We start from the raw sequence: 134,927 nt of genomic DNA, 5'->3' as shown, positions 1-134,927 counted from the left end.
TCTATCGGACAACGTGATCTTCAGCGATGACGACAGTTAGCGGGCCGGTCGCTCGGCCGTGTTGTCCCGTTTCCTGGCGACGATGCGTGGCCGCGTCACAATCGACCTCTTGACAGTATTAATAATAGTAATGGTAATATCAGACCCGAAGGCGTACTGGAGAGGATAGTATTTGTGAGCAGCATCGAGAACTTGATCAGTGCGACCGGAAACAAGGATTTCGACGTACGTGTTCTTCGGAAGAAAATAACGAACGATTAGAAGTCGTTCACGAACTTCACGCGGCGCGACACAGTCGACCCATCGCGGCGATTCGTGACGGGTCTCGAAACCTTGCCATAGTGATGACGAATCCATGTCCAAACGAATTTTCGGGACCGGCTAATTGGGAATCACACACACAAGCCGAGAGTTTGTGAATACGCCCCTCGCTCTCTCGTTCGAAGAACAAAAGAATACGAACTAAAAATACCGTGTTGACACATTCGACGAATTTCACCCAGCTCTTCGATCGTCCTGCAGATGAACGTTTTCGTGCCGCCATCTAAATTCGCACAGTTTCGGGATGGCCAAACTCTCGGACGGAGAACGGTATCGCACACTTGGCCATTCAGGTCCCAACTAGACTATCTGATCTTCTCCGCGGAGTAATTTAGAAACACGCCTTGGGCTTCGCTTTGTTAACGGCTGCGGACGGCTTCAGCTGGGCGGTAGATGACTCGATGGCTTGTTGTGTAGTCGGTTGTCAAGTGATTTTTTCTTTCTATTTGTTTCTTTCTCTCGGCATAACGATTTCCCGAGAACCGCCCTGTCGCCAAGTGATGAGCAAGAGAAGAATTCGTTCAGGTTCAAATATTTCCATTGCCATCCTGGTAGCATCGCAAGCCAGCTTAACTAGCCAACAGCAGCAGGCATCACGTCTAAACAAGATGGACTCAAAAAGCACTTGTCAGCTTTTTGTCAGCTGTAAGCCGCTGACCTACGAGAGTCTGACTGCCGAAGCGTTTTCTTCCTCTCCTTCCTCTTCTGGAAGAAATACCAAGCAGGCAGCCAGCGGTTGACGCTATGGACGACCGATGGTGGTGACATCGTAAGTTTTGGGGAAATAGACGCGGCGTGAAACACGAAAAAGATTGGAACGGCAAACCATCTTAGCAACCCTTGTTTCCTTCGCTTTCCGTGTTCTTAGCGACAATTAGCGATGCCCGCCTGGTTTCTCGGTGAGCTTTTAGGGAAAAAAAAGTCAAGCTGAGCGACAAGTCGTATTCTTGACAAAAATTCCCCGCCGACGCTTCCATTTCTTTTGCTTCCACTCGACTCTATTGTCAAGAGCGGCTCCCGCAGCCACAACGGTAGCGCTTTTCCAGCTGCTCCGGGTCATTCCTCGTTTTTCCCGTTCTTCATTCGTCCCTGTGTAGCGCTGTTTTCTCCATCACTGTGCATCGCTCTTCTGATTGTTATTTGACCGGCGTTGATTCTGTGGAGTTTAGCAGAGCGCCCTTTATTTCTCACTTGATTCCGCTTCCCATCACCGGTCTGACCTGTCAACGAACACAGACACCGGACATGCTCAGATATCATGGTCAAATTACGAATTTTGTCGTGTCGAAAATTATTATCTAAAATGAAGCAGAGCTGCTCCTGATCCACATACTAGGAGTGGTCGTGATGTGATCAGCGATGAGATTCTTTATTGGATTTCTTCCCGATCGATCCGCGAAGCGATCCAGTCTTCGCCTCTTCATCCCGCGGCAGCGGTGACGAAAGCGCTAACAAGAACGGATTCCGTTGCGGCATGGGTCCCTCGGTATTTTTTCCTCATTCGTTCACAATCATTCGACTTCGATTCATCATATCTGCGTGACAACTGGCACCGACTACAACTTCAATAGAAGCGGTCGTATTGGAAGCAGCGATGCGACGGCACCAAGGACCCGAGTTACAAAACTTCTTCTGACGAAAATTGCTCTGGGGCTCGGCCGGCCACCCCGCGAGCAGCGATGTTCGGAGGGAGGAACTCGAATTGATTGTTCCCACATTGCCTCCCTCATTCCGAGTTCTCATCGAGAATTCTGAGACGGTAATAATTCGGAAGTTCCAGAATTTAACGCATGGAATTCGGAACAAGCAGACCCGGAGCTTGAAGACTCTGAAACGCTCCGGCATTTCTATTTATATCTGGCGGGTCAGCGACGCCCCCGAGGGCTCAAAACGTCAGGGAGCAGCGAGGTTTTTTTTCGAAGAGGTCTTTCCCGCATTACAAGCAATACCGAAAAAAAGAGCGCTGTTTCTTCTCTCCGGACGGCCGTTCCTGCTGGTTCGGGAACGTTTCAGAAATTTAGCTTAGCCGCAGCCGATCCGGAGCGTCTCGACAGAAGCAACTCGACCGTGTAAAACGTGATAGTTCAAAAGCGCGCGTCTCTCCTCTCTTCGGCGTCGCTTCTAGAAGAACACGGAGCATCATCTCTGCTTTCCGCCGCATTATCCGCGTCTTATGATATAATGCGAAAATCAGATTTGTAGCCGTGTAGGGAAACCGAGGGAAATTCCTCAAGAATATATATCGATGCCGGAATCGAATAGCCAAAAAACAAACACAAATCAGCTGGAGACATCGGCTCAACGGAGATCTTGAGTGAGGTCCGCCTCGATCCAGGAAGTGGGCTATACGGGCACCATGCGAGCCTTCCGTTACCTGACCGTTTCTACCAGTGTTCTTTGTGCTATCGAATATCACGTACGCGTCGTCGTGGTCGTTGGACCCATATCGTCCATAGTTTGACTTCACGCCCGGCTGAGTGCCGAAGCGTTCGGGGTTTACTCTGGTTTTATTAAAATCACAAATCCGAAAAACCGATTGTGATCTCTCCGCGCGTCGAGCTGGGTCAAAGCGGGGAAAAAGCCTGATTGACCTCTTAGTCCGTTTAGAACATTCGTCTCATGAGCACAAGTTGTTTAATCTGCTTTTCCCGCGAAAGCCTTCCGCACTTGTCTTGCCACCGGCTATTAATACTGAAGACCAGCGCGGATCACTGGATAAAGTGCTGAACTCTGATCAAGCACCAAATGACTAGCTCGAACACCGTAAAGTGGATAAACGGATAGATGGGTACGTGGAAGAATGGACAAACGGAAGAACGACCGATAGAGCGGCGGAACGGACGAACGGCGAGATTGAAACGAACCGAACACGCTAGGAGCAAGCACGCACCCTAGTGCCGGCGTTCCGTGCATGCATTCTGTAATTGCATGCGAAAGTAGATGGGAGCAGGATAAGGTGCATACGGTGCAGGCTGCCCGTGCGATTAGAGGTCCGCTCGGGCAGCCTGCTCGTGAGCAGCTCGAGTCCCATGAGTGGTTCCGCTGGCCCACGCTGATAGCACCGTGGCCACATGGCTAATCATCTATGCATCGCGCCCTGAATCGAGCTCGGAAGCCGAAAAGCAGATCGGCCCCGTCGAGAGGGACTCCTCCTCCGAATTATCCGAGCTCGAGGAAACTCGACGCGAATCCGATGGAATCCAAGCTTCCGGGCTTCTCTCGGTCCTTGGGATTCCACGAAAGGGAACCCCCGCCGAATCGTGCCTTAGATACCTCGTCAGCTGAGGAGGGGACGACGCCGGTGTCATCGTCGTCAAACGGAGAATCCCCGCTAAATAATCCGGTCTGCAGACACTCTGAGATTCGGCCCGCAAGGGAAAATTCAGCGGGCAGAGGGGGCTCCGAGTGGGGAGTGAGCGTGCGCCTGAGAATAGGGAGCGTCGGTGAAGTCATGTCTCTGTAACAATCAGTGCCTTTCGGCGAGTCGACTGTGCACGCTTCGCTGTTCCGTAGCTAACCCAGAATCAGCCACCCGTGGAGTACGGAGCGGACCGAGTCTTCTTCGGCTTTTGTGTGTTTGGATTCTCGTCTGTCTTCGCGGGTTTTTTTCTGTAAATATCAAGGTCCATATTCAGACATGCTTCTCACGGTCGAATGTCCGGGTTATTGTACCGTTGCGAACACCGACAGTGTGGAAAGTGAAGGGTTCTGCTATTCGGAACCGAGAAGAAATCATCTACGGCCGGAGTTGATATTCGGGGATAGAATCTATGAGATGAGATTACCGGACCGCGAATCCATGGCCATGGAGCTCCTCTCGACTTCTCTCGTGGATCAGGAGGCCGGGAGAGTTATCATTGGCCTAATCGATGGAGATTCAAAACAAACGCCGCCATCTGTTTTCAGGAAGGGACTGACGGACAGCCGACCTGATTTCGTTTCAATTTTCTTCCAGGAGCCTAGCGATGGGCTTTGCGAACGACTTGCAAGGGTTCCAAAGCCACGATGCGCTGCTCAACGTACAGGACGCCGAAATCGAGCTCTTAGAGCATATTAGACGATGTGTCCAAATCAAAGTCAAAGCCGATCGAGAGTACTCCCTCGCCATGACCTCGATGTTCGCACAGGCGGGAAGACTCGAGAGCAGCACAGAGGAACTTCGAGGGAGTTTGATCAAACAAGTGCGATACAGGAAACTCTGCTGAGCGTGTCTTATATTCTTCTGAGGATCAACGTGGAGCTTGCGGAACTAAAACCATTCAAACTCTCTTTCGAATCGACTTCACAGGCATGGGATACCGTCGTAGAAACCACAGAGACCATCGGTAGGGTAGTAAGACAGAACGCAGATTTCCTCGCAACAAACACACTCGAAAGCATCACAAATTTGATACTCGAGAAAAAAGCCCTTCGGAAAGTCTACACGGAGGAACACCATCGGATACACGATGAGCTGACGAGGGTAAACGTCTGCGAATTGATATTTGCTTGGAGTTGTCCGGGACCTATACGCATGGTGCATCATTTAGTCAAGTCTGAACAATACGGTCGAGGTGACTCGGAACCGGGGTCCACCCGGTAGTATGACGTCATCATTGATCATGGATTCGTTGCAGCTCCGAGAAGACGTATTCCGAATCAAAGCCGAGTACGAGAGGTGTGTCGAGGCAGCCAACGAGTCTCGAGTCAAGTATGAAGAAGCTCTATCTAAAAACGAGTCAGCAGCCGCGAAACCTCGCAAGTTGGATGACCTCAAGGACCGTTTCTTCAAGAACTCCAGGAGGCTTCATCAGGTCAGTGGAACCCGCAGGAGAATTTTCGATCGCAACGCATATCGACTCCGAGGACCCACCGCAGCGATCCGCTTTTATCCCCCTACGGGGAGTAATATTTGTTCCTATGAATGCGAGGTGTTATCGTTCAGCGAGTGTCTACTCCAATTCCCATGATTTCCCGCGCGGAATCCGATTCGAGTTGGCTGCCGTCGCGTAATTCTCGTTTGGTCGAATACTTATCATTCGAAATTCAGGAAGTTGGAATGCCTCTAGATAATTCCTCGCCCGACGTTGACCTTTGAGGCTCGAGGTCCGACCTTCACACAACGTAATTCGCGAGACCAACGCTGAGTGCCGCCTCCGCTAAAATTCACAGCAGAAGCCATCGGGTTGCAGGTGCACAACGAATATGTATTAATGCTGAACGAAGCGATGCAGTATGAGAAACATTTGCGGACCATCTTGTTACCGGATCTACTGGAGTGTCAGGAATCGGCACTCCGAGAAGCGCTCGAGACCTGGTAAGATTATTGAGCGCTGCTGATTTTAAGAACAACGTTCTGAGACAAGCATCGAGTACTCTAAAATCTCGGAGATGAGCAAATATTCGTACGCGAATATTCCCAAAAGTGCTCTTGAATGTCTCATCGAATCGAACACCGTCTGATGAAAACCTTCAACCCAAAATCGGTTCCAGGCAGGGAGTTATGCGGGAAGTTGTCGAGCGAATAGATTTCTGCGCAGAGGGATTCCAAGCAACGCACGGCAAACTCAGCTACGCGTTATCAATCATTGATCCCGATAAGGAGTACAAAGCGTTCTTGGATGAGCACCGCTCGAATCCCCCACAATGGATGGATTTCGCGATTCCTTCACCGTTGCAAAACACTCAGTTGGGAAAGTACGAAGGAACCCTGCGTCCCGACCGAATAGCGGTCGATGATCTCACCATTCATGACGTGCGCAACAGGTAATCTCGAACTCATTCCTCGCATCCGAACAAACGCGAAATCCGATGGGAGAGGGTCACAAAGCAGCGCTGAGGGAACACTTATCAATGTCGCGTTCGGATCGTCCTGAATCTTTCTCCCTTTTATAGAGTTTCCGAAATCGAGAAGCGGATGGTGACGGCGCGCGACGAGGTTCAGGAAAAAGAGAACCTACTCCGACAGATCGAGAATCAGAGAAACTCGATTCCCGACTATTCATCTCATGGCACCGAAACAAATTAGTGCGTATAGAACACTGCCACAGATTAGTGTCACAGATTCAAGGGACCGTTAATATTCGGAATTCGTATTTTTCCGCTTTTTTTCACTCTGCCTTTCCGATTGCAGCGAGCTCGCGAAGCGACGGGCGGTTGACCATGTGAAGCGGGACCGAGACGAGATGAAATGCCTTTACGATCGTCTTTCCTATCAGCTCGCCCTTCTCGTGGGGGCTCTATCCGAAGTGGATCCGAACAATGCTCCGCGAGCTTTGAACATCGCGGAGGCCCCCAGTCCCTCCGCCGTTTCCTCGACATCACAGGAATCCCTCAACCTGTCCCCAGGACGATTTTCGGCCCGCGGAATCGTGGAGAGATTCAGTCGACCGTTCCAGAAAAAGGAGGTATGTCCTCACGCTTAATTTCGGCTCCGAGAGAAATTCTCCGAACATCAGCTCGACAGTTTTCCGAGTCCGGACAAAGACAACTTATCGTTAGTGAGACCTAGGGACGAGTTATACGAAGACTTTGAGGTCTTCCGTATGACCGCAGACTCCGTATTCTTGGACATCCTTCGAGAGCAGCTACATATGATTTATTAACGCGCGGAGGGTATTATTGCCGCCATTTGTGTCTACCGGTCTAACAGCACGTCAAAATAACCCCCAGGCACAGAAGGAGATTCGAATTTTAGGAATCAATAATCGCTCTAGTCCAATCTCCCCTAACGACACCGACGCGGAGGATTTAACTAGCAGTTACAAGGTATCCATCCATTTTGGCTCTCATTTATGCTGATTAGGGGAATAGATCGTACTTCATGAATGACACAGCGGAGCCGGAGTCGTGATGATTCTGGCTCCGGATGTTGATCGGAAAAAATTTCGTCCACGTCGCATTATGGTCATGGCTCTCGTCATGGCCCTCGCATCGAATAACATCCGCATAGAAACCCCGAATGGGGCTCGATGGAATTATCGGAATTTGAAAACATTCTCCCCAGATGACTGTGAATCCTAATATCGCTCTCCAAGACGAGGAGTGGTTTCATGGGGTTCTGCCGCGAGAGGAAGTTGTGCGGCTCCTCGTCAACGAGGGAGACTATCTCGTGCGAGAGACAACCCGCAATGAAGAAAGACAGATTGTCTTGTCGGTCAAGTGGAATGGACACAAACACTTCATCATCCAACAGACTCCCGAGGTACGGAAAGGATTTCTTTGTCGCCCTTTATCGCCAATCTATCGAGTCGTTCACTTGATGCGGATTGAATCATGGAGCCGAACCCCTCGTGTTTGGTTGCAGCACAAGTTTCGCTTCGAGGGATCGGCGTTCGATACCATACAGGAACTCATAGTCTACCAACATCATTCAGAGCTGCCCGTCACAATCAAATCCGGGGCCATTTTGTATAATCCAATATTCAGGGAGAGATGGGAGCTGAATAATGATGACGTCCAACTCATCGAGAAAATTGGCCGAGTGAGTCCAGCGAACCTGCGTCGAGAATCCGTGTCTACAGTCTACAGCCCGTTTGTGTTTCGAATGTTGAGCTCGGATCTTGAATTCCTTCCCAACAGAATATTCCCTTATCCGCAGGGTAACTTCGGAGATGTATATCGGGCGATATTGCATCCAAAGAGAATGAACGTCGCGGTCAAAACGTGCCGAGTCAATCTCCCAGAGGAGCAGAAGAAGAAGTTTCTGAGCGAAGGTCGCATTTTGAAACAATACGATCATCCGAATATTGTCCGCCTAGTCGGCATTTGTGTACAAAAACAACCGATAATGATCGTGATGGAACTCGTCCCAGGTCAGCAGAGTGATCCGGCTTGCAAGGGTCAGAGAATCGATATCGGATCAGGAATTCATCGAAGTTCTATCCGCAGGAGGTTCATTGCTGAACTACCTGCGACGGGACGGTCAGCGACTGCCTACGCGGACCCTCGTCAGTATGTGTTTGGACTGCGCCGCCGGTATGGCATACCTCGAATCAAAAGGATGCATACACAGAGATCTCGCCGCGAGGAATTGTCTCGTCGGACTTAATGACGAAGTCAAGATCTCAGATTTCGGCATGAGTCGAGAAGAACAGGAATACGTAGTGTCGGACGGGATGAAGCAGGTAAACGGCAGTCCATGATTTTTTTCCGTTTTGACACTCGATAATCATACCAATCATGACTGACCGGCAGATTCGATTCCGGAAGATTAAAAACTCCTCGATTCTTCAGATACCAATTAAATGGACAGCTCCGGAGGCTCTCCACTACGGGAAGTATACTTCAATGTGCGACGTGTGGAGTTTCGGCGTGCTCATTTGGGAGATTTTCTCGCTCGGCCAAGCACCATACGCGGGCTTATCGAATACGAAAGCTCGGGAGAAAATTGATCAAGGGTACAGGCTTCCCGCGCCCGAACGAATACCATCTCCAGTAAGTTCGAACCACGAGCGATGTCGGTCGCTCATGATCGCTCGTCCCGTCGCCTCAAACCGATGCTATGTGATTGAGCGAAAATCAAACATCGATCTGATCATTGCTCTCTGTCCCGACTTCAGGTATATCAACTCACATTGAGATGTTGGGAATACACTCCGGAACGACGACCACACTTCGACGAGATCCATAAACTCTTGTTGAATGTATTCAAGCATTTATGAATTAAAAACCAAAACATAGTTTATCTACGCCGGGATAACACAACCAAAGTCGGGTATTTATTCTTAACATCAATGTTGATCGCTGACGCGAACAGACTCAACGATGCCTGTACATGTTTTGGGAATTCTACACGAGGAATCGTTTGCTTCCTTCTTCTATACAAATCGAATAGAAACATCAGTTGGGATTCCAACACTGAGCGGGCTGGCACCGAGAGAGGGGGGCTCCTCCTCCCCAACGGTACTACTCGGTAGAGACTGTACCGATCCATCTCAGTAAACGATGAAATCATCGGCTTCTTAAGCCAGACTCAAAAAATCTGTTGAGTTAGCATCCTCCTCCATGACTTCTTCCTCGACCAGTCTCACAGCGTCTTCGATGTGATCCTGGTGAAGCTCATCGATTGTGAGAAGTTTCAAATCTCGGAGTACTTTCGCGCTCTTCCCAAAAGCCGCCTGGAGCTGGTCATCACAGTCTTCGGAGTTCGCTTTCATTGCTTCATCCAAATCCTGCATGAACGAAGATGTCCCGTAAACTCGATAGTAATCAATGCACGCAGCCAGAACATCTCGATCGGTGGAGTTTACGAGGAAGTGCGCGACCATGAGCTGGTTGATCAGCTTGTCGAGCGAGTCGATGATGTCTTCCCCTAACACTTCCAGTTCTCGTATCAATACGAGAACATTGATCAATGTTACGGTGGTCATCCCAACGGTGTTCCCGCAGTCCTCCCACGCCTGCAGAACAGCCCAGAGCAGGTCGATAATACGTTGTCGTACCTTGTCATTCACGAGGAGCATGTGTCGCATAGAAACATACATCAAATGCAGCGGTCTATTTACGCTTTTCAGCTGGAGACTGGTTTTGTGGAGCATCTGGAAATATTGCATCTTGGGCTGTAGAATGTGAACGCCCGCGGAGCGCGGTCGCTGGTTCTCGTCGAGGTCCAGATAGACACTCATGCAGAACTCCGAGATCAGATTCACGAGTTGAATGTGGATAGCGGCGGCGATATTATTGTCAGGCTCCCGGAGGAGGTTCGCCCACGCCTCGTCGAGCTTCCAGAATAGGTGTCCGACGACGAAAAGCATATCGTCGGGGGTCAAGTTCCCTTCGTTCCAGAAGTCCAAGATTATTTTCAGGTGGTCCCCTCGCAATTTATCTTGATCAAGGACGAGCCGAAGCGCGAGACGACTTTGCTGGTGGGTTGTACGCAGAATTTGTTCCAGAGTTGAGAGAGAGAGCGATCCAATACCTTCGAGATACGCTGGTAGCATGAGCGAATGGAGACTCTCGAGGAGAGAAACCTCGTCGGAACACATCGTGGGATACTGAAGGATTATTTTAGAGATGAATGCCGGCATTTTCAGGAGCATCTGATTCAGATGGAAATCGCCAACTATATCATCGCAGGCTTTCAGATAGAAACTATAGAACGGCCTCCGTTGTTGAGCCTTTTTCGTGAAGAACAGAGAGTTCACGTACTGCAGGACTTGTGGCGTGTCGTTCATGGCTCGCGCGGCCACATCCAGCAGCAGTTTGGTATCGCTCGGAATGGGGCTCCCTCTCAACTCGAAAAAGAGAGTTTTGTTCAAGGCAAGATTCTTCCCCCCGTGAATCGTAATGAGGAATTTTGCGATCCGGAGATTCACGGTTGAGCAAGCGTTGTTTTCGAACACCAAGGGGAATCTGCTCTTGAAAAAATTCAAAGCTTGATCTGGGAGTGCTTTGAAATCGGTATCTTGAGAAAGATCAGCCCATTCCGTGACGGTCAGCAAGAGTAGTGACACTTTCGCGAAGGCGTCGTGCTTGATTTGTTCGTTGCCTGATGTGACCTCGAAGTTCTCGACACCCGACCACATCTCGAGGAGGACCGGTAGGAATTCATTCGCGACCGCGTTTCCCTTGAGCTGCATGGCGGGTCCGGTAGATCTGACTCTGTTCGTAACCCATCGAATCCGCGGATAAACCGACACAAGACCCTGCACAGAGAAAATATGATGAATTTCGGTTTCCCAAAGGAATGATCCAGAGCCATTGATGGAGGATTCTTCTTCGATAATATTAGGAGGAGTAGAGCGTAACTTTTACTCACCTTGCAAGTCTTCCTCCGCGATTTTCCTTCACCGTGCGAGGTTCTCATCAAAAACTGAATCGTTTTCGAAAGGCAGTCGCAAACATCGCTCCACAGCTTGATATGGTTCCTGCTGCACTTGAGCTCCATGTTCAGCTTGCGACCCGAGAGATCTTCTTTTGTCGAGGAGACGAGATCCATGATATTCTCCAAAACAGAATAGTTTTTCGAAAGCTCGAAGGGTATGTGTCTGAAGAGCATACCGAAATAGTTCAGACCGTCGACCTTGACCGCCCAGTCCAAACTGGTCAAACAACTCTGGAGGCCGAGGACAAGTTGGTCTGCGAGACCTCCTCGCTGCTCGGAGGAGAAAGTCTCGAGAATTTTATTCACGATGGTCGCGGCTCCCATGCGGATCTGGATCTCGATGTTGGAAGTCAGGTTGCCTAGACGTTTCAGCACTGCCTGGCGTTTGTCGGAAGTCAGCTGAGACACAATTCGATTCAAAGTCTGGAGACCTGGAAGCGACACCCAATTACTTGGAGAGCAATCATATGGCAAAGTTCTCATGGTCGGCTCGAATTCGCTAATTTCCGAGCTTGGAGTAGAACGTGAAGTCCCACGGAAGACGCATGTCGAGAATGAGTGAATATGAATTCCCTCACCGTCCACGATGAGACCGGTATTGGAGCTGTTGATTTTGTGCACCGAAGACTGGAACTGCTCCTTGATGTCCTTCGGCCCAGCTTTCAATTGGACTCGGATGGCGATTTTTTTACTCTTGAAACTGGTATCGGTGAAATTCTCGCCACGATTCACGGTGCGCCCGATCTTCAATTTCACTTTTTGAAAGTCTTTTTTCTGAGACTTGTTCCCCCCCATCTCGACTCGCGGTAAGAGAGATTTGGTGTCTATGAGTTTTATGAGCGACACAAGTCAAGCTCCAAGGAGGAACTTCTTCTTCACGACACTTGGAAGTAAATCATCCACAAAAATTCCGGAAAATCGTGCTTTCGATCGAACACATGAACCGCAGCGGTTTCCAATGTTATGGCGGTCCTCTCCCTCTGCCTCTTTTGGGAGAGGGCCATTGAGAGCGATGGCGCCAGATTTGCAGGCAGGGAGCCTCATCCTGACCCCTTCCCCTCGCGAGATTACGTCATGTCGCTGAAAACCACCGGGAATGGATCTCGCGAGGACCCCACGGATATACTGGAGCCAGCTATAGCTAGCAAACCCCGATAAGAATACTGGCTCAATCAACGCGCCGCGTTTCTCTCAAGTGAAGAGCGGGCGGATGAGATGGTAAGAAGATTTTGAGACATAGGAGGGATTCCCTGTCTCAAACTCCCGGATTCATGCGCGGACGTGATCTCATACGATGCGTGGTACCTAGTTCCTCGATCAGTCCGTTTGGAATCTTGTGTTATCAGTCAACATAGAGGCGGATTTATTTCGTCGATTTGACGATTGACCTTCATTCAACTCTAGTGTGACACACTGATGGCTTGGATGAATTTGCGAATCCGTTTACTGCGAGGTGTTCTCGGCGTTCTCGGGGAGGTGGGAGCCGCGTCTGTTCCTCTTTTTAGCGGATCGGAGGCGGCTCAGCGCATTAGTCACGATACAGAGGTCTCCTTTCAGTTCAGAGACGAGTCCGGCTATGCGCTGCGTGTTCGAAAGAACCTCAACACTCTGAGTATACGGGTTATAACGGAGTCCGAAGGGCCGTTTAATCGTCTTGGCGAACTCTCTGGAAGGAGACGGTCACTTTCAAGCATTTACGGCGGTCAAGGTACCGATTGAAATCGAGAGAAAGACGGTCAATTGGATCGACCTCATCTGATGCTTGGCTTCGTTGAAACTGTCTGTGTAGAAATACATCTTCTGGAATGTTGTGATCTGAGGCTCAGCCTCACAGGTAACGTTCGGGTCGAAAGGTAGAATATTCGCTTCGGATGTTAGAACCTGCAGCAGGGAAGGGATATTATCGGAGAAGAATCGGGGAGGGGGGCTCGTCGCCGGGAAATTCATCCGCAGGTACAGGTGTATACCCCGTCCTCTCAGCCAAGTTATTCTCAAGTAATCTGAACTTCGGATTCTCATGAGCTGTGCGGAGACGACGCTTACGTATTCGAGCTCAGATGCTGATGATAGGAGACCAGCCCCGTAGACTTTCATTTCGTCATTTTGCTGGCAGAGACCGAATTCAACGGTGAAGAAATAGCACGTTGCCAGCTTATCCACCTGTCGTGATCGAATCGAATTCCGGTTCAAGCTTCAGGCTGGGACGCCTTCACTGACCCAAGACCTTTTTTCTTACAATATATTCCTCGACTGGAGCTCACCTCGGCGTCCGAAGCTCCCAAAGAGGCCAAGCCGAGCTCTTGGGAGAACTGGGCGAAAGCGGCATCGGCTAACAAGGGACAATGTCCTAGCAACTCATGACAGCAATCGCTGAGGATAGAAGCGAATTAGTCGCAGTCTATCGGGCTGATTGACATGCCCACTCAACAGCGATATACTCACGGCTCAGGGGTATAAAAAGGATCCGAGCTGTGACGGATATATTGAGTGCAATGGAAAACGCGGAATGCCAAGCCAGAGAGGAAATCTCGAGCAGACAGATACCCAGCCACGGGGCGTAGAGTGAAACCTGTTCGGTCTGAGGGGGGAGCGAATTTTGGGATTCTTAGCGGCGGAATATCATCACCCCGAAAATTTTGTGACTCTAGGGTGAATTTCCGCAGACGGCTGCCGAATATCGTCTCACCTTTCAAGAAATTGCTGACGTCCTCGAGTTGAGGTATGTCGTCCTCTCTGTACCATTTATATTTGCGGAGCAAATTGAAGTTTTCCAGGAACTCATGGCAGGCGTGAGTTTCATACAAAGAGCTCAGCTTGCGGAATATGCACTTCCAGGTAGTTTTCTCCTCCTCCGTATAGTCCACTCGCGGTATCGGAAAGCCACTAGAAAAAAATCCCGCAAGCCTCCGTTGTGTTCCATTGAAGAGAAAGGGGATCCGGAGGTCGTCCATGGGCACATAGGGATGTAATTCCCGAGGATCTCACCTCCTGTAATTCATCGCCAGATCACAGTAGAACATTCTCCTCTTGCGGTAAACCTGGTCTTTGAAACCAGGATGCTCTGCGTCGAGCTCCCTCCCGTACATCAGGACTCGGTTAGCGGTTTTATCCAGGTCGGAGATTCGCCTCGGGAACCACGGCATTCCTTCGAATAGCTCTGGACCGGCTTCTTCGGATGGATCATCCTCCGTCGGTAGCAATGTGGGCGTTTCCTGAGTTCGAGAAGTCGTTCAGCGGTAACCATGCGTCAGAATTCCCGCCATCGAGATCAACCCTCTGGAGGCCACGGTGAGGAATCATTTTCCAGAGGACAGGAAACCAAGAGAATTCAGTACCCACCCCGCCATTGTCGAAAATAGAGTCGTTCTCATGGAAGTGCTTCAGGTCGACACAATCGACTTCATGCTCCAAGCCGTGCACCAATTGTCCCATCGTGCCGGAGTCGCAGTCGACTGAGACGAAAATTTCGTACTGCTGAGGATTCCGCTTACTTTTCCTTGATTCGATGTGATGCACATGAACGTTTTTCTCCTGGAAGTTCACGATTTACGTTGATGAGTCACGAAGCCTCCACACACATTCATATCCTTCGGACAGGCAGCCAAACGGCGGTGTCGAAGGGGGGAGGGAGCGGTTTGTAAACGAAGTCGTAGAAAGAAGCCAACCTTGAAAACTCGCAGTGCCCGAACGAGACCTCCAACCTGATTCCTGAGCGAGAACACGACGGCTTTCGCCGATGGATTCCCATTGGAGTTCACAGCTCGATCTGAGAGCACTGATTCACCTGCGGTGTCGACGGCACCGACTCGCTTGGTCTGATGGATACGTTCATCACAGAAAACGTCGTTGCAGAGCTCATCGTCGTTCTCGCTCGGAGCTCCGTCAGGGCACGAACAGCATTTCACATCCACGGACTCGGGTGACTCCTTGACTTCGGGAAGCTTGTTGACTCCTGGTGAATGACACAACGTCGGACAATATCCTCAATACCTTCCGTACTTTCACTCTCGTGGCAGGTCGAACTCAGGATTTTTCCTCCGTTCTCGCACATGGCCACCCTGGTGGAAGGCACACTGGCGTGGCGTCTCCGTCTGGATGGGATCAGGTACTGAGTCGAATCAAGATCAAGCAACCCACCGTTAGAGGTTTCGTTGGACGGGGAGCTGCTTTCCTCCGAACTCGCTTCCTCCTTGTCCGAGTCATGGATAATGATCTTACTCTGTAAATTCAAACCTCTCACCATGCTTACAGGGCTGGACGAATTTGCAAGTCAAATGACGTATGTCGGACGAAAACAGCAGCAGCAGCAGCGCTGTCGGGCATTCTGATCGCTGTCTGAACCAAAATAAATCCGCAGCTCTCGTTTCTGGCGTCCGTTCCTCCGAGCAGGGTAATACTCTTCTCGCAAAGACCCGTCTGAGAACTTGCTCACGCATCGCTCAGAACGCATCCGGGTGGAAAATATTGTCCGCCAGCTGTCGAAATACGAACCTTGATCTCTTCGAAGAAGCTGTCTGGGAAATCCGCCAACGAGGCCATGGCAGGTGTAGAACAGCATCTTCTTCGCTGGAATTGGAAGCGTCGTCTGATGGCGGCGTTCGAATTGCCCGAAGACAGCATCTCAACTCCACTTCCTTTATCCACACTCCTAATGGTGTAATCCGGGCACGGTCAACTTCGGCCAACTTCAGCGCATCGCCGAAGATGATGCGGACTGAAGACACTTCACGAGGAAGCGCGCTCTTCATAAGGCCACAAGTGCGCTCCATCTGCGCCTGCGCACATCGGGCCTCATCGTATCCAACACTGAGGGAAGGAAGGCTCGACGTAAGCCACCGGCATACGGGCGGTCTCTGTGGAGGAGTGGTCGCAGATAACGACGTTGCCAGGATGCCGCAAAAGTTAGAATGTGATTCCCAGCAATAAAGCCAATATCTTGCGCCTCTTTCCCTCCGGGATACCGTCATGAAGTCAGTTTCTGGGAGCCTGAATCCCTGCCAGGCCGGCTGCTTTTTGCCATCGTCGGCAGCAGCCTGACGACCCAGCCGCCCGATAAGGCGGGAAGCAAGCTGCCAAGAGTTGCAGTCAGCTCTTGGAGGAGAGGTATAATGGTTGAGTCGACTGCATCTCAATGAAGCTCGCCCACGCAAGCACGAACGGCAAGCGAAGATCACTCAACGCCTTCGGTCGAATCACGCTTGGAGAATCCACACGTTAGCTCGTCCTTGCTCGCTTTTGTCTTTTATTTTGCTCGTTCGAATTGCTCAAAATACCTATCGCTGGAATCCTTTGACTTGGGCTCGAGACCGAAGCTTGTGGAGTGCTGGTGACGGGTGAAGCTGGACGGACGGAATTAGGGCTCCCTTGGCTCGGCTGGCAAGCATGAGCTGGGTCTGAAAGGATACGTTCCAATTTTTCATTCCCCGTATCGATCCCTTTAGGAAGACCTTGTTCCCTTGCGAGAATCCCACATAAGTTTCATATCGTTGCTTTCCTTCCCGCTTTTCCAATCAGGCGACTCTGGAAGCGGTCCCGGAACGGAGAATGAGTTTGTCTTCCGTAAACACTCATTACTTTCTAATTTTGCTGGGACTTGGTGCATAGTACTACACGCCGAAAAGATGGCCCACTGCCCTCTAGGCGTTGTCACGGGGCCTTGTGGGTGGTGAGCGCTGAGAGCCGAATAGTTGCGACACTGTCTCTAAAATTATCGTCATTCTCTTCCGCGTGCTTAATATTCACGGTGAGTGCTGCCAGACGTTTCTCTCGTTGAGCGTATTGACGTGGGAATCGAATAGGGGGAGGGGAGTGGAATTCGATCGCGAATTTCGAAGTCGTCCGACTTCGGCCGCCGGTGGGGATTCGGAAGAAGAAACCGGACCCCGATAAGTTGTCCGAAATCAATATTTTCTCGCATTGGCGAGAGCGCTCGGGGATACATCGAATCTTCCCGACCGGTATACCTTCCGGACAAGGATGATCGCGACGCGATTTGGCACTTCATCCGGTATTACTTGACGATTAGTTACCGAATTCAGGAAGTGGTCTCCCAGACCCTCCTCCACCGCGTGAGAGAATTTTGAGAGACAGTCAAGCAGACAGGCGAACGGGCAGGCACCTCGACGAACGGACGGACGGACTGGCTTGTGAGTGAGCAAGAGTTCGCGCACGCCAGACTCTGGGTTCGTCGGGCCACCAGAAGAGCCACCGGCCGAGCTAGCAAGTCTCCGACGTGTGCCGCCCAACGAAAGCTCGGTTCACATTCCTCGTTGCCACCAACATCCAAAGCTTTCGCAGCTCATTGAGGTGGGTTTCCTTCGAGACTCCATCAGATGCCGGAAGCTCAGACGTCTCCTGTGTGTATGAAATTTCCAAGTCGCCCGCCGTACTGTGATAGGGTTCGAATCAACCACCGATGAGGCGGCCCCAGCGATCGACTCAAGTGATAAACACCGCAAGGCTTCCTCGAGGTGTCCAGTCCCATTTAAAACTCAAATCGCCGGAGCCTGTACATCCGAATTACTCCCGTCGAGAACAACGAGTACGGCGAGGGTCTCGAGCGAACTAGTGATGGCTCTTGTGATATTCGAGAGCACCCTCCGACTACGCGCCGGAAGAACAGCAAATCGTCTCGCGGGCTCAGGAGGCAACACGGATATAGAGCAAAAGTTGGGACTGTGTAAACATCGTTTTGCTTTCTGAATATCGGTACCGATGCTCTGCTCTATTTGTTCGATGACTGCTCAGTTCATATTCAGGTGGAGATAAGCACCTATGTCGGAAAAGGCGAATATCGACAAGCGGGCCTTCCGTCACGGTCGAGCGTTTTCCCCATCGATCTTTCGGGGAAACTCAACCGAGTGTCCTCAGAACTAGAGCGAAATTCTCTCGTGTGTTCGCCATACTTTGCCGTGGCATAAATTCCGTTACGATTGTTTAATGGAAATTCCGGGCCAAGGTCAAATGTAGGCGAAGACCGGGAACACGCAGGCGCTCGCTGTTAGTGAAGAGGCTTACCCGGTGTTCACTTTGAAGTGTTGCGTACGAGAGAACGAACCTTGCCACGATCGATCGATTTCAATTCGAGTTTTCTGCATTCAGGGTGATCTTGCGATGTCGGCACCTCCCCCACCTCCCCCTCCGCCTCCACCGCCGGGGTGGAAGCCCAATTGGAGGGAAGAGAGAGCAAAAGAAGAGAAGAAAGAAGAGAAAACCTCGTCTTCCAGTCAACCGATAAAAATTCCGAGTTCGGGACCTCAGAGTCCGAAGCCGCCTATCGGCTCTGGACCCGATGGTTCCTTCACACAATACGATCGCTTACCCGAGAAGCTTCAGAGCACTCTCTCGAAAGACAAGAAACCGTTCACCTACACTCCAGCCGGGATCGACCTCTCTGAAATAAAATCGCCCAAGTTCCAGAAGAAGGTCAACAGAGCGAAACAGCTCGGAGAGTAAGTTTTCCAAAGGCGAGCTCAAACCGGGAAGATGAATTCCAAAATATTCTCGATGATTCCCCGGAAGCACATTTCAGATACAGCGGTGTTTGCGGTCCAGGTTCCCCTGAGCTCAACGAGTACGGACAACAGGCTCCCTTGTGGCCCGACGACATCCGTGAGTCAATTTTCCGAATCCCACAATTTTTTTCTCCGTGATCCCCCCTCTGGGCGGGTGTCGTGTGTTCGTCGATCCATTGTGACGAGAGTTTCCCTCACGGGCGAGAGATCCGATTTTATTCCAGAGGATATCACGGAATACTGCAACAATCCAGCGGAATTGGACGAATCGGTGACCAACCCCCGCTACACTGGATCCAAGATTCCGTCGCGTTCTTTCAAGGTTCTGCAAGCGATCACGGCGACGTCCGACGACGAATGCTCGAGTCCAGCTTTCAGTCCGAGAGCCGCCCCCCTCTCGCAAGCGGAGCCGGGGTTGCCGCCGCCACCTCCGGAATTCTCCACGCCGTCGTCCTACGGCCCTTCGACGACGCCATTCTCTGACTATTCGTACACTCCGGAGAGCTCTCTGTACACGCAACCGACTCCCACGTACCGGAAGGTTCCACCTCCGATTCCGCCCAAGCCTCCACGAGGAGTTCCTCGGGAATCTCCGCTGTCACCGTTGTCGATTTCCACGCCCGCAGCCCCGCTCTCGCCTCCTCCCTCGTACACACCGAAGTCGTACGCGGCGTCCGCAGCGCAATCGCCGATTTTCACGCCAAGCTCTTTCGCACCCCCCGTGCCACCGCCTCCTGTCTACACTCCGAGTTCTTCGGCTCCTCCGGTACCGCCCCCTCCAGCTCCCTTTTCGACTTCGTCATACGGACCACCACCCGTTCCGCCTCCCCCGTCGTTCACTCCTGTGCGAGCTGCGAACGATTCGCAAAATCGACAGCCGTTTTCGGAAAGTTTCTATCAGTCCACCGTAAATCCTGTTTTCAAAACCTATACCCCTCCGCCCTCGGTGAGACAGACCGTGAGGTCAGGCCCTGGTTTCAAGGAGACCACGACGCACAAGTCGGGTCCTGGCTTCGAGGAAACGACCACCTACTCGAGCTATTCAACTCCGTCGTACAGCGACGGCACGCAGACTCTACCGCTCCGACGGGAATCGAAACGAACTACGACGAAATCCTCGTTCAAGTCGCAACCGTACTACGATTCGCCTTATCAAACATTACTGGATAGTCCGCAGTTCAGGGATCCCTTCAATTTCGGTGGACTGACCCCAAGCTATTCGAATCCCTACACGGATCAATTCAAATACGGTCGCAGCGAACCGCTCTCAGCACCTATTCGCAATCAGCCCTTCTTCCCTTCGACAAGATCTAACTTCCAGCAACAACCGACTCCCCAACCTGTCACGAGACAATCCACCTCTTCGACAACGTTTCAGAAATCTTCACGAGCCACTGGGGCTGAAGACAGACCTTTGTCCATGACTTCGAAGTTCTTCGATGAGATAAACCAGATGTTCGATCAGACATCCGCTAACATAAGTGAGTACCTCAATAGCTCGTGCATACCCTCGTTGTACTTATGAATGTGCGGGCGTATGTCGTCTGTAGGCTGTCTGCACGGTTGGGAAAATCGCTCCCGGTACCTATGGTGCCCTTGACGGCAGCGCGGCTAATGTGAGCTTTTTCCCCGATCGCAGGTCGCGAGATGTACGGAACAGACTTCTGAAGTGCCTCTGGCTCGGTATTCGCCCGCCATGATCATTCACTTGAACCATTCCTCGAGAATAATCAGAATATCTCTAGAGCGCCTCCTTCACAGCATCAATCATCGGCTTCTCTCAGTCAGTTCATGGTTTTGAAACCGACATTCAATCGTTGGCCCATTCGATCGATGCTCGCGGAAGAACCTTTTATTTCGTTTTAAATCAAGAAACGATCCCATTTAGGTTTAACCTTCCCGCTGATTTTGAGTTACGTTGTTATGATCTACTGTTGTTCAGCATGCTGAGGGGATACGGAGTCGGAATAAATCGCTTGGTACGTGATGAAGTCATTTCTCTCCCCTTGGGAAATCCCGCATTTCCCCCCTGTCAACTACACGAACGAGTCCGAGAAACTCCCCGGGCTGCAACTCGAAAAAGCGATATGTATATGATTTATTTATTGTGTCATTTCTGGTACTCCTCTAGAAATCGGTCCCGTCGTTTGCGGGGATATCACGATAAATTATGGCAAAACTCGAATTCGTGTCAAGCTTCGTGAGAACTGTACAAGTAGACGCGAAGGTTTCTGGCGTCTAACCGGCGATGGCTTGCCTTCGCTGAGTATTGAGATCGTTGGTGGCGATAAACTTGATGAGGGCCTTGATACCCTCGAAAACTTCCTCAGCCGCGGGCAAGATTTGTTCTGGTGGTAGAACGAAACCGTGCGAGCCAGTATCGCGTAGCTCGGCAACATATGCGTGAGTCACACCCTGGCTGTGAACCCAATCGTTTGATAATCCTGAAGCCGCGTCTGAAACGAGGAGGAAAGTCTTACCTCTGATCAGTCGACTGACTGAGAGGAAATTATCGGCTTTCGCGGTGTATTACATATCCTAGGTATCATGCTAGAATTGTACTCACATAGAATTTGTTTCGACGATCCGATCTTGTAGGTCTGGCCTGTCTTCTTCATGATGGCGTCTCTGAAAGCTCCCGCGGCGGCCATTTGGACTTTATTCTCGGAACTAAGCGTCGAAGGTCCAGTTCCGAAGGGGAGCAGGAGATACTGACCGTAAGCGTGCAAACTCAGATACAGCGACAATCGGTCCTTGATACCACCGATATAGTCCCTGATGGCCCGTGTCTCAAGCTCGGAGAACGCCCTGGTCCCTCGGTAGGTTTCCGAGCAGGGATTCGCGCTGGCGCCCTCAGAACCCCAATAGTAATTAAAATTCCTGTTGGGATCGACTCCAGAACACCAATAGAAACCCTGGAAACGGACGCGGTTTTTCCTCCAAAGCCGATCCCCGTTCCAAGTGTATTTGTAGCCGTCGGAATTGATCACGGGCACGAAATGGAACTCGAATTGATCAAGTAGACTCTTTAGCTCCGGGTCCGTATCTCCATTCGATATGAAGTTGCTGAGGATATAGAGAAGGGAAGCGACGGAGATCCACTCGCGAGCGTGGGTTCCCGCATCGATATATATCGCTCGTTTCTGCCCCCCGGTAGACAGAACGACACCTTTGATAGTATTATTCTCGTAGGTCCGGCCGAGTTCGATCGGTTTGACTAAATTGGGATACTGCATCGCGAGGAGATCCAGGTAGGAGGATATCTCATCGAGGGTGTGGTAGGTGTCGAGTTTGAAGTTCCCGATGTCGTTTTGCTCCAGAAACAAATTTGGATTGACGTTCTCCCTTTCCTCGTCCAACCAAGTCTTGAGATTCTCGGTGAGCACGCTGTACTTGAGCGTTTGAGCGTCGAATTCGTCTTCCAAACTCTTGACGCTCTGCGGTGGTGCAATCAGAGTGACGTTCCTATCGATTATCGGGTCCTCCCACAGTGAAATATTCCGCTGGAAGTCGTTGTCCAAAGACGACAAGTACTGTTCTTGTTTTCGGGATTCGACTCTTACCCGGTAGACTTTGTAACTGAAATCCAATGGACTCGTGAGTTCAGATCTGAGGGAGCCATGTCGCTTTCCCCGAGCTGTAGTTCTGCAGTCACTGAAGACACGAGGGACATTGGAAAAAAATTATATAATTCTCAATCAACTCACTTTTCGTAGGTCTTGTGCTGATCTCTTGCTTCGAGCAAGAGCTCGGGTGTGAAAGGCTCAACTTCCGGTGCAGCTCCGAACTGCCTGGAAGCGCCCCGAACTTTGAAATACGGTGAACGCACCGGAGCTCCACCCGTGGACGGTCCCTCGGCGATCAGCGGCTCCACGGCGTTCGAGTAACGGTCAGGGACAGTCTTGGGGGTTTGGTCTTCCACTTGAGATCCGGCCGGAGGTTGAGCCGTGGGCGAGGCTTTTTTTTCACTTTCCATAGAGTCTCCAGAGTTTTTCTTCTGCCCATCCATCACGTCAGCGCCGTTCGGTGCCGCCGAAGTTGAGTTATCCTTCCCGTTCTCCTGCTTGCCTTTCATGAGTAAATCATGTTCGGTTGGCTTATGGGCCGTCTCTCTGCCCGACGCCCGGACCGCACCGTGTCCATCAGCCACGGGCTCCTCGAATCTCGACTCATCGTCCACCTCGGCAGCCAACGGAGTGCCGGCCATCGGCTTCGTCGTCGAGGTTGTCGACTCCGAAGAAACACCAGTTGCTCGGCTCGCTAGAGCGAGCGCCAACAAACTCACGACGAGAACCGTGGTTCTCATATTGACACCGAACGAGTTGGACTTCTGTCCCTGCAGGATATGTCGCTCCGTATTTAAACTCTCCTTCTCCCCTACCCGGCGGGGCGTTGACCCGCTTCAGGCCGAAAGCAAGGACATTATACATATGTTGGTCCACCTGGATCTGGGCCGATTTTCTGACACAACCCGATCACAACCCATATCAACAATGACACGCTTCAGACGATGCACCGTTTTATTCACGTTTTCAAACTCGCACTTGCAGAAGATTGATCCGAAGCGGGCAAGCAAGTGTGAGCTGTCGGAGTCCCGCTCTCGAATGTCGCTAGGGCCGCGTCTGAGTGTGATTTGCTGCCCGTCACCAGTCCCCGCTGAATTTTGCGCTCTCTCGAATCGGACTCGAGTACCATTTCGACACTCCTTGTAGTGAACATCGCACCAGCTGGAAGTTTCTGGAATGTTTCCGCGCCGTTATCTAGCTATCTTCTGGAGTTTGGATCGGTCAACCGGTTGCACAAATGGGAAGTCGGAATCGAGAGTTCATCGACCGCACGTTATGCCGATCCAGTGCTGGAAGGTGACTGCAGTACGCCGATCGCTCCCTTCAGGAATGAATACTGCGGTCGTCTCCCCTCCCGAGACGTACATCTGGAACATCCTTCCGAAACATCATTTCGGAGACTGCGAGCCATACCCGGCACAGATGCTAACCGCTTTCAACGCCGGTCGGCGTGGAATATACCGGTCCCCAGCGACTTTCTGGAGGTGATAAGCCCCGAATTCTGCTACCGCCAGCGTTGTTTTTCGGTCCCCTTCATCGAGCTGCTCCCCGCTCGGAATGGAGGTTCGCCCCTTGGAGATTTGATTACTTTACCCTCGAGTGTCCGCGTCGCGATGGAAGAAGTCTCCGCAAAATGTGGCAATTAGCTTCTGGTTCATCGATGTTCCCTGTTTGCGCTCGTTCGAGACAGTGGTAGCGCGCTAACCGAGATTTTTCGGGCATTGGAAAATATTTGAGCTCGCGCGGAAAACGGACCAGAGGACGGAACAATAAAAACTCTTATGCTACAGGGGTGGTGTATCCTATGTCGATGTGAGGAGCAGACTCCTCCGGTGCTCCTCCGGCCGAAATTTTTCACGAGAAATTTCGGGTTATCGAATCCATCTACGACTGACAACGTCCACATCCTGCCGTGTAACCTTCTCGCGCAATGATGCGCACTGATGTTTTCCTCGGTGCCCTGCAAATATTCCTGGGGCTGTTGCGGGATCCGGAAGCGGGTTGGGAACGCTCCCACGCCCACGCCGAAGCTCGCAGCTCTCCCGATGTGTACGTCGATATCATCAGCATGATGCACTAAATGTTTTGAAACTGTTCTCGTCTTGCGTCGGTCCACACGAAAGACACTCGTGCGGCAAAACCGTTCCACAAAAGATGGACTTCGATCGCGGAAACTCGCCCCAGCGCCAGGAATCGGTTGACGATAGTGTTTCGATTAGACGAACGGCTCGCCGTGCTAGCCTCGGCAGCGCGCAGCTCGATCAGCTTGCCGTAGATATCAGTGATAGTCGTGAGCAACACACAATCCACAATCAGACTCTGCCAGAGCTCCGGATCTACGTCGAAGGGAATCCGCACCGTAGATGTCAACTCCAACAATGTGGCTTCGTTCCTACGCTGATGTCATGTGTACGCACCGCACCGGATTCGGATTCGCGAAGAACGGTGCTGGAGCTCCTTCGAGAAGTCGTCACCGATCTCGCCGTTTACCCGAAAGGTATCACAGACAGCCATTATTCCGATTTGACGATTTCTCTGAACGAGGTCCAGGAGAGCGTTGTCGAATGTTTGGAGATTCTCCGTGAGCTCACCCGTTTCTCAGAAGCTCAACACGCAGTTGTCTCGAATGGAATACATAGCATGCTCGCGAAGATCATTTCGTTCCTACACTACCAGGAGGTGTTAATTCCCGCAATCGAAATACTGGTGAACGTCAGCGCCGAAAGGTTCCGCTGTCAAACGGTGCTCCGCGCGGGAATCTTCAACGCATTCAAGAAAGCTGCTGGGAACTGTCTGCTACTGCACCATCAGAGAAGAGGATTTCAAGAAGCCCAAGCCAACGGCGAAGTTTTTAAATGGATGACGAAATTCCAAATGGTAATCGATGAACGAGACCAACAGGAAGTCCTGCAGTCGATAATTCGAAAGTGCGAGCACTTCTGCAGTGAGGTCCTTTCGGAGTGGACCGGCGTCATGATACAGTGGTCGAGGTTCATGGAGGTCTGCACGAAGTACGACGAAGTCATTCCCAAAGCGATCGAGCTCGGATTCCTGGAGAATTCACAGGTAATCATACGCTACGGGGAAACCAACTCGCTAGCGACCCTGATACAAGCTCTCGCAAACGTCAGCGCGAAGTCGAAAGAAAGCTATAACCGCGGAATCATCGATGTCGGTCTGATCAGAACTATTCTGGACCGTTTTCCTGTCCACGAGCTCGGGAGAGTGACCCTGATGAGCGATGCCCAAGCTCGCAGCTTCCTCGACTTGAAGACGGTGGAGAACATATTCCGCATCATCGATAACGTGCTCACTAGTGTCCTCGAAGGCTCGGCAGATCGAGAGTACAAGCGAACAATCATCGAGTTCCTCCTGGAACGGAACATCATGACAACTCCACGTCTGTTTGAGGGATCCGCGGAGTCGCAGAGACTGCTCGGAAGAATCACTGGGAAACTTAATTGGCTTCCTTGAGGGGTGTCTCGACATTGCAATGAAATCATAAGACATTGGTCTCATCCGAGGGGTCGCGGGAAGAGCTCATCTGTCAGCTCCATTCGGATCGCTTCGCATGCTGAGGCGAGGGGCTGTACTACGACTTCCCAGCTTTTTCCCGATCGACGGAAGGCCACAAGCTCCCACGCGAGAACGAACGTGCTAACGAGTTGTGCGGAAGCTCACCGAGTACTAGCGACAGAGATCGGCCTCAAAACATTCACCAAGTCGCTCATGACGTGACCGGTACCACCATGACCAATGATCGGACCATTTATAAACGATAGCCGGTTTGTAGGGGCTACTGGAACTCGCGCCCACAAAGCTTCGGAATCAGGCCTCAACCTTGGGGAAAATCTCTTCGAGCTGGAGGTCTATCTGATTTCCGAAGATTCAGAAAAGGAGAAGAAGTCGAATGAATTTTCGAGGGGAGACCCCGATCGGAAGGCACTGCCGCTGACATCATCAATCATATGAGAATGTCGTATATAGAATGCATATGTAGGTAGATTCATCAATATTCATCCTCGGCTGTATGCTCCGCAGCAGCCGGGAAAATTTTTCGCTCTCCCTCAGACGGAACTCTTAATAACTTATATTATCGAGGAGTCAAGGGGCGATTGGGTGGTTCTCGTATTTCGCGGAGGTCATTTCACGCAGGAACTCCGTCATTCCGTTCACCCTCCATCTGCCCGCCGGACTGATTATTATGATTATAATTATTATTATCATTATTCGTTTTGTACCACATGAAGCGAATAGATTTCTTTAATGACTTTACCTAGGGAAAGTTGCTACAATAGTCTGACTAGTAATTAGATTCAAGATCCTTGTGCATATAAATAGAGGTTTTTAAAAGACATGCCAAGATCTTCTTCCTCGGATAGTCCCTTGTTCCCCAGATACAAATGTCCCGTCGGAGGCGACTCACGTTAGACCGTTCCTCGAGATGGTCAGGTTTATTCGGTCGAGAGCTCTCGGAGGAACACTAGTATCAGAATCCTCCCGAAGAGCGGAGGGGATATCCCCGGCGAGAAGATTGCGCAGAACTCCCAATCGATCCGAAACGACCTCCAACCTCCGAATAAAGTCTTACGGCCGACCCTTTTGAATTCGCCCGCAGCCAACTGGCGGCATCGGGGAGCAGACTACGCGTTGTCGCCCGGCGTGTTTTGTAAACATTGGTTATTTTCGCCTTGTCATAGAGATTCAGAAGGAAGTCGGCACCGGGAATTTCGGTGCAGAATTTCGTGTACGACGATTCGGAACATTGAGGCAACATGGAAAGTTTGATCGGCATAAAATGCAGAGACTTCGTGCTCTTGGCTGCCGATGCATCCGTGGCTCGTTCCATCATGGTCTTGAAGCAAGACGAACAGAAGATCTTCAAACTGAGTGATTCGCTTGCCATGGCAGTCGCGGGAGAAAGCGGCGACACTGTTCAGTTCGCAGATTATATCGCGAAAAACATCCAGCTGTTCAAGATGCGGAACGGGTACGGCCTCAGTCCAAAGGCAGCAGCCAACTTCACGCGGAAAAACTTGGCAGACTCTCTCCGTACTCGAAATGCGTACAGGGTAAGAAATATTTCATAGGTCATGCTTCGAGCATTTGCTCCCGATTCCCATTCTCCCGGAACCGTGGGTGTAAGAAGTGTGAGTAGAAGAAACTCATTAGCTTTCTTCGCAGTGTGACCTGTTGTTGGGTGGATTCGACAGTCACAGCAAGGAGCCCGAACTCTATTGGGTCGACTATCTCGGCAGTCTCGCTAAGGTTCCGTTCGCTGCACACGGATACGGCGGTATATTCTCCATGGGTGTCATCGATGCCGCTTACAGGTGAATTGAGTCCAGGAAACATTTCCCCGAAGTATCTCGATCGACGTATTATCGTCGAAAGGCTTAATTATGGACGTCTTCGCAATCTTTCAGAGCCGACATGACAGTGGAGGAAGCACATTCCCTAATTCGGGCCTGTGTGAAAGAGATTCGGAAACGATTCTTGGGCAACATGCCCGTCTTCAAATGCGTGGTGATCGATACGAATGGAATCAGAGATTTGTCCGATGTGAAAGTCGATGAATAAAAAGTTGATGTCAAGGAGCTATTTTAAAGAGAGCCGAGCGATTCTTTCAATTTCCCTGTCTGAAGAATCAGGTCGTTGAAACCCCTCCATCGGGAGGCAGATATGTTTCCGGTTGCCCCGCTCTGAGCATGGGGCTCCCGCGGCGGAGCACGGATCCGAGATCCGACTCAAGTCCATCACCGGAAATGAATCGAGGAAAGCCCGCGATCAGGACAAGGCTTCCGAAAAACCATCGACTCCAAGCTTTTTCAACTTCGCATCCGGTAGCGAGCTCCATCCAGATCTATTCAGTACGCTTCTGAGGTTTCTGTACTCGGTGAGTGTGTTTATTCGCTTCATGTTCCATTATATAGCTTTACAATAATAATAGTCGTCGTCTTGTCTGTTTTTTTTTTGGTTAATTTTCTGTCGTATCAATATCATTCTGCATAAATCTATGCGAGTCCTGATCTCTCCAGGATATCACTAAGACTCGGCAACGAATCAAACAGTTCCGAACCTCGATTTCCTCTTCAATATTCGCTTCTGCTCCCAACAACAAATTTTCCTGCTTGCGACTGTGACAAGCTCCCGTCAATACCAAGTGTGTCTCATCGAGCACTTAATCGCTCGATTGGCCGCTCCGAAACATGGAAAGACAGATCAATGAGCAGTATATACGATTATATACCGTCCCAAAATCAGGAAAACAATTTTTTCACTCCGAGTTCTGGCCTCTCTCGCGATCTCGCCTCTTATGAGACTGCGACCTTCAGGCATTGATATATATGTATTTCGGTTCTCCTGCTCATATTTATCGTCTCTTTTGACTATTGTCTTTCTCGTCCGATATTCAGAAGGAGGTACTCGTGAGGTTCGTAAATGTCATTCCTACATGTTGAAACTGATCGTCAGCCACCGAGGGGAAATGTTGAGGAGTCTAATACTGTTAGCTCTTCAGATAGAATCTTTCTTTGAACCCTTGTCACTATAAAAAGTATCTGCTCTTTTCTACTGACGCAGCAATAGTTATTGCACCGAGAAGCCTGCTAAGTAAGCTTTAATCTTTCCTTGACTCTGAACGACTAGTTTTTCGATTAATACCGACGGCGGCTGGCGACAGTTTTTTAGGGTATCACAAAAGAAACAAGTCAGCTGAGGATTCCGATCGAATCTCTCGGGGAACGACGTGCCTTCGGGAGTGCTTGGAAGCAGCTCTCGCCTGCGGTCCTATCGACGGGTCTGACCAAAGATCACCGATCGAGCGCGCTTCACGCACCGGGGATCCGAGCGCTTGGCTCGCATTTCAAGCTTCGATCGAACGTACATAGAGAAGCCACCATGATTGCTCCGATAAGACGTCGCGAATGCTTTAGGAAGGTGCGAACTTTCTTTAGGAAAGGAGAACCCCGCCCCGATGACCTGCGGAGGTGCCGCAATTTGCTCCGGAAAGCGCGTCGTTCTTGTATCTACATCGGGCCCACTTAAACGATTTGTTTATAATTGCTAAACAAAGTAAATGAGTGCTTTCGCTGAATCTAAGAATTCATAAGTTTTTTCTCCTCGTTTCTCCAAGGGAATCCCCATTCCGGGCGAACGCAGAGGAACGACATCAGCCACCGGAACCGTCTCGAAGCTGAACGAAGCCGTCGTGGCTGAGGGGCTCTCGGTTACAGCGGAGAGAGAATTCCGATGCAGAGGAATTCTGGCTCCAGAAGAGAAAAAACAGAAACGACTTCGTTCCGACATTGCTCTCCCGGATTCTTCGGGAAAGGCTGAGAGATTCGAGATTCATTCAATCGAATTGCAACAATTGGTCGCTACCGGGCATCGAATAGGCGCGAATACATCAAAATTTCATGTGGATAAAAAGTAAAAAATATATGCTCATCTTTTAGAAGGTCAACAGATTGACAGACTGACTAATTGGGAGAAAGATTTTCGATGCTTCGTCCAGCAGAAAGCGCGGTATATCCGTGTATCTGCGAATCTACTACATCAATGTCGAGGCAAAGGGTTATAACTCCGAGCTGGAAAGGCAAGTTTAGTATGTACAACTCTGGGCGTGAACTGTCGTTCGGGGAGCCTCACGCTCCCGCGGAGTTCGATCATCTGGCCTAACGTCAGGTTGGGGGTAGATCGTACAGCGTCGATCTGACGCCGAACGGTAGAAGCGTAGAGGCGAAATAGTAGTGGATAAGTCGAACAATTGCAACGGAGATGGCAATGGCCGCTTCCTGGAATTCACATAAGAGCAAAATTAGCTTCGCTCAGGCCTAGGGGAGAAAGTTCGAAGGTCGCTACTCCCGGGAACATCAAGATTGAATAGTCGGATAGTTAGAAGGAGAAGAGAATTCTAAGCAACATTTGGGTAGGGAATCGAGAGGACTCGGGCTCGGGCTCACCTTCTACACCTCATACTTTTCCAAAGTTCAAAGATTTAAGGAAGATTTCACTTGTTCCGTCCGCTTCCTTTCGCTGATAAACCCCGGATGGGGATCAAACTCTTCCGGACCAGCACGACGCTGCTGGGATCTTTCTCGCTGCTCGCTGTGGCTCTCATTGTGGATGCAGATGACGCTACACTGGATGCTCCGGACTGGCAACTTTTCTTCACCGGACTCCTTACGTTACTTCCCCGATGAGGGCTGCAACGGAACCAAACGTACTCGAGATCAAGTTCTGAGCGAAGAATGCGACGTCGCGCGACGTTCCGTGCCTCTGATTCATCGACTCGTTTAGTAATGCTCAAAATCGGTTTAACTTGGCTTCCTACCTGCTATGAGCCTTCTGGGCGGGGGAATGTCGGGCAGCCGGCTGAGAATGACGGTTACTCCTGAGGTTGTCAGCCTGGTTCACCCGAATGTTGCCGCTCACTGCTACCGCGGCGCCGGAGGGCCGATTCGGCAGGGCTCCGCTCATCTTTTCCCACTGATTTCGAAGTTGTCGGAATTTGTGGGTGTCTTTCTTCGGAGGCTCGGGCTCTTTCTTCAAGGCCGCAGGATAGGATAGGGGCCGAGCACGTCCCTGGAGACAAATTTCGGTCTTGGTTCGTCGCATAACGCTGTCAACTTTTGAGGGTCGAGTGGCGGCGGTGGGCATCGCAGACGGGACAGTCGGAAGCGTCACAGTTTTTGATTTGGGGGGTGATCGGGGGAAACCGAGAGGGGTGCAAGGTTGCGATCGCAACCTCCCCGTCGAAACGCTTCGGACCTCCTATAGGACAAGCAAGACATGCACAAATCGGCATTAGCAACACAGAACCGAGCAGATACGATTATATATATTCCTGGCGAAAGGATAAAAAATTCCATTTCAAGGCATTCCACATGGGTGACATCAACACTAGCATTCACTCCTGAGTCTCTCACTATCTCAGACCGGATATCGGATTCACGTCTCGAGCATTCACTACAGATCACAGCACGTAAATTAACTAAATTAATTAATTAGAGTAAAATGAGCTGATGATTCGCCAAGATGGATTTTGGACTCGAATGAAATCCTTATGAAAAAAATAAAATTTAAGAAAACTTTCATTCCACGACGGCATTCCCCATGAGCTCACCTTGACTCCTTGCTGATGAGGTCGGAGTTTTGCGGCCATGTTCAAGTTGAAGGCGAACGGCAATTCGCTGAGCACACGCAGGTTTGATACAAGTTCTTCCTGGAGGAAGAAGAACGAATAGTGCGACAGGAGCACGAGGAATGCAGCGTTTTGGTAGTGTTTCTGTTGAACACTCGCGGTGGCCAGGAGGAGGGTAATCCACGAATCGAGGCAACCCAAATTGATCAGGCCCAGAACGAAGCAGCGGAACTTGGCGTTCTCGTCGAGCACTCCGTTCACGGAGTGGATGTAGTCCAATAGTTCGCGGACCTCTTTGCGACCTTCTTTCGTTTGCACCATCGATTCGACGAGATGCCATTTCGAATTGGGCAGCGGGCCGAACAGTCCTCGGACATGAGGCAGAAGCCCGTCTTCCAGCAGTCGTTCCACCGCCGGAACCAGAGTGGATACGACTTCTCGGCTCGCCAGGCTCTCGTCGGACAACAATTGCATCTTGGCGTCACGCTCCTTGTCTTTTCCGTACGCGTCGACCACCTGCCGGATCGAGTTGTAGACAATGTCGAGCAGATGGCGTTTCGCGTTAACGACCTCATGTTGCGAATGTGTCAGCGGTGATATGAAGCCAGACGGTGAAAGTCCTTGAGGAGTGTGTTCTCTGAAGGGCATGTTCCGCGAACCTCCGCTGGCAACGCTGCCCGGAGTGACGCATTCCTGCAGATTCAAGGCGAAGTTCCTGCATCCGCACGTGGCCGGCGTGCGATGGTCCCCGGTGAGGATTTTACACAAATTGTCGCTGAAGCTCACAGCTTTCTTGGCTCCGCGACAGTAGCACGTCCCGCTCGAACTGGAAAAGCACAACGCGTTAGGTATTAGCGGATTCTGACGCCGAACCGCAAGGGTTCGGAGTCTCAGGACGAACATTTTTCGCTGATTCAACGAGTCGTCCTCTGAGATCACTTACTTCGAGTTCGATTGTTCCGTTGTGTGGTTGGGAGAGGCCATCGTGTTTAGGTCAAGTCCAGTGGGAACAAGACCGGTGAGACTTGGGAAGTTGAGTAGGGAATGTCTTCGCTGGGAAGAACCGTCGCGTTCATCGACGTGAACCCCGGCACCGCCGCTGATGTAAACCTCCTCGTACGCGCCCGTGGCCGCGCTCGGAATCTGATCGATCCGTAGAGGCCGTGGTTGACGAGTGGCGGCCTTGTCCCTCATCCGAACGGGTTGAGCTTCTCCACGGATTTGCTTCACCATCATTTTGACATCTTCGGGCAGGAGGAGACTCAGCGATTCCCAGTCCTTAATCCTGTCCACACCGGTGCGCAGCATCGCCTCGCAATCGGTGTAGGATTTCGGTCTGCACTTCGGCCCACTGCTTTGAGCTCTCCGTCGCGAGGGCGTGCCCACGGCGGCAGCGACGTTCTTGTGTTGGGGCTCCTTCACCTGGAAAATGCCAAACGATGCTCAATGGCCCAACACCAAGAACGCCATCTCAACCCAATAGGGATTATTGGCGATGACCCCGATGTATGTAATTAGTAATTAGTAATCACTCACCGGAGGCGTCTGGGTCGGAGGAAGTTTCTTAGCGACCCCGATCTCCGTAGGTTGTAACACCACGGCATGACCCGGCTTGATGTCCTTGAGGAAGGACAGATCAGGCAGAGAATAATTGGGATAGCAGACGTATATGCTTTTCTTGATCGGGGTGCTTTGCGGGTCGAGCAGTTGCTCGGGGGTCACGACGTGACAGTTGGGCTCATCGGCACGTTTGCTCTGGGAGTTAGGGGAAAGGGGTCCTGTCTGGATGGCCACCGTCCTGACCTGGGTTGAACACTGAAGGCTTCCAGCCTGCCGAAGAGGAATAATCAGAGCTCGATCGTCAATGGATCCGGTCGGGATATGTTGATGCGAGCGTCGTGATCCCACGTCAATTCCGTCTTCGTACGCATTTATTTTGACGGAGACTCACCTTTGGCGCGCTTCGGCGATTGCCGGCGCACAGTAGAAACTGTTGCGCGTTCGGGCTCTTGTTTATTTGATCGCTGGAGTTTTGCCTGCTAATGTAGCCGCTAGATTCTGAACCCAACAGTTCTTTACGTGCTGGAGAAGCTCGCAAACCAACGAAGTTGTTGATCTTAGGAGGTGGTTTATCGTAAGGCGGGGATTGATTGGCCGAAGAATTTGACGATGAGTTCGTGGACGAATTATTGGCGTCCCTCATGGGTTCATCGCAGGATGAGCATTGTTCATCCTCCTCTCGGATCGGCGAGGCGAGCGAGAGTCCTTTCTTCGTCTGCAGCATTCCTACAAGGCTATCTTCGAAGCACTGCGAGCTATCCTCCTCGCTAAGAGCGGTCGACTCCTCCAGCGTCATCACGTTGTTGTTGTTCAGAGTGTTATCCAGCTTTTGTCGAGCTCTGCAAGGATAAATCGACAGCGTTACACGACAGAGTTCGTTGCGCTCGGCGTTCGCCAGATCCCGATGATACATCATTCATAATTATTAGATAGTTCTACGCATAAACATAATAGATATTTTATATTTGAGAATTCCAACACAACGTTGTTCCTCCGACTTCCCGACCAGAGGGACTCGCTAGAAGATCGGCGATCGACCCACCTCACTTGATGAACGTTAGTGACCGCATTAGCAGAAGGGAATTCCGGTGCTGTGCTGCTTCGGGCGTTGAATATGGGAAGTGTGGTCATGGGCAGCGTTATTGATCCGTCCATTTCCGCTTGTGAAGATCGAGCGTGCGAGACCTTGCTTGTGGGTGCTTCCCTGGTCTCCGCCTCAGACACACTCGTCGAGCACTGCATCGCGTCTTGACTTCCTCTACCTTTATCCATGAACATCCGCAGCAGAGGAACTCCCGATCGTTTGTCCTCCACCACCTGACAGTCGTTGATCGTGTAAAGCGTGTTGCAGGTCTTCGCTAGAGTCACGGACCTCTTCAGCAGATCGGGCAACGAATGGCTTTTGCCGCTGTCGACCTTGCCGTCTCCAGAGACCCTGGACCAGGTGGTGTAGGCGAATTCGCTGTGTATCATCGCCTTATCGCTCTTTTCGTTGGCGTTTTCCGAGCCCGACCAGTTGCTCTGGGCCTCACTGCTCCCACCGAGCTCAGAGTCTTCCGATGGATCGGTTTGTATTATCTGGCTCTGCTCGAAGGCCAATGTGTAGTTATTCTTGTTGGTTGTCTGACATGTGAGCACCAGATCGCCGTGGTAGCTGCAGTCCAAGCTATCGGCCATCGAAACGTGAGATGCCGAATGTACCGAGGCTTCTTTCAACGGAGAGAACAAAGGCGTCTTGCGGCAGATTTCGTTCACCCTGAGAGAAAATTCATCGGTCAAACGTTGGAAGCAGACTCCGGCTATGCTTTGAAACAGTCTCCGAAAAGTCAGGAAACAGGGCTGTACGATCTTCCTGGTCCCACTTACCTCTGAGAAGAGTCAATCGGGAGGTCGTCGATGAGCGAGCCAGACAGACTGGCGCACTCTTCGCCAACCCGAGCTTGGAGGCTCAGGATTGCGTGGTTGATATCCTCGGAACAGAATGTTTCCATATCGATTTGAGCCAAGTTCACATCCATATTCTTACTGAAGTCCTCGTAAGACAGGTCCATTTTCAAAATCGATCTGCAATATACGATTGGTTGATCTGGTCACGTCGTGAACTCATTGATTCTGGCTTGTGGTAGACCGAGATCGGTGATTAAATCGGCCAGACAGGCACGGGCCACACGCACCTTTGCATGGATCGATTCCGGTCGTTCCACTGGGAGAGTGTCAAGATCATTTCATCCCAGCTCTTGGCCGAATTCGCGTGGTCATGATAGGAATCGGTGATCCATTGGAGATCGTCCGCTTCGTCGTGCAGGGCCGAACACGCCGAAGCGTCCATGACGTTCAAGACCCCTGACACACCTATCGATAGGCTCTCAGGCGCGCCTCCAGCCACCAAGGACGTCATGACTACCCCTCCACCTTCATCCTCGTTCACAGGAGCCAACATCTGAGGAAGAAAGAAAATTCATTGTTATAGTAGGAAACGTCTTCTCTTTTCAGGATCGATTGCTTCACACGAATGCAGGCGAGCTGGATCACGGAGACGGTCGGCGTTTTGGCAGGGCCTGAACGAGAGGAACAAACAAAGAAACACACCGGAGGAGCTCGGTGGAACCTCAGTCTTGAACACAGAATTACAGAGCTACGAAATGCCCTGGGGCATCAGTCTGCCGGTTCACGAAGAGTACCTTTATCGGGGGAACCAAAATATTGAATACTCAAACGCTTCTATATATGTATAGCGCGCTCATGCGCGTTGGATGAGCAAGCGAAGACCGTCGTCCGATCGCTCGAGAGAGGCTCTCCCGTCGGCGGCGAGTTTCCGCGAAATCTCGCGTACCCTAAAACGATCCTCCTGGTCGCAAGCTCTCCGCTGATCCAGAACCACACCCGCGGGTGACGGCCCAGTATGGCCCGCAGAAGATCTCGCTATCTCGTGAAAGGATGCGACGATCTCCGCGCATGATTGAATGATGGAGTTCATGAGAATGAATCCTCGTAAGCAGTCTTGTGAGCCTCAATCCGAATGGTGGTATCTGAATCGTTCCGACCGCAACAGTGAAATGAGTCCTCGGAGAAACCACAGATTTTTGTGGTCTTTCGCTCGAGTTTCTTGAATAACTGTCGCATCGCAGGGTGTGGCGCGGATGCTGGCCACAAAGATCGCTCCGGGACACGCTTCAAGTTCTATTCTGGGTGTCGGCGTCGCGCGCGTCTGCTCTGCAGCCCTCGACAGGCAATCAATATTTCTTTCTCGAATTAAGACAGAGTCGGCCATTAAAGCTCCCGGAAACTTGGAACTAGTCCGAGAATGCAAGGGTCTACTGGGATAGGTTCGGAAAATGGAGAGTATCCGGAAAATTCGCGATCGACCGGAATTCTCGAACAGGGCAGCAGGGTATTCCGCCGATCGCCTCTTCCTGAAGACTCCCTAACGAGTCGGGAAAAATATCTCGAATCCGTTGGTGTGTAACAGCGAACCCGGCCGCTTTTATCGGTCGGGTTTTGTAGCTCGGCTAGACAAACGGAACTCGGCGCAAAGTCTAGGCATCCATTCGATTGTTTGTGTTCCTCTTCCGATGGTGTTCGTTTGTTTCACTTTCGAAAGCTGGCAACGCGAACGAATCATCCTACGGTGGTGTCGGCGCGCTCATGCTTTCGCTGGGCGACCTGCGAATAGCGAGCGGTATTCGGGATAATTCGGCTGGCCATGCTGATAACTCGATGTGGCGGGGTCGAGCCTCATGAGCGCGGAGACTAGTCTCACGTCGGACAGGGCTCGCCCACGCGGCCTGCGATAAGGCCCTCGAGCTGACCGACCGGTCGGTCGGTCGGTCGGTCGGTCGGTCGGTCGGTCGGTCGGTCGGTCGGTCGGTCGGTCGGTCGGTCGGTCGGTCGGTCGGTCGGTCGGTCGGTCGGTCGGTCGGTCGGTCGGTCGGTCGGTCGGTCGGTCGCGTAGAAAGGCCAAGAGCTGGATAATCTACTCCCGAAAACATCATCTGTGATCGGGGGAAACCCTGGGCGACGAATACGTCATCGATCAGTGCCCTAGCCGCTTGCATGCTTGCTTGATTGACTTGCTTGCTTGCTTGAGGGAGTTCTTCACCGAATGAAAAACACAGAAACAAGAACCGCCTCCTCTGAGGTCTCGCCTGACGCGACAAACCCGTAGAAAAATCGGTTTTCTTTTGATTGCTGCCCGACGAGCGATTCATCCTTTGCCATCGAAGGGCTGTTTCATGAGGCGTCTGTTTTTGCCGATCGTCGATGCGTTTCCGGTGAAGTTCATTTTAGATTCCTTCACGGCTCCAAACAAGCACTAAATTGAAAACTATCGAGAGGGACAAGGTCTCGGTCGAATCCGGACAGCATTGATTATCGCATACTACGAGCCGAAATTAGTCTTCGACAATGCTCGATCATTAGGCATTCGCCGCCGCCAGCAGATGGGGAGTCCGGCGAGATCGCCGATGGATTCCGATACCGACGATACTCATTATTCTTATCAGAGCCGCGGATCGCAAGTTCAATCTGGACTCAAGTCCAACACGGTTGCGTCATTTCTTTCGAAACGAGCGAGAAAGTCGTATACTATCGAATATTTCCTCGGCGATTGACCCGAGATTACGCTTAGCGAGAAACAAACGTTCGCATTCAAAGAGACCATCGGTTCTTATCTCGCGATCATTTGTTGTCCGCTCAGTCGGGAACATGAGGAACAATTCAAGTTCTGGGCTTCGACATCATATGCCGCGATGTTTTTCCACGGAAACTCCATTAGAGTCGAAAGCGGCCGGTTCTCACTCGTGAACGTGTCTCTGATTTCACGAAGCAGAGAGCGTGTGTCCCGATGACATTTCTGGCGTATACGAATTCGATGCGCCCACACTGTTCCGCAGATGGTTTTTATAGACGGCAATCGCCCCGGAGGAGAGAAAACACTCCCGCGACTGACTGACTGACTGACTGACTGACTGGCTGGCTTACTTGCTTGGCTGGTTGGTTTGTTGCTCGTTTGATTCATTCACAACTTCACAACCCACCGAGATCGTGTCTGTCGCGTTATTAGGATAAGCCAATCCGGAACGTCCGAAGAAATTTCCTCGGCTGGCATTGGAGATGATATACCGCGCGAGCCTCGATAAATCGAGGGAAAGAGTCTGTTACATGCTCAATGGGTTCTCTATTCGCGGGTTTCGAAATAATAGTGCATATTTCTACAGAGGCTCCGGTAGCTATCTCAATCACATATCTTCCCTGATTATTCTCCGTTCGCCGGAATCTCAATAATTCCAATGCACTAGGTAGCCAGTTCGCGCTCCTCCCGATTCGAAAATTCTTGTTCCGGTCCACATTCTGTGCTATCCAGTTGGTGCGATAGAGTCTTTACGTATAGCCTGTTGATGCGATTAGGCTAGTCCTATGCAAGTTCCTATGACGACATCGAAAGTCCTCGTGATCCCATTAAACGTCTTCGTCTTGGGAGAATGCATCGAACTGAGAGCGAAATTCGAAGCTCCCGCCACTGCAACTCCGGATATGAGTCATCTACCTGCCAGCATGGTTGTACCGCCGAGATGCTCTGGGTGCAGAGCTCCGGGGCGTCGAAGCCCTTCTCCCGGAGAAGACAACTCTCTCGCTGGGCCCCGGGAGTTTCGTATGAGTCATCGCTCCGTGTTTCGAGTCGGGAAGCCTCTTCACCACCGGGAGCGCTCCCGAGGTGTGATTCGAGGCCGTCTCCGGGTTTCAGCGCGTAATGTCACGTATCAGGAATCAGGAGTGATATGCGAATTTCTAGATGGATAAGGTTAAGATGCCCGCAGAGGGCACAAATGCACTTGGAACGCACCTATCCGCTTCATTGGGGAAGCTTAGTTCCGCGCAGACTACTCATTTTCGATTTGGGCGAGAAGAGCCTTATCTCGGTGTCGAAAAGTTTCGTGGTACAACCACTTCGCGAAGGGCTCCGTCTCTCCTTCGCTTCCGTCCTTATCTTAATGCCGAGAGTTCCGGATGTGGAATCACCAGGACAGCGGAGTCAGGATTCGGCTCGTGTCGATGAGAGAAACCACCGCGTGCCGAAGAGAGTCCTGCTCTGAAAAACGTCAGAGAGGGAATTCCTCGGAAGTTTTTCACCCCGCAGAGACTTCCGAGGAGAATGATTCCTGATGGAATGAGATGCCTCCCATCCGTTCGCCGAATTCATTTTCGAGCACCGAGAATTTTCCACCAGAAAGTCCTCCCTCTTCGGATTGATAGCTCCACGAGGATGCGGGCGAGCCGGATTATGGTGGCGGTCAAAGTTGTGACGGAACCCCAGCGAGAAAAAAACTATCGAACCAACCCAAACGTTTTCCTCGTGAATCAAAGTGAGTCACTCCTCACTTCCCATTTCCGCTGCCGATTTGCTGTGTTGAAATTAAAGGCCTAATTCTCGCGTAATGTTCGATGAGATACGAGTCTGACATTCGTATCTTGCGATGGCGCAAGACACCGAAGGGATCGCACAAGCTAATTTACGCAGAATCCTTATGTGGCCCCCGGCTCTTGAGCATCTCCCCACTGCCTGGTTACTGGTTACTCAGCAAATGGAGCTTTTTCCCTCGTCGTGGCCGAAGCAGGTGAATTCGCTTCCGTTCACTACATAGTAATCAGGCGGTCATTCCCTAAGCCTCAGGGCAGTCTCACCATCTAAACCACAAGCATCAGTGTCTGAGATATTCAGCAGGCAGCCTCTTGTTCGGGACGAGAGCTTTCCCGAGATAGACCTTTCGGATACGAGCAAGAGCGAAGAAACCAATACGTGTTTGGGAAACAACACTCGGCGAGGGTCCCTGATCAACATGTCCGTCCGGAGGCGTCTCGTCGACAGATGCTATGGCTCAAAAACTCATTCAGCGTCGGAGAAATACCACCGAGCCCGTCGACATCGACTTTCATGCTGTTCCAAGGATCAGAGGGTTTCGAAAACTCTCCACGATCTCCAACATCCCGTGAAACCGGAGGGGAGCTCATAAGGCGAGGGCCATAACGATGAATCATGGTGAATGTTGCCCATCGCCATTTCCATATGAGGATCATTCGCGGCTAATAACCTGGGATTAGTTCCCGTTGGGAGGACATCCTCCGGGGGAACGTCTCCCGAAAGTCTCTCGAAAATATTAGCTGGCCCACCATCCGGCCGATGCCGGTCTGGATTTCTTTCGCTTTCAGGCGTACGAAGAAAATTCGAAAGCGGATCGTCAACCGCCGGAATCATTCGCGATCTCGGTGACAGAGACCGCGAACTCGCTATCCGTTGTTTGGCGAAGAACCCTGTATGCAGCAACGGAGGAAACTCGCACGACCACCCACGGACACGAAAATGCTGTTCAAGAGGAGGAGTAGGGTGTGGTTGCCGCGGCGACCATGACTATCAGAAGCACGTTGTTCCCAACAGGCCGGTAAGGGCTCGCTCTCCTAGAGGGAACGTCTGCTGTAAGTCGAGTTGCTACCGGTCGGGGTGCGGGTGTCCAAGAATATACATCGGTACTCGATACGGATTAAGTCCTCCACAAATCACAGACGACAAGCCCTCCCGGTCTGCCTCTCGTAGGGTCTGCAGTCTCGATCAGTCGCACCAGATGCTGATGAAAATTGATTGAGGTTGAGCCCTGTAGTCTACTGGACATCGCTCTCACTACGTCAGAAGATTACTCGGCTATGTTGCCTGCCAGAGCTCTATGCTCGATTCTGCTGAACTGAAGTATAGAGTCCAGGCTCCAGATATCAGCACCATTGCACGCTTCCCGTTCTGATACGGGATATCAAGGCTGATATCGATAGGAGCTCGTTCGGAGGCAGAGGATCCCCAAGTGGCTTGGTACATGGAATCCTGAACCGACGACGACATTCCCCGGATCTCGTTGCAAGTCAACGATTCCGTGGCTCGATCGAGGTTCCAATTATTGTGCCAGACGTCACTCCAATCGGTTTTTCTCATCGAATTTCCGCGCTGCCGAGCACGTAGAGCATTAGAGTAATGTGCTCTCGGCCGTGGATTGTTTTGAAGCCCTGAACATGCTGCCTGAATATGAAAGAGCGGTGGGGGTTCCCCGACGGGTCCTACCGGAGGAGAGAAGTCCGGGGAAGCATTTATCATAAGAACAGTGAGAGATGCACCGCTCTAAAATCATCACCTTGGGTAGAGTCTCGTTTCGCCTCATGATACTTGACGAGAGATGTGTTTAGACAATTCCTGTCGCCTATCCTGTACCAGCAACATTCTCATCAGCGAGAAGAGCTTATATAAGCCCGACGGAAGGAATGTAGTTCGAGTTGAATCTAGCGATCATCGCCCTCGATTCGGAAAGAGGCTGCGCCTTCCGATGAGCGAAGCGGAGTCAAAGCTCGCGTCCGTTCTTCTCTCGAACCTTAACGCTTCCACAATAATGGACTCGAAGGAGGCTCGTGAAAAGAAAAACACATATCGACGAGTGTTTCGGCGTCGAATTCGGAGTGAAGTCAGGCGCTACGGCAATGGAGAGGGCGATGCGCTGTCAGGGACCTTTCGTAGGCCAGGCCCCGGCGAAACTGCGTCCGGAACAATTGCAGGAAGCCCGTTCGCCGATCGAGTGAATCGCTCGCGCACGACAGGGCACAGGATCCCGTCAAGAACTCGAGCCGGTCGTGAACTGTTTGCCGCCGACAGCGTTTTCTCAGACACCAGGAAATCGGCGATCGAATCGATCGGCTCCGCGAGCGCAAAGGAACCGGAGCGAGCTCCCGTGCCGGTCTTCATCGGTTCCATTTTCGGTTTCAAAACCCAAGACGGAGCGAGCGACCCTTCACGAGCCACAAAGTGACATATCCATTCTTTCCGCGGCATGAGACGCCGTACACCGCTATGGAACGCCTCATCAGCACGTTGCCCGGGCCGCCTACGCGAACGATCCGAACCGTTAGATGATACCGTTAGCTCTGATCTTCTTCTTGTCCGTAATCGGATAACTCTGCCGCACACGGCCGATCGGCTACATGAAGTAGAAATCGCGGTCGCTCGTCGGACTCGGACCATTTACATGATCGTGGAAAAGGAGCATGTCCGACATTTCATTGACGCCGTACTCGGCTGAGAAGTCGAACAAGCGTTGGGACAACGTCAGAATAATGAGGCAGCGCCGTATCGACAATGCGCGTTGTCCATGAGGGTCGGCGACAGAATGTTCGCATGTCATTTCCTCGCGATGGTCGACGCCTTATGAAAGCATTCGACTCCTGGCGCCTCGTCGGTACGCCCCCGAAGCGATATTTGGAGATTCATCTCGATTCGTGAGTTTCCGACAAATCCGCAGAGACATGAAACCAAATCAAGGTCATCAACGAACACTAAGTCGAGTTACGCAAATCGGAAACCGACGTGATTTGTATTAAATGCCTCCGGATTCACAGAAGAACATATCCGTACCACGAAGCACTCGTCGGCCGTTCATGAATAATGAAATCCGAGTCTGGCATGAGTTCCAAAGATTCCAAGGAGCGTCACTCTGAACCATTCCTTCCGCTAATTCGAAACGATTGTAATTCAAACAATCGCACTGAGCTCGACGTCGACCGTGAGAATCGCGAGAAACACCTCCGCGGATCTACATGACACGGAATGTTCAAATCAATGGGGAGGATCCATGGGCTCTACCCGGAATCCGCTGAATTTTCCATAGAGCTTTCCAACTGTGGAGACTCCTCGAAACTACTTTACTTCCGAAAGTCGGTCCATTTGAGGGATAAGATACGACACGCCGTCAACGATCCGAAGTCAAGAGATATTTTGAAATCGTTCCACGACGGATCCGCTGGCTGCGAAGTGATCGCTGAATGGATTTCTAGGAGCCATTTTGTCGTCATTTCGGAAGTCGTCCCTTTCGAAAGCAGTAACGTTCGCTCGCGAGCTGAATCAGACGGCGCAAGGATCAGCGAATTCCGATGGAAATTCATTGAATTCATACAGAGCATGTGACATCCAGGGGTTTCGCACATCAGCGAAGACTGGCCCTCAGATTCCGGTGTCTCCGAATTCCCCATCGGCCATGGCTGCGACAACAGTTCAACACTGTTATGAAACACAATCTGACCGTTCTCTGAGTCAAGGGTGTCACGGGGAGTGGTGGACTCGGATTTTCCTTTGGAGACGGGTTCCCGGAGAGCCCGACCCGAACTGCGTGGACTCCGCACTCCGTCGTGGACGTCACTCATGGATGGCTAGCGAATGGTTAAAGGCCTAACCAGAAAACTCACCGAATTCGGGGATCCGAAATCCCCATCGAACAATTTGGATTATCCCCGGAGAACGAACGTTCACGATTCACGCACAGAGATATGCAGAGGGAGTGTCGAGGAGTTCACTCGAATATTTTGGGTGGGGGTTGTTGAGCTCCCAGCTATCTTCTTACTCAGTAGCAGTGTACCACCACCACCAGCAGCTGTTCAGGCCGTAGACAGTGGCGGACTCTCGCGGCCGAGCTCTCGAGCTATGGTGCCGCAGACAGGGCCCCGCGAAAATGGCCGATGTGACGTCAATTGGCTTTCGAGGGAGATTTTCGAGATTAAGTCCCCGATATTCCTCTGCTAAAGACTTCCTGTAGGATAGGCGTCTGAGCTCCGATATTCACTCGGGATTCGATACCTATTCTGCTCGACATGATGCCTCGAGTTCCACGAGGTACCACTTGCGATACTTCCATCCGCCGCCGGACGACGCCGCCTGCACAGCAGAGCAGGTGCCGCCATCTTGGTTCGCTCGAGTCGCAGCCATGGCGCGATTCGATAGGGGCTCTGTGTTTTGGATAGAATTCGATTATCTACGGATTTCTTGTCCCGAGTTTCCCGGAGCTCATTTTTGCAAGAGCTCTCTTTTAAATTTATAGAACTCCGGTAATCCCGCGGTCCCCGCCCCAAGTGCCAGATGGATCGGTCGAACGTTTTCCCCTGAGACTGATCCGACGACGGAATCCTCCGATTCCATTTTTAGCTTAACCTGCATTCCATCTCGGGGGTGATTTCTCAGCAGATCGGTCAGATCTCCTTCTCCCATCGCCCTAGTATTAAATTTTTCACGGAGTTCCTCTTTATCGGAGGAATGGGGTGTGCTCTCACTTCATTCATTTAGAGTCGACGTGAGCCGGGAGAGTTACTGTGGGATGCTATCGGAGAATGACGCACAGAACCAGGAAAATCGGGATATTTCACATCAATAATGGACGGGAAAGACCTCTGGCAGATAGGGGAACCGTAGTCACGATGGGGATTGTATCCGAGAAAAAGCAAGAAGTTAGCTGTCACTGACATTACCGTAGATTCAAGATTCAAGTAAAAACTTTCAACGACGATTTTCCCGGCGAGCCGTCGGCTTGCCGAGGTGTCAAATCATGGAAAATAGACCTATCTCTCTATCGGCCCACTGTTTGATGGAATTGGGGCTAGTATTCATAGAAGCTTGGTTAGAGCCCACTGATTGCCCGACGGGGCTGCGATATTCAATCATTCTACGAGAGCCGCGGTTCCTTCCATTGATGCGTTGAGCTCTGCGTGGGGTGATGTAGTGACTTCTGCGACGAGAGAAAACCCCCGATTTCTCTTGTCTCATCCACGAATCCCTTATCGAGGCCGGAGGGGAGCTCGGAGATCCGGGACCTGATGTAGGATCGTGACAAACGAGACCGACTCCTTCCGTTCATCTCGATTGAGGACTCGCGGTTTTCAGGTTTTTGAGGGTTCCTTCGAACTTATAGCGTCTGTTCGAACGTGGCGTCTCGCCAAACCTTGGATATGTTCTCAACTAGTCCTCCACTGAATACGGACATATCATAAGTTTTCATTAAGCGTTTCACGCTCTCGGCGTACAGCCATGAAGAGATTATTGTGGTAGACTGTCCATAGACATCCAGTCCTCGAAGCAGCGGGGGAATTTACCGATGGAAACACATTTCTCGGCGGCCAATAGCGCCGTGTTTATCTCCACACCGACATTGTGATCTCGAACATGGTCGTCCATATGAAATCAGAAGCTCCAGCAATCTTCTTGCATGAATCCCCCGTCTGGGAAAATACTGACGTCCGCGAATGGCTGCTGGTACCCGAAGGATAAGGAAGACAAGATATGCCAACACAAAGTCTGCGGCACTTGCAGAGTGCACGCCCGATAATTCTGAGACTTTTTGCCTCAAGCTTGTTCTGAGTGACGATCGTCGCGATCGAGAAACCAGTCAGGTGACCCGCCTGGAGTTTCTACCCAATTTGATAATTTTCGGGAAGCACCCACTTCCTTACAGACGAGCGCTCACAATTCGCCCTTCTTGGTACAAGATGAATGTGGAGGCGGCAATCCTCAGATTGTCTCGAACTTTTTGGTCGACTAAATATCGTTGGCTCCACCGAATATGAACCTGCAGGCTGAGAGGATGGTACCAAGCTTGGCTTCAGTCGAGAAGAGAGTCACTCTAATGATGAACCCATTTACGCTAGAGGCTCATAATCGCAGCCCAACCCGACTTGCGGATACAGCGCTGGACGTCCTTCACTTTTTTCCGATCCTTCGGTGACCCCGCGAGTCGAGTTCGGCTCACATGAATAGGAGAATCATCCAGCTGGAAGAATATATGGACTTTCTCGGATGCCATGATCGGTCGACCTTGTGCCGTCGAACGCTTGCAACCCCACGCTTAGGAGACACGAGGATGCCATTCGCGCCATCGTCTCCGAGGTCGAGGTCTGCATGAACGAATGTCTTGTCGCCGTTTTCTCCGACAGTGTCGAAGATGCCGCGATAGACGCTAAGAGAAGGTCAATTTCCGTCCCATCGCCGAATCCAACGGTCCTGGCAATGGCAAATCTCTTGCTCCAGGCGCCGATGTCTCGCTCGGATGTCAAGACTCTTCTTTGAGACAACTAGACTTTAATATCCGGAACTCCGCTGTTCGGCATTTTTCAGCATGTCAGTACGCACTTCGATATACCCAAGATGACACGCATCGGAAAAGTGAGTGAGCCAAGAGGTTCCTCTTGATTTCGGCGATCTTCATCGTGTTCCTCGGCTTGTCGAAACCGATGATTCTCTGTTCTCTTGCGCGCCATCCCGACCATCGGGCGGCTTCCCTGAAGAACCGCAGCTCCCGCAACTTTCTTTCCGATGGGTTCTATCGTCCATGTTCTTGGCATCCTCAAGTGCTGCTTCAAGGTTTCCGAATGCTAGCGGAAGCACAAAGAGGGTCCGTTCATCCTTGACGTGGCGCGGCGCCACCTCAACGTAGCCTTTCGTCGGAGCCGTTCCGTACCATGTGGAAAGTTTCGTTTTGCTTGCGCTAGACCGAGGCAGCTTCGAATTCGTATACCATGAGATCCTTTTGGAAGACACGAGGTCTCGCCTTTCTGAAGAGACATAACACATTCTCCCTACGTCAAGCGTGCGGACGATTCCGTGATCTTAGATGGGCAGCGAAAACCTGTTGTGATCCGAGCTTGCGTGGACGTACAGGACGCAGATTCCGCTCCGAGCTCCGCTTTTCTGCCTCATGGACTTTTTCTTTTGGCACTGGATCTCCAACCGTTCATCAGACACGGTGCCGGTCTCTGCCGTGACGGTGCGAGATTTGATTCATAGAGGTAGGTCATCATCATCAGAATCTTTTGAGCCACTCGTCAGAGAGATCACCTCGTGAGATGCTCGAATCCAGACTTATCTGTATTCGAACTTATTCCAACTAACGCCGATGCCGCCATCTGGACGAGGTTTCTTCAAACTCTGAGAAAGCATTAGTATCTACTCATTGTGAGCAGAACGAGAAAAGGCGCCGACGAGATTTTTTTTGGAATGGGGAAGGATCAAAGTGGACAATATTGCGATGTGGCAGGTGAGCTTGCCTCTCGCCTTGCAACTTGGGAAACACCGTGCAATTGCCATGACTGGCTGCGAGAAGTTCAATGGGGGCGCGCAGCCATTATTCAAAGCGATGCTTTCCTCTACTAATGAGGAAAGCGAACGCGGCTGCGACAGAGACAAGTTTTCCCTCCATTCAGCCGATCTGAGTCAAGAAGTATGCACGAATATTCGAGGATGAAGAAATAAGTATTGCTGTGGAATGGATGTTTTGCATGCTCGCATCTGACAGGAACAGCTTCAAAGAGAGGCTGTTCCACGGAATCCGAGAGTCCGGTTTAAACTTCCGAAGATGGATCACGTCGATTTCTATAGAGAATCCCGACCCGATTGGAGGCGAGCTGGCTCTAGGGATCTCCAAGGCTGCTCATACACGCCGCCCGTGACGCTACAAAGAGAAAGAAAGAAGAGTTCTTGCTCATCACTCATCAGCCTTGACGTCCCGAATGAGTCTATTTCCGAACGACAGAATTATTCGAATGTTTGTCGAGTCCGCCTGGTTCAGGAGAGACGTTCTGCTCCCATAATCCCGTGAGATCCCGAGTTCGTGTAGTTTGGTCGAGAAACGCGATGCCACTGGTCAGAAGAGATGAGAATGTGCGACGAGATATCATATCCCAGGGCTCCATATCGGGATATCATCCTGAAATGCCCGCGAACCGTCTTGCCGTAGATGGTCACGACTGACTTCAAGTGCGTGATAGGAAAACATGAATAGCTTTGGAACATGAAAATCAAAGGATCGATAGGCTTGAGTGTGGGGGACATGCTAGAGACCAGCGCGTTCGATTGGATCTGAAAACCGGCAACGGTAGAGATGGGCAGATCGGTCTCTCGACCGTCATACGCTTGGAGACTGGGCGAAGCATCAGACATCAGAGATGACTGTCCAATTCTTGAATGTGTACCCTTCAGCTTCAGCCTTTATGTATCAAAGTCCGTATCCGAGTCGCCTCAGTATTCCGCCAGCTCGACATTCCGCCTCAACAATCTCATCACTCATGAGGATTATGAGTCATAACGATCTCTTGACTCTATACTATAGGCGAGATGCACCTGCAGACTAAATTCGATGAACCACGGAGTACAGGCCAAAGTTATCGCGAAGTCCATGTGAACCGATAATAATCTCTAGCTCTGAAAACCGCGCTTCCTCTGCCGCGGCAGCGCGCTCGGGTAGTCAGAATATATGACTTCAATTTTCGAACTTTTTCCCTTCCAGAACAGAGGAGTATCTCGAGATTGACGCTCCGAAGCTGCGGAGTCCGAGTTCCGGTGCCGCACCGTAGACCGTGGGCGCTCAAACGATGCAAGTGATATCATCATCTGATGGACACCTCGCACCCTTGCTCTGCCGCCGACTATATTAGCGGAATTCGTCTGCTAGGCGAATAAGCAGAGAGGTTGCTTGTGTGCTGAGACACCCGGCCGGCGGCCGGCTCACTCGCTCACCGCCGATCGCTTGTGTGTGTGTGGTGCGTACCGCTCCTCTTCTGTCTTGTGTTGTATGACGCCGGTGGTGGGAAGCAACGCTTTCAATTCCCGTCAGCTCTGATTTTAAACCAAAAGGTGAGTAAGAACTTGATTATCGTTGGAGCGTACGGCGACAAGACGGAACCTCGGGACGAACCTGAGTCCTGCCCGCGAGTTTCCAGCGAGTTCTACGTGAAACTCGCCGACTCGGAACACTCTGCCGCTTTCCGCGTTAGGCCTAGAGCCGTTCAAAGTCTCTGAGGCCCTAATCGCTCGTTTGGGAACTGCTACTGCGGGCTTGCGTTTCCACGGATTTCGCCCAATGGATCCCCCATCGCTGACCGGTGACGCTTCCGATTGTTTCGCTACCGTATTTCGTATTCGGCGAAACGAAACTCGAACACTGCTGTCGTCTGAGGTCAACGAGGAGGAGCCGTCGCCGAGGTTCGCGTCGTGTCGCCGGTGGCCGGGGCTGCGCCGCCGTGTCGATATATGTGGAATGGCGAAGCTTCGCCTAAATCCTCGTGAGATCGACTACAGTGGGAGATCTTCGGTAATCGAACTGATTTGAATTTTCGCAACTGCGTATCATCGGCGTAGAAGGAGAACACGTGTATCGAGCGTATAGCGTCTATTCCGAGGAGCGTTGTTCTGAATGCTCCGCGATTTTTTTTTACTGTTAACGGAGCGTTAAGATGGCCTGAGTCATCTGACTATGTAGTCCCGAAACTGTGGGGAATCGAAACGAAACTATGATGCTGCTTTTGTTGACTTTGCGGTTGTGTTAGTCAGTGCAGGAGAAAAAAAACATTGAGCTATTCGTTCACGGACGGAAACCGGTATGTTTACGGATGACGATGGCTGCAGTGTCATCTCCGTATGGTGGCGAATATTTTCCTCTTAAGGTATGCATCTTCTCAAGCGTATATTTATCGTCGAATATTTAACCCGTCTATCTGGCTGGCTGGCTGGCCGGCCGACCAACCGAGCGACCGTCCGTCCGAGTGAGTATTGGCTCGCCGACTGGAAGGATCATCACCACACTAAGCGGATTCTGCACTGATCGAAGTTGTTGTTGACGACGTTGTGGTTGTCGCGATTATGATCTCTATCGGCAGATCGAGTTTAGTGAGAGTTTGCTGGGCTGTCGAACGGGATTAGAAGTTCCACGAATCGGAGCTCGCGACTCGAAAACTGACCTCCGAACTCATTGGGAATGAGCAATGAGCGATCCGATGATGATGATGGTGACGATGATGAATAAGATGATTGATTATTGGTGATTGATGGTTAGGCAGAGAAAAATTGAAGAAATCAATTTCGATTGACGCATTAAAAGCGCTGTATCGATGGGCTGTTATTAATTGCAGCGAACGTGAGCGCGCGCGTTCACTCCGTGTTTAAACAGAGAGTGAGGCATAGGAAGACCAGAACAACAGCTACAGCAACAGGGAGCCTGCCTCCACAGAACTCCGTTCATCTAGCCATCCATCCATCCTCCCACGTTCGGCCAACTTCAGAGCCGCTCGCATCGATTGATTCATCGATCGATCGAGACATCGTTGATACGGAAAAAAACGGCCTGTTGATTTGAAACCAGGTTAAACTCGATTGAATTGAGCCCTCCGACTTACTCGAGGAAGATGGCGTACAGACAACGCGGCGGCCGCCAATTTGATGCCGAACCGTGGATTGGCGGGAATAGTAGCTGGGGCAACCAGCCCATGTGGCAAGGGGGTGCTGGTGGTCACCACCATGGCGGCGGTCAGGGCTACGGCCACCATCCGCAGGGTGGCTATGGAAACCAAGGGCATAATCAGGGGGGTGGTGGATACTATCCCCCTGGACCACCCCAAAGACAGCCCCCGCGTCACAGCAACTATCAGCAGCCGAGCAGGGGCTATAACCAGCGACCCCCGCAGCAACAACTGCAGCAACAGCAGCACCAGGTGAGCTAAGACCACCGTTGGTCCATGTAGGGCGGCACGACGATGCACGGGGTTGGCTATTTGAACAAACAAGAGAACACTACGTTCATTCGAAATTCTTCAAAATTACTTTCCGTCAACCGATCTCGCCCCCCTTGTGCAATCGAATGCCATTTATATCTCTTCGAGGTCTTCTTTCGAATAGCATCCTTCGGTAGCGACGACTGGCAGAGGGACGACTGTGTTGAACGAAGGCATCGTTTTTGTTCTTTCGTTTATCATTTGAGACTCATAATGATGATTATCGCCGGAATACCGGTCGAGAACTCGCGGCGTTGAATTCTCCTGCGACATTCCAATCGTTTCGTGAATTTTTTTGTGCTCATCGGGAGTTAACGTTCACGTTCTCCTGGTGGGTCACTCGAAATTGTTCGTAGTCGATTTGTCGATTGTCGTCAGTATAATACGGTGTCGCGTCCAAAAGGTAAGCAATGAGTCCCGAACCCCCAGCCCCGCCTAGCTCCGGCTCGTAGCGTTTCTCACATGCTGCTTTACAGGGTCAAAACCGTGGCGTCAAGAGGCCTGCTCAGCAGAACTTCAATAATGGAGTCACTGTTGTCAAGAGGCTGCGCGGAGCCCGTGGCAGCGGCGGACGCGGACCGCAGAAAGCTCAACCGAAGAAGGAACAGCCCGCCGCCAAGGATGAGTGCGTCGTTCTCGATGACACCGAGAAGAAAGCGTGAGTGGGCCCCTCGTGTTCCCTAGGCGTTCCCATGCTCCCAGCCCATCGAGCCTGTGGAGTGATTAATTATTACTCTAATATAAGCGATCTCCTTTTCAGCCAAGAGGGAACCTGCAAGATCTGCCAGGAGAAATTCGATGGCACATACAATCAACACAAATTGACGAAACCGCACCGTGAAAAACGCGCCCAGAAATACCCTTCATGCGGACCTTGTGGTTTGAAGTTCAACGGCGACGATGCCCGTCAACGCTATGAAGTTCATCTTGGCTCGAAAGCTCACATGCAAGTTGTGGAAACCGCTGAGCTTGACGTCAAGGAAGGCCAAGAGCCGGAAGGTCGGTCTCTGAACTTTAACCGAGGATCCGTTCGCATAATCTTGAATCGATTCAATTCAATTCAAAATCTGCTTTATTCAAAGGGCTGCATGAGAGTATTTCTCCTCGTTCTCTTCTCAATTTTCGATATCCGAGGAGTCGTATGCACTGTTTTCGATCGTGCCTCAGCAGCACAGCATATTGAAAAAAATTAACTCTCCTTCCAGGCACTGAACTCTGCGAGCCGATTGAAGCGGTCATGTGCTCCCTTTGTGAGTGCGTCTTCAAGAAGGAATTCGTGGAATTCCATTGCAAGACCAAGGGGCATCTGAAGAGAATTACTAAGAAGAAAGCCGAAGCTGAACGCGCGGCTAAGAAGGCCGAGGAAGAGGCCAAGAAAGCGGCTGGTGGGGAAGATAAAGAAGGCGAAGCGACAGAGGAGAACGGTGAAGCCCCCGAGGAGAACGGCGAGGAGGCTGAAGAGGATGCCGAGGAAGATTTCGCCGAGGAAGAAGAGGATGCCGAAGCCCATGAGGCTCAAGAAGCCGAAACAGCTGCCGACGAGGCTGCTGCGCCGGAGGAGGAGCTCCAGGGTACCGAGGCAAACGCATCCGAAGACGCCACTCCCGCCGAAGAAGCCGAACCAGCCGCCGAACCCGAAACCCCCGCACCAGAGCCAGTGAAGGTAGGTTCCCCATCATCCCTCGACCCCTAACGGAGATAGCGACCCCCGGGCATGCGCTCATGACGAGATTGAGGAATTCACTCTAAATCGGTTCCTTCCACAGGCGACACCCGCCAAGAGAGGTACAGCAAGACGCGGACGTGGACGGGGTAGGAAGTAAACATCTGGAAGCTACCCAAAATCGAGAATGACTTTTGGTTTCATTCCCAAACAAACCTCTACGCTAAAAAGAATGTATTCGCGTAACGTCGAAAAGTGAAGCAGAATTTAGATGAACAACAACAAGTGTAACTCTCTACTCTTATAACTAACCTGTCACTCCCGCAGCGAGGGAGAGGCTCATAGCCGCAGCTGTAAATTTGAACATATAAACTGTGTCCATTGGAGTCTTGGCGCGTTGTTCGTCGTTGCTTCTGCGAATTCGATTCGGTTCCAATCAGAGCAACCCATAACCTCACACCGACACAAATAAACAAAGTGTATTACTTGAACGGGATCACGATCGCTCTCATTCCATAGCGGTGATGGGGAGCCTAATCATACGGGGAATGTACGTTATCGGCGCTGACCGCAGCTCGAGACGACTCCGCTGCCGGAGGATCAATGTGAGGAAAGATCCAAAAAATTTCCCGCCTAGAAGGAAGGGGCGGACCAGCGGTCAGTCCAGTTATTCTCCCAGAAGACAGTGGTCGGGAAGCTCGATTTGCAGACTCGACAGTTTTTCCGCTGAGGATGAGCCCAAATTCGTCTAGTCTGCACTCTCCTCGACCGGGGGCGGTCGCTTCCCGTCAGAAAACAGGTTTTCCAGAACAGAATCATTTTTATTTTGTGGAGAGTGGACAGTTTGTAAATGTCTAGGTCATCAACCTATACCAGCGAGGCCTTTGGCATTCGGAAGTGATCCGAGAATGGCTACGGCATTGCCCTTCTGCTTCTCAGCGCTTATCTTCTGTAGAAGAAACTCTTCAACTCTCTCATCCCCTGATGTCTATTTGATCCGATTTCCCAAGTCCCGTAGGAAGGCCCCTGAGGATTCACCTATGACCCCCAGCCTTTCAATGGCTACCGGCTGAACAACGGAACGATTCTCGGGCAGATTTCCAAGCATTTCCCGAACTAGTGTGAGAGTTCCTCACGAAGATCGGGCGTGATACAGAGAATCCTCTCGATTGCAGAGTTTCCGATCGCTCGACCTGTGAAAGGTCAGGGTAGATGGACACCATCAGGGTTTTATGTTAACGTATCGAGTTGGCGTGGTTAGGGAAAATGTAACCTTGCGCAAGAGGTCAGGTCCGAACAGCTCCACTCAAGATCGGGCATCTGAGAATACGATGATCGACCCACATCCAACAGCACCACCACCTCCATTGTTTAACGACGAATCCATCGGAGGAACGCCTCTCACGATAAGACGGTGCACTTATCGCAATTATCAAGTGCGCCGAATTCTCCCAATCCTCCCGGAGAGCAGAGAAACCCGAAGGACCCTTGTTTACTCCTCGCATGGCTCGACTCGCGCTCTCGGCTGAAGTCGCGTACCGCAGCTCCGGTTCATCCGGACACATCTGCTCCATGGATTCGACACTTCCCAATCTCGCAGCGATAGCTTCCAAGTTTGTGGGCCGGGAGCTTCGGAACTTGGCCACTAGGTCGGACGCGGGGAGAGAGTCCCACATGAGAACTCGGCGAGATTCAGGATAACGAAAACGGGCACAAACTCGGCCTCATGATTTTAAGTGGGACGCCTTAAGTGAGTTTTCCCTCCGCAGCCTCCTCCTCCGACTCCGGACTCGAAACGCTCTCAACTCGAGTACAGGACAATGGGGGCCGTTAATCTCGTTCATGGAGCCGAATACCCACAAATAGCAGACAGAGCGACATTTCCCCAGTAGAACAGCAGGCAGAACAGGCGGATAGGCAGCTAGACTACCAGCTAGACTCGCTGAAGACACTCTTGTCCGTTCCGGAAAGCTCCCTGGTTCTCTGCGCCCTCAGAGTTGCGCCAGTCATAGCGTGCCTTGATCCACTCGGCCCTTCGTTCCCGTGCAGACCCACTTGAGATAAATCCCAAAATCGTCGACTCAAGAATGACCTTCTTCCAACAGATTCTCAAGGGTCATCAGAAACACATTTGATTCGACATCGGTGCCCTGATGCACGATCCTCTTCTAGCCAAGCTCCAGTCCCCTCTTTGACGTCGGATACCATCCTTCGCAGGCTAGGGAGGAGTGAGAGGATAGAGTTGGCGTTTTTCTGAGAAACGTCGCTCGCCCACTCCTCGGCTTGGCCAAGATTATTTCTCAAAGCAGAAGGTCGGCCCGAGGTGCGGCATTCCGCCATGCGATGATTGGGCAACGGCGTTCTATCTCGGTCGATCTATTCCCGCTCCGGGAGACTTGTAGCGGCTCCTGTTTTGGCAGCCTCCAAACCCGCGGACGAATCGAGGAGAAAGAGGGGGTGTGAAGTTGCATCAATAATTATCGAAATCGCGCTCTAATCGATGTGTCAGTAGGTGCCCCATATGACACCTAGAACCCGCGATCAGACTGTGGAACGCGTGGATGGAAAGTGAGGAAAGAAGCTCGAACTCAAACAAGGCGGAAACGGCGAAGCCCTCGAGAGCATGCCAGAGGGGAGCGACGTAATCCTCCTCTCAGTCCAGACGTCGTTTGTTTTCCGTAAAAAAAATTGCCCGGCCCAACCTTATATCGAGCTCGCGACGATAAGATCCGGTGTGCGCATGCGGACGTTCGAAAGGACAATGTTGTTGAAAGAGTCCTCCTGTAACACATGCGACGATGTAACTCTAGGACGCCGCCGGTCGTCCGGAAGGTACAACGGTCAGTTCACACATTCATCGATCTCCGCGTCTCGTTGCGTCGACTCGTTTATCTGAATCCATCCCGATAACGCTGCATCGAGTCCGAGTAATCCGCCATTCATTTCGTCGTTCCTGAAAGCGGCCACCGGGACACATTGTGTGTGATGTCATCGTTCAGAAGTTCCGACTGGCCTCGGACCTTGCGTCAATAATCGATCGGAGAATCGAATCAGAGCGATGTGTACAATTCGTTTCGGTATATAGATATGAATAGAATGATGATTTGAGACATGAGAATTTGTTTTTTATAATCGTTCCAAATGATAATAGCACGCGAGATTTGGATAAGCGCGGGCTGTCGTCATCAACTGCGCTTTACGACGTCAAGGCCCTAGGGGAACGCGGAGAGTCGCCGGAGATACTTACGGTGCTCTTCCCCGGGAGGTGACATTTTCCATGATGCTTCGTGAAATCGAAGGCTCGTTAACCTCGTATGTCGGACCCGCATTGCGGAAACTTAAGCTGAATTTGACGGTGAGCGACCCGACCAGGGATGGAGAGGCCAGGGGAACGCATTCGATCAATTGCTCGTGAAGTAGTAGTTCGCGATGACCTCGGGCTGCATTGATCTAACCCTGTTCCGGTGCCGGAATTCCTATGTGATTTCTATTTCTGAAGCAACTCCGTGTAAACAAGATTCGCCGCGGAAATTCATGAAGCTTGAAGTGATCGAACTCGACCGAACACTGGATGGCCAGTCGAGAACTGATGAGCTAAACATATCGAATATAGTCATGAGGGTCGCTTCTGCCGAAAGTGGGTTCCGACCAGCAGACAGCTCTTCCCGAGACTCTGGAGTCAAACGCGATCGAGCAGATCGAAAAATGGAAGGAAAACTATCGAGAAGCATTGACAAGAGTATATAATTTATTCAAATGATACTCTCCACACCGAGCAGACCTTGCGAGGACCTCGTGGCCTTGCTATCACATTGTCACATCTGGGGCCTCAAGTTATCGGAAGCGTCCCGATTTCGCCAGCGATTGAGTCATATCCACTCAACTCGGACCATCATCAGTGCCGCTACAATCGAGCGTACCACAACCGAGCCGGCTACGGTGACGGACCGACACGTTCGTCTCGTTGTTTGCTTCATTGATATCGTCGTCGTCGTCATATCAAATTTACTTTATGCAGCTCAGTCTCCATCGGAATTATCATTTATCTATTAATCCATTCTATACTACGGCGTTGTTCAGACTGAATCATGGTTCCCCATCCATCGGGGGCACGGGAGTGCAAAAATAATGCGGACACTACAGGAGCTGAGGGGGTGCGAGGGATCTGAAGCTCTGGCTCCGGGACTCACGCGGGGATCGGAGGAAGGGATCGAATCTCCGGCAAAAAGGAGAGCTAGCGTCTATTGCTCAATTCATCCGTAGCTCATCTAGGGTCTAAGGTACATTTCCCTCCTCTCGGTTGAGAGCTATCGTTCCTCATCTCTGCGGAGTGAGCTCAGAAATCTAGTCGGCAACTGACACGGTTTTCTCGTCGAAAAACATGTCACTTATCGACAGCGCAGAATGAAATTTACAGAAAAATCCGGAGAGGGGCAAATGGGTTCTGAAGAATCGACGCAAGCAGCATCGTGAACATCGGAGTACGAGAAGTCGTGAGTCGCGTATTATAGAAAACGTGATGGGATCGTGGGATGTCAGACTCGACCGATGTTCAGCAGGGCGGACTCAGAAGGTCAGTGTATTCTTGCAGAGACTCCTTGAGCGATCGGCACACTTGAGGAGACGACGACGTCGTACACTTGACCAAACTGGGATAGAGGGATATGAGCTGCTTCCAAACCGATGGATCAACGCTACCCCGCGGAGCTTTCTTCAGTGAAGCTATTAGTGTGGCAATGGCTTTCAACACAAACGATATTTCCGACATTCTATGCCTGGGCAAGGGACATTTTCCCGATAGACGCTCATCCTCGACGTACGTTGATATAACCTCTTCGAACCTGAAGTGAAAACGAGGACGAATGTAGACGTATTTCAGGAAAAATCGCACATCTGCGAAATCTCCAAACGTCGGAAGCGACGTGTGATGTTGCTACCGAACTTCACCCGATAATGCCGAAAGTATGAACGAGCTCGACGCTCTGTTTACCTGTGCAGCAGAGACGTGATGGCGAGCTTCGACACGACTCCGGCGTGCTGTTGAGGACTTGAACTTCCGTTGTGGGCCCCGTCGTGATCGTGCGGGAGCACGGTATTGCCTTCGAGGAATGAAAACTGCAGAAGGGTCTCGAAGCAGGCCTTTGCGAACTCCTCGCGGAGTTTCCGAGTCGACTCGGTGTCTGGAATGGCAATGGACGCGGGCGCCGTTGAGGTTTGGCTCACAGGTTTGCAGCTGCTGCTCTCTGAAGTACCCGGCCCCGAGGCACGCGAAAGGTCCGGACCAGTGGTGAGCATATCTGGCAAGGCAAGAAGAGAATGCCCTGTACTCCAGACTGACGTCATGCATCACCTCGTCGCCCGGCAAAACATATAAAAATAAATCTCTCAGTCTCCATACATCTTGATCAGAGCATAATTCGAAAGGGCAGTGGAGGGATGATTTCATTCCTAGTGCACTCGAACCGTAGACCCCACAAGAGCTGCTTCGAACTCCATCGCGTCATGCATTCGAGAAGAGGAGGGCGCATGGGACAATTTACTCGACGTAGGGGTTCCCGGGAGCATGATTCAATGTAATTTTGGGAAAGGAATACAGGTCTTGCAGGAGGACGTCGACACATTCAATCAATGTGCTGAAAGAGGGGCAAGGTCGCTGAGAGCTGTTTCCGAGCCGGCTGCGGTACTCACCGACCGGTGCGCTGGATGTCGCCGAGTGAATTGAACCTTTATTGAGAAGGGCCACCACCCTCATAACGAAGACTTTTGGCATCTTCGAAGCATGGGGTAAGATGCAATCACGGATGAGCTGGATCACCTGTGGAACGGAGACTTCGATCAATTCACACCCAGGAAAATGAGAGCTCCAACGATAAAAAAAAGTACGGAGAAAATCCTGAGGATCATAGGGGCTAGTAGTCTCATTCGGATTCCGGGGGAGGATATATGGTTTGAGAAGCGCATGATTCCTGCTTCCGAGAATGCGCGAGCCAATGATATACTCACTCTTGTGTCGAGAACTTCATCGTTCTGTTGTTCTTCCAATGTCTGATTGGGTGGAGATGAACTCTCGGAGAACAAGAACTCTTCGAGCGTTACAGCAAGGTCGCCCCACATATCTTCGAACATCACCGCTGGAGAGAGGAGAGCATCCTTAGCCGCGGATTTCGCGCATTTATGCTCTTCGGGAGCTAGCAAAGGCCGAGCTCTCAGGCGCCAGAGGCGTCTGAATATCCTTTCTGTATACTCACGGTTGGAATGCGCCACAGGGAGTCCCACATGCAAGGCGCTCAGAAGTGAAGCCACAGCAAGTTTCCAAGTTGAGGAAGACGGGCATCTGTACTTCAGAGCCAGCGGCACGTGTAGAGCCTGAAGAATTCACGAGTGCGAATAGTTTTAATGTGCTGATTGTACGATTCAGAGCGAGATTCCGAAGCTTTTCTTAGGTCTTGAGATTGATCGATATCCTTCGCTATCATCTCTCAGAAAAGGAGCCACCATCCCCTCCCGATGAGGGCATCGTATGCATCCTGCGCGCGAGGTCCCATCCGAAGAATCTTAGATTCGGCTCAAGCCGCTCATCGCTCCTGCGGCGGTATCCGGAAGACCTTCCGGCCCCCTAGAGAATTCGATGGCGCTCCCTTCAGGTGAAGTCGGAATGACCAGCTCAAATGAATTCTTTGCTTTCCCTACGGGTCCTCCGAACCCATGTGGATTTCGCTCCGCCCAATCTTTGCCCTGTCGACTTCATTCTCGCGTCTCATTGCATCATGTACGCCGTCTTCTCTGGCGATCAGAGTCTCCCAGAGACGAGAGGGAATTCGTCGAGAAACGGTCGGAGAAAAGAGCTCAGGTTCCTGTCGGGTGTCTCAGGGTCTCGCCAGACACTCCCGATATTGAGTCATCACATGAGTGATGCCTCATGAAAAATGAGAATAAGGTCCTCATGATAGACTTCTTGAAGGCCCCTTGACTATTCTTATCGCTTTCATGTCCCACCAGCCCTAAATAACTTCCAAGCTACCAAGATGGATCCTCGCGTATCTTCCCCTCTGAGCCGCTTTCAAAATCGTCAGTCGCACGTGGATCGAAGAGCCTGCGACTCGCTGACGGACGACAGACCCTGAGGAAGATAAGCAGACCGCTCTATTCTGCGGCGGATTATCTCCGGTCGCTCCTCCAGGTTACCATGATGAGCATCCCGGCTCTCCACGCGAGCAATGCATGGATCAAGCTACTGCAGACACGTCTGCTCCTTTTTCCGCATCGAAGGTCGAATCAGCCGACTCCATCGCCACCTCAGAGTCGGCAGCCGCGAAAATGTAGCGCTCTTCTTTTCCAGAGGAAACAAACAGATTTCTTCGTCTGACGCGTCCTTCGATGCTCGGTGCGAGGATTCCTATCGTCGGTGCCCCCCTTCTCGGGGAGACCGTTCCCTCTCTTTCGGGTTTTCAGAAGCGTCTCAGACCCTCCGACAGCCTCCTCTCCCTTCTGCTGCTGCCTCTTCTTTCAGGACGCGGAGAGCAGAGGTGGAAGCAGCAGCCGTGGTGGTTGTGCCAACGCCAGAAGAACGAAGGAAGTTCCCGAACGGAAAGACCCCCAGGGGCAGTCGACCTATTCCCTCCTTCTCGAAGCAGACACCCAAAGGGCTTAGGGACGAGACGGGAGCGGGGAGGGGGCGACTTCAGGGCCATCGTCAGGCCGGGGAGTCGGTGAGGGGTAGAAGGGATGAAGGGAGCTGACCGGGGGGACGGACGGGAGGGAGGATGGGGGCCGACTCAGACAGAGACGAAGAGAGGGCGCAATGGCCTTGCGCAACTATACACAACGCTGCACCACCAGGCGGCAAACTAGGCCGACCATCCGAATTTACCATCCAAACGAAAGCACCGCCCTCATCGTAACAAAGGTGCGCGATGGCATGCCTCGCCCTCTCCTAACAGAGTCAATAACGCTTGACAGCTATTTCCTTCATCCGGTCCCTTGTTGTCAGCGACTTGCACACACAGAACGAGAGCCTCAATCAAGACTGAAACAACCTCTAGACAGTATTTCCAATGTCACCGCGACACGGCGGTCGGCACGCCCCTCCCGAAGAGATTCCCCCCTCCCCCCTCTCAATCTCGATTTCACCCGCGAAGGAGCAGCTCCACCGCTGAGGAAGGGTCAGTCACAAGACACGTGTTCCCTACAGAGAGGAAACGTGGAAGGTCCTCGTTCTGTCTTTTTCCCGCTTCGGATAAATCAACCGGGAGCGGATGCGGCACAAAAATCGAATTCGCAGAAATGTCGGTCGTATTCCTCCCATTGACGGTCCCGAAGCGCTCTCTCCCTCTGTCTGTCTTGGTCGAGGATCCAGGCTCCTAAACGAGAACATGCACGCTCAAAGCGATCGGTCTCCAGTCAAGTTCGAATATTCAACAGGTATCGAGCGTATGCAAAAACGAGTTCTCTCTGTCAGGTGTCCCGAGCAACTCCGAACTCGGCCTTCTCTCGACTGGAGCTCGTACGTGTTCGCTTGCTACAAGGTATCGCTCGGCAGAACGCGATTCGAGTGACATCATTCGATCGATTCCGACGAGACGAATGCGAAGGCGACATAGTAAGACTCGGTGAATACGGAAATACACTCTTCATAGGCTGGAATTGCGTTTCCAGACAACGGAACGCTCAATAATGGATCCCGCCGCCCGTCGCTCCGTAAAATTCACTACGCAGATTCTGTACAGCTGGGGGCCCGATCGAGGGCTAACTCGGCCGGGCGGCGACCGGCTCGCCGGATGGCCAGAAAGTCAGACTGCACAGTGGCAAGCTCGACGTCTGACAGAAGTCTAGCAGACATGTGTAGCACATCACACAACGAGGCTGTTCGTAATTTTCCGCAGCCTAAGGGCGCGAGCAGACTTTGCATTCACTTGCCTGGCAACAGTCTGGCCAAGGACATGCATGCATTTTCTGGCCTGAAACTTCAAATGTCGAGCCGCCCCTGCAATATCTAACTTCTGCCTAATTCTGGCTGAAATATGCAACGTCAGCATTCGTATCTGAGCAACCTGAGCGACTGACTGTGATCAGCGCCGAAGAAGACGCCGGCCCCTATCGTCGGATTCGCGCGCTCGAACGACTTACGCATGCGGGGATTCTTCCGCAATCAGCCGCATGTGGATCAGGCTGTCCGGAGGAATGGCGACCCATCGACAAATTGAAGCACTTCGGACTCTGTGGGAACTGAGAACTGCGGACCCCGAATCTATCCCAGTGTGGGTAGTTCCTCTCAGTATTCGAAGAAAGTTCCCCGGACCCCGGGATACGGAGTCGGTCCCGCGCGGAACTTCCACAGCTTTCGCCAGGCGTGGCCTCATTTGGGGGGGGGACTCGGAACCTTAGAACAACGAACGCGACTCGAAAGCTCGAGATGGTGGGGGATTCGCGAAAGAATTCCGCAGACCCCACGGTGGACAATCGATCGAGTGCAAGCGGCCTACTCTGCAGCTCGTCTGGAAAGATGAAAACACTATCGATCGGTGCCAGTCAGCTCGGCCAGCTTGTTTCGTTGTGAGCTTCACGAAATCTAATATCTAGCTTTGTCAACTTCCATTTGACCGAGTATACCGAGTAGGGTTTTTTCTCCAGCCCATCGGACGTTTTGATACATTCTCTCTCGCTGGGAAAGGAGACGCAGCGGAAGCCGCTACTTCGTATCTCGTGGCTGAAATGTCGGCGCGGCGCTACAGCGAAAGCTTGTGAATCTTTGACAACACATTGGATGGGCGGATGTATAATGTTCACAACGCTCATATCGATTCGAGATCGTGTCGCGATCACGATTCCGGTGTTTTGAGGAGGACAGAAGGGTCTCGGCAAGCAAATATAAACTTCAATCATAGAGATACGTTTCAACGGTATGAGTTGTGCTACTGGAAGCGGAAGGTGGAAGCTTCTCGAACGGGAAAACACATCGAACATTCGCGGCAGCCATACAGACAGCCACGGAAACCAGCTCAGCAATACAGTGTTGCGACTAGGGTTCCAGTCCTTTCCACAGGAGCGAGAGACTCTTCTTTCCTTCCGTTCGTCTTTCATCCCACCGGCCTGTCTGGTAGCGGAGTCCGCCCCACGTAGGACGTTCCGCCAGAAATCGTTCCCTCCCCACGATAGTTTCGATCCCATCTCGAACGTCGTTCGTAAGAGACGACAAGCTCCTTCGGCAAGGCTTGTCTGGAGTTCGTATAAATCAGAATACGTTGAAGCTTGGAGTTCCGTCTGTCCTCGAGCGTCTGCTCTCGGGCATTTTCGCGCGTGAACGTCCTCTGGCTCGTCAGGCGCTCAGCTTCCGGTTGGCGAGACATAAAATCCAGCATGAAAACCGGGAGGCCAGTCTTTCGAAGGATTTTTCCTCATCGTCCCTACATCAGATCCGTCGAAATCGATTCCCTGCCAGGGAGCTTACTCGAAACTCGAGCAATATTCAAAGGAACTTTCTTCGAGAATCCGAAGGAAAAACATCGACCAAGCATTGAATAGCGGGATCCACGACGTGTCCACGACGGAAAATACGGAGCCTGATCCATTGCGGCATGCCCGCCATGCTTTGTCGAACCGGCCATCATCATAATGAAAATCGCCCCCGAAACAATCTTTACGAAATCCGTCGAAGGAGCGTCGGAAGAGTTTTCGCTCCGGGCTTCCCCCTCAGAGGAATAGCGGAAGACACAAAGGGTCTTTTCAGCCCGACCCTTATTGATCTATTCCGATTCTATGGCGGTTGCTCACGTTGCGATGCCATGCAACCGGATTATACAACGGTGAGGTGTATTGGAGCAAGCGTGCGGGTAGGTTCGCTCACGTTGCAAGCCGACATACGTCTCCGCACGTGACCGCATAGAACGACGCGACACTTTATCCGCCCAGTATCAATTCTACGTATGAACATCGCCACCGACCTAAATCCCTCCGACGACTACAGATCCAAATCGCTCTCGATGCCGCGAGAATCCTCCTCGACGCTGGAATATTACGGCTCGATCGCTTGCTCAATTGCCTAACCATGATGACCCTTTTTCAAGGGCCCTCTCTCGCCCGCTTCATTCCGTTCAAGTTCGCGACTTCCGAACTGCTACTCTGCCTATCGATCCGGGTGACGATCGACAACGGATTTTTCACTGAGTCTGCACTGTGATTCATGAATTGCGAGCGGCTTCCGCGAGCATGCGGAATAGCTCCGCGGTCTCGGACATATCGTCGATCGGCGACCATCGAAGGATTCGGCTAGGACTAACCGAATTGATAAATTCTCTTGCGTGGTCAATAATATCCTGAGACCGACCACTCTCTGCGCACAGTCGAAAGAAATGGAGGAAGTCGACATAAGGAACAATGTTCAGTACCACGTTGAGCCGAGGGTGGTGTTGCTCGACTCCCGGTTCTGCTCTGGGGACGGCGGACCAACGGTGGCGTTTCACACAATCTCGATCTCGTGATGAGCGTCACACTTTCCGGATTGTGGAGTCGCGATCGGTGGGAAAGCCCTCGCCGACGTCCCGGCGTTTCGGAAATCGAGAGATATCGTCGACATTGTGTCTACCAGTCGCTCGGGGAAATATGACAAGAGATAGAATGTATAGACGGAAGTAAGTCCTGGCTAATTTCGGGAAGCTCCTGTCCTCCTGGTAGTTCAGGCACTAGTCACTGCCGAAACGTCGGCATCACTTCGGGGAGTGTTTGCATTTTTCCTCGCCGTCGACTGCCCAGATGGACGGCGGTGGAAGATTCAAACCACGACTAGAAGACTAACTGCAACGTGCAGCTCAGTATCCAGCCTGGGGATTTTCCCTCCACACGGGCGCTCCGTTTGACCGAATGGAAATACATAATTATTCAAAGTGCTCGACTCCATCGAGGACGACTCGATGCTGAAGCTATATCCCTTTCGTCGATGTTCAGCTCATGCCTCGTATGAACATCTCCCGAAAACCAGTTGAAATCTAGAATAGGGAGTTCTGTCAGTCTTCGACGCACCCCGCCCCTCCTTCGCAATGACGACTCTCGTCTGCCCTCATTGAGACCGAAGCTGGAGGGGGGAGCCAGTGAGCCCTTTACTTCGTCGTCCTCGCTTCTGTCTGGACCTCGGTGTATCTGGTGCTTCTCCGCAGCCTTGGGCAGCAGACTTTCCGAATTACTCCAACGGGACCGGCCGAGAGCCGAGCGGGCAGCCAGCCAGTCGACTTGTATAGCGTTGCGTGAATCCAAGGACACCAGACGTCTGGCCGCTCTCGCGCCTCTACAGCCGGCCTGCGCCGTTCGCCCGCTCACTCGAGAACCTCCATCCACTGGTCGCAGCACCACCACCACAAACTTCAGAGCAACTACATCGAGGAGCAGCACCATCAGCTCCATATCCCCATCGTCCGTCACAGTAGAAACCCCCGCGTGGGGCGTGTGGAACAATCAGGCTGCGACGGACACGCCGGCAATAAGCCGAAGAAGGCGCCGGATCGGACCCATGTGGATGTCGATCTGAGAGCGCCGGCGCTTGCATTGGTCAGCTCTGAGTGAGACCATCTCGACCTCCTAGCCACACTGAGCTATTCATGTACCAGACCTCCGGCGACATGCCAAAGTAGACCATTCTGACGATCCGCTCTCGTAACGATTCGCCACGAAACTGAGGAATTGGCGACCGGCAGTCGTCAAACATGATCAAACATAGTAACGGATTGAGGAACGGATAAATCAGCGATCTCGGGGGCATAAGGAACTCGGTTCCGGAGCAGTCGAGGAAAATTATTCGATTGAGCAGACTTCCTCCATGTGGCGCGAGCTGAATGTCCATCCCACGTACGCGGGACGTGGTAGTGCTGCTTGTTGACGCTCTCCATTGAACATCCGAAATGACGGTCACAGTTCCTCATAATAGAATTTGTTCAACCCAGAAAGCACTAAACTAGATCCCTGGGGTATGTGAACTATCAATGAACCATTCTAGAAAGGATGTTTCGTAAGCACACATGCCAACTCGCGAGTGTTCATGTAAGAGCCTCGTTCCTTGTAACGTGACACGTCTCGAATAAATTTTGTTCTTGTCGACTATTAGATAACGTCGGAGCTAAACGTGCGTGTGTTATCCGAAATGCGATAGTCCTCATCTGCAACCTCGCCATGGTGGCGAATTCCCCATCAATTGGCACAATGAACGCACACACAAACAAACGAATCAACCGCCCACCCGTCATCCTCTGCCCGGAACGTTCCTGGACGATTTGACCAACGGCCCAGAGGGCCTGCTCATCACAGCGAGGGGACAAATATTATATTATTAGACGAAAGCCGGCAATACGCCTTTCACGTCGACGAGATTCCTATTCGAAGACGCCTGAAGGACGTTGGCGACAAGAGATTCGGAGGTCGGAAGAATCGCTGCTGTACCAAAGCTTCTGTACCCTTTCCTCACGAGCGAAGCTTGCCATTCATGAACCGAACACACTACAGGGTGGTCATTTTTAGTCGGGACTTTTTTTCCCTCTGCTCGTCCCGGCCCTAACTTTTGAACGGCTGGATGAAACTATATGAAATAACCCACCAATCAACAGCTCCCGCCCTGACTGACACGATTCCGTCCCCAGCGGTGACGATTTCGGCCAGTATCACCTGTTGCGGGCGTTTCGGAAATGATCGGTCACTTTTTTCTCGTCGCTCCACGAAAACGCCTCTTTCTCGGCGACCGCTTGGTCGATCGGGCTCAACCTGGTTGCGTTCGACGCGGGACAACCTGGCGGAGGTATGCCATAAAAAAAATTCAGGTACCATGTTCCTGGGGGAAACGCGGAAGGGGTAAACTTTGGTTTGAAAATTGGACAAATTTACCAAAATTCCGGGTTGTCGCTAAACTCAGTCGATAACTCCTCAGGGAAGCCGAATTCGAAAATTTTCATGATGGCTAAAGTGCTTAAAAGGGCCAATTCACCCGATCTGGGGGTCAGCGGCTCGATCCGACAACTTTTTTTTCCTCCGAAAATCGTCATCTCGAAATTCTCCTCGTGGAACGCGGAATACCGCTTGGGAGCGCTGATGTTGTGTTCAAGCGCGCGCTCCAGCCTCTCAGCATGCTTCCGAGCGATGGCGCTCTCGGATTTCCAACGGTCGGAATCCGCCGGCATCAGCCATTTTGAAAAGGGAAGAGCCGCGCGAGTCCTCTGTGCATCATTTCGCTGTCGAATTCGGGATCGCTGCAATCTGTGATACGCAACTGCCACAGCCGTGATCTCAGTGAATTCATTGTGTTCTCCGGACTCTCAAGTTGATATCTGCAAGATGGCTGAAGCCCCACCGTTGGGAAGAGATGATCTCCTGGGGCGTCTTACCTTCCACCAAACTGGCGAGGACCGCGTGGCGTTTCAAGTCTTCCCTCACACTCTTCCTTTTTCAAAATGGCTGATTCCGGCGGATTCCGACCGTTGGAAATCCGAGAGCGCCATCGCTCGGAAGCATGCTGAGAGGCTGGAGCGCGCGCTTGAACACAACATCAGCGCTCCCAAGCGGTATTCCGCGTTCCACGAGGAGAATTTCGAGATGACGATTTTCGGAGGAAAAAAAAAGTTGTCGGATCGAGCCGCTGACCCCCAGATCGGGTGAATTGGCCCTTTTTAAGCACTTTTAGCCATCATGAAAATTTTCGAATTCGGCTTCCCTGAGGAGTTATCGACTGAGTTTAGCGACAACCCGGAATTTCGGTAAATTTGTCCAATTTTCAAACCAAAGTTTACCCCTTCCGCGTTTCCCCCAGGAACATGGTACCTGAATTTTTTTTATGGCATACCTCCGCCAGGTTGTCCCGCGTCGAACGCAACCAGATTAAGCCCGATCGACCAAGCGGTCGCCGAGAAAGAGGCGTTTTCGTGGAGCGACGAGAAAAAAGTGACCGGTCATTTCCAAAACGCCCGCAACAGGTGATACTGCCCGAAATCGTCACCGCTGGGGACGGAATCGTGTCAGTCAGGGCGAGAGCTGTTGATTGGTGGGTTATTTCATATAGTTTCATCCAGCCGTTCAAAAGTTAGGGCCGGGACGAGCAGAGGGAAAAAAGTCCCGACTAAAAATGACCACCCTGTACTCGTGGGACCCGAGCTCCTCCTGAGGCGCCGGACGATGAGTCGCGCAGACCTCGAGGTGACCGATCGACCCTCCGACTTCACGCTGAATGAAATCCGAATCTCTGAATATTGTGTCGCCGCGGCTTTCGAAACGATCAGTTCTCCCAAGGGCATCGAAGAAACGTTTTTCTTCTCAGCGCAGGAACGTGGATATCGGACCCTTCCGAGATAGATCCAAGGTCTTTGCATAAATGGCCGCCAAGAGCCATTTCTGTCTGACCTAGTTTCTAGGGAGGATTCGGGACGGAAGACCATCTATAGAGGACCCTGGTCTCTTCCTGCTGGCTCCCCGCCTGTTCGGCTGCCCTATTCCTCCGCAAGTACGACTACACCGACGAGCCCGCAGAATGGCCCTCCTCTCACCCAAACTCGATCTCTGGCCAGTCCTGATCCCAGCTCTTTCGTTCTGTGTAGCCTTCTCCGACTAGAGGGAAACTCCACTATGCCATGTACATGTATTGCGCAAGACGAACGCCCTTGAACCAGAGCGAGAAATAGGGCAAGCGAGCGCGCGAGTTTTGACAGTGAGAATATCCGGATCGCAACCGGAAAGCCACGGGAAATGCCCGATAAGTCAAGGTCCGTCGCTGAACGCCGGAGTCAGAGAGGAATAAGAATTCCAGTCACCGAAAGATAAGGGATCCCTATGATTCATAGGTGCCGTCGATGGCTGTCTACGCCTTCGGTGGTGCGATGAATTCTCCTAGGTCCGAAGCTTTGAAAGCGCTCACGATTTGCTCCACGAACGCCCAGATGCGGATAATTGAATCGTCGAACCCCTGAGATAAAAGATGTAGGGACAGAGAATCGACGCAGCCCACTCTCTTGACGAGGTCATCCTGCATCATGACCAGGTCTACGTTCGGGCGCGATACCGGTCGTCATTCGTATTCAGGAGCTGCATCGTCTGTCGACGAATGAACGCTCGCCAGAATTATATTTGAGTGAGCTGACTCATCATTTGCCAACTGGACGCAAGGTTGTCGGCTAACGATTGGTTCGTTCGGGACGCTGAACGGGATAACCACCGAGCCTCTTACGAGCTCGCGGGTCCCGAGCATGGCAAGCCTCTCCGGTAACCCAGCGGACAGTGCTGGCCTCCTCGCGGTCCTAGCTTCCATTCGCGTAATTTGCGTGATTCACTCAAATAATATCGTGTGACCTACAATAGTCTAGAACACGTCATCAGAGACCGGCGTCATCAACGGTTTCATAGCGTCGTAAATTCCATGAGACTTGACGTAAACAACAACTAGCGGAATTTACGAGCTACTACTTCCTCGCAGTCAATGATCTCGGGCGGGATGCCCCTTTTCCGAAATCGAGACGCTTGATCTCTTTTCAGTCATGACTCAAGCGCGAAGAAATGCCGCAAACCGACTTTCGGAACTCAGTACCTCGGTACTTCACAAAGACGTCAAAGTTCCTCGCCGAAGTCACGAGTTCCGCGCCAGCACGAAAGCAGAGTGCCAACGCTGGAGATTCGGCTATTGTGGGAGTTCACGGAGTCGATATCATTACGTCACCGCCTGCGATTGCGTCATCGTCTTGACAGCGCTTTCCGTGTGCCTCACACAAATTTTTTGGATACAATGTATCAGAGAAGTTTCTCGTAGATGCGGGGGGGGGGGGGAATCCGCCCCTCGTATGACGCCGACGTCCTCACAAGTCGGTGACGGACACCGCGAAGAGAAGAGAATGAGATCGATGCTGACGTTCGGTATGTCAGCTGTCATTGGCCGAGTCATTGTGCGGTGCCGATTATGAGGGAGGTCCAACCAGGGCAATCTCCAGCGACAGCGATGTCGATTGCGGAATTCAGGAAACAGAAGAATGGCAACATTGACGGCCTTTGTACCTTTTGTTGGTCTATGGAGAAGCAGCAGAACTTCGACAATGTTTCTCTTTGCCGGCACCGTCACGGCTTCCTCGGCGGCGTCATTTGAAACCCGCGGAACCGATTAGCGCTGACAACGATCAATGGGGCTGTCCCGATAGTTAGGTGACGGCCCCAAGTTCAGAGACGCTCCGGCCCCCTACCGACTGTCGCTGAGACGGCCGGCCGACCGACCGGCCGTTCGGTAAGGCCCAGTTTCTCAGTCGGACAGTCGGATGGCGAGCAGCCGGTCCGCCGCCCCGCAGAGCCCCTTCCGCCTAGTCCGAATCCCCCTCCCCCACCCCCACCTCTGGACCTCCCCCTCCTCGGCAGGCCCAACATTCTAGTTCACAGCAAAGACCGACGTCTGACCCTCCTCCGGTAGGAGGCGCCAGCGAATGCGCACTCGGTCCCTCACCCTCAGCAGTCAGTCCCTCAGTTGGCTAATGCCTCCGTACTAGGTACTAGCATAGTAGATGGTGGCCTGCTGTGTGGCTAACGCTGGTTATACGGTGACATATACGGCGCCCGAGCCCGTCGGCCAGCCAGCGGGCGAGCCGAAGCAAGGGCCTGCGAGATATACGGTGACGCACTCTCGCCCAGTCCAGGTTTCGCAATACGCTCTCTCCACCTGCAAGCGACGCAAAACGACGACGCCAGGACACATCGTTTCACTCCACGCTTGTGTCCCGGAACTAGCGGAGCTCCCGGAAGTTTTCGCCGAGTGCCGTCGACAACGTTCAATGTTTGACCGATTGATTGACAGACTAACCGATTGATTGATTGAGTGTCAGACAGACCCGTCTACGGCTTTTTCCTGACTGTTGCCGTCCTGCCGGTTGGTTCTCCTTCCTCTCCTTCTATTTTATGGATTAGTGCTGCTTTCTGGCTACTTGTGCGTGCGGTCGTTCGTGCGTGCGCGTGCGAGTTTCGTAGTCCGGAACCCCAACGAAACTACCTGCATGTCTCGTATCGCGCTTCATTATTTTATCGATGAGCGGGGATTAGTTCGAACTCTACAACGTCCTGATACTCTACCGTCCCTCAAGGATTTCAACAACAGGTTTGACAAGTTTGCCGAGTTTGACAAGTTTGTCAACAGTCGCTCCCACAGGCGAGCTCCAACGAATCGGGGCGAGTTCCTGGCCTCGTCTCTTGCCGTTGGAGTTCTCTAGCGAGTGTCGCAGCGTCGTTCGGGGGGGAAGCGGGTCCCCTTGCGTGGGTCGAGACATAGTCGTCCGTGACAAGGTGACACGCTGAGTACAGTACGAGGGGGAGAGCGGTCCTGGGGATGGTGGGTCGAATCCTCCGCTAAAATCCCGGTGGACCCGACGATCCATTGATTGATTGAATGATTCATAGGAGGGTTCCCTTCGACCGTCGTTGTCACATGGCTTCAGGCCCGCGTTTCCGTGCACGCTACTGATGTCGATGAATCATTGAGATGCCTGATGGCACTTATCTCCTTCCCCCAGAATCGAGTTTCCTGCAAGCTCCACGATGTACAGCTGACGCGATGGATGTGCGCTTGAGAAGTGATTCCATGTCATCAGCGTACCATGCAGAATACGAAGAATCCGATTCCGAGTCAGAACAAGATTGCAACGCTATCGACATGAGTGTGATCAAGAACGCCGCTTCCCTCCATATGAGAGTACGGGGAGTCGTAAGTGAATATTTAGCTTCGAATACTGAATTTAGCCGAAACCGCTGTCGGGGAGCGAAGGAGAGTCGGGCGAGACTATTTCTATGGTCGATGAGAGATTATCACTCGACACCTCGATTCTTATGGAAATTCTATGACAGGAGCGAATGGATGTCGATTCGCCGATGACTGGGAGCTCTCGAATGAACGGTGACCACAACATCAATAACAGCAACAACAACAACATCAATATCATGGAAACCGATCACGGATCGCTCCACCAGCATCAGCATCATCATCCACCACCTCCCCAACTCATCATGAGGGACCCTCATGCGCCACGGTAAAGATTTTGAAGCAATCGAAGTGCCCGAGTTGTGCCCGAGCCCCGTCCAAGTTGTGCTGGAAGCTTTCGAATCGAAAAGCAGCATAAAGAGCTCTTCTCACGCACACCCGATGATTCGAGGTCTCGGAGAAATCCGCGACGTAAACAGCGGCGGAACGTACTGTGAAAGTTGCAACGACGGCGGTCGCTAAAAAAAAACCCGAACCGCCGATGTTCTCTTGCGGACACGCAAACAACAAGCAAACAAGTATAGATCGTATATCTCTCGTGCAGAGACGTAGTCTCGATAGAGCAACAGCAAACAACCGACCACTGAGCGAGGGTTCGCGATCCAGTGAAAACGTACGCTCGTTTGTTCGTGCGTCCGCTCAGCCGCCGTCGGTCCGCTCAGTGGATACTCAGAGCAGTGTATAAATGTTGTCGCATTGTTGTTCCAGGGAAGACCTTCGCCAGATGACCAACAATAGCCCGCTGAGCAGTTCGGCCTCGAGTTCCCCCACCCTCCATCTCAACGGAGTTCACGAGGGCCACGGACGGCAGGGCAATCTGGCGGGACCCCCATTGCCACCTCCACCATTTCTCTCCCAGCTCGGTCAGCCACCGACGCAGCATCTCATGCAGCAGGTAGGTCCACCACTCAAAGGGGAAGAAAACAACTCTGACGAGTAAAATTCCCATCCTACGGCCTACGATAGCTTTGGGGAACGGACGATGCGAAGTCCGCGCGATCGGGACGCGGATCTACTCGAATACACTCGACAGAGAGGCCAGACGAGTAAACAGGGAAACAACGGCCTTCGTATCGATCCGAGCTTTTTTTCCGGTGATCGAACGCATCGGAGGGCATTCGAACGCGTCGAGGGACAGAGTCGACTCTCGGTCGAGGCCACGAGGTCGAGACAGCCTTTGTTGGGGGAAACTAGCGCAAAGCGGGTCGGCCCGTCAGAAATGCGAAAATACAGGAAGCGAGAGCCGGGGCAGCCGTTGTCTAGACCCAAGGTCATCGAGCCGTTCTCGAGACAGCGGCGGATCCCATTCGGCTTGATGTTCGCTTCGATGCGGACCGAACGAACGGCGACCACCCCGACGGTAGATGTTTTGACGAGATGTAACTTCGTAGACGAAAACCAACGAGCCACCGACTGGCTGACGGGCCCGTCGCCGATGGATGGGTTGAGGGGGGCGGCGTTCGGTCGGCCGGTCGGCCGAACGAACGTTCTAAGCCACTAAGTAAAGGATTACGATGATGACGGGAAAGGAGAAGATGTGGAAGTTTGCGGCGCCAAGCACGGAGCTCCTTGCCAGCCGGCGTGGTCCTTGACGGGTCGGATAAACACTGGGTTACCGGGTAGGTCCCGCAAACGCCCCCGTTCCCCGCTAGGCCACAGTCGGAAGGCTATTCGTCGGCTCCCCAGCGGGCCTTGAAGCTCTCTTTCGCTTCTTTCCAGCCTAGCTAGCTAGCTCGCTCACTAGATGGCTGGCTGGCTAGACTTGGTTCACTTGTTTGTCAAGAGCGTTACTGTCCTCCACGTCTGGCCCTCACTCTCAACTAAGCCCCTTTTAAAGACCCTCTTCCCGGTTACGCGCGCCCTCCTCCGTCGCCGTTTGTTACACTTACTCGCTTCTGCGAGTTCTGACTCTCGCTTTTTCCCTCGGAAAGCCTCTTCCTGGCTCAGCCGGGTCTAACGACGTCGTCGACGACGACGACGACCAGAACTACTGCTTGAATGAGAGGACGCTTGAATGAGTCTATGAATGAAAGTCCAACAGTGGAAACGAGAGCGACCGATTTTCTAATGTGAAATGTTCATGAGCGCTTACGTATGTCGACACAAACAATTTTCCCGGAACAATAGCAACGCCGGGATAGAAACTATCTAGACGAATGGACATAAGCCGAGCATGTCTTTTCCGGTGTTCGGAGACAGGAGCCGTCTCCGTGACAGGTCCGGGTAGCATCCCACCGTCTGATCTCAAAAATTCGTCCTTCAGCAGATGCAACACCACGGGGGAATCCTTTTGGGAACGAACGATTCCAAGGGACGACACAGCAGCTTTTCATCGGTGATGTCGTCGGACGGCGCGGTATCTCCGCCCCCGCACACCCTGCCCAACTCTTCAATAGGCTCGCATCAAAACGCCTTGAATCAGCATCAACTGTCGTTCGTTCCGCAACACATACCGCATGATTTGGTGAGCAGTCCGCATTGCCTCAGTGCCCCGAATCGTAGAAGTAGGCAGAGAACGTCATCGATGAAGAAGACGACGGCGACAGTTCGTTCCGTCACTCATTACGTTATCGTTGCAGGTGCATAAGATGAGTTCAGGCCAGAAGAAGAAGTTACCGACGCCTATTCCGAAGGAGTGTAAGGACGAAGCTTACTGGGAGAGGCGTAAAAGAAACAACGAGTCGGCTAAACGTTCCAGAGAACTTCGTCGCATCAAGGAGCAGCAGACGACGTTACGAGTGCTCTATCTCGAGCAAGAGAATCTTCAACTCAGGACAGAACTCGGAATGCTCCGGAGTGAAGTCGACAAGCTTCGACAGCTACTCTACGTAACTAGCAAGCAGTCGCCTCCCGCCACCGCCAACGGACGGAGTCATTCGCAACAGCATCAGATACAACAGCAGCAGCAGCCGCAAATTCAGTCATCGCTCTCGCTTCATCCGCAGTCATCGGAGTCCCCCGACCAAGTCGTAGGGTCGGGGCCCGCAGCCCAACAGGACAACAGTCAGTATCTGAATCGTCTGAGTGCATCTCCCCCGCCACGCAGAATGAGCATCCCGGTAGCGGCGGGCGATCACGCCCCCCATGAGAGGTTGCCCCCCATAGCCACTTTGCAACAGCCGCAGCTTCAGATGCGCCGGATCATTCTTGCGTCACCGCCCTCCCGTCCTCTGGTTCCGTCATCGTCGGCCGCGTCGTCGCACGCGGTCGTGTCTTCATCTCGCAGTCCCTCACCTCAGGGTCGGGACGGTCGGCGAGAGATTTCGGCCTCACCGATGTCGAGTTCTCCCGATGCTACTGATCTGAGTCCGTTGCCACATCGTGTGGCTCTCACGCCGCCATCCCCCACCGAAGTCTGTGTCCGACCTCTCGAACTAGGCCAGCCGGCGACCGATACGCAGTCGTCGAATACAAGTAGTGAAAACAGTTTTCAAAGTCACACGAGCGGCGGTAGTTGCAGTCCACCGACGACAGCGGCGGTTCAACAACACCCCCTGCAGCCAGCGATCCTGCGTCACAAGAAAGCTCGGCCGTCTAGCCCCATGATAGGAGGGGTCAGCCTCAGTACACAACATCATCAACATCACCATCAACAACATCAACACCAACACCACCAGCAGCAGCAGCATCAAGCCTCTCCCCAAGGAACCCCCTCGCCCCAGCTCCTTCAGTCCTCAATTAGCACCAATAAGCAGCTCCACGCAATGGCTCAACGAGAGTTCCAACGAGACTCTCAACAAGATGGACCTCCGAGAGGAATAGATGTTGCGCGACTTCGTCAAAGGAATTCCAATTTACACTACGAGCCGCGCTTGGTCGCCCCAACTCTGGCCGCATAGATAGATCATCGCTCCTATCACGACTCAAACGACAGTTCGCGAACAATCAGAGTGCGACCGAATTCCGAGCGGTCGCACTTTAGCCGTTGTTGAAGTTCTGCACCTCCATTCATTCGACGGCGACGACATTGACCCATGGCGAAACCCCACGCCGACGTCTGTCCCCCCGCTACCCCACCGCTACAGGATACAACACCGGTGTTTCTCCAGTAAATCCATTAGCTTTGCTCCGTTACGTAATGATTATGAAGATTATTATGCCATCAGCTAATGCCCAAGTATCGTCTGTGTGAACACGAGTGAAAGCAAAAAATCAATCCCCGTGATTGATTCTCTCTTCGGCGCTTCAGCCGGAGCTACGGAATGACAGCAACGGTAACAACAGCATACGAGGGGAAGAACCAACCAACAAAGATGGGTGTACAGATGAGCTGTGATGAAAGTTCGTGTTTTGTATCGGAACGGATTTGGAAAGTTTTTTAAGGATGCCTTTCAGCATTCGGTGCGCGGCGTCCGAAAGGCCGTCCTTGAAAAGTGAATGGGTCTTGGTTTTTTTCGAACAACGTTCGAATTGACCCAACCGTTGACCGAGAGTAGAGTGCGCTGAGATGTGATACGATTGTGATACTCAGAAGCAGTGATAGCCGCGGCAGACAACTTCTGCTAAGAATTGTGGTTCTACGAAGAGTTGAAATAATTGTTCCCGATCCGGAGAAGCAGGAAGAGACGCGCTCTGCCATAGTTTTACGCAATTCCGCGCTAGGGAAGCGAATCGTTGTCTCGGTCGGTACATTTGGATTACTACTGCTCAGCCAGTTTAGCTTCTGACTAACTGAGAGACGGAGGTGAGAAGGAGGAGGCTCCGGTAGTTCGGTGACATGTAACCGAGGACAACCAGAAACCCTCCAATCAGACGGATTCTTTTCGAACGCTCGTCAGAATCATCGATTTCTCTCGTATACGCCTCCCGCTGACTCTCTATCCGGATTTCTAATCGGCGTGGCCTGCGACAGACTGATAACCTCACCCATTCTTCCCTGTTCCTAGTCGGAAATGTTCTAGTTGAATTAAGGCTCTCGTTGAGGTAGAACGAATTGCCTGCGCGGCCGGCCGGCAGTCAATCAGTCAGACTGATACTAAGGGAACATCATTCTCGGTGACGAGAGCTCGTCAATCCGAACCGCTAGCACTGCATGCCGAGGCAATGGACGACTTGCGTTTATTGACTATTTATTTTTCTATATATATTACATTTGTAAATACGGAGCCCGCGAGGCGTGTTTGCTGTTATTTCCTATGTCACAAGAGGCATTATAACAATTGAGACCCCAGCTGTCGAGTCACAATATTCCTAGGCGTAATTCTAATAAGGGAATAATCATTAGAACAATTTTACACCAGGAGAACAACAACATCGGCTGATCTAGCAACAATGTCTGTCCCGATCGAAGCCTCGGCACAAATCGAAGCTAAATCGATCAGTGGGAACACCGACAATAATGGCGAGGGTCGGCAGCAGCAGCAGCGATAGAACGGAGTCCGAATCGAGTCCGAAAGTTCAAACCGTCAAACTACTGCTCGTCCACCCGAACCACCGATCCACTATGATGGACACCGAATGCTTTAATTTTGCACGTCGTGTTCCGGCAGAGCGCGATGGCAAGCGTGACCAGATCTAAGGGGTCTCTAGTAAAAATATCTTTTTGATGTGTGTGTAATTTACCTGAACTACGAGAGCTCTCATCTCTATTCTCGAATCAGACTCTTATATAATAGTGAGTTGTCTAGCGAATAATGGAAATCATTTGCTCCGCTGAATGTTCGCATCGCAGCGATGAAAGAGATGAGTTTTTTCCGATTTACGATGTTACTCCGTATATCACGTGGTGAACGAAACATCACGTTTCATTCCATAACGTATGCTCAAACAGAAACTTTATCTAAAGAATTAAATTCTCATGATTAATAAAGCATATGGTTGACCCGAAACCGAAGTGTCTTCTCGTATTCCCGCACAACCAGGGGCAACCCGGCAGACTCAGACAGGAAAACCCCAGAAGGGAAATCTGAGAGATCCGCGAGCGGGCGTTCCGGCGACAATCCGGCCTCCCGTCCCAATAAGCCAGAATCGGATGGGGCTCCGCGGTCCCTCGGAATGTATTGACCACTCATGCTCCTCTCGGCTCAGGGTACGTCGTTGACGTAATCACGCTCGTTGGAATCTGGGCTCCTGCACAAGGAAGCTCGAGCTGGTGAATGGTTTCGAGGTGAAGTCCTTTCAGGGTTAATGTAACCCAAAAAACCTCCTCTTTTATCATGCCCTTTCCGTCACAAACGATCCCCGGCTTGTTTACTTCCGATAGATAAGCGGCCAGGCTTATTTTTAATGGAACGTCGATCCCACGCGTACTTCATTCGACCGGATCCGATTTTCTTCTATCATCGCTTCTGGCAATCTCGCTTGACTTCCAGCGTGCGCCGCGAGCGGATTGAAACACGGGCCTGAACTCGGCTCATTCGTCTAGTCATATTCCGGCAGGCGATTCCTGGCTCGAAAACAATAGGCAGAGCCGCGAGATCGAATTCTCCAATTTTACTGAGATTCAGTGTTCCATCGCGTGAAATTCACGACGGCTCCCAGTCACGCTACGCGACCGGAATAACATCGGGGGGGGGGATCGATGCGTACCGGCGAAACGTTCTCACTAAGTCGAATCAACGTACTCACCTTGATAATCGAATGAAGGATGTGGGCCTGGATTACAGATCGTTTATTTGCGATCTGTGTATATAGCGATACACTCATCTCCATGGCTCTTTCGCCGAACGGCACGAAACTCATTGTGACCCAATCCGTCTGAGACGATAGAAAAAAAAACACAATGAGATTCGATACAATGAAACCGCATTGAGAAGCCCACCGCAGGAGCTCAATCTTCTCTCTCACTCCATACACGGCCTCGAGAGCACCGAAGATGAAATCGTTCGGACGACAACTCGATACAAGCTATCTTTGTTGTAGGGAATAAGAATCCATACTTACAACAGGCTTGACAATGTTGTTATTGTTATGGTTGCATGGCGGAGAAAACGATCCGAAGGAAGGAGCTTGACACGCATACGTGCTGAAGCGCAAGAGCTGTTCGAATAGGACCGGTAGCATGTCCCAGAGGTTCTCACACGAAGAGAACAGGATTTCCTGTAAATGCCAATTATTGACAAAATCAAGCAAGAGACGAAGTCGTATGATCGATGATTATATTCCGAGCCGAGGCCTGACGGCGTACCCTTTGGATTGTGTCGATCGTGGACAGAATAGCCTCCTGCAGCGGGCTCACGACGACATCCGTCAAAGACGGTAAGATGAAAGGCGCGGTATCCGCGTGCATCGGCACGGCGGAAGCGTTTTCGAGGACTCGACAGAGCTTGCGCAGGTCACACTCTTGGAATCGCGGCTTGATGTGTTGGAACAGCAGCGGGAAAATGTGGATGAGGGCGGTGAGGAACGGCTGAGACGGGATGAAGATCTCGTGGTTGTCCTCGCCGGCGGGTGCTTGCGTCGAATTCAGTCCGATCGTGCACCAGACCTTCCAGGCGGTTTCCCACAGCATCGCCTCTTCCGCGGCCTTGTCGGACGAAAGCGAGTCGAGGCCGCTGTCTCCGTTGAGCGAAGGCGCCCCCGACATCGAAACCGAGTCACCGCAAACACTGGTCGCGCTACTCGACGGCACGGTCCCCCTGGACGTCATGTGCAACATGTCCTGGAAGCTTTTCAACGCCGATAACGACACCTCATTGTTCTTGGAGAGCGCTGAATTCTCAATGAATTCCAGCAGCAGCGCCCACGCCCGTCCGAAATCCCCCAAGCTCTGTAGTATGTCCCTTTTGACGTAGAATACGCGGGCGACTCCACCGAGAGTCAGCACCTGCGTTTCCGCCCATTGTTTCTGAGCCGTGTTTCTCGAGTGATGAATAAGAATATTTCCCGCCATGTCGGTGACCTTTTCCGTTGATGCGCTTCCCGAGAGATTCCGAACCCTATCCAGCAAGGGGAACAAGACATTCCACAAAACCGCTTGCCACGTCTGCTGTTCGAGAAGACCGCCGTGCGCATTGATCGTCGAGAACAGAGTTTGTCCCCCGGATTTCCGTACGGCCGAACGCGGATCGACGCACAGATCCCCTAGCGAAGAGAAGAGCGTCATCCACAACTGATCGAAAGGCGGTAACGTCGCTGTCAACTCCCTGCAGAGAGATCCATCCGTCGGAGATCCTTCTTTCGAGCCCACGGATACGGAGCATCCAGTCTGGCCGAGTTCCATCGACACTCGCTGTTTGTTCTGGTAGAGGTAATCCGCAATGTTCCACTGTAAACAAATCGAGCGAACTGTCACAAGACGAGCGAGAAGCTTCTCGTAGCTCGTCCCCAGCCCGACGCTTCGGGACCGGACATTGTCCGCGATCTATCGAGCGCTTACCAATAAACCAATGGCCGTTAAGGACACATTCAGATCTTGCGTTTGGAGTCCGAACTTTGCAGCTGTTTGAATGCACAGTTGTAGCGAAGAGCATGGCATAATCGAGAGGAAATCCGCAACCACGCGCTGGAGACACTGGAAGGCCGATCGTACCAAGGCTTCCCTAAAATGAAAAAAGTCGGCTCGACGCTTAGATACGAGTAACGAAATGTGAGCGCATAACGAAACTTGTAACGCCGTTACCCAAGTGAAATACGGACCCTGTAGTACAATTTTTCGCTACGAGTAGCGGGTAATGCGGGTCGGCATCCTTCTCGCCGACGCATATCACTCTGTGGAATCAATGATGCAACGTGTTAGATTCTTCGAGATGCTGCGAATTCCTACGACGGTAATTTTCTCAGCTCTGATTGCGCTACCCTGCGGAACTGACCCCTGGTTATCCGTTATGTTCCCGATGATCGAGAGAATTTGTTGCCATCCATGACCTAGGCTCTCGCCAGCGACTCCGGCGTGTAGAATTGCCAACGTGCACTCAATCTGCTTGGCACGAATATCGAAGTGGAGTGTGTTTGAACCCATATCCACCAGAGGAGCCAACAACATTTGCTGCAATTGCTGGAAATAAATAGAAAGTCTGACAAAATGTCACCGATGCTCCGTTCTGTATTCATTCATTCCACGTTCGAGGTTTCCTCCTGAGCACAGAAGTGTTCAGGCTCAGACATTCGCCCCAGGACGGAACGGAGCCATGAGGCACATTTCTGCGTTCATCCGGGATACTCGTTGACGACGCGTCGTCGCTTCGGCGCTCCGTTTTCGCCCACGTCGCTAATGCACCCTTTTTCTCCATCGAGCATCGTCGGACGCAAAGCGTCCAGAATGTTCTTTCGGTTCGATCGATCGAAAACAAGCTTAAGCTCATCAAAAACAAGCAGTCCACGGATTGGGGGCAGAGCCCGTGGCCTTTATGCAAAGGGCATCTGAGGACTTCAGACAAGCCCGTACGGCAAACAAAGTAATGTTACTCAACCCTATCAGATTGCGACCACCGTGCCGAGCATTGCAGTGGAATCGATCGCTTACAATCTGATTCGACAATGCGCTCAGACGGTCAAAACTCCGAGCGATACGCTGCTGTTGTTCGCTGGCGCTCAGGATACTGAGTTAATGACGTCACCGGTATACTACATGCATGTCTCATCATGCGAGCTCGATTCTTCCACGAACCTCTCGCGGGAACAAATCGCGGCAGAGAGTCGGCGTTTCAACGACGCGAGCTCTCTACTCGAAATGAGTTTCAAGATCGATACCTTTGTCGAGAGACGACTGAGAATTCGGGGGAATGAGGGCTGATATTCCTTCCCCGTGGGGGAAAACACGAATCGGACGAAAACAAGCACAGCTTACGATACAATGTTTCGCATTACATCATCGGGAGCCGCCTCGTTTCAGAGGTCCGGGACGGAGCCGCACGTAATTTTCGTTGAGCTCGTAAATGGCTATGGAGTAAGCCGATAGGTTACGACACGAGGAAACGGTGAATGAATGACGGCGTAGTACTGAATGACACATTGACGTAATAAGACTTTGGGCAAGATGAAACAGGCCCCTTTCATCACCGCACGATCAGGCAAAGGAAAGGTTGATCGGGCCGAGCTTCGTGACTGCCGAAACGGACAATACTAGCATGCACTCACCGGATTCTCTGCGAGAGGTGGGTTGTACTCCTTGTAGTTGAGGGCAGACTTCACCAGATATGTCAACGCCTCGGCGCCCCATTCTCGCATCGTTGTATGGGGATGTTGACAAACCTCGTTGAGATGCGAGGTCATTGGCTTCCAGAATACGGTCACTCTGCCCAAATTCACGAGGGCAGTTTCCAGGAGTTTAGCAACCGCAAACAGAGAGGGTTCCTACGAGAGAAAATCATAAGTCGGATTCGTGCCAATTTCTCAGAAAAATCCTTTCCCACGTCCTCATCTCGAATTCATAATGTTTCCGGAGAGATCATTCGCGACGTGATTTTGAATTTAAGCCAGATCAGACACGAACGCTCGATATAATTCCAATCTTCTTCTACAGTCATTTACATCGATCGAGGACGGGGATTCCGAGTTTTGATCTCGCTCTAAATAGCGAGACTGCGAATCGGATCCGAGGCCCCATCGCGATAGACTATCGCTCTCGACCAATGAAGCAGTCCGGCTAAGATAGCCAATTCCCCGAATTCGTTTGCAGAAGAATCCTGCGACATCGACGGACTTGTCAGTTGCGACCGAACAGAGTCGGCGGTATATTTACCCTGTTGCTAAATGCCAACTCCATAGATTCCTGAGACAATTTACAAAGAGCATCGATCAGATGATGTAGGGCGACCTCGCTCAAGTTTCTGCAAAACGACAAGCATTTAAAATGAGTTTCTCCGGATACTGAGCTCATCGGTATGCGGTAGCACTACGGCGATTGCGACTGGAGCAGAGAGGAATAAAGCATGCGTTGACCTGTACTCGCATCCACTCATTGCGAAAAGTCAAGCCGACCTAGACAAACGCGACCTGGGCGAATCTAAGGAAGAGCCTTAGTGGTCTCCTCTGGCAGTGAAGCAATCACTGGTCAATACTTACTCAGACGCATGGAAAACTTGAGATACACTTCCCGCTAGCGGAACGTAACTACGTAGCAGCGTGCGATACGTTACACAATGTTAGTTTTCCATTACGAAGTATTCATGTTACAAGAATGCATTGATTGAGAATCCGCGGACCCAACCCGCCACGGAAGATCCTTCTCGAGGAAATGCGAAAAAGTGCGAATTCAGACCGAGTGCATCGGGAAACTTACTGTGAGTTCTCGAAGAGGCGGCTTAACATCGCGGACAGAACCGGTAAATCATTGGTCACTGCCGTTGTGAGGCAAGACTCTCCGGCATTCGAGTTTCCTTGATTGGAACCAGTTGGGGGAGCTTTGAGGCCGCCCCCGGCCGCTGGTTTCAAGCCGAGGATCCACACGAGGTGTTGGAGGGTAGTGAGGACCATGTGCCACGCGGTTGACAAAATGGCACCATTCGACTGCGCCAGAGCCAGAATAGCCCTCATACACTGGAGATTCTTGGCCGTCAACTGAAAAGAGAATATTCGATGAAATTAGAAGAGGGAAAACTCAACTCTCCCGGAGGGACGCGGAAGACCTTCCGAGACTTCGGCACTTATGTATACGCTTCTGAAAAAATCTGCCTACCATAACAGGTCCCTGATGCGCTCCTTGCGGTAGAGATCTAGTCGGAAGGGGCGTCCCGACGGCGACGATCTGATCCCGATTTACGTCATTTCCCCCGTCGAGGGACCCACCACTCCCGAGATACGGTCCGAGCGAAGGACGCATGTCGACTACGGAATCCGCTTCGTACACCGAGCGAGGGGACACGTAGCTCGATTGGTAGATCGTTGTGAGGACAGTCAACGTGTAGTGAGGCGGCAACGAGCCCTTGCACATGGCTGAGATGAAGGCGTCGCGAGGAGTGCACATGTTCAACTGACCGCACAGCACGGCGAATTGCGTTATGCATTTCAGAAGTGTGTCCGTGATCTGGTCGTCGCAACTGGAACCAAAATTCATTTTTGCCATGGTGAGCCCAATGGAAGGGGGGGTCACGCTGGGAGCGCGGGCGCTCGGGCAAGCGGTTCCCGCGCCAAGACGAAGGTCTGCCGGTATGAACTCGAAGGCCGACGAATCTGAAGAAGCAAGAACGTCGGGGAGGAATTCTTACCTGGTTTCCAGCAGGAGCCCCATAACTGAAATGAGGCCTCCCCAGGAGGAATGCACCAGTTGTATGCACAGTTCTTGGTTGTTGTTCGCTTCATCTTCACTCGCAGGCTGTTGCTTTTGGAATTTATGGATGAGCTTCGTCACGGACGTGATCATCTCGATGATTGAAATGTACCCGACCGATAGGCAATATCCTTCAGGAACTGGTGTTACTTCAACTTTATCCAACATTTCCGCGCTGAGGAAAAGAAAACTTGTTCAGAGTTTGCAACACACACACGCAACTCCTTAGACATGATCTCATTTCTCGCGGGATGGATGGGTGGCTCAGAGTCTAGATGGATGCGTGTGGCCGTGACGGTAGCGCGAGCCTTCTCTGAGCGCGAGGAAAACAAACTCACCGATGACTGTCCAAATAAGGAATCGGATTTTGAGACGCGGTTCTTTGAATCCACGAAAAGATAAAGGTATAAGGAAAGTTAAGGAGAATGAGCGCATTTGAAATACTCACAATAAAGGCTTGAGAGGCGTTTGTGTGACTTTGGGCAATAGGAGCATTGATTTTCCCTTGTAGTTGAACATCGGCTGCGGGACTTGAGCCTGCTGACCCGGCTGTACAGCCGACACCATGAAGGACTGCTGTTCTTGGAGGAAAAGCGACTCGACACAGACGCACAACGAGTTGATGATTTCTTGGAGAATTTTCGATGAGTGCGCCTTCATGTCGTAATGGATGCAGAAACACCGGAGGAGATCTGGCTGAGAACACATTTTGTACATAACCTCGAGGGCTAACGCGCGCTGCCAGTCAGCTTTTTCAGGATCGAGGAATTTGGTTATCAGACTCAGGAAAATTTCGCACTCCGTCACCAGACAAGAATAGAATCTCGCTATCAGAACGGACACGATGCGGATGAGTCGCATACACATCGGGAAGAAGGGTTTGTCCGGAATAGCGCCCGGAGCCGGCTGCGGGGCTCGGAACTTCGTGTTGGGCGAGAAGAGTTTTATGACCAGAGGACAGACGCGTTCCTTCAGCAAAAAAGTGAATTCGGGGTGTTTTATGAAGATTTGGTAGAATTGAGCCAGAATGTCCTCGATGAGCTCAAGACCGAAGCTGCGGGTCATTTCCTGCAGACCCAACAGCCACGTCGGCTGCTCGTTGTTCACCATGAATGTGAGATCTTGGAAGAGTAAATATGCGTCCGCCGCAGCTCTACCGAGAGAAGCCGGCGCCGAATGAGTTCCGCTTTTCAGCTCCTCGACGCATTGCTTCGCCTTGGTGAGGTCGGTTCTTTCATTCAACTGCTGCGTGGCTCTCTCAAAAACGCAATTGACACATTGGCGTATCGTCGCGACCGCAGTGTTGTTGGTGGTCGCGTTTTTCGTGAAATGAAGCCGGAACGAGATGACAAGTGCTTTCGCCAGAACGTGATCTTGAACGGAGTCCGTGGTGACCAGCAACTGCGTTATCGTTTGGAGCGTCTTCACTTCCTCGAGGCCGGCTTCCATGAGACCCCACAGACAGTTGACAATATTTGAAGCGGCGAGCTGTGAATCGAACAGACGAACGAAGATTACTATCGGGGCTCCCCTCCAAAACTTCGTGGAATGTCTCGACTTCGAGTCATTGCAAGTTATCGACGGGAGATGACGCGAACTCACATTGTTAACTGCTTTGATGTTGATCATACGCTGTATCGCAGAGAGGGAGATCTGTACAATTTTCGGATGCTTCGTGTCGCAACCGGCGAAGAAGGGCTCTAGAATTTCTGGCGAATCCGAGCGTAGAGCAAGCACGAGCTGTTCGTGCTTCGCGGCAGCATTGCGAAGCTTGACGATGCCGGACTCTGCAGTCTGTTGGAAAGACATAGATTGTTTCTTCGATTTGCAAGGAACCGATCACTCATATAACAGAATCGCTCCTCCCGAGGACAAGAGGAGGATTATTTCTCCGTATATCATTATTTTTCATTATTTTCGATTGAAGATCATCGAATGGATATCGAAACAAACCTCCTTGACAGCGGGGAACTTTCTCTTCGCCTCGTTGGACAGCTGTCGGAGATCTGACTGCAGATTGTCCAGCAGTTTCTTGTCTGCGGCGTTCATTGCATTCCGACTCGCCATCGTGAGGACCTTGCAGGACCTAGGAAACCGATCGCAGCTCCTGAGCGAGTCTACAGCTTACGATGAAGCCTAGCTCTGAAAATCGAAGGAAGAGCCATGCGTTTTTAGAGGAACATTGAACAGAAAGAGAGAGAGTGGTGGAGGAGTTTGTCGGGTACAAGCCGTTCCGGAGCGAAAGATCATCGTACCGATTGAGTTGGAAGCCATGAAAAAACAATCCGGCATCAGAGAATCCACATAGTACGGAATCTGATTCTCATTAATCTGATATCGTCGAGGGTGTGGTGCTCGAGGCTCGAAAGAGTCGGCAGACTATCGAGTTGACGATCACTCCAATTAGCGCTTCTGACCCCTCCTGTACGAGGTGAAATTCAGAAACTCTTCATCGCTCCGGAGGCTTGTTCATGACTCGATTTGTGGGGTGCGCAAAATACAGCAGTTCGACAGCAGTCGATCGATCGCCCCTCCATCCGGCAACGCCTCCGAAATCAATTGAAGCTTACGATTCCGTATCGGAGCCACGTTATAGAACCAAAACACGTCTAAGATGGAGCCCTGGACTATTTCACAAGCGAAACTTTCACGCCTCAGTTTCGATAGCTGTTGGCCGAGTCGCATGTAATAGGTTGGTTTCACAATTCTCGGCTAACTCCTTGATTTACCACCGGGCTTTAATCGTGTGATTCCTTCGGACCTGGTCCACGAGCTGCTCAGAGTCGAATAAATGGAACGGGAAATGTACCGACCGATGGAGTTTGGAAAATCAGAGCAAAAATTCTATCTACTGAGGGTTCCGACAGAGAGAGAGCGAACGGCGAACGTCAGCCGACTCTCTTATGGAGCAGCGGGATTTCTCATTATTCGAGCGTGCGTAGATACTCACTAGTTCACGTCAACGCGTGTGGTCACCTCGAGCTGCATCGAGACACCTATTTTCGAGAAACCCACGAATTTTTGAAAACACTACAACTCGATGTTACTTCAGGAGAAAGACCGAGTGGTCGTCATCTGGTGGAACTTCTTCTTTGTTCTCGTTTCAAAACATCGTTCGGAACAGTTCGACTGCTCCGAGACGATTTCGCTCAAGGGCTGGGCCACGTCAAGGCGGAATTCCGGATCGTGATCGAGAGACGTGTAATCTGGTACTCCGGATGGTGATCTTCCGAAGCGCGGAAAGTCGCGGAATTACGCATCGTACTCGAATGCGACGGAGGATTCGAGCAAATTTTGAATCAACCCGCCGAAGCGCCTCTCCGAAGCTTTGACGCAGATCATTGTTGTCAGTCAACAGCAGCTGCACCCAGACGCAGCTTTCCCCATTCGAGCTCTGTCGTCGTTGGGTATTGTGAATGATAGGTGTACCAGCCGTCTCCTCTGTAAGTACGGTAGTGAATTGTTGAAGGGGCTCAGCCCCATATAAGATTCACGGAGAACACCCTACCTTTAGCATCTGTTGACATTGCGAAAGGTCTCGAACAGACTCATGTGGATCTTTCGAAACGACAGGCCTCACGAATCGAACTGTGAGTCAGACCGACCAAGGCCAGTCAGCTCAGTGCAAGGCTCGTGAAATTCGTTGGAGCTCCTGTCCTTATCGCGAGCTAATCTAGCTTCGGGCTGCAGAGAGAGGTCGTGTGACTTCCTAAATATGTGCGGAAGTCTCGCTGACACGACGCGCGATGAAAAGCTGAAATTTACGCTCCGTCTGGATTTATCCTTCTTCGACGATGTCGTAATTCAGATATTTCCCATCTGTCGCCTCTGAAAGTCTTTCAGCGCTACAGTCAGACTAGTTTGCAAGACTGGATTTTCTATCGAGTGAGAATGCTATAATCTCATTCATCTTGCCATGCGTGAGACTGCGATAGCTCTGGTCCTGAGTCCTGAGTCACGAGCTATTAGCTTCGAAATTAGAGATCCAGGACTCAAAGACGTCTTGTGGCCTTTACGGGCGACGCGTCGATATGTCGCCTCAACGGGGAATAGAATCACCTTACGTGCATCAGCTGAGAGCCTTTTCTGATCAGGCAGAGAAAATTCGGAACGAGTTCTCGATCGTTCATTTCATATGGAGATATTCGTGCGTCGTGGTCGGTCGTATACCCATAGGCAGAGGACCGACTTGATGATGTGGAAGTTGACTCTCGCCCCCCCTTTAGCAGGGAGCTTTTTGTCGCCTTACCTCACAAACCCCATTCGAATTTACCGTGGAGAACAGCGCTAAGCATAACATGGAACTCAAGCGGAGTTGAGTCCGAAGTGATGAGCTCCATTCTCGCGGAATGACAATAAGGCTTCTTGATTCCAGATCGAACCCCTCGAAAGAACAAATCATGTCTCTTCTGAGTCGGCTATTCGGGGGTGGGAAATCTTCAGCGGCGAAGTCCATGTCGCCCGCCGACGCGATTCAGAGGCTGCGCGAAGTTGAGGAGATGCTCGAAAAGAAACAGCAGTTCCTCGAGAAGAAAATGGAAGCCGAACTTGAAACCGCGAAGAAGAATGGCACGAAAAACAAACGAGGTAGGTGACATCAATCCGTTTTACCATCTCTTTCGGAACGCGGCTCTCCAAGCTTCTACCCGGAAGCAAGTAAGGCTAGCAGTCGTCGGGTAGAATTGCTATTCCTCGAGGGAATAGCTTAGTGCTCAGACTTGACTCGAAATTCAGCCTCACTTCGGAGAAACTGATGATTGGATGGCTTTTCCGGACTGATTTGGTAACCTGATATTCCAGTGGCTCTTGCTGCTCTAAAACGCAAGAAACGATATGAACAACAGCTGAAGCAGATCGACGGGACCCTCACAACGATAGAATTCCAACGTGAAGCTTTGGAAAATGCAAATACCAACACTTCGGTCCTCCAAGTTATGGGAGACGCCGCGAAAGCCCTCAAAAAGGCCCATGCAGACATGTGAGTATCCCGTACTGAACGGACTCTGCGAGTCCCGACTGGCTCTCCTAATCATTTCGGGAGCATGTCGCTTCGGTGCGTATTTGTTTGGAGGCGACTAACGAATTCTCTTCTCCTTCCCCCCCCCCCCCACGGGATGTCGATCAAGTTCACGAACTCATGGATGACGTTCAGGAGCAGCAGGAGATTGCCAATGAAATTTCGGAAGCCATTTCGAACCCGGCAGGTTTCGGTACCGAAGTTGACGAAGACGAACTTCTCGAAGAACTCGAACAATTGGAACAGGAAGAAATCCAAGCGAAACTGTTGGACGTGCCGTCCGAGCCCACGCCAGTCGTTACGGACGAACTCCCATCGGTACCTTCTGAAAAACCAGTGGCCGCCAAGAAGAAAACCGAAGAGGACGACGAGCTTGCAGATCTTGCCCAGTGGGCTTCGTAGAAGTGTCGTTGTACAAATGCTTAGGAAGTGGTTGAGGAATAACATGAATCAGTGCGTATTCACTACAGAATACTTTGCTAGCTTGTCGATGATGATATGTAAATATCTTGGAATCGCCCGCACTGCGACAAAGTGTTACGCTCTCTTTAATAATTATTGAAATGAATGGATAATATTGCGAGGAAAAACCTTGTGTCTTCATGCGTTCTCTCCTGGAACTCGTCTCCAGAATAACAACTGCTCTACTTCAATCCGAGCGCCTCAATACGGAGAACTGCGAAAGCTGCTCTCCGTACTGTATTCCGTCTGCCAGGGAAATTCTCCAAGGGAGCGGGAGCATCCCCGATTTTTTCATCCGCATCATTCGGCAGAGGACCTTCAACTTCTTCCGTGTGCGCATCATCCTCGAACGGCAACGGTTGTCGTTCCGCTGGAATTCAAAATCGCCCGCGCTTGCCGTAACGTCTTAAGCGAGGAGCGTCGTGAGTTTTGGCTGAAATATCATAATACCGTTCCCTGCTGGCACCCGATGACTCCATAGAGTCTGCCAGTGCAGTCGTCTGTCGTTTGTGCGCCTGCTGGCCGACCGAGAGTGCGCCGCACTTCCATTCGGGAGTCTCTGTCGGAGTAGAACGACTCCGGAGGTATCGCAACCCGGGACGCGCTCCACGCTGATTTTTGGAAGAGCTCCTCCGTCCGGTAATGACGCGTTCGCTTAAGATTTTTTGACTGGGTTCTGTCGCTATGGGTTCGCCATGGTCTTCTCACCGAATTCCGGGAATCATCTTCTTCGGGACCCAGAGGGTCAAGGTTAGACCCCGGATAACTATCGGGGTCATGGAAATCGTATCCTATTCGATGACTAATCCGCGTGATGACCTCAGCGATTCGGTGTCTGATCTCTATGTAGGAGGCGGGTCATGGAAGCAGTAGATAAGCTCCTAGGGCTTTTCCACCTTGGAGCTGCCCGGAGTGTAGAGCCTCTTTCGGTGGACGGAGTTTCCAACTCATGTTGAGAGGATACTATCGAATCGACAGCGGAAGTATCTCGCTGCGACAGTCCGACCTCAGACAAATATTCTCAGAAGACTCAGGGTCTCCAACTTTGGGAGAGCAAGCTCGCTTCTTCCGAGGAAAATACCGGGCCTGTGCCGAAGGTCCCCTGCTGTCTATTGAGCCCGCTACAACCTCGGAGAAGATGGACCGACAACTCCACTTCTGTACGAGAGATCAGCTGAAGAATACTGTCGATTCCAGGAAAGAAACATGTCGCTGTTGAGTAGGCTCTTTGGAGGGGGAAGGCGTCATCCGTGAAAACGATGAGCTCCGCTGATGCGATACAGAGACTCCGCGAAGTAGAAGAGATGCTTGGCAAAAAGCAGGAGTTCCTCGAGAGGAAGGTCGACAACGAAATAGAAATCGCCAAGAAGAACGGAACCAAAAACAAGAGAGGTAAAACCTGAATCTTCTGAAATCGTCACGTGACCACAACCTTTCGAAGCACCGACACCTAACTTCCCCTTCGTGTCGTCGTCCCAGTGGCCCTAGCTGCTCTTAAACGGAAGAAGCGATACGAGCAGCAGCTAAAACAAATCGACGGCACACTCACTACCATCGAATACCAGCGAGGGGCTCTCGAAGACGCAAACAGCAATACGACGGTTCTCAAAGCAATGGGAGATGCTGCCAAAGCACTCAAAAGATCGCACGCGGATATGTGAGTTTCCACGAGTTCCTCCAGAGCGCCTATCACCGCCTCCGACATATTCCCCCCAGGGAAATTATTTTCTCATGATTTATCACACCGTCGATGAACTAGAAAAAGCATTTTCTCCTCCTCAGGGACGTCGACAAGGTTCATGATCTCATGGACGACATCCAGGAGCAGCAGGACCTCTCGAAAGAAATCTCGGAGCTCATCTCGAATCCTGCCGCTTTCGGCGCGGAGGTCGACGAGGATGAACTCTTGCAGGAGCTGGAAGAATTGGAAAATGAGCAAGTCCGAGACAAATTACTGGAGGTGCCCTCCTCGGATTCCGTTCCAGAGAACTTACCCTCGGTGCCATCCGAGAGACTCGCAGCGGCTAAGAAAAAGAACGAAGACGAAAGTGAGCTCGCAGGCCTAGCCGAATGGGCGGCGTAGGAATCGCAATCATCTTGATTCGCGACCAACCCGAACGAAAGTGCAACTTAACGCTCAAGTATTTTTACCGTATTGCCAACATTATTCTACGGGCATCTGTGTGATACTTCTTGTGAGACCATCACCGGTAGGTGGCAAGATATTGCTGCCATTCTCTAGTTTCTCCTTATCTACATTGATGACGCTGAGGCGGCTTATTGTGCCGCCGATACGGTTCATTTTTCTACCGAATAGACTCCACGATCGATTCCCCTCCGAGTTACCTGATGCGGGAGAACTCCGGAATATCGGATTTGAGATCGAATCCCTCGTAAAAACAGTTGCGACGATGCAATACTACCCGTACAATCTTAATGAAAACAAACGCCCATGGTAAAATGTTCTATGGATTTATCGTTGAATAAATAGAAAATGAGATGCGGTGATAGACATATTTGTCCTGACGATATCTCGACGCTTATTCGACCTTGTCATCTCTCCTGTGGACGAGCTCTTGAAGCATGGCTTTGACACCGGCCCAGGTCTCTTCACCAGTAGGAATGATGTGGGAGGTGGGGAGCACGAAACCGTAACGACCGTCATCACGGAGTTCCACGGTGTACGAGTAGGGGATCTTGGCGACTCCGTGAGCCCAATCGTCGGAGCCTCCGGATGCGGCGTACAAGAGGTTCGTGGATGACCCGGTGCGGTAGCGGGTACCGTGCACCCGCGTGAGAGCACGGGTCGCCTTGTCGGCGACCTCCATCATTTTGTTGTAGTTCGGAGGAAGGGCATTCGTGTAACCCCAGGGTGTCATCCACATTTGCGAGTAGGCGTGGAAAGTCAAGTAGGCGAGCATGTGTTCACGACGGATGTAGATGAAGTCAGACATTGCGTGCGTTTCGGGTTCAGAGAAGGCAGAAGGACCAGCGTATGTATCCATGGCGCAGTTGGTCGAGGCTCCAGCGGATCCCCATTGGAAACGGAAGTTGCGGTTGGGGTCGACACCGACGCATCCACCAACTCGTCCCAAGAGACCGTTGAGCGAGAAACCGCGTTGAACGGATCGAGTCTTACGCCACATTCGGTTCTGAGGAGACAGGGTTCCCATTAGGAAAAAAATCATCACGACGCTGCGAGTCTGCGGCAGATCGGCTCTCCGCGTACCGTGAAGGAACTACTCAGGTAGCTGTGTTGATACTTACGACTGTCCTAGAATACTCGTATCCGTCGGGGTTGACCATCGGCATAGCGTAAATGGTGAAGTTGTTGAGGATGTTCGTCACGTTGCCGTCTTCCCGGTATCCCTTGAGAAGTTCTTCGACGATGTACATCACGGTCGGGGGAGCAATCCATTCACGAGCGTGCATTCCAGCGTCGAGCCAAATGGACTTCTTCGGATTCGTGGTAGCGGTGGTGATCTACAATGGGACAGAATCATCGTGAATATATTCGTGCAATCGAAAACCGTTCGAATAATGCATACTCCGAAAATCGCGAACCCGGTCGTTTGCCAGTCTTTCCCGTGGAACTCACCTGGAGCACGAAGAGATCCCTCTTCTCGGAGGAAAGTCCGATCTTGTGCTTCTCGACAAGAAGACCCTTCTCTTTGGAATTGTATTTGTAGACTAGCAGATCTAGATGTTTGACAATTTCCCCGTAGCTCCTGTAGTCTAGGAAGAAGCTCTCGTGGTTCCGATCGCTCGGATCATCGGGGTTGGGGCCGTTGGCGGTGCAGTTGCGGATCTCCTGCTCGAGATCGGGGATGAGAACGGCCGACGTGATGTTCCGGGCTTCGATCTCCTTCTCGAATTTCTCCTTTTTCTGGGGTGCGACGTTGATGTCGACGTATTTTCCAGGCTCGGAAGGATGCTTCCAGAAATCGTAGGGAACATCTTGATCCGTCTCGAGAGACGCAATGTACTGCAGCTGAGAGGTGTCTTGAGGCACGAGACGGTACACAGTGTAGCCGTCGAAATGGACCTGCTGTCCATCGACCGTTTCTTCGCGTACTACATTCTCGACTGGCACACTCTCAACTTTCTTGCCGGGAGCATCCTCGGCAACCGAAAGAGCAACGCAAGCTAGAACCACAACCAACCACCGCATTTCGAAAACTGTGAGAGCCCCGAAACGAAGCCAGTCTTATATGAGCGAGCCACGGCTGCGAGGGATCCACGGGCCCGAGTCGTCGTGTTTTAAGCCTCGCCTGCCGCTTTACCCACTTTCGCTTCTTCTGTACAGAAAACCGGACGGCTTTTAATTGACTCGACCTGAGCCAGCCGAGCAGACAGGCGCCGCAAGACATATTGTGGTCGTGTAAGTCGACGAGCTTCCAGCTTCGGAAGAGCACCGGCGCCCACTGCGAGACAATGGTCTCCATCGGATAACAATGGCAATCTGCAAGAGTTTGAGCTCCCCGGACTTTGCTCCCGCATTCATATGCAAGAGAGCTCTGGGCCGATGCGTCGCTCGACCTACTCCTTTGGGAGAGCGCCTTCCTCCGGACACATGAGATACCCCTATAATGAAAGAAAGGAATAGAATTTGTGACGGGTCGCATCTTCCTGTCACAAGAGAATTGCATCTGCGGCAATTTTTCGCTTCGCTATCTGCCGCCGAGCCATCAATTAGTCCTATTGATCATCATCATTTATGCGGACGGCAGCTACGAGCAGGAGATCCAGGGAGGTGAGGAAGAGAAGAGGCTTCTCAGCGAGAACAAGGGATTCGAGGACACGAATTGCATAAATAATTCAAATCTAACGACGAGTATCACCATTCGCTCATCCTGACAGATTGAAACCGTTACTCTTCGACCATGGGCTGAAAGAATCGCGCGCTTCCTCTTCGTCCGTCTGACCGACCGCGGACGCAGATTGATTCCGAAAGGACGCTGAGAACCAAGCGAGAGATTTCGGCTCCGACGCACGGCATATATATATGTTCCTGAAGTTTCCACGGTGAACGCGCGTCGCTGATCGAAACATCTGTTCTCCCTGTCGGTCGGCTCGCCGCCGGCTCGGTCTGTTCAAAGCCTCTGGGAGTTTTATTTATTGTACGCTGTTGCTCCGTCTCAACGGGAAGCGAACCGCGGTTTTTCCGCGATCTGACCCTCTTTTGTTTATCTCGCAGCCACCGTCGTCATTATTTAGATTAGAATTTCTTTCTGCCTTTTGTGAACCCTGTTCTGGATTCTGGCCATGGTGAGAGAGGATCGCGAAGACGACCGAGGAGGAAGTATTCTGCGGTGATCGACGGGCGGTCATCACTCTCGGCTTTTGAAAAAAAATAATTCGCGCTGGACCGAGAATCGAGAGTCGGATACATTCCGGTTTTCTACTTCGCTACAGCTGTCAACCGGTGCAACACGCCCGTCCGGCTCCATTGTGTGGCGGGTCCGCCCGTATTCGTCCACGAGGGACGGCGGCTCATAAAGATCGGTGGATCCGAGCCATCTAGGATTTTCATCGCGACAGAGCAACCATCGGGTCTTTGGCTGGAACCTCTCCCGATACGCAGGTGACCGTTGGGAAGCGATTCCGGAATTCGGACCCTGACTGGATTCATCAGAGGACTTCGAGTGGAGATGAGCGTAATGCTTCCCGTAGAAAAGAGGATCATCCGGGCTTTTCACCAGAGCTTTGGTCGAAAGATTTGAACTAGGTATAGCGCTGATATTGGTTCTCCGATTTATAGGAAGCGAGCGTAGCTAGGGACTCCGTTCGCATTTTAGCCGGCAAATCTGATGAGAATCCGCTCGATTGACACCAGTCGTAGGGATGATTCTGGCGATGCTTGTGCACATGACTGATTTGCCTACCAGATGAGTCTCTCCGATTATCCGCATGCTTCCGTACGTCGAAAGTCGGATTTTGCTCCACAAGTTCTCCGATTCATATTGCCTGGGCGTATCAGTGCGGTCCGTCTCTCTTTGGAGTCGAAGCCTGCGACTTGGGCCTGCTACTTTGGATTCCATCAGGGTTTATCTGAGTGAGGATGAAGTGCATGCGAGCCTCCAAGCTCAAGGGCGTCCTCGATTTCTGGATTTTGCCCTATGAAAGTCCGTTCTCACGTAAGATATTCGACTCCATAACGCTGCTGAAAGAAGAGGTAGAACGCTGTAAAAACCTCGACTTCTTCATCATACACCCCTGCAGCCGATTCAAGTGAGTACGTTGAAGTTCATTCTGGGTCACCTCCTTTTCCGATGCTTTCCGATCCAGATTGGTGCAGCTTCCGATCTCCTAATCGAGTTGAGCCGGCCTATTTCGACAGGACGAATGCTTTTCAGAATCTGTTGGGATCTGGCGGCTGTCATCGTGCTTGCCGTGAACATGATAGTGCTTCCCGTTCAACAAGCTTTCTTCCACCCATACACGCTGAAAATCGGCTGGCTTCTGTTCAATCTGGTTACGACGGTATTTTATCTTATCGATATACTCGTGAACTTTTATTCTGGCGCAGTGATGTCGGACAAGATCTGTATGAGCCGGAGCTTCCTGATGCTGAGATATTTGAAGGGCTGGTTCCTCATCGACTTCCTGGGGGCCGTTCCCTTCGATTTCATACTCAAGATACTAGCTAGATACGAAGGTGATCACGCGATGGCAGCAGTCGCTCGAAGTGCGGGGATACTGAAGATGCTCCGAATGCCGTCTCTGATACGCCAGGTCACAATTTACCAAGACGTCTTCGTAAGTTTATTTTCTCATGAATCCAGGTCTTCGATAGAACGAATACTCCCGCCAATCCCGAGAATCAATGAGGGGCCGAAGTAACAAGAGAAGGGTGATCGGGAATAAATTCCTTATGGATTTTTTTTTCCATATTTAATTCTCTCAGTTCCCTGATTTACTTAATCTATCGCTTGCTTGAGAAACATCTGCCGTGGAGACCAATTCCGATCGCCTCGCCCTCGATCATTGATCTCTGTGATTGAAGCTCAGCTCTTTCATCGCATGCGATGCTCATGAGTCGGCCCATCGAGTCGTCAGGGACGATGCCGCCACTAATTACGACTTTGTTCCGAAATCATGATAATGATGCCTAGGAAGGCAACGGAAGGCACCCAGAACTTCGAAGAGTCAAATTCGAAACCCGCCTCGTCACAAATCGTCTCGAATATCTGCTCACTCTGATTTATTTCGATTTCGCAGTTCAACACAGCTCACCGCGTCCACGTGAAATTAATCAACGTTCTGCTGTCGATGCTGCTTCTCGCACATCTGAATGCGTGTCTCCTGTACTTCGTGCCAATGATCCAGGGCTTTCCCAGAACCTCGTGGGTGGCGAAAAATAATGTTCAGGTTTGTTGTTGGAGAACTATTATTCTCCCGGGAAAAGAGTCAACGATCGATGACCGTAATCACGAGTCGTCGACTCGCTTACAGGACTTGGCGTGGTATGAGCAATACATATGGTCTTTTTTCGGAGCGATCTGTATCATGATAGGGATAGGTTTCGGTAAATCCGAACCCAAAGAAATCCCCGAAGTCATTGTCACTTGTTTCGTCGTGATATCTGGTGCCGTCGGATACGGGCTTCTCCTCGCCAACGGGACCGCTCTAGTCCAGACTCTCAACTATTCCAGAACGTCGCACGAGCAGATTGTAAGAGTTCACTTTTCTGCACAGAGGAATCCCGAGCAACAGTCAGATGAGTGCTTCGGAACGTCGAAACGACGATTGACCCGTAGCTCGCTTTCACAGATGTCAGAGGTGAAGCAGTACAGTCGGTACAAGAAGCTTCCCCTGTCGCTGCAGAAGCGGCTGCGAGATTATTTCGAGAACCGCTTCAAGGGCCAATTCTTCGACGAAGACCGAATAATATCGCAGCTGTCCGAAGTTCTCCGTGAGGTGACTATTCGCCCGAAGAGATTGCCCTGCCATCTCTGTCGAGCTATCCGTCGTTCTGATCCGAGTTCTCCACGGTTTTCAGGATGTTCTCCGGCACAACTGCAGAGCTCTTGTCTGTAAAGTTCCTTTCTTCGCCGATGCCGAGCCGCATGTCGTCGCAGACGTGGTCAGTCGGCTCCGCAGCGAGTTCTATCAGCCCGGCGATGTCATTATCGCAAGCGGTACGGTGGGGAGCCGGATGTTTTTCCTGCAGTCAGGAAACGTCTTAGTGAGACTGAAGGACGGGACCGTGGTCGCTCAGTTGAAAGACGGCTCATATTTCGGAGGTAGGCTGTTTGATCAGGACATATCCGATCCGTGTGGTCGAGTGCGCAGAGAGACCGGCATACTGATCGACGATTGGGGAATTCCACAGAAATGTGCCTGTTGAGTCAGGAAACGCGCAATGCTTCAGTCGTGGCCGAAGCGTACTGCATGCTCTATTCGTTAGCGACCGAAAACTTCAACGAGATACTTCAGAAGTACCCTTTTCTCCGGCAAAGCATGGAACGAATCGCGAGACTACGCTCTATCCAGAACCAAGTGACCCAAGCAGAGAGAAGTGGAATCGAGATCCACCGGTTCTAGTCTGGCGCTATGCAACTCGGACTCCAAGCCCACGGCCCTGCCTCGTCCTCTCGGGAATGAATAATATGCGTGTCGATAAGTTGTCGATCACATTACAGTGAAGTCCCGGTTAGGGAACGCCTCGGACAATGAGCGTTCACGCTACGAACCTTCTCAAATTGAAACCATTGACCCGCATCCCGAACTGGTTCGACCCGTCTAACGGCTCCCCTCATATTCCTGGAGGACATCGAAGCGGATCCCGAAATTCCTGAGGTATCCGGATCCTCAGATTTTATTCTCTTGGAAGCGCGTCGGTGTTCAGCAATCTAAATGCACGAGTGGAAGTAGTAATGATGACATGCGGCAAAACGTTTGAATGGAACGCGATTGCCGCATTGTCTCGAAAGCATTCTAAGATCGAGGGAGCTGCCAGCGACCTGCTCCGATCAGATTTTTTCAAAAGCTCGACTCAATGAATTCGGTGTATTGTAGGCCATTATCTTCGTGAACACAAGGCTTGGAGCTTTCATGAAATAGAAATTCTTGAGCACCACGCATTCCCTGGAACGGCTTGCAAGGGGACATCTCGTGACTCTTTGGACCCAATGTCAATCATTACGGTGCCCTTCAGCGAATTTTTCGATGAGTGAATTTTTTCACTGAACCGGTCAAGTTCTTCAACCGGGACCCCACTGTGTACGGCACCCCGCCCCTGGCTTCGTGGAACGGGGGCTCGATGGTGCCCGGCGGCGGTCCATATTTCGGACACTGTCTCCCCGGATAGCTCGTCAGAAGATCGGATTAGCCGATGTAGGTAACCTTCCGGAATGATCTACATTTCAGTCAGTGGAGACTGCTTGTTCGTTTTCTCGCTTCAACATTAGCTCGGTATCCAACTGTGAGATTGTGACTGTAATACCACGACGAAGTAAGGAGATAATTCGATCCGTTTCGCTCCGGTCACGAACGAGAGATGTTGTTTGGTGAGATAGATGAGGTCGAGCGGAAAAAGGTCCAAACTTCGAGTGGAATGAATGCAAACGATTGAGTTTATTTGTCGCTGTCCTTGTTGTTCTTCCTTAAATGCATTTGGTGTCGATTATTGGAATGGGAGAGTGTTCTTCCAAAAAACTCCACTCATTCAAAGTAAGGTTTCCGGGTCTCTCCGCACCGGAGCCCGCGGAAATCCTCAACTCTCGTCGTATCACAAGCAAAGATGTAAAGCTTCGTTCACCGGAAAAAAAACCGATCTGTCATGAGGTCGGCGGAGGGAAATTGTTCATAGGTCTATCGGGAACCCTATAGACGTTCATAAAGGCAGAATGAGGACCTGAAAGTTTTTTGCTATCTTTTCACAAACGAGATTCCGTGAGGCGCGCTCACCGGCAAGATCTCAAATCACGGGAAGGAAGATCGATGCGTTATCTGGAATACTGAGGATGAGCCCCCGCAACGTATCTTGCCGTCGTAGGAACGAGAAGCACAGAGCTTGGAGAGTGCCGCCGACTACTCTTTCGGCGGTTCTTCGTCGTAGTCTCGCGTCACGTTGCACTCGCCGTAGAGTCGTTCGAGCATTGAGATCACTTGGTCTTGAATGAAATTGACATCATCTTTTGGACAGTAGTCGTCGGTGCTGCTCCTTGAGATCGTCACGACCTTCGGTTTCTCGGGTAACTTGCCGAGGAACGCCTCCATCTCAGCGATCATTTGTAGAATTTCTTCGCGGCTGCTGACGTGATGCGGCAGCATAGATCGCGAATCCATGGTGCATCCCGCATCGTGAATGAGTTCGGGGGTGAGGACATAGTCGTGATTCGGAGGATTTTTATCGAGATCCTGGATGAGCTCAGCGGCCAGCTGCTCCGTTTCTGAATCCTCAGAATCGGCGTGATCGCCTTGAGAATTTGAATTGTGTAGGTTCGCTAGAAATATGATGAAAAGGTCATCGAGTTGATTGCGTCGCTTTTGGGACAATTCCTTGAGACGCTCGGGACAGATGTCTTGAGGAATCTCAGGGAAATCGTATAATTTCCGAATGATGCGCAGTTGCTCTTCTGAGAAAATCTCCTGGAACGGATTCTTCGTGGAGAAATAATCCAAGTCGATGTCGAGTATCCACGAAGCGCTCCAGTTCTCCTGACCGCAGTCGTCCCCGGCTCCTTCGCACTTGCGTTCGATCTTCGTCATATCGGCGTCGGATACTTTCGTCACGTATAGACTGCAATCCTTCATGTTGCTCAGATGTTCCTCTTGAGCCCACAAGCATTCCGAGACGAAATACTCCTCCGGGAGAGTCACTTTCACTTCATTGAAATCCTTGCCTACTTGAAAACGATAAATACCGTCTTTGATCTGGTCCGACCAAGCGGGACGAACCCAAACGACATTGTTCACGTGTCCCGCGTACACTAGGGGCAGGATCCAGCTTTCGATGTTCACATTGTCGTAAACATATTCCTTCTCGAAAATGCGGTCCGGATCGAATGGACGTGGGAAACAGAGATCGGGATGAGAGTCGAAATGGATCATGGCATTCGTTTCGAACTTGAGTTTTTTTCGAGCGATCTGTCGGTGGATATATTGCACGGCGTGATGATGATATTCTACGACATAGACGGGAAGACATTTGGTGTTCTTCGCGGGAGTTGTTCCCATGGCCGAATATATTTGGTGGTCGACCGGTGCATCCGGGGGTGCTCCAGTGACAGCTAATTGGTCAACGTCCACTTCATCGATGAGGTCGCAGTCACTCATTGCCTGTAAGAGGTCTCAGTCGGGTCATTTGTGGAAAATAATTTCACTCATGGAGGTATATAGCTCAATATGGAACTTCCGTGATTTCGAGCACGTCCACTGGCAGGATGTGGGGGAAAGTTTCGCATGAATCGGGAAGGTCAGCTTGCAACTGCGATCGAGTCGCTTATGCGCTCTCGGATCATTTCGACTCTGGATCGGCCTCGACCAGTACGTGTGACTGAAGCGTTGCGTGACGTGACACAGCCTGGACGGGAATGCACATCAGGCATTTCAATACCATCATTATTCGAAATGTCGAGTAATGGCGTCATTCGATTCACTAATACCGTACGTCTCTCTTGCGTATACTCCATAGTCCGCTCGGAGTATAACGTGCAGGTCACGCTTCAGCTCCACCGGTAAACTAATTCACTGTGGTCGGACAGAAACTGCCCAGGCGACCTCGCGCCGCCCTGGAAAACAGCGGGCTCTCTGGAAGGCTACGTGACCACATTCTGGTGATTAACACCGACGGGTACAACTTGGCCTATGTTCCGTTGGGACGAAAGTGAACCGAAATGAAGTGGCCTCAGGGACTTGGAAAAAGGAAATTGTGGAAGACCTCGTCAACGTGGAACCTGCTCATACAATCATTTTGGAGCGAGGAGAGGCGCGTCTCGCACGCGAAAGTTCCCCATCAGATCATCTAGAATCTAGATCTTCCCGAGAGAATTTGGAATAAAATCCGTATTCCTCTGCATCGTCGGCAACCCAGATCGGAAGACTTGTTGTCCCCATGCTCGCTTGGATCGGAAGAATGACGAACAGCTCCGAGGGTCAATGACACTCGATTCCATTTCGAATGCCATTGTGTGACACTCCGGAGAGTGGATGTCAAGGGTTCAAACGTCGCCCTCACTGTAAATGGATACACGGCGCGCAACATATACTTATGGAATCTCCGGTCAGCTCCGGGGGACATTTTTTGAAGAGACCTCCCCATTGGTCCGCAAGTACCGGCACAAACACAAAAGCTCCCGATGAGGCTCGCTACGCGTTCCAAGTGCAGACGAATCTCTATTTGTTCCCTAAAGAGGTTGAGATTCCATGAGAAGCTCGATGGAGCAGATGTCAAGCTCTGCAAACTTCTCAGAACTTCGATCAGGAAGACTTTCGGGGAGAGCCACAGTTTTCAGAGCATCTGGAGCTGACAGTGCTCGCTCTGAGACTTCGGCGTAAGTTTCCGATCACGTAGGCCACCATTACGGTGACGAAGCAAAATAGCTCACCTGATCGAGTACGGCAGAAACCAAGCGACAGACACGAAACTTGAGAGACTGGCTTCAGGTGAGCTCAGCCGTAGACTCCTCTATTGTTGTGGAAGAATAGCGTCCTCTCCACTCTGAGAAGCCTTGACGGAGCGCGGCAAAATTCGAAAAATGCGACCCTGGCACGACGGATAACACCCTTGTTGGGGGGAACAGAAATACGAGATACTTCGACGAAGAGAATCGTTCGGCAATCCACGCCAGGATGTGCTCGCGCTCCGTTCGAATTTGAGCAGAGACGATTCGGGTGAGACCCACGGGACACTCTTGCGAGCTTCGGAAGCAGGCTCGATATTTAGGATAGCTGTGCGCCGTCGGGGGATATTCTTAGATCTCGCGAAGCGAGAGTCGAGTGAAGTCGGATCCGACAGGGCCCCCAATACCGCTCGAAGTTCGCTTGCGCTGACATTTGGTCGCGCTCTGGGTTGACCAGCAATGAGCAGGGATAACCGCAGTTTTTCCCTCGTATGCCTGAATGACCGTCAATGCTATGTTCGCGATCATGCACGGTCAATTTTGGGGAACATTTCCGGAATCTCGAATCTCGCGGCTGTAGCTGGTCTCCGGAAATTCCGGTAGTCGATGTCGTAGTGGTGAGAGATGGCTGATAACGATGCACGCCGAGCCGGAGGCCCTGATGCGGTAAATCCCTCCCGAGAGCCCGAGCCATGTTGACTGACCATGGAGGTAAGCGATGAGTTTTGATGTCTCCATACTGGATTGTGATCGACATTGCTGAGATTCTGACACTACGACCTATGCCCGATCTTAACTCTTCGTACCGAGCCAGGTAGAGCCTGAAAACGAATTTTTTCCCCTGCAGATTATACTGCATGGGGTATTTGTATAAAGAATGGTAGCGGGACCTCTTGCGTCCCTCGCAAACTCGCCGGCAAGGAATGTGTGGTCGATGCCGAGTGCAACTGGGCGGGCTTCACGGTGGCCTGCATACATGGGATCTGTCAGTGCAAAGCCGGATACAGGTGGGTTTCATCGGAGCGCTCCACTCTTACGCCTGTACTGTCTCTAGGGAGACTTTTTCCGACCCTCTAACAGAAACGACCCATGTTCTCAGCATGAATACGAGGGGGTTCTGTGCCCCTGCGACGCACGCATTCTCCTTGAACATCGACCAGATCTTGCTCTACATTGTGATCGGCGCGTTGATCGTGGCATTCTTAGCCGTGCTCTGCATTGCGATGGTGAACCATAAGAACAAAGGAGAGCTGAAAACTCCTGAGCTTTCGTACCGTGACAGATATCACACAGACGACTTCTGTGAGTACAACGAAACTCTCGATGAGATTCTGACATCGTCACTCAAAGAGGGTGACAAAAGGAAGCGTCTAAAAATCGAGACTCAGCAAAAGAAAGCAGCGTCGAAACCTCGCAGCTCGAAGTTCCGACTTCGACCATCGAGTCGGAAAGTTGTCTCTCTCCGGAGTGACACCAGCAAGACTCGTTGAGAAATTGATCGGAAACTCTCGTTCTCCAAGAAGAACTCTTGCGTACGGAATTCGAAAGTATTTCTTTCATCGGCCTGTTCTCTGACGAAGCTGCGAGGAAAGGACATGCCATTGAGTTGGAATCTAGATTCAGTTTTATTAGGTCAATTTATATAACGCAACTTTCTCTTTTCTATGACAAGAATTTTAGTGGCTCACATTCGATGCTATATAGTCTGTACATGCAAAACTGTAGAGGGACTTGAGCGTACATTGTGGGAGGGAAATCGCACGTAAATCTATGCGGCTTAACTTTCTCATTCAATCGTTGGCACGGAACATACGCTGCGTCTGTGCAGTTGGGATTGAGAACAGGAAACGAGGACAGTACATAAGAGGTGCTCCGATGCGGACCCTCATAGCCACCTTCCTGACTGAGGGCGGGAGACATAGTTTTTTTGAAGCCGTGAGATACATGATTACAGTTTCCTTGAAAATATTCGCCTCGGCAGTCCGAACACCCTTCGTCCTTGGCTAGATTCTTTACAAAAAGCTACGAAGTTTTCCGCAAAACCCTGGCACCGATGTGCTCCTCGAAGATCAATTGTCCCTTCATTCGACCAATATACGCCGTTCATTCGGATAATACAGACGCGTATGTATTGCACCGTCCCTGTTAAAGCAATCGTACAACTCCTCAACCGACCGAGGAATCGACTCATTCAAGGTCAAAGCGTTCGAAAATTCAGTCGTTCAGTCACTCATATCGGGAAGCCCGAACCCACGGAGGGAACGCTCCTTACGCCTTAATTATCGAAAACACACCGCTCATTCTCGCAATCTTACGCTAACTAAGTAACCTATCCACCAAGACCTATCTAGCGGTTCAGAATTTCTCCAAAATACTCTTGTGACATATCGAAGAAGAGAGGCTGAGTTAGGCCTCCGATTGGAACGGGTGGTCACGTTTCAGAAGAAAAATGGTCCGTTCCTCTCCCGGTGGCATCCCTGATGGGTGATGCGTGTCTAGGCGGAAAGATTCATCGAAATTATCCGAAAATACTATCGGATCGACATTTCCTTCATCGTAAAGAAGAAAGCGAAAAGTGCGACTGTACACGGAGACGGCATGCTCCCAAACCGATGGAAACGAAGAACCCGAATTGGAATACCAGAGGAAATTTCCGAAACATGATTGAGCTGATGCTCCCTCTGTTGTGGGTGCTCACACTGAGAATTCACTCGAGGTCCTCAGCTCGAAAAGCCTCTGCCTGCCACCGATAGCGTGAACCAATCGATATGTGGTTTACTTAGATCGAGTTTGTCCAGAAAAATATAAACACTGCCGATCATCTCATTGCCCTGTACTCTGTCATGATCCCAGACGGACACTTCCAGGAATCGAGTTCGCAACGTCTCGTAAGGATAGTGATATGACAGGAGAGCCATGAAGGTTGGATGCTTGTTTCGGTTGACGACCCTCGTTTTCTTTTTGGTCTGTTTCTCCGGATCGGGCATCAGATAGGTCTTAACGTAGGCGTCGGGAGCCGGCTTGCGATCGCACCGCAAGTTCTCAGCGTGCATCACCATAATCGACAATCGCTGATTGGCGAATGTCAAATCGAGTTTTATCCGACCTGCGTTGCCTTTGTCGTAGAGGCCGCTCGGACCCGCTATGTGCAGATCGTTGTGGATCCGATGCTCTTCCTCCAGGGTCTCCTGATCCCGGTAGAGTGGGTGGAAGAAGGTGTAGACGAGATCGCAATGCGCAATCTCTTCTGCCATGTTTTGCAACTCTCGTAGAAAGTTGACCAATTCTGCTTTGCGTTTCTCCGCAACGTCCGCCGTGTTGCTCCGTCCGATCAGAGATCCCTTGGTCAGTGGTGGGAACGGTGCATTCGGGAACATCCTGCTGAGTTTGTTGTGCAATTCCATGAATTCGTCGTGCGTCCGATACACTCGATTGTCGACCAGGTCCTTCTCACGTCTCAACAGAATTACGAAGACGTAATGTTTCTCGGGAATATGCTTCTTCTGCGAGCCGATTATCTTGTAGTACAACAGTCGGCCGTCGGTCTTTTTCGAATGAACTTTCGGGGCGAAGTTCAGCGTCGGCGTGTCGTTGTGATCGCCCGTGAAACGCATTTGCGCCACGTTGTGAATGAAGAAGTTCATCTGCGTCGACATGGAGCTCGATGCGTCCCTGACTAGCTGGGTGAAGGCCACCGAGGCCTCGGCCTGGGTTTTCCCTAACATCAAAGCTTTTTGAACAAACTGCACCGCATCCTCGTTCAGGCCGGGGATGCCTGACGAGACCATCAGTCCGAACAGCGTTATCAGCACGTTGCTGCTCGCTCGGAGGACGTTGAACGCTTCGCAGCATCTCTCTACGAAGACCTGAAAGTTTTTCGAGGGTTTATCACCGCCGTTGATGACGTACACCATGTCGCTGGTGAGCACGAACGGCACCCGGTCTCGTTTGATGCTTCCAAACATTTGCGAATCCCCTAGGAATTTCCCGAAATCAATATGAAACATGTGGCCGGATGGTCTCAGCATGATGTTGTCGTTGTGTCGATCACAGATGCCCAGAACGTAGGTCGCAACGCAGTAGCCGGCACAGCTGAGACTGAAGTTTTCGACCGCCCGTTGGTATTCGACTTCGCTCCCGTTGTGTTTTTTCAGCCATTCGGCGATGGGTTTGTCACGGAACGATCCGGTGAGACCGTATTCGGTTTGGATCTTCCGCAGGGTTTCCGCCTCTGACACCACCTCGACCATGCCCTCGTTTTTACCCGTGGCAACGCACTCGAACGTAATGATTCGCAGGTCTAAACCTTCTTTCAGCCACAGTTTGTCCATGATCCGAATCATCTGCAGGACAAGCATGTCCTGACGGAGATCGTCGCCAACTTTGAAGATGACCTCATGCGCTTCTGACGTCGGGTCCATATTGCGGAAGCACACTTTCAGGGGCAGGGTGTTCGACGTGAAGTAGGAACAGTTCTTCACATCGATGCCCGCGACTTCGAGGCAGGGGTTCAGGGGTAGACAGAGCGTCCCGCCCTCCTCCTCGAGTTCCTCGTTGACAACCCGTATACTGCTCATCAGACTGCTGATCCTGTCGTTTTCCCGCGATTTTTTCAGCATATCTGCCGAACATCGAAGACCCCTCAACAGTCTGTCCTGGGCCTTAATTAGATTGCTAAATGCACTACCAGCTATGATTCGCAAGGCGGCCATCATCATGCGGACCCGGCGCTTGCTCAAAACGTTTGCTTCGTTTTGCCTGAGCAACCAGTACATCTGGTGAGCCACTCTCGTGGACGTGAGCGCCCTCTCAAGAAGGAACCAGGTGACTGGCGAATCCTCCCAGGCCTCGAAGCGAAGAGCCTGGACCAGCTGCGGAAGATGATCACACAGCTCGTCCGAGCCCACGTACTTTATCCAGCTGACTGCGACTCGACGAACTTCGCTATCAGGAAATTGTGGTAGGAGCAGTGTGAGCGCCGAGATGTACGACGACGGAACCCATTCTCGGAGGATAGCGTAGATGTCCTTAAGGTAAATCCAAGACCATGTGTCGCGGGAAAGCAGAACTTTCGGTAGAAGATGTGGTATCTTTCGCACGAAAAGACGGCGATCCCAGAAGAATTTCTTGTCCGCCTCCGTGGCGGGAATACTGCACAGGGGATCGCAGTCTAGCATCTCTCGGAGACGTCGTTCCTCGGCTTGATTCAGTTCGACTTCTACTTTCGGCGCTTTCTCGTGACACACCTGGAAATACGCAAGTTAGTTGAAATCTCGGTATCGACGGTGGGAACGGTGGGATACTTCTTCGAGATGTCGGACTTCCTCCGTCGAGCTCAAGATGGAGGGAATGAGCGATCGTAGGCTCACGTACTTTTGGGAAGAATACGATGTGGTCGAATTCCGTGAAATGCATTCCCAGCAGCGGAGCTGCGGGAGAGTCGTTGCAGCAAGTGGGACCGCTCATCTGGTCCACCTCAGGGTCCCAGAAGGGACATAATTTGGTTCCTTGAATAAGTTCCCTCTTCGACGAGAACAAATTGAGGGCGAACCAGCCGAGCGGCATCCGCTGATTCGCGTCTTCTCTATTGATTCCATACAACGTCACGTAAATAGCAGATTCTCTGGGAAGGAGGCGCATCGGTATACTCAATTCCAAGAAGTCATCGAAGTCGATCTTCTTGAAAATTCCCAAGGCCTCGCGACCGTTTTGAGTTTCCACCTAGAACCGAGAGGGAGGGGAATTAATTTTTTAGCTGTTCCGACGTGGGATTTATCTATTGACTCATACGTCGCATTGACGTCTAATTGTCGTTTGACCTAACTCCGAGCTTCCTGACCCCGAGCGGTCCATGAATACGCGTTCTGACCTGATGAATGATTCTCCAGCCGTAGATGAGTTCACACTTCAACACGAAGCGATCGTGTTCAACCAACCACTCGGCCTTCGGTTGACAAACGCTCCCGACTCGGAAGAGAACAGTGTCTCCGAAATGAGTGATCTCTTTCTTCGGCAGTTTCGCGGGACTCGGTCGGGGTGAATCGCTGACAACCACGAAGTCGACCGGGAACGTTTCGGAATAGATTTCCAGCAGCTGCTGGAGGCTCTTCTGGATCTGGATGAGTTGGTAGGAAACGACCTCGCGCCTTCGTTCCATTTCAATCTTGTCGGGGACGTCTCCTTCACACAACCTTTCGAGACCCTCGATAGCTTGGAGAATTTCAGGAGTCTCGACTCGAGAGAGCCGCGCGCAGACGGCCTTCACTGCCTGACTCACTCCGCTTGTCCGAACCGTTCCCGATTGCTGTTGCAGCAGCCGAAGCGCTTCGTTGCGGAAGGTTTCCATGTATACTTTGATATCGTGCAATTTCACCTGGGAACGAAGAAGAATACCGTCAGGAGGAGACACACCGGTAGGCCGAATGACACTTCTCTGCGGTCTCCACGGCATGACGACTCGCGAAACCCTCGGAGCCGGCGGTGGACCCGACACACGGCTGCTCGGCCGCTGCTGCTTTTCATCTCCCTGCTCAGTAAGCGTCGAATAAACATCCGGAAGCGGATACCCCCGGTATTCGCGCATTATTGGAGAATCATTGCCCAAGATGGGCTCCCCTTCCGATAAGCTTTTCCCCCGCGCTCGGAAGGAAACGGAAGAAGGGATTGTATGCTACCGACCGACATCATCGATAGCATAATCTCGTACGTCTGCTATTTTTGCACTCACGTTGGTGTCGGATGGCGACAGTTCGCAGCTCTTGACATCCAGGAAATCGGCGTCATCTTTGAGCACCCGTTGCCACGGTCGACGGAGATCCTCGATCTTCACCAGCGTCAGGCAGATCGGTTTGTCGAACTTCACACACCAATGGGAGTACTCGTATTCGCGCACCATCGAGTCGGCCGTGAGGTATTCAGCTCGACCTTTGACCTTGAGAACGTAATTATCCATGTTCGTGTCGTCCAGGGTCGCCGAGCACACCACCTGCGATATGACATGTTGAATTGTTGTCGATACGTCGCAGTTGAAGCAGAAGGGGCTTTCACAGAGCGGGGTGTAGATCTCCATTCGAACACTCATCGGTTCCTGCCACCGAGTATCCAGCGTCGGGGAGACGATAAGCCCTGGAAAATCATTGTGAAAGTCTTAGGACTCCTGACGGCAGCTAGAGTGATCTACGTTTCTCGATTCATTCGCTCACACGCTCGGCGTCGTTCGTGTCGACGTTCACTCGGATCGCGGATAAATGGACGGTAAAGGAACGCACGGTAACTAACCCGCATTTGTGAGGTGGTCATCGTGAGTGAACTCGGATCTCAGCTGTTTGCACTTGCTCCAAAACACTTCGACATCGGGATTGGCGGATCGTTGGCGCTCTTCCACTCGGAAACCTTCAAGGAACTTCAGACGCTCTTCGCTAAACTTCGCGATGACTTCCGACACCGATCCTGGCGACGACGCCTCACTCGAACGTCGTCGTTCATCGGCGCTATCGGTGCTTGACTGCGTTCTCGTTTGTTCCGGATCGATTACGATGGGCGGAGATGGTACTTCTTTCTTGCGGAGGCTTTCGCGTTCCGCGGGCACGGGCCGTTCCTTCGGTAGAGGTCTGTAAAACATTATTTCCCTTTTCAAGAGAATCGAAACCGGAGGAGAAGAGCGGTCACATGCCCCTGCGCGAATGTCGATCAAAAGTTCGGCGTCAACACTTCCGCTGCGATCTTTCATCGAAAGCAGCGAGCCGCGGATTCGCTCTAAACTTAGTTCGATCAGAACGTCGCTGTCTTTCCCAGACTCCTTTGAGTGGCTGGAGCTAGCGGACGGCCGGACGGGCAAGCGGCCGCGGCGAGAGTTTCCAGAAAGAGTTTTCCTAGCTTCGATGCTCCGCTGTTGGCTCACCTGTCAACGTTGCTCTCACTTTGTGGAGGTAAGTTCTGTCCTTTAGGTGGCGGTGTACAATTCGCTCTCAACGGATCAAATAGATCCAGCACGTTGCCGGTCCCTCGCAGAGAGTCCAGGTCTAGGTCTATGAGATCCGAGGAACGTTTTTTCTGTGACGGAGCTCCCGTGACACGAGCGAGCGTAACTGCCGAGAGACGATGGTCGTTGAAGAATCCATTATTTTTCGAAGCGGTGGATGGCATGGAGACGCCTGGAAAAACAGAAATTTCAACGATACGTAGTGTCGAGTGTGGAACTCCGATGGAATATGTACGGAAGAACATTCACTGGAATGGACTGGTCCGTTTCCGCTCGCGACGCGGTCGCTCGAAACGGAACTCCTGCGGACGGGAATCGAGCGGACGCTCCGACTAACTCGCAAACGCGCTCACGAGGCTCAAATGCACCCATTCAGGATTGCGTCGCGGGGAATTTCACGGTGCGAAATCTCGCTGCGGAAAATTGAAAATCGGAACAATCGGATCCGTACAGCGCAGGGGATCACCACTCACTTCGTGGCAAAGCATGACTCGCCGACTGCACGAACGCCGACCAAGGGTCTGAAGTCAAGTACACGATAGAGTTCGCCGGAGAATCCCAGCTGATCAGATCAGGCTCCATCGAGCTGCGTATCGCTGCAATTCACTGCGATGGATCTCTGACCACTTCCACGGATACCAACTCACGCACACACAATCACACGCGGACTATAATTCCTTAAACAGAAAAGCGTCAACCAGAAGACGAGCTTCGGAGAGTATGCGGCACTGCGCGCGATCTCACGGAGACTTTGTCCGACTGTATTTGTCTCCCTGGCAACACACGTCGGCCATTCGGAATCGGAGGCAACGACGATTGGATTCACGGACGGAGTACGTCTACCATAACAGCAGGAGGCGGCATTCGTACAAGATCGAAGGGCGGCGGCTGCGTGAACGAAACACCAACGCCACTGAGTGACATTCTGAGTGACGGCGGAAGCATTCGTAGAACCGCTCTGAACTCTCGTTTCGACGGTCGCCGTAACGGGAAGTCCAACGCCAGCGAGTGACCTTAACGAATGAAGGAGCGGACTGACGGTAAGGAGAGCCGGCTTCCCGTTGGGTCGAGGAGTTCTCGTCCTCGACCCTCTCACCAACGCGGCTGCTTGACAAACACGCCTGACTCTCTATTGGTTTTGTTTATGAGCTCATCACGGTGAGACTCGAGCGGTGCTCGTTCGTGTAAGCGCCCGACAGTGGCCGTTTTTGTGACGCGTACGTCTACGCCGAGGACGGCTCAGACGCAGCGCGTCGTCGTCTCCATCGGCATGTGAGGAAGGAAATCATTGGCGTCAGCTGCGAGATAGACTCGACGTTTACATAATCGTTGTTTCCAGAGTGACGAGTGGAGCCTGCGCCCTTGCGATTCCCGGGCTCACTGAAGGAAACAGACCGAGCCCTCCGTCAAGATGGATGGCTCCATGAAGGGGGAAGGGGGGTTCGATGGTTTCGGCCCATCAATCATGATCATCGTATGTCCACTCGAAGGGAGCGCAGATCTAGGTTTCGATGCGCCTAGATCACGGCGCTAGGTCGCCCAGCGAGCATCAAGCAAAGCGCCTACAATACTTCGTAGAACCCTGCGATAGACATGTCCAATAATTCTCAGACATGGAACAGGAAATTCATCGAAGCGTGAGCGGTCGGGAAAGATAGGTGAGCCGGCCGGGCGGCCGGCCGACTGACCCTCCATGTGAGTGGGCAAGCAAACGGAGGACTGTGCTGGTGAGCTCGAGTGAATGACGAAGCTTTCGGCGGCACAATTTTCGCAGAAACAATCCCTTCGGGGAAATCCCGTTTATTCTACAGGTCCTCCTTCGAGTCACCTTTCAGTCTCCCGCAGCCCATTCTCTTCATTCGTTCAGTAGGATTAGTCGATTTATGCGACGGTACATCGGGCTATCCTCGAGACTCCAGGTCGAAGAGCAGGCGACACACGACGAAGACTCCAATGTTGCTCTCGGAAGTTGACTCACCAGTGGAACAATTCCAGGTTTGGGTGTAAGCTGAAAGATCCGTCTGAACCGACGGTGGGAGGGGGGTGCCGGCGGCGCTTCTCTGGATCGCAACGAAGGGGTCCAGGGGAGCCGGGGGGACGGCTCCCAGCAGGGCCATGGGCCCGGAACCTGAGTGCGAGGTGTGTGAACCGTGCTGATACTGAGCATTCTGTTTCGGAGGGAGAGGGGGCGCGATCGCCGCAGTCGAGCCCAATGAGCCATCTGGAACGATGAATGTGTCGTGTCAGAGAAAAAAAATTCTTAACGTATCTATCCCTGCGAAAAGGGCCGACAAGCAATCGTAGCATCGAAGACGACAGAAAATCCCTAGATGTTCGAAAACATATCGTGGCGTCGAATTAAATCTTCTCGATAGCGTATATTTGTGTAAGGGACTTGGGAGCTTCGAGCATGCGATTCCAGGACAGGAAAGAGAGCGAGCCCGGACGCTTCGGACAGCTGCAGTCAAGTGTCCCTCGGCCACGAATGTCCCTCTTCGGCAGAAGTGTCGAAAAAGCGCGCTTCTCAGAGCGTCGACGGGCGATGCGGGCCGGTAACGGCACACGAATCCAGCGTGTTTGCATTAAGGATGCGAGAACACGGACGCTCCATCTAAGCGAAAGTCGCTCGATGCCCTAGGACCTAGAGATATCACAAAGGAAAATCCTTCAGGCCCCCATTCCGAACGCGTTCGAGAGAGCGGAGCACGAGACGAAGAGTCTTGAGTTGCATGCGAGCTTGACATTTCCAATGATTGTCTATTCGGGAGAATATCCGCAAGCAACGGTATCATCCGACGGGTAGGTATCGAAAGATGGGCGGATAGAGCCGGAACAGAGAGAATCGGTTTCAGCCGGGCCAGCTCCCCTCCGGTTATCTCTCTCGAGGGGAAGAAGCGATTTCTGAGTAGCAATGGGCAAGCAATTCAATACTCGGTTCTAATGGGGAGGCGAAGAAATGTTCAAAGCACTTACTGAAAACCGAGGCCCCGCTTCTCTGGGCGGTCTGTGCACTTGGTGTCGCCGAGTGTATCGTGTGGAACTGTCCGAACGCTGAAGCTTTTGCAGGAAGCGGAGGTGGTTCCGGATCCATTCTACAGCATCTCTCTGAAAACAGAAATAGAACTCTTCAGTGCTCCCGTCTGTTGCTGACTGCGGTTCCTGTGACAGGAGTTGCTTATCGGCTCTCGTAAGGCATAGAGGTCTGTTTTCTTCCGGATACACACTGGGAGCTGGCGAATAGACATTGTGGCTCTCGAACGGTCTGAGACTCGCCGCCGGCGTCGCCGTGGTCTGTCTCACGGCAGCCATGCTGGACAGCAATCTAAACGATTATGCGGCTGAGCTTTCCGAATGGCCATGTTAATAAAGTCATCGGACGGTAGAGGAGGGAAGGCGAATTCTCAAAACTCGCGGAGAGAAAACTGTTCCGTCAGCGATGCCATCCATGGTCAGGATTTCTGACGGAGAAGTCGGAGAGCCGGCCCGTCACAAAGAGTGTGCCTGTCCGTTACTTCCGAATTCTTCAGTGAGTTTTTCTAATTGAGTCCTCCCCCGAAGAGGTCAGGAATCCTGCAGTCGACGAAGCTGCTTTTCTGATGAGTTGTGAATTCATTGTGTAAGAGTGCGCCGACGACCGGAGGAGACTGCGAGCTCAGGGAGAGCATAATTAGAAATTCCCATTCACGAGGTTCTCGAGAGGGAATTCAATCTAGATCGTCTAAGCGAAACGCAGTCTATCCCGGTCAGTTCAATTGGATACCCATCAGTATGCAAATGAATGGACGACGGATGAATCGTGGATATCCTAGGGAGCGCCAAAATCCCCGAGGGTTGATATTCTCTGAGGGTGAGCACGTGTTACGGTCTCGGGACAGGGTAACGGGACGTTAAATTCATATCTGTGTGATATTGACGATGAATCATCCGTTTCGTAGACGCTTATTCTCGAAGCCCTCCTCCTTGTTGTAGCGCAGGGTTCTCCGTCGATAGCGTGCCCGCGAATGGAGCTTCCCACAAAAGCTCCATTAGCTCTTCCAGGGGGGAGAAATATTCCAAGGAGGAGAACATTTTCTGAGATTTAGAAAGAGACCGAAGTTGGCAGTGTAGACGCAGGTGTTCCCCAATCGAAGCAAAGATGTCGAGGGGAGCGGAGACCGATATCTCGGAAGCTCACCTGAGGGGATGCTGCTTCTCGCGGTTCCGCAACAATGCCCAAAATATCACATGGCTCTTGGAAGGTCTGATGCAGGACTTATTCACTGCTTCGCGAAAACGGTACAAACACGGCGTTCGCTTGGCACAGGACTCCGAGATCGACAAAGCTCTATCCCGCCCACTGGTGGGTGTTTCCCTCCAGGCGAATGGAAACATCGCGATCGAAGCTGCCGGACTCACGAACAAAACGAAATATATGCGAGGAAGGACGAACGTGCTGCATCGGAGAAAACGTCGTCCGAATCGGAGCCCCATTTCGACACATCAGAGATCTCCATCATGACATCCAGCGGGACGCTAATGGACATCCAATACAGACGCGGAGCATTTTTGGACTTTTTCCTCCAATGTTCTCCCAGTCAGCTCAAACGTTTTCAGAGGACGGGAGACGGTTCGTTGCTCCCACCGGATGATTGTGGATGGATCGCAAGGGACAAAACCATTTCCCTCGGAATGATAGCGGAACGCCACTACCTCTACCGCACCGGCACCCAACAGCCACAAGAAAAATCATCAATACCACCAGTTGAACCTCACAAATGTTCCCACTCGACAACCATCACCGACGTTTTGCTTTTTGTCAGGAATTCAATGGAGCCGAAGGATTCACCGATCTTCCGGTGGTTATGGATTCACTGTCGTGAGAAACGAGGCCAACTTGAATTCGCTCTCGACGTTTATGATGCTGAATTTCTGGTCAGCCAGTCCAGCAAGCGATCTTCTTGAGATTTAAGCAGAGCGCAACACTCGAGGGATCCGGTGCAGTCAATTCTTCGCCATTGAAAACCACTCATGTAACTCCGGGACGTCACCGACTGAATGGACGGAATAGGGAAATCCAAGAATCAAGCCCGCTTGAATTTCACTAAGGATGAGCGTGTCGGAGTTACGAACGCAGATCCCTAGGGAAGTCCGGGGCGCTATCGCGGTCAAGTTCTCTAGCGGGAGCCATCCGCGTTCCGTCGACTGGAATCCGATCTGGAGCGGGATCCAGCAATTACTCATCACGTCACTCATCACGAAATATCTGATTCTCGGATAGCTCCACAAGCTGATCCTCCGCTTTGGACGGAAGCGGAGTAGGATTGAGAGTGCTCAGGTTGCGCCTCCCGACGTAAACAAAGGTTGAAACACCTGGTCTTTCCCACGACACAAGCATGAAGAATTGCTCCCAGCTACCCGTCGATTCCGAGTCTCAGAAATCTTACGTTCCGTTCATGCAGAACTCACGTGTCTCCGATAAACGACGGGGCAACTGAGAATAATGAGCGCTTCTCGAATAACGAGGAATTGTCGAGGGCTTGATTGCAACGATGTCCTTGGGCCTCCTCACAGAAAGCAATAACCATCGTGGAAATTGGCCATCTCTCTCGGGATGCACACGACTGGTTCTGGTCAGCTCGCGGCAAGAGAGATCTTCTATAGAAAACGCCTTGCAAGCAGCTGTTACTGATTATTTTAGTCTTTATCGCTCATAGCGATGAGCATCGAGATAACTCGAATCGCTAGTTTCGGAATGCTGGAAACGACGCGCCTCACGTCAGATACCTAGTTCGTTTTCGACCGAACATACTGGAAAGTCTCCTCTTCGGATGCTCGTACGGTGACAGAGCCGACGTCAGACGTCCGATTCTTGGAAATTCTTACTCCGCAACCATTAGACAGCCAAGAGCCTCGATGGGCTCAGTTTTCCTTCAAGCAGAGGAGATCGAAGATTCTCGATTCGATGAGGGGACCGATTCCACGCTTATCTCAGAATCAATGGGGGCCTACCCCACAACACGGTGAAACGGCTCAACCGAGGAGCAGGAATTGTAAACATACCATTCGTAAGCGATATGTTCGATTTAACGCTTGCGGATTAGCGAAACTCGGCGTCGAATCAGCTGACTTCCCTTATCCACGGTAATTCGGTTCACTTGCGCACGTCCATCGACGCCGCCATGCACTTGACCACCGACATCAATATCGGTAGCACTGAAGTTTTTCGTCGCTTCTAGCACTTGCTCTTCGAATGAAGCACAGATCACCACCATGAGCCCTCCTCACACACTGCTCCGCTGCTGCTGGCATCCAATTGCGAAAATATTTGTGTTCCTTCCATCTGAAGTCCGACGACTAGATACACGCAGCGATGAGCGTCTGCGCAGCCTCCGCGCAAGGAAGCCACGGCGCTCGATTTCGATCTGCTGTCATTCCAGGAACGACCTGCCTTCCCTACGATGGCGCTGATACCTTGAAGGCTGCGGAGCATTCATTGCGTTCTCCGCATGATTTCTTGAGCCCCAAGGGACCTTCAATGCCTATGCTGCTTAGTTAGAGCTGTGTGATAACCTTCTCCCGACAGGTGACTTGCTCTCTTTCCGTCTTGGAGCATTGTTTAGCTTTCGCTGTCTTATCCTTCCCGGCGATGATATCAAGGCGAGATCGAGCGTCTCAGTCAGATCGGTTCAGATCCCAGGAACGATAATTCCTCTGACAGCTTTTCCCCAGTCAATATCGAATTTCGCCTGTGGAGCCGTGTTCCACGATGATCTATCATATCCACGGCTCTTCCATGAGCTCTGTCGACGATCTTCATCTCAAGGACCGAATCCATGGAGCGGGATTCTCGAGTTCCTCGGACCTTCCGCATAGTCCCAGCAAATATAGTTTCACGAGGGAGAGCCGCCGATCAGGACCATTCCCTCGGAACGCGGCCTGAATGCCGGGTGAGCGCATGACCCGCGCGCTGCCCGACGAAACGAAAGCTGAGCAATACTTCAATCGCGATGAAATGAATCATCCTCTTCCTTCTTGGAATTATGAAATGGGGATCTTTCGGGATGGAGCGACGTTGCCGGCGCTGCCATCGAGTGCAACGGTTGCCGAGAAACGTGACAAGATCAATAGTCCGGGTAGGAATTTCCCCCCTCGGCTTCCCATGGTGACGATGATCCTGTTTGACACCGACGCCGACAATCTCGGGAGGAACTTTCTAGTGTTTTACCAATTCCCTTACGAATGGCGCTGCGAAACCGCAAGAAGTCGGGCTCTACGGAATCCTTCGCAAGGTTCTCCCTTCTACTTGAAGTTTCGGTCAGCGTCGAGATTCCATACTATGCGCTGGTTCGGTATTTCCTGCTCTGCCGCCCCTCGCTTGCTCCACCTCCTTGGACACCTTTCAAGCCCGTAGAACAGTTCCTCGATATGACACACTCTTGTGCTCCATTAGTCGAATATCTTCTATTTTTCCAGCTCCAGGAGAGCCCCCCTATATTGCCGTTTGGAAACGTTCCTGAGACGTCGTGGAACTCTAGCTCTCTCCCGCGAGGAGCGGCCGCTGTCAAGAAGAGCTGGCGCCGAGTCGTGTCGAGCGACCGGCGAGCGATCTCCCGGCCCACGGCTTCCGACGTCGAGCTCGGTCAGGTGTCCTGAGAATCCGCGCTGCTATTGTGCTCCAGCTCGACACAGATAGAATTTTTTTAGAATGTGTTAAAACAAGCAGAAGTCCTTTGATTGATTCTTCCGCGAAGGAATGCCGCAGATCGTTCATCCCCGGGTCAATGCAGAATTGATGAAGGCCGCTCAAAGGAGCCCGATGAATTGAGTGGATGACATAAACCTTTTCTACGAGGAGATAGGGATCGCTACGAACGGAGCTGGACGAGCAGCCCCCGCAATACCAAAACTATTCGGATGAGCTCTCCACGATTATTCTCCCCTGGGGTTCTCCTGAGTGAGTTCCGGGGACTCAGAATGAAATGAGAAAGACTTTCATGTACAGACATACATACATGCTATCAACAAATTCACAAAATACGGGGAGTGAACACAAAGTAAGGTCTCGAGGAAATTACTCAATTCGAGGGAATATTCATCTCACTCGCGGCCAAGATTCGAAGAAACAATTCGAGGAAAACCATTCTAACGTTTCCCCCGGAGCCTCGGGGACGCGCCACGCAGTTCGGAAAAATGCTTGTGCTATGTGCTGACCGGTTGGACGCGCGAGGATTCGAAAGATTCGACGATCCGTCTCTTTCCCTTGTGGGTGGATGTGCTCCTCACAGCAAACTCATCTGATGAACACCCTCTCGTGAACGACTTGACGAGAACAGTATTGAGGGTTAGAGCAAATAGGGAAAATCGCGAAAGGTGACGAAAATCAACCATCAGGCCGAGCGCTAAGAGCTGAACGATCCGCACGGCCACGAGAAGTCCACCTACAAAACACACTACTCCGGAAGAATCGGAAGTAAAAGTTGTCGCAGGTCTAATCGAAGAAGGCCTGCTGGTGTCTAACATCAGTGATCAACATCAGAATCTCGCTTAAGAGGTTAGTAATGGGTGTAGCTACCCTCCGCAGCTCCCAGGCGAGCCCGTCGGATCCACAGATTTTCCTGATCCGTGAGCATTCCCTCTCATCGAGGAAGAGGCGGCTGTTCCCGTTGACGCGACTCTTGATCGTTGCATTTCCTCTCCTCGTCTCGAGCAATCACCGGTCGGAGAGTGTGTCCTTAGACTCTGGACGGGCTGATCCCTTCTGAGCCCCTGAATCCCGAACGTGTCTATCCTGGTTTCCATGGATTAGGAAAAATCGGTGATAGATCAGACAGGAACCCGCCCTTCTCGATACGATTCTGAGATCAAAGAGGAACCTTTCCCCGCAAACCCAAAGCGTAGAGAATTCCTCAAGGCGACGAGGAACTCTAACTCGATCCGTTTCTCAATCCAACGATCGATCCTCCCGAAAACTGAAAAGAAGGCGTGGTCAATCAAGGATCATCGCATGGATTCATGCGAGCAAGCGCCTGCTCTCTGAGTAGGAATCATTCTCTGCTTTGACGTCGAGTCTTCCCGCGGAACTTGTTTCCGTCTGCCTCCTCTAAGAGGGTCGGACTCAGAGCCCTAGGACTTCCTCCCTCTGGCATTCTGTCAGTCGCGACGGAATCCCTAGATGGTGGGAGAAATATCGAGCATCGATCAGGAACAAGACACCCGGATACTTGATCTCCAATTGAGAATCAATTCCCGATTCTTGAAATCACTATATGCATCCGCATGCCATGACGAATCAAAACTGATTCACCGTAAAAATGACGTGACGGAATTCTCCCGCAACGAGAAACGCGGTGCCATTTTTGGTTCCCCCGTCGGCGGCGCCGGCTCGGCGTGGGTGCCCCCGTGCAAAACCTTACACGCCTCACTGCGACTTAAGCGACCATCGCATCGATTATTTTCGACCATATCATGGAAAATACTTCCGTTGATCGCTCAAAGCTCCACGAGGAACGTATGTTCTGCCGACTCGCGAGCTTTTTCACGTTCCTGACGGCGCGAAAACCCATCGAGCGTCGCCCGTGGCCAGTTCTCACTCCAGACCGTTGTGAGTCATTACTACAGTCACTTCAGACAAGCCAAGCGTCATATGAGGAAATCCTTCGTTCGGTCTGAAAGGCTTTGGAGTTTCGCAAGGACTGACGCGGTTGAGCTGACTGACTCATTCAGCAATCCGAACTAGATATCTAGTATTTCGGGGTTTGCTCTGAATCACCGAACGACAGGAGGATATCGTTTTGCGGACTTGATGGGCATTGTTTCAGCCGAGTTAAGAGAAAAAAAAAGACTCTCTTTTTTCTTGCAGGATGGAGACGGATAAAGTATCGAATGAGTTTGTGAAGCTCACTGTGACAACCGAGGGTTCTGACCTCGGCTGCGAGCGGGCATTCAACAGAAACATCACTGTGGGAGAATTGAAACAACGGCTGGAACTCATCACTGGAGCTGCGTATGATCGTATGAAACTCGAGTTGAGGAACAAGACCTCCCCGAACGATCTCATTGAACTTCTGGCCGAGGATGGGAAATCGCTGAAAGACTACCCATGCATCCAAGACGGACTCTTGCTGCGTGTTGTCGACCCTAGCATGACCAATATTTTTGACGAGACCGACGCCGTGGAGAAGCTCAGTATATCGGATGAACGCTACACTCAAATCAGCAATGTGAGATCATACATGCAGAAATACGGACATCCCAAGTTAATGAACCGGAAAGAGAACGCCGATACTGTGAACGAAAGCGAACGGGTCCCCCAAGAGGATCTGCGGAGTGAGTACATCTTCGCATCAACTCATCGAACACTCTCGTGTCGAGATAGTTTCCCGAGTCGAATGCAGAATCGATCGCCGTTCACTAAAACGTGTTAGCTTGCGCTCGGGAAGTTCTAATGATCTTTCTCTAATCCACAGATTTCGAAGTGGGGAAACGCTGCGAAGTGCAAACCAAAGGCAGTCTTCCTCGGAGAGGGGAAATCAAATACATCGGAGAAATTTGTGTCAAGCCTGGGATTACTTTCATTGGTGTTCAACTGGATGAGCCCCTGGGGAAAAACGATGGCACGGCTGGGAAAGTCCGATACTTCGAGTGCGAACCGAACTACGGAGTTTTCGTGAGACCGACCGACGTGGAGGTGGGGGAATTCCCGGAGTTATCCATCGATGACGAGCTCGACGAAATATAGTTCTGAGACGCACCCTATTCCCCGATAACTTGACGAGCAACACTTGCTTCTGTCGCCGAAATTTCTCTGTGATCATCCATTTTGTCTTCACCATGCCTTCATTGAGAGGTACACGGTGAATGAACAACTTGGACCGGATTCCTGAGCGGGGGCCCTTGGCGAGCCGCGTGGGAATCTGGTCGAAAAAAACTCGGAACCCGGGTACCGATAAGTTATTCCTGCACAGCACGCTTTAAGTGTTCGATGTTCCCGTTTCAAACATTCGATTGATTCGAATTAGCATCGATCAAGCGGATTTGCGAATCCGAAGAAGAAATTAGCAAGCGAACCAGCCCGAGGAGAATGTTTTCTAACCGATTGTCATCGGTGAATAAAGGAATGGCCGCTGTAATTCGTAAATGCTTCATTTATTCCGAGCATACTTCGACTAGCGCGACAGATGCTCTCAGGAGCATCGGAAACATCCGACTTCACGGAAGTCGCCGTTCGAGGTTGGATTGTGACCTGCCGCTGATTCTCATTGACGAGCTCTCTCCATCTGTGTCGATATATGGTGCACATCTCGATTGAGAGTTTAACGATTCGACTTCTGGATTTAGCTTTCCCAAGAAAGCTTCATTAGGAACTAGCCCGGTTACTGTAAAAATCCAGGCCCCGCGGAGAAAAACGAGTCTACAGGATCAAAAATCGTACCATCGAAGAGAAGTAATGGTTCGAGAATGAATTCCACACCGCTGGAATGCGAAATCTTTGGCAAGTAGAAAGAACATCACTATCCTATCCGGCTACACGTCGACTATAAAATGCGTCATCAGCATATATCAGTGTAATGGGCTGAGGCTTCATTGCGATTGAACCCTTGAATAGGTAAGGGATTGTATGTTTGAAAACTTTCACCTTCGATAGATGAGAAGCTTCGATCTGGCGTGTCTATAAATATCTTTGGTCGGAAGCTTCACTTGACTTAGATTGTTGGGAGAAAAATTCGAAGAATTACTATTTCGTTCGTCCGGCGCTACGCTGTTACAAATATCGTGGAACTTGGACAAACGGAGAAGTGTCACAGCCGACAATTATTATTATTATTATTATCGTCTGCGGCCGACAATCACAACTGTTGGGAAGAATCGACAGGAACGGGAACCTCATTCGCCGTCTGAGCATAGCTCGAGTGACACTTTGTCAAGCGGGGATCTAAGGGATTGCTAAGAATTACCGCTCTCCCCGGTGAGTCGGCGCTGCGCACAACCACACAAGGACGAGAAGATGAAGGGAAATTCGACATGCCGAAGAATTCCACGAGATTTTCTACGTAGGTTTCCGACTATAGGCGGGCTGAACACTTTGTCATATATCACCAAAAAACGGGGCTTTTGAAGGCGTCCTTATCGCACGATTTCTGAAGGTGACACTGCAGGAACATGAAACCAGTCTCGTGCCACCAGAGTTTGGCGAGGATCACGAATAGGTGCCAGATCTGATGTGACGCTCCGATGCAGTCCATGGTTCCCGGATACAGGCATTCCGGGAAACGACGAGCAAATATCACGAGCGCAACGCCCGCATGTACAAATACCATGACGACTCGGTGCAGCAGAAATTGAATAATCGGAGATTCTAATCCATTCAGCATCACCCAATGGGCTGTAGGAACCATAGCGAAGAGGACGTATGACGCTATGACTACGTTACGTTGCGGCTCGAACTGCGGTTGACCCATTACGGGGTGGAAGGTGACGAAGTATATAATCGACAAAATGATGATTTCGCAGGTCAAGTAGAAAGTTTGCCAGAACTCGTTGTCATGGAATCCGTAATAAGTGCCTGTGGATCCGAAAGGGAAAAGCTCGGATTACTGCGTGACCGATGATGACGCGCGGCAGCGGATGAATTCCCCAGGAATTTTAGTCACAGAAGAGCTAGAATAAGTTTGAATAGTTGAATGTCGAATGGAATTCGATCACACCTGACATAATAGTTGCGCTGAGAGACATTCCGATGCCGACGACGTCTGTCTTGAGCAATAGGTAATACATCTTTTTGTTCATACACTTGAAAGTATGATATATTGACGACAAGAGCAAAGTGAAACAGTATGTCCCAGTGATCAGAATACACGCCCATGTCTGAAACACGAAAGATTAAGATCGATGTCAGAAACTCGAGCGCCTCAGTGCTTGCTGGTCGGACTTGAAATTCATGAATATCATAATGGATCTCCATCGATTCCGCAATTCTTACATCGCGCGAATTGGCTCCTATAAGAGGTAGTCGGAAGTACACGTCGTATAGGAATATCCCGAGAAGAAAAAAGAATCCTAGAAGATGGGTCCAAATGTTCAGGGTCTCGTTATGCCAATGCCAAATCGACTGAATGCACTCTGATGCAGAACAATGCACGAGGTATCTGCGAAGAGAGACGCGGGATGAATTCAACGATCGAAATCCTCGGTACGGGTCAGGGACGATCGGGAGCCGAGAGTACTCGGCTTCCGAGACCGACTGTGAGGATGGCATCGATAGCGTAGAAATTGCTTTTAAGCTATTTCAGTAACCGACCCGTCTCGTATGAAGTGATTGTTCTGGAGCCACTTAGGAATGTCCTCATAGATCTTCAGACGAGACCCACGGTCTTTTTTCCGAGTTGGACTTAGTTGAGTTGCCGATGTCGCGAAAGGCATTCCCGGCAACGAGATCTGAATTTAAGATAGAGATCATTACCAGAACACTGTCCGATAGCTGCCACACTCGAAGCGAAACTTCACCGAACCTAGGCAAAATCCTTACGGGGAAGCAGCGCAGGGAACTCATGCTTCCCTTGACATCACTCCTCGAAGAAGCATCATTTTCTGACGTCGAACCATCGGACTCGGGTTGTGACTCTGAGGAGTCGGACCGAGCCACCTGCTTCCTGTGAGAGGCCGGTTCCATGTTTCACCCTTGGCTTGATCTTCTCTGAACGCCGATCTGTAGTACGGAGGGAACAGACAGGCTGTTTAGTGATCTCTCCAGACTTCTGGGGGAGTTAGTGCAAGTGAACGTCAAAGAGCGCGAGGCGCGTCAGAGCAATGTTCCCGTCCCTCACACACATGCTGCGAGGTCAGGGAGGCGACATCTAGAGTTACTTACGTCCGGATACCTAGGAGGCCATGTCTGCCGCTCGCCTCCTAAACCCGACACCAGCGTTCGGATGTCGGACCGCAACGTTCTCGGAGGAATCTCGGATGAAACTGATTCCTCTGCGAGTACCTTGGCCGATCTTCGAAAACGTACACTACACCGCCGAGGAGCCTCATAGCTTCCGTAAATGTCCATCGATCGGAGAGCCCAGCTCATTCCTCTCGTGAAGTTTCTGTACGGCTCCGGCGTCTCGTGTGCTTTTCTCCGCCGCCAAGTGGTCGTCGTAGAGATATTGCGCACTGTAGACGGCTCTTTTCGAACGGGAGGGTTTTCGAAGTTCGGTCAGCTGTATCTGTTTACTGCGGCAGTCGGGCGGCAGTCGGCGGAGTGGATGGCGCGCGGGCGCATGGCTTAGCGTCTGCGCTGTTTCGGGGCTCTGACAGAGATCGGCCCCACGTCGAGAAACGCTCCATAGCCCAACCCCAGGTGGGTTCTCCGGTGTGGATCGCGTCTCTTCACGTTGAATCGAGGAGTCTGTATACTCCCGCGCTCTTTCTGGAGACACTCGATCGTCGGAGGGAATTCCGCTGTTTTAGCGTGTACAGTAGAGAGGGGAAAACATGTGGTGAACTTTCGTCGTGTGTCGTGTGGTGGTCACAATAATAATAATAATGTTATTGCTCCTGTCGTCATCTTCGCCGTAATCGCAGCTGCAAGGAGAACGGAGAGTGGAAACAGAGGAATGTGGAAATCTCCCGGAGAACTTCCCTTTGTTCTTGTGCTCCGGTGTTCTTCGTCAATGGAGACCCAGCGGTGAATGGTCAGTGCTGGTCAGACAGGAAAGATGGGTCCCATTATTCTATACAGAGCAGCTGGAAACAGGTGCGCTCTCACCCGCGAATCCTGGATCTTACTCGATTGATCATTTGGCGCGGCTCGAAGGAGATTCATTTGGAGAATTATTGATATGGTCGGGGGCAAGGTTACCTAGAGCGAACGTTCCCCAAACCACCAGGTTTCCACCGGATCTTTTGCCTCCAGAGAATCTCTCCGTGGCAGATTCTTAATTACTAGATGTCGGAAAATTCGCCTTGAACGTAGCGCCGAGAAACCGATCGGAACCTGCGTCGATGTTAAGCTCTCTCCGGATGATTTACGCGAGGTGGCTGGCAGCTGCGTAGATTTGCGCTGGGAACGCGCGCTACGGATTGGAAGCATCTAGTTATATTGCGTGGGATCTTCTGGTTCATCTACGCAATTCTCTTCGTGACTCCGGGAGACGACGTTCTAATATCAAAATCCCATTATGCGAGTCTAACGTAAATGACGTCTCGCGTTCTGTGCTACCAAGTCCGAACGTTCGATTCCTCAAGCCCCATGAGCTCCTTCAGCAATCGCGGCTGGAACCGATTCGCAAGCGCCATTTTCCTCCGGCGATACCAGAACTGCCCGGAGGCTGTACCGCTACATGACTCTATGTCGGCGCCTTCTTGACTTATCCGTGCTAAGAGAAAACATCGCCTCGGACATAGGGGCTCGTTCGAAACGTAGCGGAACGACGACGGTCCGGGACTCCATATCCCGCGGTACCTACTGATACTTCTGATCCCAGCTTTGGTGCAGTCAGAGATGAGAGATAGAGACCGAGCAAAACGCCTGAATCTTCGAGCGTATCAGCGGTGGCGCGTGTCAATGCATACGTGAATAGACATCACAACGTCAGTCACCAAGCATGTGCCTCTGTGGGCGGCTGTCGATGGGATATTTCCGAGGCCTCCGGGAGCTCCGCTGTTCTCGGTCGATTAAATTGGTCGGTGATTGATTGCAATGTTCTCTTTTCAGTCATGTCGGGCGATCCGCCGGAGCGAATCCGGTCATCTTCTCTCGGCAGGAGCAGAAGTTATCGTGCCCGATACTGGGCGTACCTGTTGGACAATTTACAGAAGGCCAAGAACGAGATCTGTGACGTCTGCGAGAAAGATCAGGACATTCTCGCTTGCAAGGAAGTCCTTCTGATTCTCAACAACTACTCCAAGGAATTCCAAGCGCTCATCGATCTTGTGAAACTCAATGATGAGCTCGAGAAGACGCCGGCTCCGAGCAGGTGGGTTTGCGCCTCCATCGACGATCATGAATATCAGTCGTATTATTAGAGCGACTACGTATGGCTCGAATGATATGCGTTGACTGAACTATTGTAGGCCGGCATCGGTGTCCTGGGAGGTGCGGAAGCCGGGGAGCTTGAGTCGTCACTCTCGCGTGTCTCCGATTCCGCCGCGAACTCCCACACCCAAGGAAACCGCAACGATCGGCGTACAGACCGTCGAGGAGAAACCGAAACCGCTCCCGACTCCGGTTCGCCCAAGCAGCGGATTGTCGACCCGAACAGCTCAGAAGGTAATTTTCGTCGTTATCAGCACGATTAATAATTTGATTCCATCGCGTGGCTGCATCCGGTGCATCTCGAACTGAGCATTTATCCTCCGCAGAGCGCGACCTCAACAATTCAGCAACCCAAACCCACCAGTGCCATTCGGTCTTCGAGCCATAAGCCTCCAGTCACTTCCGTGCCGAAAAAACCTTCGACGCTCTCCGTCAGTCAAGTTCGCAAGCCTATGGTCCCTTCCCCGACTTCAACCCTCCGACGGCCACCGCCACCGGTCAAACAGACGACCTCCTCCCTGCTGCGGAGATGCGCGACCACAATGATCAACGGTGAACCCGCGAGGACCTTATCCTCCCAAAAGCCACAGATCGTTCCCAAACTGAGCGAGTCTACCAGTTCACTAAGTAGTTCAACGTCGAGTAAATCGTGGGCCGAAACCGTCAAGGGCGGATCGACGAGAGCTCTGTCGGTGGCCAACAATGGACTTGAGATCAAAGTTGATAACGATGACGAAGGGTGGAAGGTGGTGCACAACCATCGTTTCAAGTCTTCGGTTCTCCGCTCTCCTTCAGTGCCGGAGATCATCCGGAAACGCCCATCCGTTTCTCCAGTGAACGTCCACCAACGGCCGTCTCTGTCTGTTCCGAAAGACGATTCAACTCTGACGAAGTCCTTGCCGACCCTGAATCAGAAATTGGCGGCGCAACGGAATCAAGCTTCGAAACCAATCCTGGAAAGAAGCCATACAACGCTTTCGGCGGTTCAACGTCGAAATAAAGAGAATGAGCCATTGAGCACGAAATTGACACCCAGATCTACTCCCAGCGACAGAAGTCCCACCGCTATTAGAAGCGCGCCCAAACCTGCGACGAGGATATCGCCCACGTCTAGAAATGTTTGTTCGGCTACTGCGACGCCGAACTCACGCGGTTCGATGAATCAAATCAATAATCGAAATCAGCCAAATAAACCCAAGGAAACGGCCGTCGAGAAAGCCAAGAGGGAGAAGCTCTTGCCAAATTCCGCGAAGAAAATTCCCACGGTGAAGACGGTGACTTCGGAAGAGATCAAGGAGATCGTGATCGAATCGAGGCAATCGAAGTCCGAGAGTCCAAAAGATAGGAATTCCGCGTCCTCGAGTATGGTTCTCAGCACGGATTCCATGACTTCGGATGAGAGTCGTGACGACATCCATACGAAGGAGTTGACGCTGCTCATCCCAAGCGCCGAATCAGTGCGTAGCGACTCCGCCAGCGAAGTGAGTCCACGCAGCGTGGACAAGAACGTAACCGCCGACATGTCGGACACCGACCTCTTCACCGACAAACGAATGGCTGCCGCCATATGGATTCACGAACAGGGACTGTCGCTGGCCGATCAAGTGGAGTTTCTGGACCAGATAGAACAGAGGGTTCCGGGTCGCGCTACCAAGGTCCACGAGAAGCTCTCGTCTCCGAGGAAAGGATTCACGGAGGAGACGCTGCGAACACATGAACGACGTCAAGCAAAAGCCCAGGAGCACCGCGAACGTCTCAAGGAAGAGCGAGCCCAGAACTATCGAGAGATACTCCGGAAAGTTGAAGAGCACAAAGTAGCTCTGGAAGAGGAATCCAAATGCAGGCTCCAGAGAGCCAAGGAAAAACAAGACAAGGCCGACAAAAATCGCGAGGAACAACTCCGCAAGAAGGTTCAGAAAGCTCACGACGAGAAGGAGAAAGTCCAGGAGATCGCTTTCATCAATACGATCGAGGCACAGAATAAGCGACACGATATTTTCGAGCGCGAGAAGGAAAGCGACATGAGGATCCAAGAAATTCAGAAGAAGCAACAGCTCAAGTTGGAAGAGAAAGCGGCGCGGGAGGCCGCAGCTGAAGAACGTCGCAAGGCCATGGAGGAGGAATGGCAATTGAAGGTCAACGAGATTCTCGAGAAACGAGCGGACCGCGATCGGAAATTGCAGCAACAACAGCAAGAGAAAGAAGCCAAACGTCAGGCGATCTCAAAGCTGAACGAACTGGTCCGAGAGCGCATCAACGCGCCGGGCTGCACTCCATACGAAACGAAGAAAATGTGCAGCGCTTGCAACGTTCTCATCACGTCCGAGGTTTATCTCTTGAGCCACCTCAAAAGCAGCAAACATCAAGAAGCCATGCTCGGAGATCAAGAGAGTTACGATACACTTTCGGAAGATATTCACTCCTATAGTTTGAAATACATCATCGATGCACCCATTGACGAGAGACACATTGCCGAAACCGAATCGTTGAGGAAGCATCTGCGGGTCATACAGAAGAAACGGTGTCGTAAACTCAAACAGAAAATACAGATGAAAAGCAAGGAATTCGAGAAGCTTAAACAGGTAAGACGCTTACCAAAGATTTCCGTCCTGTCTTGAGTCGTTCGACATCTTATCTGCGAGCTCAGACAAATACTTGGACGAGAGTAACACTGACCGGAATCGGGAATTTCAGCAGAAACCGACCACATCGGAAACGAAGGACTCGAAAACCCTTATCGAGAAACCTTTGCGTGAAATTACGCGAGTCCTCAGCTCAAACAGAGACGTTAAGGGCGTGTGGCCGTCAGAGAGCTGCAACTCCCTGAAACGTCAGCTCGGGGACATGGAGCGCCTACTTTCGAAGTCCACGCCGAAAGATCGCCAGTTGATTTCGGACATTGCCTCTGATGAATGCAGTTCTCTTTTGATCGAGGTAAGTAGCAGAATGCTCTCCCTTAGCCCCTATGAGAGATCCCGCTTAGCGCTCCGAAGACCTCAGAATTATCCAAGGCAGTACTGCTCCGAAGACCTCAGAATCATTCAAGGCAGTACTGCTCCGAAGACCTCAGAATTATCCAAGGCAGTACTGCTCCGAAGACCTCAGAATTATCCGAGGCAGTACTGCTCACGATTATTTTTCTTGTAGATTATCAAACTCTGTCAACGAAGCACCGTTCACATCCCGAGCGTCATTCCCCCGAAATTCATCGGCCAAACGTGTCATCTCATGCAATACAGTTTACGCAACGACGACAACTTTGCTACGGAACTCGTGCAAAGTAACTCTGTTCTCATGATCGTGGAGTGTCTCCACCATGTGCTCAATCTCTTAGTGCCTGATGACAATCCAGCTCCGCCCAAGGCGTCGATCGGCGGTTGCGCTCTCAGCAGTGGGCTGTTGCAACTCTTGCACACGCTCTGTGATCAGCTGTCGGTGACCGAACAGCAGAAGCTATCGGACAACCTCAAGGCGAGGATCATCGACATCTTAAGCTACACCGTCAGCATAGGTGAGCTCCGACGAATCGAAGCGGATCTGAGCTCGAGTCCGATCTCGGACACGTATCCGTGTCTACGCGAACTCTATTCACGATTCTCCCTGCTTCCAGGCGTTGTCGATAAGGTCATGTATTACTTCACCTACATCCAGAAACCCCGCGATAGCGAGCCTCAGGCCGTCGCCGATGTTCTCCTGAACGGGTTGAATTTCGTCACATCGATGGTCCGATTGCTGAAAACTATCAGCGAGAGCGAGGGAGACGTGGAGGGCAAAACGACTTCCTTCGACGCCACGCAGCTCCTCTCAACCCTCAGACGGACTGACGCGATGGGGGTTGTGGCGCTTCTGTACTCGACCCTGCTCTGCCAACACAAGGACGACAATAACACGCCTTGTCGAATGTCGGCGAACCACGTTGAGATCTCGTTGGCTGCGTGTCGTTTCCTCAATCAAGTGGCGAGCGCGAGTCTCACGAGTTTCCAGGAGATCCTCGGACGTGAGGGTATCTCGCTACAGATTCGCCATATCGCCAGCTACCTGCTTTGGTACTGCAGTCACCATACGGGTAGCGGCGAAGAGAAGGAATTACTGCACCAGGTCCTACTGCTCGTTGGGTTCTTCGCCGTCAACAACCGCGACAACCAAAATGTGATCCACACCGGCGGTCAGCCGACCGTCCTTCAGCTTCTCTGCAAGCTACCCTTCGATTATTTCTGTGATAACGAGGTAATTTGAATTTCGCTAAGGCAATCGGGCAGACCTGAGACTTTGACGTGGCGTCTGACGTATTCTCCCATTCGATTCCAGTTACGTGATATCTTCATGCCAACTCTGCTTGCGTGTTGTTGCTTCAATGAGCAAAACACGCTGCTCCTCTGTGAAGAAATTTCGCCCCTCATGCTGTTGACCTACCTCGAAGAAAAGCTCAACGAAAACGAGACCGCGAGCAAAAGCGCTTCGGAAAGTGTTCGGGCCTTCAGTAAACGTTTCCCGGCATCGCTGTGGCCGCGAGCCCTCGAGTTCCTTCGTAAGACCGGCTGAAGCAGCCGGGGGGCAGCGGTCATTTCAGAGTCATTACATATCAGAAGCGGCTCTCGTCGAGCTTGTTGATCTGCGACCGATCCAGAGGTGGAAGCCCCATCGGTCGTTTGGCCAACGTACATTTCATTTGTTAGAAAGCATTTTCCTTAGCGTTGGCTCTTCGTGTTAGAATTGACTATTGTTGTATTCCTGTATTCCTCGGCTTCCTAGGTAGGAATCGTATATATTTCGTTAGGGCACGGAAAGTTTCGAGGACCCTCGAATCTTGAGGAGGATCAGAACGCTTGTGCCAGATTGCATCCCATTACGGGGTCACTGTATAGAAAACTTCGGATCGGCTTCAGGAGTCCATGGAGACGATGACAGAAACTTCGGAGCTCCGGTGGCTCAGCCAGCGAGAATCTTGGTCGAAAGCCACTTGGCAAATCTCCCAACTTAGGAATTCGAATGTCCAGATAGGAGCCTGTAGCCTAAAGAGCGCTGGAGGCCTGACGAGCGAGTCAGCGCACTCCTCGAGGAAGTAAAATTGATCGTCGCTGTACCCGATGTCTTCATTGTTCGTTTCGGGGGACTCCCGACCGGAGGGTCGAATGGCTTTAAAAATCATTATTTCCAAGATTTGCCCGGTTCGAATCCCTGAGAAAGTGGCCAGTAACGAAGCTGCAAGCGGGGCGATCTCGAAAACCTCCACTCCAATATCGGGGTGTATGATGAATCCGGAACGATGAGGGATGCCCATGAGGATTTCGCTTCGCCTCCTCATCTGATATGCGGAGTGCATCGGTGAAGGATTTGTATCGAGCTCGGGTCGAACTTCCCTCGCGACCGCTCTCAATGCTCTCAAATCTCAAGCTCAATGAAAAGTTTGGAGGGGCAGAAATTCCTTGACGAGGCTCTCTTAATCTCCTCAGAGATCCCGAGGTCCCATAGGACCCTAGTCGGAGAGCGCTGTGTTCGGCGGCCCAATGTCGTAGGTCCAAAGTTGGACTGACTGATCAAGACGGTTTGTCCTCATTGCGACCCGCGAAATCCGCTGATGAAACTATTAACCTCAGGTAACACCGCGAAGTTACCCGCCGTCAATATCATTCAAAGGCGCACAATCGGTATAGGGTGCTGAAGAAGGTGTCTCATCCGTCCCATTCTTAATCAAAGCGGTAGAAGAGCGCGAATACTGGTCCATTCACTGTTTTTTCATGAAATTCTATGGAGCTGCCCGACTCGAAGATTGTATTTTTTGGTAAGACAGCGCCCGTGGCCGAATTTCACCATCGTAATCGTGGAGTTCCAAGGCTTCCCGGAGTATTTCAGCTCTTGGGAGGCATCGATGTCTGTCACTCCGAGTCCTAACCTTCAAAGGAATACCGTTGGAGCTCGTCCGGAAACCCGAGGAGACGCAACTCTCACAATTCAAGAAAATTCATTCTCTATGTGAGAACGTTTGAGGATCTGCTTGCCTCCCAGAGGAGCGATCCGCACGGGGCGTGATGCGCTCTTTCCGCCCATGAAAGCATCGAATCGATGGATTTGATCGAGGCCCGGAGACTCCATGAGGACTGTTTTCCGAATGTTTAGTCCAATGAAGCCGGACCGTTCCTATATTTTTTTGCTCGTTCGCATTCGGATGCTTATTATATAAGCATCCATGAAGATAGCAAAATCATCTCCCTGAGATTCTGTCTCCCATTACAGGCGTAGAAAGAGTGCATCTTCCCGCCTTAGGGCCGTTTCGGTTGAAGCTCGCCGCATGAGTACTCGAAGAACTTCAGCGACTGATTCTCGACAGGAGAGAAGTCATCGCTGCCGAAGAGGTCCATCGGGAGGAATGGGTGACGGGACCATGTTCTCGTCTGGGCATATGAGCCGCAAGAACGATATCCATTCGAGAGCACGACTCCCAATGGAATGGAGAGACGGTGACTATCGCAAGAACTCGGCTATTTTCCCGCGCCCACGGCCGTAGATTTCGATTGCTTGGTCGATCGAGGCATTCTGTCCGCAAACGCCTCTTCCCGGAGCCGGGCTGTGCAACGAGCCGAGAAACTGTTGCCATGGGGATCGATGCGAGATTTTTTCGGGCTCCGGGAATCCTTTATGAATTCGATGAAGATCTCACACAGTCGCACAGTCGAGTCCTTCGAATAACCTCGACTTCGCATAATCAGTAATTAGTGAATCAAAAGCCGATAGTCTAGTTTCTGAGCCGATCTGGACATTCATCGAATGACGACCCAGGTTGAGAATGCTGTTTATGTCCTGAGTCGAAAGTGAATTCAGCAGTTCAGCTGAACAATTCCCTCCCCTGTAGGACACAGCTCGAATGTAGTTGGCTATTTTCCGTTGAGATGTGCCGGAGCGACGCGTGACGTGTAGCTTCCACATGTGGCGTCACGCTCGGCTCATCTAAATTCCTTAGGCTCTTCTCCGAGTAAGCTCTGGAGCTTCGTCAATAACTCCTGTGGACGCGGTCATTCCGGCGTCACCCTTCCCCGTAGCAGTGACGGCACCCCTCTTTGCTCCCCTCTTAAATGTTCTTGCTTCGTGTTCCTCAACGGTCGGCTCCCGCACGGCCGCTTCCTTGCCCTCGAACATCAACTCGGTGTTCCCCCCTCCGCAGACTCTTGCTGCACTCAGCCTCAAGTACATTGACCCCTGTCCCTGGAAGTAATCTGCAACTAAATGAAGCGGACCCATAAGCACGGTGACAATGACGTCCCCTCGCTGGTAATATATAACGTGCTCGACCTTGTTGTAACCCCGTCGCTTTCGTCTTCAATATTCCCTTGCGCCATGCCATCTTCTCCTCGATCTTCAAACAATCTTATGTTGTTCCCCTGTACAAGGGTTAAGAATTCGGTCTCTGATCCATCATCCTACAGACCCATAACCCTCACCCCCTCCCTCGCCAAATAATTCGAGCGCTGCATCCTCTTACAGCTTGGCTCACGCATCCCTCGTCACAAATTTCTATCGCCAAACCGGCACGGTTTCAGACCCGGACTCCCTACCGAAGGTTTCCCCACAAACCTCCGTATGAGAGCGTTTCGGGCTTTCTGCATGTCTTTTAGAAAACTTACTGCATTGCGGTATGGGGCAGCTCGGCTGCGTCAACCCTGCAACCTCTCCGAGTCTCCCGAAAATCGGCACTCCGGATTGCCCTCGGCCGACCTCCTCGCTCGCCCATCAGTCACCTTTTCCCTCGACTTCGCATTCTACCCGTCGACAAACTCTACACTTTTCGCAGGGCGTGCTTGACCCGGGCTTTCTATGGTTCCCCCTTGCCCGGACCTTCTTGCCCTCGATGTCCCACGATCAACTCCAACATCCGTAAATATAGAGCCCTAGACTTTCGACCTCCACCATCTCGGTCCTCCCTCGCCAGTTCCTCACCAGTCACGCTGATGGCCCGGGTTTTGAATGCTCTTCCTGATGAAATTTGACAAATCGAGTCTCGCGGTCGTTTCCGCGCGGCATTAAGAAAACTCTCGCTAGCCGCTCCGTGTTCCCCTCTCCTAAAGCCACATCCATGTGTCATATTCACCTAAGTCGTTATATATGTATATGTATTTCACATGCTGTCGAGCCCCCCTAACACGCGTGTCTGCCACAGCGGACATTCCCCAAACAAATATGAATGAATGATTGGAATGAGACAGATGTGGTCGCGCATCTGGATGCTCATGCGACCGTAAGCAGTGAGAAAGTTCGAAGCACTTCCTGAGTCGTTCACATCGGTGTGTTCCTATGGTCTCGACTGCTCCCTTCTTTGGCCTGGACGGCCTCGTCGACTGCTAGATTCGAGAAGCATCGCGAGAGAAAAGACTCCCCGGACACTATGTCGGACAAGGTCATCAGAGAGCGCGATCAGATATGTTTGCGCTATCCGAAGCTCATGATTCTGCTGTCATTTTTCTCCAGGGCTCATTCTGATCATTAATGTGGAGTGCCCGGCTCTCCGAATTCCTAGATTATCGAGAGCTTATGCTGTCGAGTTCTTTTCCGTCCGGTCCGCCGGTTACGTCCTCTCTCGTCCAGTCTGCCGGTAATTCTTCAGGAGATCACGGCCAAACGGCAGCCATGTCCTCTCAGACAGTAATACGTGATGAGAGGACTGAAGAATGGGAGGAGGGGGAGCGAGATGGAGTAATGTCTAATTCTTTATTCGTCTGTCTGTATATACATATACCAGCCATGATTTAACAAATAAATAGTTCCGTTCACGGAGATTTCTCGAAGCCGCATTGCGGACAGCTCAATCGCCGTGTCGAACTCATTTCATTTCTATTCCACCATTGAAGGCGCATTCCTAATCAAAATTAGTATTTCATTCTGCCATATTCCCATGATCAACCTCTGCTTCCGAATCGCCCCACCCACCTAGACCCACCCGTTGCCCGCCTACGCATCGAGCAGATATCCATTCCCATTGCCCCGAAAGTTTATTATTTCTCATCGTTCGAGGGTATCGTATCGACAATTTGTCCTCGCCAACATGAATCGAATCCTTATTTCGAAAGTAACTATGAGGTGAGACGGATACAAAACTAACGCATCGACCTCATGGCGGTCGACCATAGGTTGCGACTCTCGATCCGACATGCCGTTAGTGAAGTCAAATCTCTCAAATCAAATCGAGCCGATAAGATGTTTATCACTTTTGTTAATGTAACCGTTTCGATACCGACCTGGGTCTCGCTCTCGCCGTTTTCGTGGTTCATCGAAGGATCGATTGGATAATTCGTATTCCGGTCGATCGATCGGTAAGTCGATCGTTCGATTGGTCGGTCGGTCATTCGGTCGAGTTCAAGCAATCGACCAATTTTGGTAACAAAAGCAACACGCTCAACCGATTCCCCTGGTTACCTCACGCCAGGAGCGGCTTCGGGATAACTCACCCCAACAGAACATATACAGTACGGTTTTGAAGTACGCGCTACCTACTTACAACGAAAGTACTTTACGATGTAACTGACAGAAGACGCCTGAAGACATAGATAGCGTCGTCTGATCCGCCAACTCGCCGACAGCATGTTTGCACGCGCTTGCGCGCGAGCGTGCCTCCGATGTCCGGCGTCGAGGATCCGGGGCGACGACGAGCTTTTGTGTGGATGATGAGTTTGATGAGTTGGATGATGACGAAGAACATGATGTTTTTGGGCTGTTTGTCTTTATAACTAGTCGCCATTCGCGTGTCTCTTTTGCCTTGGCTTGTCGGTTCCCTCCCGAATGATGATGATGATTTAGCAGCAGCAGCGGCGTCGGCGGCGGCAGCAGCTATAATATGTTTTCCGACGGCGATATTTTACAACCTTCCAGCCGCCATTCGATCAGCTTACATCGATGAACCGAGCCACTCGGAGGATAACCAGAGCGGCGGCCAGCTGGTTCTCATTAGACGCGGGTGTGAGTGAACGCTGTCTACCGGTTGTGGTTGCAAGAGACAAAGAGAGCTAACGCATGGGTTGATATCGAAAAAGAGAGCGAAAAGGTGAAAATTCTGCTGTATAA

The 134,927-nt window shown here is 51.6% G+C and overlaps 18 protein-coding genes across 18 annotated transcripts; 9 read left to right on the top strand and 9 right to left on the bottom strand.

The window, feature by feature from the left end:
- Positions 1-4,286: 4,286 nt before the first annotated feature.
- On the top strand, positions 4,287-8,963 carry LOC100897206 (tyrosine-protein kinase Fer). The gene is made up of 12 exons (XM_003745884.1): positions 4,287-4,502; positions 4,610-4,783; positions 4,938-5,114; positions 5,493-5,617; positions 5,794-6,066; positions 6,434-6,608; positions 7,307-7,504; positions 7,607-7,783; positions 7,901-8,114; positions 8,191-8,426; positions 8,536-8,736; positions 8,862-8,963. The coding sequence occupies exons 1-12, from the start codon at positions 4,287-4,289 to the stop codon at positions 8,961-8,963; spliced, it is 2,268 nt and encodes a 755-aa protein (XP_003745932.1).
- A 22-nt stretch (positions 8,964-8,985) lies between these two features.
- Positions 8,986-12,082, bottom strand: LOC114828355 (uncharacterized). Its single transcript, XM_029112181.1, has 3 exons — positions 11,704-12,082; positions 11,060-11,556; positions 8,986-10,946 (listed from the first exon to the last, which is right to left on the bottom strand). Exons 1-3 carry the CDS (start codon positions 11,918-11,920, stop codon positions 9,264-9,266), a joined length of 2,397 nt encoding a protein of 798 aa, XP_028968014.1. The 5' UTR covers positions 11,921-12,082; the 3' UTR covers positions 8,986-9,263.
- Positions 12,083-12,568: 486 nt separating this feature from the next.
- LOC100909170 (tryptophan 5-hydroxylase 1) lies at positions 12,569-14,847 on the bottom strand. The gene is made up of 9 exons (XM_029112180.1): positions 14,791-14,847; positions 14,465-14,656; positions 14,111-14,337; positions 13,812-14,008; positions 13,568-13,703; positions 13,387-13,495; positions 13,169-13,285; positions 12,876-13,006; positions 12,569-12,791 (listed from the first exon to the last, which is right to left on the bottom strand). The coding sequence occupies exons 2-9, from the start codon at positions 14,555-14,557 to the stop codon at positions 12,569-12,571; spliced, it is 1,233 nt and encodes a 410-aa protein (XP_028968013.1). The 5' UTR covers positions 14,558-14,656; positions 14,791-14,847.
- Positions 14,848-18,238: 3,391 nt separating this feature from the next.
- Positions 18,239-20,307, top strand: LOC108864552 (leucine-rich repeat extensin-like protein 5). Its single transcript, XM_018640475.1, has 4 exons — positions 18,239-18,576; positions 18,657-18,736; positions 18,864-20,120; positions 20,279-20,307. The coding sequence occupies exons 1-4, from the start codon at positions 18,239-18,241 to the stop codon at positions 20,305-20,307; spliced, it is 1,704 nt and encodes a 567-aa protein (XP_018495991.1).
- A 570-nt stretch (positions 20,308-20,877) lies between these two features.
- On the bottom strand, positions 20,878-22,727 carry LOC100909026 (carboxypeptidase B). Its single transcript, XM_029112179.1, has 3 exons — positions 22,347-22,727; positions 21,206-22,218; positions 20,878-21,095 (listed from the first exon to the last, which is right to left on the bottom strand). The coding sequence occupies exons 1-3, from the start codon at positions 22,712-22,714 to the stop codon at positions 20,878-20,880; spliced, it is 1,599 nt and encodes a 532-aa protein (XP_028968012.1). The 5' UTR covers positions 22,715-22,727.
- A 4,168-nt stretch (positions 22,728-26,895) lies between these two features.
- On the top strand, positions 26,896-27,813 carry LOC100905246 (proteasome subunit beta type-2). The gene is made up of 3 exons (XM_003745777.2): positions 26,896-27,277; positions 27,390-27,538; positions 27,632-27,813. Exons 1-3 carry the CDS (start codon positions 26,981-26,983, stop codon positions 27,783-27,785), a joined length of 600 nt encoding a protein of 199 aa, XP_003745825.1. The 5' UTR covers positions 26,896-26,980; the 3' UTR covers positions 27,786-27,813.
- A 2,145-nt stretch (positions 27,814-29,958) lies between these two features.
- LOC100908882 (uncharacterized) lies at positions 29,959-35,350 on the bottom strand. Its single transcript, XM_029112194.1, has 10 exons — positions 35,085-35,350; positions 34,777-34,974; positions 33,953-34,666; positions 33,302-33,749; positions 32,887-33,180; positions 32,294-32,772; positions 31,333-32,176; positions 30,541-30,980; positions 30,170-30,412; positions 29,959-30,001 (listed from the first exon to the last, which is right to left on the bottom strand). The coding sequence occupies exons 1-9, from the start codon at positions 35,348-35,350 to the stop codon at positions 30,217-30,219; spliced, it is 3,879 nt and encodes a 1,292-aa protein (XP_028968027.1). The 3' UTR covers positions 29,959-30,001; positions 30,170-30,216.
- Positions 35,351-48,357: 13,007 nt separating this feature from the next.
- Positions 48,358-52,454, top strand: LOC100908740 (retinitis pigmentosa 1-like 1 protein). The gene is made up of 6 exons (XM_029112177.1): positions 48,358-48,382; positions 49,657-50,235; positions 50,772-50,953; positions 51,056-51,294; positions 51,501-51,958; positions 52,062-52,454. Exons 2-6 carry the CDS (start codon positions 49,930-49,932, stop codon positions 52,116-52,118), a joined length of 1,242 nt encoding a protein of 413 aa, XP_028968010.1. The 5' UTR covers positions 48,358-48,382; positions 49,657-49,929; the 3' UTR covers positions 52,119-52,454.
- Positions 52,455-56,510: 4,056 nt separating this feature from the next.
- On the bottom strand, positions 56,511-85,816 carry mon2 (Mon2 homolog, regulator of endosome-to-Golgi trafficking). Its single transcript, XM_029112176.1, has 21 exons — positions 85,799-85,816; positions 84,802-84,990; positions 84,451-84,642; positions 83,297-84,336; positions 82,787-83,023; positions 82,258-82,618; positions 81,862-82,139; positions 81,645-81,692; positions 81,322-81,409; positions 80,718-80,933; positions 79,451-79,635; positions 79,278-79,349; positions 79,018-79,180; positions 77,827-78,906; positions 77,583-77,738; positions 77,268-77,396; positions 58,207-58,324; positions 57,962-58,089; positions 57,647-57,773; positions 56,949-57,255; positions 56,511-56,799 (listed from the first exon to the last, which is right to left on the bottom strand). Exons 2-21 carry the CDS (start codon positions 84,913-84,915, stop codon positions 56,511-56,513), a joined length of 5,328 nt encoding a protein of 1,775 aa, XP_028968009.1. The 5' UTR covers positions 84,916-84,990; positions 85,799-85,816.
- Positions 85,817-86,217: 401 nt separating this feature from the next.
- Positions 86,218-88,456, top strand: LOC100904959 (charged multivesicular body protein 4b). The gene is made up of 4 exons (XM_003745775.2): positions 86,218-86,291; positions 87,224-87,435; positions 87,649-87,826; positions 87,961-88,456. Exons 2-4 carry the CDS (start codon positions 87,249-87,251, stop codon positions 88,265-88,267), a joined length of 672 nt encoding a protein of 223 aa, XP_003745823.1. The 5' UTR covers positions 86,218-86,291; positions 87,224-87,248; the 3' UTR covers positions 88,268-88,456.
- A 1,077-nt stretch (positions 88,457-89,533) lies between these two features.
- On the top strand, positions 89,534-90,864 carry LOC100905103 (charged multivesicular body protein 4c). Its single transcript, XM_018640496.2, is given in 4 exon segments — positions 89,534-89,566; positions 89,569-89,719; positions 89,807-89,984; positions 90,110-90,864. Coding segments are annotated over 4 exon segments (663 nt in total). The 3' UTR covers positions 90,411-90,864.
- On the bottom strand, positions 90,787-92,510 carry LOC100908462 (carboxypeptidase B). The gene is made up of 3 exons (XM_018640495.1): positions 91,926-92,510; positions 91,595-91,810; positions 90,787-91,479 (listed from the first exon to the last, which is right to left on the bottom strand). Exons 1-3 carry the CDS (start codon positions 92,496-92,498, stop codon positions 90,868-90,870), a joined length of 1,401 nt encoding a protein of 466 aa, XP_018496011.1. The 5' UTR covers positions 92,499-92,510; the 3' UTR covers positions 90,787-90,867.
- A 1,878-nt stretch (positions 92,511-94,388) lies between these two features.
- LOC100908319 (potassium/sodium hyperpolarization-activated cyclic nucleotide-gated channel 4-like) lies at positions 94,389-96,874 on the top strand. Its single transcript, XM_003745876.1, has 7 exons — positions 94,389-94,558; positions 94,684-95,086; positions 95,549-95,698; positions 95,783-96,001; positions 96,101-96,247; positions 96,330-96,573; positions 96,663-96,874. The coding sequence occupies exons 1-7, from the start codon at positions 94,389-94,391 to the stop codon at positions 96,872-96,874; spliced, it is 1,545 nt and encodes a 514-aa protein (XP_003745924.1).
- A 1,006-nt stretch (positions 96,875-97,880) lies between these two features.
- MESR6 (misexpression suppressor of ras 6) lies at positions 97,881-100,931 on the bottom strand. Its single transcript, XM_003745875.2, has 2 exons — positions 100,882-100,931; positions 97,881-99,613 (listed from the first exon to the last, which is right to left on the bottom strand). The coding sequence occupies exon 2, from the start codon at positions 99,608-99,610 to the stop codon at positions 98,363-98,365; it is 1,248 nt and encodes a 415-aa protein (XP_003745923.1). The 5' UTR covers positions 99,611-99,613; positions 100,882-100,931; the 3' UTR covers positions 97,881-98,362.
- A 2,685-nt stretch (positions 100,932-103,616) lies between these two features.
- On the bottom strand, positions 103,617-111,460 carry Pi3K68D (phosphatidylinositol-4-phosphate 3-kinase catalytic subunit Pi3K68D). Its single transcript, XM_029112175.1, has 8 exons — positions 111,340-111,460; positions 110,856-111,074; positions 108,797-109,049; positions 108,175-108,506; positions 107,624-108,021; positions 106,766-107,269; positions 106,270-106,617; positions 103,617-106,142 (listed from the first exon to the last, which is right to left on the bottom strand). Exons 1-8 carry the CDS (start codon positions 111,458-111,460, stop codon positions 103,617-103,619), a joined length of 4,701 nt encoding a protein of 1,566 aa, XP_028968008.1.
- Positions 111,461-117,308: 5,848 nt separating this feature from the next.
- On the top strand, positions 117,309-119,993 carry Tbcb (tubulin-binding cofactor B). The gene is made up of 3 exons (XM_003745774.1): positions 117,309-117,407; positions 118,716-119,182; positions 119,323-119,993. Exons 2-3 carry the CDS (start codon positions 118,717-118,719, stop codon positions 119,592-119,594), a joined length of 738 nt encoding a protein of 245 aa, XP_003745822.1. The 5' UTR covers positions 117,309-117,407; position 118,716; the 3' UTR covers positions 119,595-119,993.
- Positions 119,994-120,948: 955 nt separating this feature from the next.
- Positions 120,949-122,961, bottom strand: LOC100907897 (progestin and adipoQ receptor family member 3). The gene is made up of 6 exons (XM_003745873.2): positions 122,724-122,961; positions 122,382-122,561; positions 122,154-122,290; positions 121,836-122,001; positions 121,561-121,720; positions 120,949-121,418 (listed from the first exon to the last, which is right to left on the bottom strand). The coding sequence occupies exons 2-6, from the start codon at positions 122,523-122,525 to the stop codon at positions 120,949-120,951; spliced, it is 1,077 nt and encodes a 358-aa protein (XP_003745921.2). The 5' UTR covers positions 122,526-122,561; positions 122,724-122,961.
- A 1,485-nt stretch (positions 122,962-124,446) lies between these two features.
- Positions 124,447-129,816, top strand: LOC100907755 (short spindle 3). Its single transcript, XM_003745872.2, has 8 exons — positions 124,447-124,456; positions 124,557-124,818; positions 124,916-125,111; positions 125,204-127,459; positions 127,572-127,811; positions 128,025-128,388; positions 128,488-129,104; positions 129,186-129,816. The coding sequence occupies exons 1-8, from the start codon at positions 124,447-124,449 to the stop codon at positions 129,417-129,419; spliced, it is 4,179 nt and encodes a 1,392-aa protein (XP_003745920.1). The 3' UTR covers positions 129,420-129,816.
- Positions 129,817-134,927: the final 5,111 nt, after the last annotated feature.

Source organism: Galendromus occidentalis, unplaced genomic scaffold (assembly GCF_000255335.2).
Source record: "Galendromus occidentalis unplaced genomic scaffold, Mocc_1.1 scf7180000077485, whole genome shotgun sequence".
Classification (NCBI taxonomy): Eukaryota; Metazoa; Arthropoda; class Arachnida; order Mesostigmata; family Phytoseiidae; genus Galendromus; species Galendromus occidentalis.
The sequence above is the reverse complement of the archived record's forward strand: the minus strand, read 5'-3'. Positions and strand labels throughout refer to the sequence as shown.

Excerpts from the sequence above, each read along its gene's own strand:
- LOC100897206 (XM_003745884.1), top strand. The coding sequence starts at position 4,287 with ATGGGCTTTGCGAACGACTTGCAAGGGTTCCAAAGCCACGATGCGCTG. Across the intron at positions 6,609-7,306 it reads AGGCCCCCAGTCCCTCCGCC|ATGACTGTGAATCCTAATAT; the intron begins GTTTCCTCGACA and ends CATTCTCCCCAG. Across the intron at positions 7,505-7,606 it reads TCATCCAACAGACTCCCGAG|CACAAGTTTCGCTTCGAGGG; the intron begins GTACGGAAAGGA and ends GTTTGGTTGCAG.
- LOC114828355 (XM_029112181.1), bottom strand. The coding sequence starts at position 11,920 with ATGGGGGGGAACAAGTCTCAGAAAAAAGACTTTCAAAAAGTGAAATTG. Across the intron at positions 11,557-11,703 it reads TACCGGTCTCATCGTGGACG|GTCTCCAGACTTTGAATCGA; the intron begins GTGAGGGAATTC and ends TGTCGCTTCCAG. Across the intron at positions 10,947-11,059 it reads CGCGGAGGAAGACTTGCAAG|GGTCTTGTGTCGGTTTATCC; the intron begins GTGAGTAAAAGT and ends TTCTCTGTGCAG.
- LOC100909170 (XM_029112180.1), bottom strand. The coding sequence starts at position 14,557 with ATGGGACAATTGGTGCACGGCTTGGAGCATGAAGTCGATTGTGTCGAC. Across the intron at positions 13,496-13,567 it reads CCTTTTTATACCCCTGAGCC|CGATTGCTGTCATGAGTTGC; the intron begins GTGAGTATATCG and ends TTCTATCCTCAG. Across the intron at positions 12,792-12,875 it reads GAAGCCAAGCATCAGATGAG|AGAGTTCGCCAAGACGATTA; the intron begins GTCGATCCAATT and ends GTCTCCTTCCAG.
- LOC108864552 (XM_018640475.1), top strand. The coding sequence starts at position 18,239 with ATGTCGGCACCTCCCCCACCTCCCCCTCCGCCTCCACCGCCGGGGTGG. Across the intron at positions 18,577-18,656 it reads AGAGCGAAACAGCTCGGAGA|ATACAGCGGTGTTTGCGGTC; the intron begins GTAAGTTTTCCA and ends AGCACATTTCAG. Across the intron at positions 20,121-20,278 it reads TCAGACATCCGCTAACATAA|GTCGCGAGATGTACGGAACA; the intron begins GTGAGTACCTCA and ends CCCCGATCGCAG.
- LOC100909026 (XM_029112179.1), bottom strand. The coding sequence starts at position 22,714 with ATGAAAGGCAAGCAGGAGAACGGGAAGGATAACTCAACTTCGGCGGCA. Across the intron at positions 22,219-22,346 it reads CAGCACAAGACCTACGAAAA|TTACAAAGTCTACCGGGTAA; the intron begins GTGAGTTGATTG and ends ATTGGATTTCAG. Across the intron at positions 21,096-21,205 it reads ATCGTCGAAACAAATTCTAT|ACGCGGCTTCAGGATTATCA; the intron begins GTGAGTACAATT and ends TCCTCGTTTCAG.
- LOC100905246 (XM_003745777.2), top strand. The coding sequence starts at position 26,981 with ATGGAAAGTTTGATCGGCATAAAATGCAGAGACTTCGTGCTCTTGGCT. Across the intron at positions 27,278-27,389 it reads GTACTCGAAATGCGTACAGG|TGTGACCTGTTGTTGGGTGG; the intron begins GTAAGAAATATT and ends CTTTCTTCGCAG. Across the intron at positions 27,539-27,631 it reads GTCATCGATGCCGCTTACAG|AGCCGACATGACAGTGGAGG; the intron begins GTGAATTGAGTC and ends GCAATCTTTCAG.
- LOC100908882 (XM_029112194.1), bottom strand. The coding sequence starts at position 35,350 with ATGTTGGCTCCTGTGAACGAGGATGAAGGTGGAGGGGTAGTCATGACG. Across the intron at positions 34,667-34,776 it reads CCGATTGACTCTTCTCAGAG|GGTGAACGAAATCTGCCGCA; the intron begins GTAAGTGGGACC and ends ATTTTCTCTCAG. Across the intron at positions 33,181-33,301 it reads ATCGCCGAAGCGCGCCAAAG|GCTGGAAGCCTTCAGTGTTC; the intron begins GTGAGTCTCCGT and ends CCTCTTCGGCAG.
- LOC100908740 (XM_029112177.1), top strand. The coding sequence starts at position 49,930 with ATGGCGTACAGACAACGCGGCGGCCGCCAATTTGATGCCGAACCGTGG. Across the intron at positions 50,236-50,771 it reads TGCAGCAACAGCAGCACCAG|GGTCAAAACCGTGGCGTCAA; the intron begins GTGAGCTAAGAC and ends GCTGCTTTACAG. Across the intron at positions 51,295-51,500 it reads GGAAGGCCAAGAGCCGGAAG|GCACTGAACTCTGCGAGCCG; the intron begins GTCGGTCTCTGA and ends CTCTCCTTCCAG.
- mon2 (XM_029112176.1), bottom strand. The coding sequence starts at position 84,915 with ATGGCGAGTCGGAATGCAATGAACGCCGCAGACAAGAAACTGCTGGAC. Across the intron at positions 79,350-79,450 it reads AACATAACGGATAACCAGGG|AGTGATATGCGTCGGCGAGA; the intron begins GTCAGTTCCGCA and ends TTGATTCCACAG. Across the intron at positions 57,774-57,961 it reads ATGAAGTTCTCGACACAAGA|GTGATCCAGCTCATCCGTGA; the intron begins GTGAGTATATCA and ends TCCGTTCCACAG.
- LOC100904959 (XM_003745775.2), top strand. The coding sequence starts at position 87,249 with ATGTCTCTTCTGAGTCGGCTATTCGGGGGTGGGAAATCTTCAGCGGCG. Across the intron at positions 87,436-87,648 it reads TGGCACGAAAAACAAACGAG|TGGCTCTTGCTGCTCTAAAA; the intron begins GTAGGTGACATC and ends CTGATATTCCAG. Across the intron at positions 87,827-87,960 it reads AAAAAGGCCCATGCAGACAT|GGATGTCGATCAAGTTCACG; the intron begins GTGAGTATCCCG and ends CCCCCCCCCACG.
- LOC100908462 (XM_018640495.1), bottom strand. The coding sequence starts at position 92,498 with ATGCGGTGGTTGGTTGTGGTTCTAGCTTGCGTTGCTCTTTCGGTTGCC. Across the intron at positions 91,811-91,925 it reads GGGATCTCTTCGTGCTCCAG|ATCACCACCGCTACCACGAA; the intron begins GTGAGTTCCACG and ends GTCCCATTGTAG. Across the intron at positions 91,480-91,594 it reads ACGAGTATTCTAGGACAGTC|AACCGAATGTGGCGTAAGAC; the intron begins GTAAGTATCAAC and ends CTGTCTCCTCAG.
- LOC100908319 (XM_003745876.1), top strand. The coding sequence starts at position 94,389 with ATGAAGTGCATGCGAGCCTCCAAGCTCAAGGGCGTCCTCGATTTCTGG. Across the intron at positions 95,699-95,782 it reads TGGCGAAAAATAATGTTCAG|GACTTGGCGTGGTATGAGCA; the intron begins GTTTGTTGTTGG and ends ACTCGCTTACAG. Across the intron at positions 96,002-96,100 it reads GAACGTCGCACGAGCAGATT|ATGTCAGAGGTGAAGCAGTA; the intron begins GTAAGAGTTCAC and ends TCGCTTTCACAG.
- MESR6 (XM_003745875.2), bottom strand. The coding sequence starts at position 99,610 with ATGAGTGACTGCGACCTCATCGATGAAGTGGACGTTGACCAATTAGCT.
- Pi3K68D (XM_029112175.1), bottom strand. The coding sequence starts at position 111,460 with ATGCAAACACGCTGGATTCGTGTGCCGTTACCGGCCCGCATCGCCCGT. Across the intron at positions 111,075-111,339 it reads TGGCCGAGGGACACTTGACT|CGATCGCGCCCCCTCTCCCT; the intron begins GCAGCTGTCCGA and ends GCTCGACTGCGG. Across the intron at positions 108,022-108,174 it reads TGACCACCTCACAAATGCGG|GGCTTATCGTCTCCCCGACG; the intron begins GTTAGTTACCGT and ends ATGATTTTCCAG.
- Tbcb (XM_003745774.1), top strand. The coding sequence starts at position 118,717 with ATGGAGACGGATAAAGTATCGAATGAGTTTGTGAAGCTCACTGTGACA. Across the intron at positions 119,183-119,322 it reads CCCCCAAGAGGATCTGCGGA|ATTTCGAAGTGGGGAAACGC; the intron begins GTGAGTACATCT and ends TCTAATCCACAG.
- LOC100907897 (XM_003745873.2), bottom strand. The coding sequence starts at position 122,525 with ATGGAACCGGCCTCTCACAGGAAGCAGGTGGCTCGGTCCGACTCCTCA. Across the intron at positions 122,002-122,153 it reads AATCACTTCATACGAGACGG|ATACCTCGTGCATTGTTCTG; the intron begins GTCGGTTACTGA and ends CTCTCTTCGCAG. Across the intron at positions 121,721-121,835 it reads TAGGAGCCAATTCGCGCGAT|ACATGGGCGTGTATTCTGAT; the intron begins GTAAGAATTGCG and ends TTCGTGTTTCAG.
- LOC100907755 (XM_003745872.2), top strand. Across the intron at positions 128,389-128,487 it reads AAGCTACACCGTCAGCATAG|GCGTTGTCGATAAGGTCATG; the intron begins GTGAGCTCCGAC and ends CCCTGCTTCCAG. Across the intron at positions 129,105-129,185 it reads ATTATTTCTGTGATAACGAG|TTACGTGATATCTTCATGCC; the intron begins GTAATTTGAATT and ends ATTCGATTCCAG.